Source organism: Podarcis melisellensis (assembly GCF_964234715.1).
Source record: "Podarcis melisellensis genome assembly, chromosome: 4".
Lineage (NCBI taxonomy): Eukaryota > Metazoa > Chordata > Lepidosauria > Squamata > Lacertidae > Podarcis > Podarcis melisellensis.
In genome coordinates, this window is record NC_138531.1 from 98,976,263 (window position 1) to 99,098,158 (window position 121,896).

The 121,896-nt window shown below is 45.3% G+C and overlaps 3 protein-coding genes, 2 long non-coding RNA genes and 1 pseudogene across 8 annotated transcripts; 5 read left to right on the forward strand and 1 right to left on the reverse strand.

Annotated features, from left to right (window-relative positions):
- The first annotated feature begins 1,987 nt into the window (after positions 1 to 1,987).
- LOC309369092 (uncharacterized protein) lies at positions 1,988 to 69,062 on the forward strand. 3 transcript variants are annotated; one of them, XM_081909741.1, is made up of 6 exons: positions 1,988 to 2,090; positions 3,256 to 3,748; positions 4,603 to 4,684; positions 4,946 to 5,028; positions 5,958 to 6,084; positions 66,938 to 69,062. In XM_081909741.1, exons 2-6 carry the CDS (start codon positions 3,347 to 3,349, stop codon positions 68,614 to 68,616), a joined length of 2,373 nt encoding a protein of 790 aa, XP_081765867.1. In that variant the 5' UTR covers positions 1,988 to 2,090; positions 3,256 to 3,346; the 3' UTR covers positions 68,617 to 69,062. The 3 variants fall into 3 exon arrangements, with proteins under 3 accessions (XP_081765867.1, XP_081765868.1, XP_081765866.1); XM_081909740.1 differs by lacking the exons at positions 1,988 to 2,090; positions 3,256 to 3,748; positions 4,603 to 4,684; positions 4,946 to 5,028; positions 5,958 to 6,084 and adding exons at positions 32,449 to 32,518; positions 33,874 to 34,366; positions 34,976 to 35,057; positions 35,342 to 35,424; positions 63,386 to 63,512 and having other exon boundaries at positions 66,938 to 69,061; XM_081909742.1 differs by lacking the exons at positions 1,988 to 2,090; positions 4,603 to 4,684 and having other exon boundaries at positions 3,550 to 3,748; positions 66,938 to 69,059.
- LOC309368921 lies at positions 49,495 to 51,219 on the forward strand. The gene is made up of 2 exons (XR_014167971.1): positions 49,495 to 50,565; positions 50,638 to 51,219. It is a non-coding gene; the product is annotated as an uncharacterized lncRNA (long non-coding RNA).
- Positions 69,063 to 74,351: 5,289 nt separating the features above from the next.
- Positions 74,352 to 115,544, forward strand: LOC309368830 (uncharacterized protein; the record flags this gene model as incomplete). The annotated part of the gene is made up of 8 exons (XM_081909136.1): positions 74,352 to 74,421; positions 75,404 to 75,894; positions 78,508 to 78,589; positions 109,655 to 109,737; positions 112,375 to 112,501; positions 112,694 to 112,843; positions 112,924 to 113,442; positions 115,507 to 115,544. Exons 2-8 carry the CDS (start codon positions 75,493 to 75,495, stop codon positions 115,542 to 115,544), a joined length of 1,401 nt encoding a protein of 466 aa, XP_081765262.1. The 5' UTR covers positions 74,352 to 74,421; positions 75,404 to 75,492.
- On the forward strand, positions 78,526 to 96,035 carry LOC309369166 (uncharacterized protein). Its single transcript, XM_081909904.1, has 3 exons — positions 78,526 to 78,955; positions 84,738 to 84,864; positions 91,951 to 96,035. Exons 1-3 carry the CDS (start codon positions 78,740 to 78,742, stop codon positions 93,207 to 93,209), a joined length of 1,602 nt encoding a protein of 533 aa, XP_081766030.1. The 5' UTR covers positions 78,526 to 78,739; the 3' UTR covers positions 93,210 to 96,035.
- LOC309369381 lies at positions 100,982 to 105,759 on the reverse strand. Its single transcript, XR_014168073.1, has 3 exons — positions 105,175 to 105,759; positions 101,953 to 102,069; positions 100,982 to 101,307 (listed from the first exon to the last, which is right to left on the reverse strand). It is a non-coding gene; the product is annotated as an uncharacterized lncRNA (long non-coding RNA).
- Positions 115,545 to 119,105: 3,561 nt separating the features above from the next.
- Positions 119,106 to 119,868, forward strand: LOC309368229 (charged multivesicular body protein 6 pseudogene; annotated as a pseudogene). The gene has a single exon. The product of its transcript is annotated as a charged multivesicular body protein 6 pseudogene (transcript).
- The last annotated feature ends 2,028 nt before the right edge of the window (positions 119,869 to 121,896 follow it).

Here is a 121,896-nt window from a genome sequence, read left to right on the forward strand (position 1 = left end):
AAAAAATAAATAAATGCACAAAGGAGGAAAACAAAATACAAGAAAATACAAATGTGGACAGGTCCGATCCTTACGGGCCAAACTTGGGTCCCCAGCAGCTCCCGGACTACAGTTCCCATCATCCCTTCCCATTGGTTTTGCTAGCTAGGGATGACGGGAGTTGTAATCCAAAACCAGCTGGAGACCCAATTGGCTTTAAAGGGAAAGTAGGCTGGCCCTGTGACACCCTCTGCTGGACAAAAGCACTGCCCCAGAATCTGAACCACCCCCAGTACTGCTAACTGGAATTAATAGAGCACAAAACTGAAGTTTGATCGGCACTTCAACCTCTAGGGAGCTTCTAGGCGCTTTCTGCACCACCTAGAGTACCCACAGAATTGTGGGTACTACTGGCAACACACAGAGGAGAACAAATGAAAGACAAACACAAGGGGCAGGGAAAAACCTGGAAAGGGCCATACCAAATGGACATCCGTTGTGAAGAGGTCACTTTCCCCACTGCTGAACAATGCCACAGGTAGAGGAGATGAAATGCTAGAAGTGTTCTCCGGGGCAAGGGGAGCTGCTGGGAAAGTGAACTACGGGCTCAAAGTATTACTTTTTTAAAAGGCAGACTGTCAGTTCTTCTCAACTTCTCAAAATTAAGGGGAAATGTGTGTGCGTCCTATAGAGCGAATGCAGTCTCCCTGGCTTCAGCGATAGCAACCCGAAGCCTCTGAAGCGTGCACTCCGGAGGCTTGGAGTTGCTTTCACTGAAGCCAGGAGAGTCTGGTCTTTGAGGCTGGCGGTGGGGGAAAGCAGCGCTTCCCCCCACGCCAGCCCCACAGACTGGGGGGGGGGCAGTGGGAAGGTGCGCGATACCTTCGCACAGGCTAGATTGACAACCCTGGCAGGCTGGATTCATCCCGCGGGACATAGTTTGAGGACCCCTGGTGTACACTTACTGTAGTTTCAGGCAGGGAGTTTCAGGCAGGGATTTCGTCCAGCCCTTGCAGGAGATGTCAGGGGTTGACCCCGGGACATTCTGCATGCCAAGCAGATGCTCTAGGGCTCCCCATATTTCCCTAGCGTTTCAACGTTATGCTATTAGCAACCGTGGAGATTCCACCTGCCTCTTTCGAAAGGAGAACACCCTCCTGATCAAATAATAATAATAATAATAATAATAATAATAATAATAATAATATATTTATACCCTGCCCACTGGCTGGGTTCCCAAGGCACTCTGGGCGGCTTCCAACAAAATATTAAAATACAATAGTCCATCAAATATTAAAAGCTTCCCTAAACATAAAAATAACAACAATCCATTTTCAGTCCATTGAATTAGCAATTAAGCATTTCTGGAAAGGGAAATGGCATACTTTTTTATTAGCCTAAAAAGCATGCATGAGAAAGTATTACTCATTTATGATGAGAATAGGATTAATTTATTTTGAACATCGCTGGGTTCCTCCTTGGCAGCCAGTGCGATTGTTTCAGCAGGGCTAGAACTCAGGACCCGCTGCCTTGAGGGACATCTAAGAGCAGTTGGGCAGGGGAAAGGTCTCCCTTGGGAGGTGGGGGACTCTCCTTCCTTGGAGGTTTCTCAGCAGAGATCGGACGGCCATCTGCCATGGATGCTTCAGCTGAGATTCCTGCATTGCTTCGGGTTGGACTAGATGACCCTGGGATCCCCTCCTGTCTCTCCACTCCGGAATTCAAGGAGGAGCTTCCTTGCCTCCTGCCAAGCCCTTTTCCCAGCAAGCTCTTCCTCTGGTTTCTGCACAAGGGAGGGAGATGCTCAGAGTCCAGCCAAGAGCCTCACCCCCAAAAAGGATATCTGGGCATGGGCGTAGCCAGGGGGGCAGTTGCCCCCCCCCGATATCCGTAAAAAATAACAAGAATCTGAGGTTCTGCCAAGCGGGAGAGGGCTGAGCTGGAGGGACTCGGCTTGGCAAGGGTTAAAGGGAAGTGAGCTGCCTTCCTAGAGAGGCCAGGAAGTAAGAGGGGACTGGTCCTCCAGAGCCAAGGCCCCTCCCTCCCCAGTCCTTTCCTTGCTTTGGGGTCTCTCCTGCAAGGGCTGCCTCGCTGTCCCCTCCTGGGATCTGGTGAGTCTCCTCTCTCTCCCCCCCAGAGGGTGCACTGGGGAGGGGGGGGGTCCCAGGGCTGCAGCAGGGGAGGATGCCTGGGGGGCCTGATCCGGGAGGGGCCAGGTCTGCCACGCTCTCCTTCCTGGAGATCAGAGGATCCCAAACTCACTTGGCCCTCCGCCCCCCCCTTCAGAAAAAACTCCCTTCTTTAAACAAAGGAGTCCCTGGGACGTTAACTCTGTGTGACATCGCTCAGCCTCATTGCACAACAGAGGGAACATGTGCTTCCCCCCCCCCCCAAAGAACAACAGGGAGAAAGGAAGGTAAAGTGGGGAAGAAAGGCCAGGAACAAAGAGAGGGATCCCAGCCCATATTCTGGCTGCTGCATTGCAAACCAGTTTCCCAGTGTCTCCAAGGGCAGCTCAACATGGAGGCCACTGCAGCAATCCCCTCGCACCCAGAGCATGGCATCCCAGGACCACATCCTCTCTGTCCCCGAGGGATTGTTGATGGCAAACCAGCCGGAAATGGGAGGGACCTTGGCATGAATGGCTGTGTGTTTGTTAAGCTATCTAGCAGAATAATAATAATAATAATAATAAATTACCCGTCTAAATTTTTAGGCAGATGTCCCCACTTGGGGAGTGGGGGGGATCAACTCCTGAGGACCCCCGGGTGAGGACCCCCACTAGAGCCAAGCATCCATTTTTCACAAGATACAAATGACTCCCTTCTCAGTCGGTTCTGACTTCATGCATTGACTGGAAGGCAGCAGAAACCAAGTTGATTAATCTCCCAGAAATCCCTTCAGTTGCATCCACATTTTGCATTGCTAGAAGGCTAGAGACTTATTTCTTCTCCTCTTCCTGCTCTTTCTTTTCAAAAAGATATCTCATGGTCTGGGATGTAGTGCAGTCCAGTCCTGGTTCCCAGCAAGACTCATCCATGCTTCCTCAGGGAACCATTCCCCCCCCTTTCAGGAACCTCCACATTTTGCATTGCAATCTTCTTTCTAGGAGAGCTTCAGAGCTGCTGCTTCTTCTTCTTCTTCTTCTTCTTCTTCTTCTTCTTCTTCTTCTTCTTCTTCTTCTTCTTCTTCAGAAAATAGCTCATGGTTTGCTTGCTAAAGGAAGCTTCCTCTGACCTACAAATTCTGTAACAAAACAATGTATTTTCTTTGTAGGATTTCCTTGAGCTTTTCATTACAACAGACAGAACTTGTCAGAAGACTAAAGGGTTCCTTCCGATCTTTCAGAGGCTTCCTGAGAGCACAGATGGATGAGCGAGACTCAGCTGGCCCTGGAACACGAAGAGGCCATGGCAGCCAAACTGGGAGCAGTGGGGGAATCTGGGAAAACCCAGTGCAGAAGATCCTGAGTGAGGAGGGCACCCTCTGCTCAGAGGTGCAGAGCCAGCAGTTGAGGCAGTTCTGCTGCCAGGAGGCCAAAGGACCACGAGAGGTTTGCAGCCGACTCTACCACTTTTGCCACCAGTGGCTGAAGCCGGAAAGGCACACGAAAGCTGAGATGCTGGACCTGGTGATCTTGGAGCAGTTCCTGGCTGTCCTTCCCCTGGAGATGGAGAGCTGGGTGAGGGAATGTGGAGCGGAGACCAGTTCCCAGGCGGTGGCCCTGGCCGAAGGTTTCCTCCTGAGTCAGGCAGAGGAGAGAAAGCAGGTGAGAGAGACTTTCCTCTGGATACTCCCAAGGGGCTCCAAACAGGACAGAGAGCATCCCATAATGGTCTGCTGCTGGCCAATCCGTTTTATGGGAAGATGTTATATGGCTTTAGTAGAAATGTTATTAAGAATTAAATAAGAATAGATTGATTGTGGGTAAAGGTGTAGAATTCAAGGTTAACTTGTGCTAAGATAAATTACGGAACTAAATTTGAGAAAGAGGGAAAGGACTTGCTGAAACAACTAGTTGAACTAGAATACAAAAAGGGAGGTGTGAGGAAGTCAAGGAAATAAGCAAATGAAAGAGAAGGACATGAAAATACTGGGGTTTTTTTTCTTCTTAAATGTTTTTGCTTTTTAATTATTATTTTTTTAAAATATTTTTATTGGTTTTTACACATAATAAGAACAAACAAAACAAACATAAACATTAAAAACAAACAACAAAAATTGACTTCCCCATGCCTTCCCTTCGCCACATCCTTGTTTTACCATTTTTTCGAGCAACTCATCGATCATGTTAAGCAAATGAAAGAGAAGGACATGAAAATACTGGGGGTTTTTTTCTTCTTAAATGTTTTTGCTTTTTAAATGTTTTTCTTTTTTAGTGTCTTGATGTACTGTGGTTGTTGTTTTTTCTTTTATTGCTTGTTTTTTCTCTTGTCTGTATTTATTAAACCCTAATAAATATTTTTTTTTTAAAAAGAGAACATCCCATAATGGTCTGCTGATGGCCCATCCGTTTTATGGGAAAGCATCCATGGAATGAGATCTCACACCCTTCAAGTCTTTGCCATTCTCTTTCTAGTATTTCTCCCCATTCTCTGTTTTGAATCCTTGTTTCTTTTTCAGGGAAAGGATCTCTTTGCAGAAATGGACCTGGATTCCTGTGAGGCAGAGAGGCCTCCGTTGGACACCAGAGAGAGCCCACTGGGTAAGGAGTCTCATTCTGTTGGTTTTCCAACTCATCTGGGGGTTCTTTTCATCTTGCTTTGGGGGGAGACAGTTGGGAAGAAGGGTCCAGAGGAGGGGAGACGTATTTCTGCACCACAAACATATGAAATGGGCACAAACGTCCAAATGCTCTCAGCCGGAAAGGCTTTCTCAAAGTCCCATCTGCAGTTAGAGATGCCCTGTTTCACCTGTGAGAGAAGCCAACACTCCTGGCATCCTGTTTACCTTTTTTCTCTAGCAGGTGGCAGAATGATGCCGGCAAGACCTCCTGATCCGTCTTTTCATGAGGGCAGAAGGGAAGCAGCGGCTGTGGAACCAGATCAGGTCAGGGGAAGCTGCCTTGTGGGGACAGAGGCTGAGGGATGGAGCAATGTCATGGACTTGTTGGGCACAGAGGAATGGCGGGAGGAAGCAGCTGGGGAACCAGGAAGGGAAGACAGCTCAGAGCCGAAGGAGTGGAGGTAGAAGAATGATAGGGGGAAGAGGGATAAGCCTGGGAAGATGAGGTGTCAGAAGCTGAAGGGCTTACAGGGCTTAGTGAGCTGGGAGACTCTGTGGCAGAATGCAGTGCAGAATCAGAGGCAGAAGAGGAAGGAGGCGAGTGGGAGAGGAAGGTCGAGAGGCAGAGGTGAGTCAGCATAAGGAAGAGCGATAGGTGGCTCCCTCTCCTTTTGCCAGAAGCCACCCTCCCTGCTTGTCTCTCAGAGCCAGGAGACCCCGTGCAATGCAGGAATCTCTGCTAGATCATGCTAGAGACATTTAAAATAGGCTTATTTTATTTCTAGATTCATCACTGAATGCTAAAATCGGTTTCTAAACAGTGGACAAATGAGAACAAGTAGTGGCCTGGATTCACCTAATCAGCCCCATCTACTGCAAAATGGGGCTTGCTCCACATTCCTCCCCCTCTCCATGCCCCCATGAACTCCTGGAATTTGGCTCTAGGGCATTGGGAGGGAACTCCCCAGAACAGCTCACGAGGAGAGGAGAAAGTGGATCCTTCCATTGGGGAAATTTGAATGCTTGCGTAGGCAGAATGAATTGGAAGATACATTGTGGAGTACCACCTATTTGCACAAAGACGAATACCCATTATTAGAACGCAGAATAAAATAAGCATCCATATTTAAAATGTGAAGCAAAGCAATCCTATTGAAACGACACCGCAATGTACAGGAAGGAAACAACAGAGCATTGTGTAGCAGATCATATTTCTGCTGTCTCAAAGGAGGACATTTCACTTTTTCTTTTAGGGTCCAGTGTGCTTTCAAGATGTTGCTGTTCGTTTCACGGACGAGGAGTGGGTGATGCTGGATCCTGACCAGAGAGCTCTGCATAAGGACGTCATGGAGGAGAATCGTGGGATCGTGGCCTCTCTTGGTAAGCCTCCCTGTGGGATCGTCATATCTGCCTGGAAATTCAAAAAATACCACTATGGGACCAACCTCATCTATTTTTACGGAGCTCAACAGCGCCCCCTGTAACACCTGGGAAATTAACACCCCCACAATAAAGAGTAAATTACAGGTTTTTCTTTGAACAATCTTCCTCAAATTATTCCTTTTTCTACCACAATTGGGCTGGTCTGAACTTCTTCTTCTTATTAGTTAGGGTTATTAGTTAATCACATAGAGCAAACAAAATAATAAGTCATCCCCCCCTTTCAGTTCCGTTGCATTCCATTCCACATACCATGTCTGTAGTACTTTGATGTAATCTTCCGTCTCAGTCTTCTTCATTGTTGGCAGATAAAAATATCCTGCCTCTCTTGAAGCCTGTGGGTTATCTTTCACCAATTTTTTTCCTTTTAAGTAACGCAACTTGTTTCGCTCCTGGAAGTAGCTTCGGAGGAGTTCCGAGGCCCGCCGAGGGTTGTGCACCCAGTGCCTCACCCCCTCCTTCTTCCGAACTCAGGGGTGATTTATGGCAACAGCGGGTGAAAACTGCATCTCTCCCCATAATCAGCCTCTAATTACCACGTGCGAGCTGGATAGATGTTAATATCCACCATCTTCCAAGGCGCCACTAGCGGCCCCCGAGCTGGTCTGAACTTCCGAGGCCATCTTAAATGTCAGCTTCAGAATTGTTAGGAAAGATAAGTAGCTTCAGGTTTTTGTTTTTGTCAGTCTTGGGTTGACCAAAGCGACGACTGGCAGCGAAGCTCAGGTGCTGCCAGCCAGAGAAGAAGCAGGCCTAGGGAGAGGAGAGTTAGCAGCGGAAGGCAGAGAGGAGGGGGAGAGGAACTGTCATCTGAGCTCTGAACAAAGGGGAGAAGAAAAAGAGAGACAGAGTGACAGACAGCTGTGTGAGAGCTACAGGAGTGAGTCAGACGCTGGAATGCAGGAAGCATTCTCTGCCTAATTTAAAGATACTGGAAGAGAATTTAAAGATACTGGAAGAGAAGGTGGGGGCTTCCGTGCTGAGTTAGGGGGAGGAGCTCACTCTGGGCAACTTGTGGGGAGGACGGTGAGTAGAGGAGCTCCGTCCAAGTTTGTTGCTTTAGCAATACATCTGAAATAATTAACAGCCAGAGTCATCTCACGTTTGTGGGAGAGACCAAGCCATAACAAGGACTGACATTGGAGATGGAGAGGATGCCATGACTGGGCCAAACAAAATCCATCCCAGAGAAGAGCTAGGCTTATGGAATCTCAGGTAGTAGTAGCAGTGATGAGGATGAGGATGATACAGTGGTACCTCGGTTTACAAACTTAATTTTTTCCAGAACAGGTACCACTGTAGTAATAATAATAATTTTTTGTAATGGCTTGGCTCTCCCACAGAAGCGAGACACCGGCAGTAATTATCTCAGGTTTGTTGCTCAAACACATAAATCACTCCGGAGCTCCTTCACTCTGTCTGACTTCAAGTTTGCAGTTGCCAAGTCTAAACTCCGCCCCTTCCTCTTCTTCCAACAGGGAAAAAACCCTTTCGCTTCCGCTCTTTACCCTCCTCTCACTGACCTTTTCGTGCCTTCGAGTTTTGGGGCTAGCTATTCCTGGCCTCTCCCCTTCTGTCTCTGAGCTAAGATTGGTATTTTGTGGACCTTTGCTATCTGCTGTCTGCTCTCTGTTCTCTGAAGCTCTGCCACTCGGCTGCCCCTCCTCCCTCTCACATTCCAGCTCACATTCCAGTGTCCTTATCTCTCTTTGCCTGCTTTCATACATTCCAGCCTCTGTCAGCTCCGGAACAAAGCTGACATTTTTATTTCTACCCTGCCCGTCTGTCTGGGTTGCCCCAGTCACTCTGGGTGGCTTCCAACACATATATAATCATGAAACATCAATAATAATATTCTGATCCCATATTAAAAGAACATTAACTTAAAATGAACAACTTATACTGGTGGCCAAAATTGTGGAAACCTTTTGTGGAAAGTGTGTTTCTGAGGTTTGATGGCTCATAACACCACTTTTCTGTGGAGTAATGTCTGGGACGCGGGTGGCGCTGTGGGTAAAAGCCTCAGCGCCTAGGGCTTGCCGATCAAAAGGTCGGCGATTCGAATCCCCGCGGCGGGGTGCGCTCCCATTGCTTGGTCCCAGCGCCTGCCAACCTAGCAGTTCGAAAGCACCCCCGGGTGCAAGTAGATAAATAGGGACCGCTCTGGCGGGAAGGTAAACGGCGTTTCCGTGTGCTGCACTGGCTCACCAGATGCAGCTTTGTCACGCTGGCCACGTGACCCGGAAGTGTCTCCGGACAGCGCTGGCCCCTGGCCTCTTAAGTGAGATGGGCGCACAACCCTAGAGTCTGTCAAGACTGGCCCGTACGGGCAGGGGTACCTTTACCTTTTAATGTCGTTGTTGTTTTTTAATCACTTAGTTGTGTCCGACTCTTCGTGACCCCAGGGACCAGAGCACGCCAGGCACTCCTGTCTTCCACTGTCTCCCGCAGTTTGGTAAAACTCATGCTCATAGCTTCGAGAACACTGTCCAACCATCTCGTCCTCTGTAATCCCCTTCTCCTTGCGCCCTCAATCTTTCCCAACATCAGGGTCTTTTCCAGGGAGTCTTCTCTTCTCAGGAGGTGGCCAAAGTATTGGAGCCTCAGCTTCAGGATCTGTCCTTCCAGTAAAATTAATTAATTACATTAATTAATTAAAATTAATTAATTACATTAATTAATTAAAATTAATTAAAATTAATTAATTAATTAAAATTAATTAAAATTAATTAATTAATTAAAATTAATTAATTGACATAATTAATTAATTAGCTTTAATTACGGCCTTACAATGCCTTCCCATGAAGTTTTTAGTTCTGCAGCTGTGAGAATGTGAAACCAAGTCTGAATTATTGCCTCTATTAATTGGGCTTCCGATTGGGTTAAAATCTGAGCTATTCCCAGGACATTCTGGCAGTGGAATAGAATTATCTTGAAAGCACCGCTTGCACACACCAGCAACATGACATGGAGCTGAATCTTGTTGAAATAGAAAAATAAATAAATAAATAAATTTATATATATGCATGCTTCAGTATCAGGGAAAATATCACCTGTGGAACGCTTCAGTTTGGGCTAAGTTATTTCCTTTATGTATTTGGGGGCATTTACATTTCCATTAATGACGCAAATTCTGCCCACACCTTTTGCTGCCATACAACCCCAGATCATCACACTATCTGGGTGTTTCACGGTCGGTGTAATGCAAGTAGGATGTAAATGTTCTCTGATTCTTGTCCTCGCGTATTTCATGCCATCACTACCAAGCAAGGAGATTTGGGTCTCATCCCTTCAAATAACACTGTCCCATTCTTCCACTGTCCACTTAACAAGGGTTTAGTCTTTCAAGCTTTGCTTGAGAGATAACAATGGCTTTTTCCTTAGAATTCTAACATTTTGACCAGTCCTTGCACTCAACTTCACATTACATTGCACCATGTCATCTTGTATACACCCAGATGATATTCTTCTGTCATGTAGGGACAGTCTCTCCATTCTTCGATCGTCACTTGCCTTTGTGCACCTTTTCCTGCCTTAACCAGTCTGATTTTTTAGTGACTGAGTCTCCATATACGTCTTCAAAAATATAGAAAGGCCAGCTTTGGTTATGTTTTCCACAATCTTTCTTCTAATTTCTTAATAACTGTAGCCCTGTTCACTTAATAGTACTATTTTACATCGCTTTCTGGGTGACCAATCAACTCTTTGTGCCATTTCTTTAATTTTATTATGTTGTTCAACCTCACTAAATGAAAGAAGACAGAAAACCAACCAACTTGTTAGCAATCACGTAACACACTGACAAAAGTCAACCTAAGCAAGTTGTGCTTCCTTTTTCTGGTTTTTTCGCTATAATGTTTGATAGAATACGGGTAATTAAACAAACTTTCTTGAATTGCATTCTTGATTAAATTAAATTATCTTTCCATTGATATATAATTTTATAATATTACTCCAAAAGAAGCAGAGTTTTGAGCCATCAAGCCTCTGAAATTTTTCTCCAAAGGCTTCTCCACTACTGTATATCAAACAAACCAACATTCAACAACACATCAGAATATAATAATAAATATGTTGGTTAATGACAAACAACACAGGTAATGAACACACACCCAACTCCCTTCAGTTCTTCTCTGAGGCTCTAACCCTTTTTGTCTGCATTGCAGATTACGATGAGTCGGAAATCGAGAACAAAGGTGACCACGATAAAATCCCCAGAGAGGAGAAGCCACGTAAAAATTTAGAGTGTGGAGAAAGCTGCAGTCAGAGCTCCCATTCCACTTCCCATCAACAAAATCTCATTGGAAAGAAACAATATCAGTGTGTGGAATGTGGAAAGAGTTTCAGGAAGAGCTGCGATCTCACTTGCCATCAAAGAATTCATACAGGAGAGAAACCCTATCAGTGTGTGGAATGTGGAAAGAGCTTCAGTAACAGCCGCAGTCTCACTTCACATCAAAGAATTCATACAGGGGTGAAACCCTATCAGTGTGTGGAATGTGGAAAGAGCTTCAGTGACAGCCACAGTCTCACCTCCCATCAGAGAATTCATACAGGGGAGAAACCCTATCAGTGTGTGGAATGTGGAAAATGGTTCAGTCAGAGCTCCCATCTCACTTCCCATCAAAGAATTCATACAGGGGAGAAACCCTATCACTGTGTGGAATGTGGAAAGAGCTTCAGGAAGAGCTGCGATCTCACTTGCCATCAAAGAATTCATACAGGGGAGAAACCCTATCAGTGTGTGGAATGTGGAAAGAGCTTCATGAAGAGCTCCCATCTCACTTCCCATCAAAAAATTCATACAGGTGAGAAACCTTATCAGTGTGTAGAATGTGGAAAGAGCTTCAGTCAGAGCTCCGATCTCACTTCCCATAAGCGAATTCATACAGGGGAGAAACCCTATCAGTGTGTGGAATGTGGAAAGAGCTTCAGGAAGAACTACCATCTCACTTCCCATCAAAGAATTCATACAGGGGAGAAACCCTATCAGTGTGTGGAATGTGGAAAGAGCTTCAGGAAGAAGTACATTCTCACTTCCCATCAAAGAATTCATACAGGGGAGAAACCCTATCAGTGCATGGAATGTGGAAAGAGCTTCAGTCAGAGCTCCGATCTCACTTCCCATAAGCGAATTCATACAGGGGAGAAACCCTATCAGTGCATGGAATGTGGAAAGAGCTTTAGTCAGAGCTCCTCTCTCATTTCTCATCACATAATTCATACAGGGGAGAAACCCTATCAGTGTGTAGAATGTGGAAAGAGCTTCAGTCAGAGCTCCAGTCTCACTTACCATCAAAGAATTCATACAGGGGAGAAACCCTATCAGTGTGTGGAATGTGGAAAGAGCTTCAGTCAAAGCTCCAAACTCACTTCCCATAAAAGAATCCATTCAAAGGTCGGAAAAACTATTTTACAGCTTTAGGAGCTAAGAAATCCGCACCTTTATTACCTTGCGTTTATCTGATTGACATCTAATGCCTTTTGAACATGTGGTGTTTTGTGTTTTTATGTTGTAACCACCCTGAGACCTGTGGGTGTAGGAATATGCACCAATATTTAAAGACCTAGGCGTCTCCCCTCCATTAAATTTTTAATTTGGCCTGTGGCGTTTGCCCTCCTAAGTGTATGGCATCATACTGGGTCATAAGGAAAGGGTTAACTAAGTGTAAAATGATTAACCAATAGGAACCCAAGCGGAGGAGTTAGAGTTGTTAATAAGTGAGTCTGGAGTTAGAGAAGGGAGAGGGAGGATAAGTCTGTGGGGTTGGGCTAGTTTGATGCGAGAGAGTGAGAGAATCTGTTAAGAGGAGTCAGTTAAGCAGCTGGGATAATCAGTTAGAAGGTATTAGGAAGGTATAGGCCGGTAATGAAACTAAGGTTAAGAAACTGACAAGAAAAATTATCTGAAACCGGGACTTCCGGGTTGGCGCCATCGTTTAATGGCGGGTTCCCTCTGAGCTCCGGAGGGAATTGGCTCTGCAGAGACCGGGTCTTATCGCTGCGGCGACGCGGGGACCCTTAAAATCACAGGCGTAGAAGCCTGTGAGCGTAGTGACTCGGCGGGCACCATTTGTGCCCCCCCAAACTGTGAAGGAGCCTTTTTAAAGGCTTCGGAACGGGGACGGGGTGCGGCGCGGTGCTGAGAGTACTCCTTCATCTGCAGACTGAAGCCGCGAGCCATTATCGGAGAGCGCTGACTTTCCTTGGAACATTCAGACTTTAAAACAGCAACCCGTGAGTAATACGGGAATTGGAATCTTAAAGAAAAATTTTGCGGGTTAGGAACGAGCGGGGAAGGGTTAAAAAGGAAGTCCACCCCCCTCTTTGTAAACAATTTAAAGCAAAGGACCTGCTAGCTAAGGTCGAGAGAATCTTTTTTTTTTTTTGTAAAAGACTTTAATTTCACGGTTTTGACATTATAAGAATTTTTGCTGGAGGATTAAAAGATTAATTTTGGGAGCTGAAGTTTCACCCCCCCGGACCCGGGAATGTCCCACGAGAGAGCCTGTTGATGAAAGACTGGAAAGTTTGACAGCTGTCAAGTTGGCTGTGAGTTTCTGTTGCTTCTGTTGGTTAATTTGTAATAATTTGTTTAAACTAAGGAAGGGCTGATACAAAATAACCTGACTTTTAGACTTGAGCTGAAAGGAATACTAAGGAACTAAAATCCCCCTAGAGGGGTTTAATGACATTACAGGAAAGGCTGGAGGAAGGAAAATTCAGGCTGAATTGGACAGAGCATTTGTTCTCTTGGGAAAGTTACGAGGCCAATCTGATGTTTTGGCTATGAAATGTTACAGCTCTGGATTCAGCAGTAAAGAACATTGTTGAACCTGATAAGGACTTGAAACAAGGAGCCTATCCAATTGAACAAATAGAGAAAACGGAGAGCTTTGACAATATGGAGCAGGTGACAGATGTCCCTGAAGAAAAGTAAGGAGGAGCTGAAACTGTGCAGAAGTTAAAGGAGAGCAACATTTTGAAGCCTGACATGATGACAAAAAAGGAAAATAAAAATCTGATGTGGAGAGCCTGGCCTGAATTGGAGGTGGAAGTTGGAGCCTGCGGGACATTTGGACCTGAAAGGAGTATAAAACAAGATTTGAAGTACCCCATAAGCTTTATCACTAAAAATGGAGGTCTGGCTGGTAGAAATATGGATCCTGTTGGGCCGGAGTTTCTTAGAGATTTGGATCCTGTTGGGCTGGAGCTTCTTCGAGACTTGGAGTTTAACATAAAAGACTATCAAAAAGACCGGCAGAGAGGAACTGAGAGAGAATTGAGAGCCTCGGACGTGAGATCTCCAGGCTAAACAGTATATTGAGACTGATGGATTTTTGTTGAGGACTGAAACCAGGAAAAGGGTGGGTGGAGTCTGGGAATCCAAAGGGTATATAAATATAGTTTGTTTTATTTTTATTTTGCTTTGTTATTGGTATGGAAATTGGGAAAGACGTGGAAGGGAAATTTTGGTCAACTTTAGGAAATACGTTTTGTTTAAGAAAAAATAATGAGGTATAAATATTGTAGGTGTAAATTTGGTTAAGTTAAAATTGATCTTTTTTAAAAATGGCTAAAATTAAAGGAAAATAAGGTTTGTAAATATAAATTGAGGAAATGGAAGAAAGAAGAAAAATAAAATAACAATATGTTAGAATAAATTAAATTAAGTTAAAATGGAGAAGTAAATTAAGGATTTGCTGAGCCAATAATTTAAATTGGAATACAATAAGGGGAGGTGTGAGGAGGTCTGAGCAACAAGTTAAAAGAAATTAAGTATTTGAACTTTCAGGTGTTTTTAATTGTTTTTATTTTTAAGTTTTGTATTTTTGTATTTTTTCTTTTTGTTTGTTTATCTTTGTCTTTGTTGTTATATGTGTTGTTCTTTTTTGAAAATGCTAATAAATATTCATTAAAAAAAGAAAAATTATCTGAAACCATAAACTTGTTAATGCTTATAAAATAAACTTGTTTATTTGGTTTAATGTTAACAACTGTCTAGATGCAGTGTGTACCTGAGAGAAACGGGTTGGTGGCAGTGGGGAAGCGATCCAGTGGTGGCACAGGGATCAATAGACTGTCAAACGTCCAGGAACCCTGTGTGAACGCCACAAAAGTGTTGGCAGCGGTGGGATAACATCAATATGCCTGTGAAATCCATTCAATACCCTGTGGTGGGATATTTAGATTGTTGCACCTAGTCACCAAAAAAGCGACAGCAGCAGTGGGATCCAAATCAATATGTTTGAGGCGGGATCAGATAGATACGCCTGTGTTGGGGAAAACAATACACTTGGAGGGGGAAGGGTAAATCTGTGAAGTGATTACCTAGCCTGAGTGTGTAGTTGTAAAATACCCAAGGTAAGCCACAAAGCCAAAATAACAAGGAAAAAGAGAGCTCAAAATCTGTTCTGGCAGAGGGTTTAGGCTCGTGGTCAGAGGCAGTAAGCTTGAAGGGTTAGAGTGAAAACCCATAGCAGAACTTTGGGACCAGAGTCTTGAGAGAAGCCTAGCCAGAGGGAACGGTACTGAGAGGAAATTTCTCTTATTTTGTTAATTTACTGACAATTCTCACTCACACATTATGCTGCCCAAAAAGATAAGAAACCCTGTGAGGGAAACAACTTATGAAAGTTCTGAAGGAGAGGAGAATGGAAATCCTCAGAGGGGAGAGCACTGTTTAGAAAATGTAACTAACATTCAACCTGAGGCAGGAGGTCCAAAATTCTCTGAAGACTTTGTAAAGTGGAAGTTAGAACAAGAATATAAATTGGAATTAGAAAAGATTAGATCTGTACAAGAAATAGAAAGAATTAAAGCTGAAAGTGAGAGCTAAAGAATTAGGGCTTAGCAGGAGAGCGAAAGAATGAGAGCTGAGCAGGAGAGGGAAAGTGAGTGAAAGAATGCAATTTCAGCTGGAGATGAGGAAACTGGAATTAGCAGCTATGGAAGATCAAAATAATAGTAATAACACCATTAGTCACACTCAAGTGAAGGTAGATTTAAAGCGTTTTCCTGTGTTTAAGGGGAAAGATAGCCCTGAGGCTTTTATTATATCATTTGAAAGAGTTTGTCAAGATTTTCAAGTGAAAGATGAAGATAAGATGAAGATACTTGGAGCCAAAATAAGTGGCGCATTAGCTGAAATCTATGCCCAAATGACCGAGGACCAATCCAAAAATGTTGATATGTTTAAGCAACTAATATATACCAGGTTTGGGATTACCCTAGAACAACTGAGAAAGAAATTTAGAAGTGTGACTAAAGTGAGGGAGGAGACATATGCTCAGTTTGGGGCTAAAATCTCAAACTACCTCACAAAATGCTTAGAACAGGAGAGGGCAGACTCCGTTCCAAAAATCAGAGAAGTGTTTGCTCTGGAACAATTTTATGAAATGATAAACAGCCAATTAAAATATCTTATAAAGGAAAGACACCCTCAAATCACTTCAAGAAGCCGCTAACTTAGCTGACCGAATAAATGAAATAAGGGACCATAGGTTTGATGAACCAAGTTTTGGCGGGGAAGAAGAAGAAGAAGAAGAAGAGTTTGGATTTGATATCCCGCCTTTCACTCCCTTTAAGGAGTCTCAAAGCGGCTAACATTCTCCTTTCCCTTCCTCCCCCACAACAAACACTGTGAGGTGAGTGGGGCTGAGAGACTTCAAAGAAGTGTGACTGGCCCAAGGTCACCCAGCAGCTGCATGTGGAGGAGCAGAGACGCGAACCCGGTTCCCCAGATTACGAGTCCACTGCTAAAGGCTAAAGTGGCACATTGCTATGCCATTAAACAAGACAACCTTTTTTGAAAAACGCTGGGGAAATTATTTGGATTGAAGGGAGGAGATTTCTAGGGTTAAAAGATACAGGCTCGCAAGTCACTATTGTCCACCCAGAGATAATCTGTCCCACCAAAATAATTCCAAGGAAAGTTATGCGATTAAAAGGAATTTCAAAGCAGCCTGAGGTATTACCCATTGCAGAGATCCATGTTAAGTTCCAAGATTGGTCAGGACAGTGGCAGGTTGCTATTTCTGAGGAGATTCCCACCGCTGTGCTGATCGGATGGGATCTCTTAGAGCATGAACAGAATTCTTTTGTAGTTACTCCAAGGGGGTTCAACAGTCACCCGATGCTGAGGGGAATGCTACTGTTGTCAAAGGAGACAAAGCTGAAGAACAGATCTCTGAGGGGAGAAATGAAGCCCTGCTGGTTCCTTTTACAAAAAACCAAAAACGTAGTTTTGCCCAAGAACAGAAAGAGGATGCTGATTTAATTAATTGTTTTGAGGCAGCCCAAACAAAGCAGAAAACCTGGTACGACAAAAAGGCCAAGAACTTTTGAACCCAATAGTGAAGTGTTGCTACTGAGACTAACCAAAGGAAATAAAATGCAACTAGCATGGAAGGAACCATACAAAATTGTGTCCAAAATGAGTGATGTAAATTACATAATCCAACAAAGGGAAGAAGGGCGTCAGGTGGTTCGTGTGAACATGTTAAAGCCTTATCTTAATAAATCAAAACAGGAATTTGTTTCTAAATGGGAGGTTTTCAAAGAATATCTGAAAAATAAATATAGTAGTTTCAATTCTGTTGCAGCATTCGAGGAACTTCAGTAATAGTTGCTGGTAGATAGAAGAAACTAGATTTATTGAAAATAAGTTTAATTATGAAAAAAGTGTATTGGCAATAAGTAATATGAATTTGAAATATGGAACAGACGGGAAGTTGGGTCTTTAGTGTTAAGACCAATAGATGTTTTATTGTTTGCCAAGAAAATTATGTGTCTATGGTTATTTTTGTAATTTGTGTGTAATTTGGTATTTGTGTTTTTTTGTGTGTGTTTTTTCTTTGTTGTATAAATAAATAATTTTTTTAATTTTAAAAAAAAAGCCTTATCTTAGACCAGAAGGCTGGACAGTGTATGCAATACGTGAAGATCCAGACGAAGCCAATAGAACATGCTGGGAAGGGAGAGGGGAGCAATTGTGCAATCTACAAGAAAATATTTAGAAGATCATAGTGGGAAGACTATAACAGAAGAAGAAAAAATTCAATTAAATAAACCAATAAGAATAGAAGAGATCCAGAACGCGATAAGAAAAATGAAATTAGGGAAGGCCCCGGGACCAGATGGTCTATCCGCCAAATACTATAAAACCTTGGAAAGTCAACTAACACCAGTACTTTGTGAAACCATGAATAACATTTTAAGAGGAGGAAAGGTACCCGAATCCTGGAGAGAAGCTCATATCACGCTAATTCCCAAACCGGACACAGATAAATTGAACATAAAGAATTATAGGCCAATATCATTGTTAAACAATGATTATAAGATCTACGCAGAGGTGATGGCAAATAGATTGAAAAAATGTTTAGCAAACTTAATCCATAAAGACCAAGCAGGATTCCTTCCAAACAGATTTTTGAAGGATAATGTGAGACATGTTATAAATCTAATTGAATACCTAGAAGTCAAAAATGAAATACCTGCAGTTTTGGTATTCATAGACGCAGAGAAGGCGTTCGATAATGTCTCGTGGGCTTTCCTACTAAAAAGTATGGAGAAAGCGGGGATAGAGGGCGAATTCTTGAAAGGTATAGAGGCAATATATAAGAACCAATCTGCTAAATTGATTATAAATAATAATCTTACAAATACATTCAGAATTGAAAAAGGGACAAGACAAGGATGCCCTCTCTCCCCACTCCTGTTTATCATGGCTCTAGAGGTAATAACGAATAAAATAAGAACAACACCAGAGATACAAGGGATTAAGGTAGGAATAAAGGAATATAAATTAAAAGCCTATGCGGACGACTTGATGCTGTCTTTGGAAGAACCACAAAAAAGTCTCAACAAAACACTGGAATTACTAGAAGAATATGGTAACCTATCTGGCTTCAAATTGAATAGATTAAAGACAAAAATGATGACCAAAAATCTGGGAAAGGAAGAAAGAGAAAAATAAGAAAAACAACACGGAATTAAGATCACGAAAAAAAATAAAATATTTGGGAATTTGGATTACACCAAGAAATATAATTTTAATTCAGGATAACTACTCAACACCCCTTCATGGATCACTGCCTTGCCGTGGCGAAGGGGCTTGAAGAACTCAGAGAAGCTATGAACTATGCCGAGCAGGGCACCCAAGATGAACAGGTCATAGTGGAGAGTTTTGACCAAACGTGATCCACCTGGAGAAGGAACCGGCAAGCCACTCCAGTATCCCTGCCAAGAAAACTCCATGGACAAAGACAACAGGCATATAAAAGATATGACGCTGGAAGATGAGCCCCTCAGGTCGGAAGGCGTCCAACATGCTACTGGGGAAGAGCGGAGGGCAAGTACAAGTAGATCCAGAGCTGATGAAGCGACTGGGCCAAAGCCGAAAGGACGCTCAGTTGCGGATATGCCTGGAAGCGAAAGGAAAGTCCAATGCTGTAAAGAAAAATATTGCATAGGAACCTGGAATGTAAGAACCATGAACCTGGGTAAGTTGGAGGTGGTCAAAAATGAGATGGCAAGAATAAATATTGACATCCTGGGCATCAGTGAACTAAAATGGACGGGAATGGGTGAATTCAGTTCGGATGACCATCATATCTACTACTGTGGGCAAGAAACCCGTAAAAGAAATGGAGTGGCCCTCATAGTCAACAAAAGAGTGGCGAAAGCTGTACTGGGATGCAATCTCAAAAATGATAGAATGATCTCGATACGAATCCAAGGCAGACCTTTTAACATCACAGTAATCCAAGTTTATGCACCAACTACTTGTGCTGAAGAAACTGAAATTGACCAATTCTATGAAGACTTACAAGACCTTATAGAAGTGACACCAAAGAAGGATGTTCTTCTCATTATAGGGGATTGGAATGCTAAAGTAGGGAGTCAAGAGATAAAAGGAACAACTGGCAAGTCTGGCCTTGGAGATCAAAACGAAGCAGGGCAAAGGCTAATAGAGTTCTGTCAAGAGAACAAGCTGGTCATCACAAACACGCTTTTCCAACAACACAAGAGACGACTCTACACATGGACATCACCAGATGGGCAGCATCGAAATCAGATTGATTATATTCTCTGCAGCCAAAGATGGAGAAGCTCTATACAGTCAGCAAAAACAAGACCTGGAGCTGACTGTGGCTCAGATCATCAGCTTCTTATAGCAAAATTCAAGCTTAAACTGAAGAAAGTAGGAAAAACCACTGGGCCGGTAAGATACAATCTAAGTCAAATCCCTTATGAATACACAGTGGAAGTGAGGAACAGGTTTAAGGATTTAGATTTGGTGGACAGAATGCCTGAAGAACTATGGATGGAGGCTCGTAACATTATACAGGAGGCAGCAACGAAAACCATCCCAATGAAAAGGAAATGCAAGAAAGCAAAGTGGCTGTCCAATGAGGCCTTACAAATAGCGGGGGAGAGAAGGCAAGCAAAATGCGAGGGAGATGGTGAAAGATACAGGAAATTGAGTGCAGATTTCCAAAGAATAGCAAGGAGAGACAAGAAGACCTTCTTAAACGAGCAATGCAAAGAAATAGAGGAAAGCAATAGAATGGGAAGAACCAGAGATCTGTTCAAGAAAATTGGAGATATGAAAGGAACATTTCGTACAAAGATTTCCATAATAAAGGACAAAAGTGGAAAGGACCTAACAGAAGCAGAAGACATCAAGAAGAGGTGGCAAGAATACACAGAGGAATTATACCAGAAAGAAATGGATGTCTCGTATACCCCAGGTAGTGTGGTTGCTGACCTTGAGCCAGACATCCTGGAAAGTGAAGTCAAATGGGCCTTAGAAAGCACTGCAAATAACAAGGCCAGTGGAAGTGATGGTATTCCAGCTGAACTATTTAAAATTTTAAAAGATGATGCTGTTAAGGTGCTACACTCAATATGCCAGCAAGTTTGGAAAACTCAGCAGTGGCCAGAAGATTGGAGAAGATCAGTCTACATCCCAATCCCAAAGAAGGGCAGTGCCAAAGAATGCTCCAACTACCGCACAATTGCACTCATTTCACATGCTAGCAAGATTATGCTTAAAATTTTACAAGGAAGGCTCAAGCAGTATGTGGACCGAGAACTCCCAGAAGTGCAAGCTGGATTTAGAAGAGGCAGAGGAACCAGAGACCAAATTGCAAACATGCGCTGGATTATGGAGAAAGCTAGAGAGTTCCAGAAAGACATCTACTTCTGCTTCATTGACTATGCAAAAGCCTTTGACTGTGTCGACCAAGGCAAACTATGGCAAGTTCTTAAAGAAATGGGAGTGCCAGATCACCTCATCTGTCTCCTGAGAAATCTCTATGTGGGACAAGAAGCTACAGTTAGAACTGGATATGGAACAACTGATTGGTTCAAAATTGGGAAAGGAGTACGACAAGGCTGTATTTTGTCTCCCTGCTTATTTAACTTATATGCAGAATTCATCATGCGAAAGGCTGGGCTGGATGAATCCCTAGCCGGAATTAAGATTGCCGGAAGAAATATCAACAACCTCAGATATGCAGATGACACAACCTTGATGACAGAAAGTGAGGAGGAATTAAAGAATCTTTTAATGAGGGTGAAAGAGGAGAGCGCAAAATATGGTCTGAAGCTCAACATCAAAAAAACGAAGATCATGGCCACTGGTCCCATCACCTCCTGGCAAATAGAAGGGGAAGAAATGGAGGTAGTGAGAGATTTTACTTTCTTGGGCTCAATGATCACTGCAGATGGTGACAGCAGCCACGAAATTAAAAGACGCCTGCTTCTTGGGAGAAGGGCAATGACAGGCCTAGACAGCATCTTGAGAAGTAGAGACATCACCTTGCCAACAAAGGTTCGTATAGTTAAAGCTATGGTTTTCCCAGTAGTGATGTATGGAAGTGAGAGCTGGACCATAAAGAAGGCTGATCGCCGAAGAATTGATGCTTTTGAACTATGGTGCTGGAGGAGACTCTTGAGAGTCCCATGGACTGCAAGAAGATCAAACCTCTCCATACTGAAGGAAATCAACCCTGAGTGCTCACTGGAAGGACAGATTGTGAAGCTGAGGCTCCAGTACTTTGGCCACCTCATGAGAAGAGAAGACTCCCTGGAGAAGACCCTGATGTTGGGAAAGATGGAGGGCACAAGGAGAAGGGGACGGCAGAGGATGAGATGGTTGGATAGTGTTTTCGAGGTTACCAGCATGAGTTTGACCAAACTGCGGGAGGCAGTGGAGGACAGAGGTGCCTGGTGTTCTCTGGTCCATGGGGTCACGAAGAGTCGGACACGACTAAACGACTAAACAACAACAACAACTACTCAACAACGTGGAGGGAAATTAAAAAAGATGTGGATGTTTGGAATAGATTTAAACTCTCGTGGATAGGAAGAATGGAGGCTATAAAAATGAATATACTCCCAAGAATGTTGTTTCTGTTCCAAAATATACCAGTTCTTAAAGGCTCCAAAATATTCAAAGATCGGTAAAAAACACTCACGAAATTCATTTGGAACGGGAGAAGGCCAAGGATGAAATATAAATTACTTATGGATCGAAAGGAAAGAGGGGGTTTTTCGGTCCCGAATTTAAAATTGTATTTTGAAGCCGCCTGCCTTTGTTGGATCAAAGACTGGATAACTTTTGAAAACACAGACTTATTAGATTTAGAAGGATTCAACAATAGGTACGGCTGGCATACTTACTTATGGCCAAATAAAGAAAAAATACATAAAGGTTTCACAAGTCACATTATTAGAGGCCCATTATATGACGTTTGGGAGAGAAACAAAAAAATGTTGGAATGGAAAACACCGTAGTGGTTGTCCCCAATAGATATTTTAACAATTAAAAAAATAAATATGGAAGGACAGAGATTGACTTATGAAGACTTACTGACGAGATTTGAAGGCGACTGGACATTAAGATCATATGAAGAACTGAAAGGAAATTTAACAGGCTGGCTACAATATCATCAAATAAATGCAAGATGGACGGAAGATAAAAAAGTAGGAATAAATGAAAAGAAGTCCAAATTCCAAATAGAAATAATAGAGAGTAAAACCAAGCTGTTGTCCAAAATGTATGATATACTACTGGAGTGGGAAACTAAGGATGAGGAAATCAAGGAGGTTATGATAAAATGGGCAATGGACCTGGGGCATAATATAGAATACGAAAAATGGTCAAAATTATGGGAAAATGGAATAAAATTCACGGCAAGCGTTACAATAAGAGAAAATGTACAAAAGATGATATATAGGTGGTATATAACACCAGTTAAGCTAAATAAGATGTATAAGACGGGTAATAAGGCCTGCTGGAAGTGTAAAACAAAGGAAGGCAGTTTTTTTCACATGTGGTGGACGTGTGAGGAGGTGAAGAAATTTTGGGATTTAATTTATAACGAGTTAAAAAAAATACTTAAATACACCTTTGTAAAAAGACCAGAAGCCTTCTTATTAGGAATCATTGGCGATGAAATAAGAAAAGAAGATAAAACTTTATTTCAATATTCGACAGCAGCGGCCAGAATACTAATTGCACAAAATTGGAAAAGTACAAATATACCAACAGTGAGGGAGTGGCAAGCCAAATTATTTGAATTTGTTGAATTAGCTAAAATGACTCAAAAAATTAGAAACCAAAAAAATACAAAGTTTATTGATGATTGGAATAAATTTATGACTTATACAGAAAGAAATTATAAAAACTTAACAACTATAGCAGGTCTATTATAAAACTTACGATGTTCTATTTTTTTCCCCGGGGTGTATGTGTTTTTTGATTTTATTTCTTTGTTTTTCTGTTTTTTTGTAATGTTCTTTGTTAGCTGTAAAGAAAACTCAATAAAAAAGATTTTTTTTTAAAAAAAGGAAAGCCCCTGGGTAGCATCCAAAGTGTTGTTAGACAATTGAACTGACTGACAATATGGATTTGATTGATATTTGGAGAGTTAAGAACCCCTTAGGAAGAGAGGGAACATTCTTTTCTGAAGCCAAAATGACATCGACATCCCCCATTCAAGCGGCGCCGACAAGAATTGACCAAATATGGATAACTAGAGGAATGGCACCTAAGATTCAAAAAGCGGAAATTTGCCCCAAAACTTGCTCCGACCACAATGCTGTGAAAATGGATATGAAGCAAACACCAACCGGTTCCTTCAGATGGAGGATGAATGACACCTTGTTTAGAGATCAAGAGGTTATTAAGAAGGCCCAAAAAACTTTGAGAGACTATTTTGAGATAAGTTTGAATACCAATATTGAAAAAAGAATAATCTGGGACGCAAGTAAAGCAGTCATGAGGGGGTTTCTGATTCAACAGAATGCAATAAAGAAGAGAGCCCAGAATGAGAAAAAAGATAAAATTTTTGAAAAGATAAAAGAGGGTGAAAAGAAATTAAGAGCAAAACCAAAATCACAAGAGATTCTGAGAGACATAAAGTTATACCAAGTGCAATATATGAAGATGATGAACCAGGAAATTGAATGGAAAATCAAACAAATGAGACAAAGGACATTTGAATCGGCGAATAAATGTGGAAAATTGTTAGCTTGGCAAATGAAAAAAAGACAAAAGCTTAATACAATTACTAACTTGGAAGTGGAAGGAAAGAATATTCAGAATCCAGTGGAAATTAGAAAATGCTTCCAGAGGTATTTTAAGCAGTTATATACACAAGGGCCACAGAAAGAAGTTGATATAGACCATTTTCTAAAAACAAATGGATTACAAAAAATCTCTCAAGAAAATAAGATAATGCTGAACCATAAAATTACAGAACAGGAGGTAGAAGGTGCCATTCAGAATATGCAGTTGGGCAAATCTCCAGGGCTGGATGGCCTAACCTCAAAATCTTATAAATCTTTGAAAGACTGGTTAATTCAACCACTAAAAGAGGTTTGTAATGAAATTTTGGAGGGGAAAAAGCGCCAGACTCGTGGAAGGAAGCCTACATCACCCTTATACCGAAAACTGAGTCTGAAAAGACACAAGAACTACCGCCCCATATCCCTGCTCAATGTGGATTACAAAATATTTGTTGATATTTTGGCTAATAGATTTAAAAAAGTATTAGTGGAAGAGATACACAAGGACCAAGCTGGCTTTCTCCCAGGTAGACACTTGTCTGACAACACGAGGAATATAATTAACATTTTGGAGAAATTGCAAGTGAACATCAATACTAAAGCAGTGATAATATTTTATAGCTGTGGAGAAAGCCTTTGACAACATTTCTTGGAATTTTATGAAGAAAAATCTTCAGGGGATGGGGTTTGGTCAAGGGTTTGAAAATGGTATAAGTGCAATCTATTCAGAACAAAGGCTAAGCTATTGGTTAATAATGTGATGAGAGAGGAATTTAAGATAGAGAAAGGGACACAACAAGGTTGCCCAATTTCCCCATTGCTTTTTATTTCGGTCCTGGAGGTTTTGCTAAATATGATTAGAAGAGACCGGCTTGAAAAGCTTTTGCAGATGACTTAGTTTTGACGTTACAGGAGCCAGAATCTAGTACGAAAAGAGTATTAGAATTGATTCAAGAATTTGGTCATGTGGCAGGATTCAGGTTGAACAAATCAAAAACTAAAGTTCTTGAGAAAAATGTAACACCAGTTGAGAAAGAGAGGTTTCAGAAGGAGACGGATTTAACAATAGTTAAGAAAGTAAAATACCTGGGGGTTAATATGACGGCTAAGAATGTGAACCTATTTAAAGATAACTATGAGAAATGTTGGACAGAAGTGAAAAAAGATTTAGAAATATGGTCAAATCTGAAGCTTTCCTTGTTGGGTCAAATTGCAGCTATAAAGATGAATGTATTGCCAAGAATGCTGTTTCTGTTTCAATCATTGCAAATTGTGGACAAAATGGACTGTTTCAAGAAGTGGCAGAAAGATATCTCTAGATTTGTCTGGCAGGGCAAGAAGCCCAGAATAAAATTCAAAATATTAACTGATGCAAAGGAAAGAGGCGGATTTGCCCTGCCAGACCTTAAACTTTATTATGAATCAGCAGCATTTTGCTGGCTGAAAGATTGGCTGCTTCTTGAGAACACAGACATTTTGGACTTAGAATGTTTCAATAATGTTTTCGGGTGGCATGCATATTTGTGGTACGACAAGGTTAAAGCACATAAAGCATTTAAAAACCATATTGTCAGGAAAGCATTGTTTAACGTCTGGATGAGATATAAAGACTTGTTGGAAAATAAAACTCCAAGGTGGTTGTCACCAATGGAAGCAAAGGCTTTGAAAAAACTCAATATGGAGGCCAAATGGCCGAAATATTGGGAAATTTTGGAACAAGAAGGAGACAAATTGAAATTGCAAAGCTTCAAGAAGCTAAAAGATAAAGTGCGAGACTGGCTTCATTATTTTCAAATAAGAGAGGCTTATAATTTGGATAAAAAAATTGGCTTCCAGGTGGAAAAATCAAAATTGGAAACAGAACTGTTAGATCCCAAAACTAAGATACTTTCAAGAATGTATAACTTGCTGTTAAAATGGAACACGCAGGATGAGATGGTTAAATCTGCTATGATCAAATGGGCACAAGATATAGGACATAACATTATGTTTGCTGACTGGGAACGGTTGTGGACCACCGGTATGAAATTTACGGCATGTAATGCCTTAAGAGAGAATATTATGAAAATGATATACAGGTGGTACATGACTCCACTCAAGCTTGCAAAAATCTATCATTTGCCCGATAACAAGTGTTGGAAATGTAAGGAAAACGAAGGTACATTCTTTCACCTTTGGTGGACGTGCCCAAGGATTAAGGCTTTCTGGGAGATGATATATAATGAAATGAAAAAGGTATTTAAATATACCTTTCTGAAGAAACCAGAGGCCTTTCTCCTGGGCATAGTTGGCCAATTGGTGCCAAAGAAGGACAGAACTTTCTTTATGTACGCAACAACAGCAGCAAGAATACTTATTGCAAAGTACTGGAACACACAAGATTTACCCACCCTGGAAGAGTGGCAGATGAAGGTGATGGACTATATGGAATTGGCGGAAATGACTGGCAGAATCCGAGACCTGGGAGAAGAGTTGGTGGAAGAAGATTGGAAGAAATTTAAAGACTACCTGCAGAAATACTGTAAAATTAATGAATGTTAAATTGATGTTGGATTGAAAATAAGTGGTATTAGCAACAAAGTTAAAACGAATATGCAAAAACTGGAGTGATAATGGATGAAAATATTTAGTTATAATGTGTTAAGATATAGGGTTAAGATAAACAAAAGAGGCTAAGGATTTGCTGAACTGATTATGTAAATGGGAATACAAAAAGGGGAGGCGAGAGGAGGTCAAGGAAAGTGGCAAATGACCCAAAAGATATAAAAAGTGGATTTGTTTTTTAACTTTTTTTTTCTTTCACTGATGTGTTTTTATTTTATTTTTTTGCTCTATGTATTATTGTATTTTTATTTTTTGTATTTTTTTCTTTGTTCTTATATGTTCTCCTTTTTTATTCTGTAAACTTTTGTTTATTTTTTGTAAAACCTTAATAAATATCTTTTTTTAAAAAAAAGTGTTGTTAGACAAACCTGAGGGATCTATCCGATTTTGCCTGGATTATAGGAAGCTGAACCATGTCACTAAAGCAGATGCATATCCAATGCCACATTTAGATGACCTGATCGAAGCTATAGGCCAGTGTCATTACATCACCTGCCTATACTTAACAAAGGGATACTATCAAGTAAAAATGGACCCTAGGAACCAGGGGGAAACTGTGTTTAGAAGTCGCTTAGGGCAGTTTGAGTTTAAAGAATGTTCCAGCCACTTTTCAACGACTGGTGGACAAAATCCTGAACGGATTACGAGGGTTCACAGTTGCTTATTTAGACGATATTGCTGTGTACAGTCCAACTCGGGATAAACACAAAGAGCACTTCGGGATAGTGCTACAGCGAATTAAAGAGGCGGTCTTAACCCTCAAAGCTAGCAAATGCCAGATAGGGGGCTCGATTATTCAATACCTGGGACACATGTTGGGAGGAGGAGTGATGAAACCTTTAGAGACAAAGGTAGAAGCCATTTCAAAATGGCCTACCCCTACCTCCAAGAAGAAAGTCAGAGCTTTCCTAGGACTAGCCGGTTATTATCGAAAATTTATTCCAAAATTTAGTGAGTTAGCAGCGCCTTTATCTGACCTAACTCGGAAGAAGGAGCCAGATAAGGTTAAATGGACAGCAGCGTGTCAGCAGGCCTTTGATGCCTTAAAAAGCGCCTTGACGTCAGGACCAGTCCTTGTTGCTCCTAATTATGATCGTGAGTTCACCGTCTTCACCGATGCCTCCAATGCCGGGATCGGGGCCGTACTGTGTCAACAGGGAGAGAAGGACAACCTGCATCCAATCACCTTTATAAGCAAGAAATTACTTCCGAAGGAAAGACATTTTCGACCATCGAGAAGGAATGCCTTGCCAACCTGCGGTTGAAAGTTAACCAGTGCACAGTTATAATTTTTCTGTAGTTAACTGAATACCTAAGATATACCAGGGTTTATGTATAAATGTACATTTTGCCAGAACAGAGTAATTGATGTACCAATGTTATGTGGGATGTGAAGGGTGTAATAACAGGTTAGTAAATGTTTATTTGCCTTAGATATGTAATGCTGATTGATCAGGAGAATAACTACTGTAATTTTCGCTCCATAACACGCACTTTTTTGCTCCTAGAAAGTAAGGGAAAATGCCTGTACGTGTTACGGAGCGAATGCACTGGACTGGAGCCTAGGCTGCCGTCAGTCAAGCAAAGCGCCTGTCCTCGCTTTGCTTGCTTTAAAGCAACCTACGGAGGAGCTGGGGAGGAGGGAGGGAAGGAGAGCCATGGCAGCAAAGCGGGCAGCAGCCGCTTACACGGGAGGAGGGACAGACGGGAGCCATATCGAGCCGTAAGGAGGCAGGCGGTTAAACGCCAGCAGGCGCTTTTAAAAGCATTGCGTAGTCAGCAACAGCTGCTGCAGCCTCAGCTAGCACAGGTCCGTGTGCTCTCTAAACGGAGCAATGAGGCTGGAGAGGGAACGCAGGGCACAGGAGGGGTTGGATCGGGAAGGGAAAAAATTAAGTAACCAGCAGCCAAAAAAACCCCAACCTCGAGCTCTGAGCCACAAGCGAGCGCAGTGAAAACCAGGAAGTAAAAAAAAAAGCTGGGGAAGGCAGGGGATGCGGGAGAGGGCAAAACTATGCAAATCCCCCGCTGTCTCAGCTGATCTGCTGGGGACAGGAGCTGGAGGTGCTTTTTTACTTCTGCAGCTTGTTTTCAGGCAGGATAGATTTGAGCATTGTCTGGGTCCTAGTGCCCCTACTGCTTTTTTGTGCTCCATTCTATTGCTGCTGGTGGCTGCTTATCACTCAAACTGAACCTGATACCAGTAGGAGCACTTTTACACAGCTAATGGCGAATCCCCTGCAATCCAAGTCCTCCTCACTTGCTCAAATCTATTCTGCCTCAAAACAAGGAGCGGAAGGAAAAGGCAGCAAACTGTTAAATGGAAAAAACCCCAGGCACAGGGCAAACACCTTAAGTATACCTTTAAAGCAACAGTGCTCTTTCCCTCCCTCCTCCCCGCTCAGCTCGCCGAAAAGATCCTTCTCCACCCACCCCACGAGTGTTCCTTGTCCCTTGAGTGCTTTTCCTTCCCTCCCCACTTAAAACGTGGTTACAAAGCACGGATCCACATGGATCCTCAGGATTTTTGCACTGGGTCACCCCAAATTCACCGTCAGATCGCATGTCTGTGGCCACAGCATGAACCACAAAAATCATACATCCACTGTTTCGTTTAGAATATTTTCTTCTTCTTTTCCTCCTCTAAAAACTATGTGCGTCTTATGGTCAGGTGCGTGCTATAGAGCGAAAAATACGGTAGGTTAAGTTATCCCTCCTGAGTCAATCTTCTTAAGGGGGGAGGTATGTGGCGTTAGTGTGTGACATCATACTGGGTCATAAGGAAAGGGTTAACTAAGTGTAAAATGATTACAAGGCCACCCCCAGGTTTGTTTGTTTTTTTCAAACGCAACCTTTTATTATTCCGCAACTTACCATACAATTTCTCTTTCAATTTGCCCTCTTAAAAAACAAAAAATAAATAAATGCACAAAGGAGGAAAACAAAATACAAGAAAATACAAATGTGGACAGGTCCGATCCTTACGGGCCAAACTTGGGTCCCCAGCAGCTCCCGGACTACAGTTCCCATCATCCCTTCCCATTGGTTTTGCTAGCTAGGGATGACGGGAGTTGTAATCCAAAACCAGCTGGAGACCCAATTGGCTTTAAAGGGAAAGTAGGCTGGCCCTGTGACACCCTCTGCTGGACAAAAGCACTGCCCCAGAATCTGAACCACCCCCAGTACTGCTAACTGGAATTAATAGAGCACAAAACTGAAGTTTGATCGGCACTTCAACCCCTAGGGAGCTTCTAGGCGCTTTCTGCACCACCTAGAGTACCCACAGAATTGTGGCGTCTACTGGCAACACACAGAGGAGAACAAATGAAAGACAAACACAAGGGGCAGAGAAAAACCTGGAAAGGGCCATACCAAATGGACATCCGTTGTGAAGAGGTCACTTTTCCCACTGCTGAACAATGCCACAGGTAGAGGAGATGAAATGCTAGAAGTGTTCTCCGGGGCAAGGGGAGCTGCTGGGAAAGTGAACTACGGGCTCAAAGTATTACTTTTTTAAAAGGCAGACTGTCAGTTCTTCTCAACTTCTCAAAATTAAGGGGAAATGTGTGTGCGTCCTATAGAGCGAATGCAGTCTCCCTGGCTTCAGCGATAGCAACCCGAAGCCTCTGAAGCGTGCACTCCGGAGACTTGGAGTTGCTTTCACTGAAGCCAGGAGAGTCTGGTCTTTGAGGCTGGCGGTGGGGGAAAGCAGCGCTTCCCCCCACGCCAGCCCCACAGACTGGCGGGGGGGCGGGTGTGGGAAGGCGCGCGATACCTTCGCACTACTCCCCGACCTGGTTTTGAGGCTGGCAGTGGGGAAAAGCAGCGCCAACACTTGTAGCGTTTACCTAATAATAATAATAATAATTTATTATTTGTACCCCGTGAATCTGGCTGGGTTTCCCCAGCCACCCTGGGCGGCTTCCACAGCAACCAAAAATACACTAAAATGTCACACATTAAAAACTTCCCTGAACAGGGCTGCCTTAAGATGTCTTTTGAATCTCAGGTAGTTGTTTATCACTTTGACATCTGATGGGAGGGCGTTCCACAGGGTGGGCGCCATTACCGAGAAGGCCCTCTGCCTGGTTCCCTGTAGCTTTGCTTCTCGCAATGAGGGAACCGCCAGAAGGCCCTCAGCACTGGACCTCCGTGTCCAGGCAGAACGATGGAGGTGGAGATGCTTCTCCAGGTCTATTGGGCCGAAGCCATTTAGGGCTTTCAAGGTCAGCACCAACACTTTGAATTGTGCTCGGAAACATACTGAGAGCCAATGTAGGACTTTCAAGACTGGTGTTATACCTCGGTGCGGCACGGGGACTGACTGAGCGGGTGGAAAGATGCTTTCAGCCTCAGACACTTGGCGGGTTCTAAAATGGCCGTACAGGCTAGATTGACAACCCTGGCAGGCTGGATTCATCCCGCGGGACATAGTTTGAGGACCCCTGGCCTACACTTACTGTAGTTTCAGGCAGGGAGTTTCAGGCAGGGAGTTTCAGGCAGGGATTTCGTCCAGCCCTTGCAGGAGATTTCAGGGGTTGACCCTGGGACATTCTGCATGCCAAGCAGATGCTCTAGGGCTCCCCATATTTCCCTAGCGTTTCAATGTTATGCTATTAGCAACCGTGGAGATTCCACCTGCCTCTTTCGAAAGGAGAACACCCTCCTGATCAAATAATAATAATAATAATAATAATAATAATAATAATAATAATAATATATTTATACCCTGCCCACTGGCTGGGTTCCCAAGGCACTCTGGGCGGCTTCCAACAAAATATTAAAATACAATAGTCCATCAAATATTAAAAGCTTCCCTAAACATAAAAATAACAACAATCCATTTTCAGTCCATTGAATTAGCAATTAAGCATTTCTGGAAAGGGAAATGGCTTATTTTTGTATATTAGCATAAAAAGCATGCATAAGAAAGTATTGCTCATTTATGATGAGAATAGGATTTATTTATTTTGAACTTCGCTGGGTTCCTCCTTGGCAGCCAGTGCAATTGTTTCAGCAGGGCTAGAATTCAGGACCCCCTTGTTACAGGAAAAATCCGAGGGCTCCCTTGGACAAAACAAAGACACCAACCAGGATAACTTGGAGCAAAACAGCAGCCTGTAGGCTTGGCCTTTACTGAACTGTTGCAACAGGGTGTTCCCCTCACTTGCAGGAGAGAGGAAAGACCCAGAAGAATAGTGTGCAAGGTCTTATAAAAACTTTTGAAATTCCCCTCCTCTAGGTCAAGCCCACCCCCAGAAACATCATGCATACATTACAGAAAGGAGGGGTTGAGGGAGGAGTTGTGGTGGTAACATCATGCATACATTACAGAAAGGAGGGGTTGAGGGAGGAGTTGGTGGTAACCTGAGTGTCTTGTCACCTGGCTGGTTCCTCCCTTCCCCCCTCCCCATGAGTCACTTCCAGGAGACAAAGGGGAGTTTGCAGTTTCCTGCCCCCAGAGGGAAGATCTGATCATTGTCCTTTGTTTCAGTCCATGCTGAATCCACTTCCATATGCAAGTTCTTTGTGATCTTGATTGTCTTCTGTCTGGGATCATCAGGGTTGGCATGGGCAGGGCTTCTGTGTATGTGCTGAGAGGTGAAGGGATTATGGCTGACCAGGACTAAGCCACCCCCCTTTGTTAGTTCTTGTCATATGGAGTAAAATAAAAATGGAACAGTGCAAATCCGATGTATGGTTGATTTTCTATGAATTTATAACAGAAATGTGGCGTATGTAGTGTGTGAGTGTGTGTGTGTGAAGTTTAAACAAACAGAATGATTGGGGTGGGGGGGTTCTAGGAGGAGCTTCCTTGCCTCCTGCAAAGCCCTTTTCCCTGCAGGCTCTTCCTCTGGTTTCTGGCCAAGGGAGGGAGATGCTCAGAGTCCAGCCAAGAGCCTCACCCCCAAAAAGGATATCTGGGCATGGGCGTAGCCAGGGGGGCAGCTGCCCCCCTAAATCCATAAAAAATAATAAGAATCTGAGGTTCTGCCAAGCGAGAGAGGGCTGAGCTGGAGGGACTCGGCTTGGCAAGGGTTAAAGGGAAGTGAGCTGCCTTCCTAGAGAGGCCAGGAAGCAAGAGGGGGCTGGTCCTCCAGAGCCAAGGCCCCTCCCTCCCTCCCCAGTCCTTTCCTTGCTTTGGGGTCTCTCCTGCAAGGGCTGCCTCGCTGTCCCCTCCTGGGATCTGGTGAGTCTCCTCTCTCTCCCCCCAGAGGGTGCAGTGGGGAGAGGGGGGGTCCCAGGGCTGCAGCAGGGGAGGGTGCCTGGGGGGCCTGATCAGGGAGGGGCCAGGTCTGCCACGCTCTCCTTCCTGGAGATCAGAGGATCCCAAACTCATCTGGCCCTCCACCGTCCCCCCTTTCTGAAAAAATCTCCCTTCTTTAAAGAAAGGAGTCCCTGGGACTTTAACTCTGTGTGACATCGCTCAGCCTCATTGCACAACAGAGGAAACATGTGCAAATGGTTTTCCAAAGCTGGACGAGGAGGTGGACTAGCCCGCCCCTCCCCCAAAAAGAAAACACGTGGAGGAAGGAAGAAAGGAAAGGTGGGAGAGAAAGGCCAGGAACAAAGAGAGGGATCCCAGCCCATAGTCTGGCTGCTGCATTACGGACCAGTTTCCCAGTCGTCTCCAAGGGCAGCTCCCCACGGAGGCCACTGCAGCAATCCCCTCGCACCCAGAGCATGGCATCCCAGGACCACATCCTCTCTGTCCCCAAGGGATTGTTGCTGACAAACCAGCCGGAAATGGGTGCTGCTACTCACTGAGCCTCCAGGGACCTTGGCATGAATGGCTGTGTGTTTGTTAAGCTATCTAGCAGAATAATAATAATAATAATAATAATAATAATAAATTACCCGTCTAAATTTTTAGGCAGATGTCTTTGGCCCTGCCCACTTGGCCCTCAGGGGGTTGACCAGATATATACCTGGCCCTCAGAGCAAGGAAAAAGGGACCTACCCCAGGCATCTGTCTGGAGAGTGGCAGAGAGTCCAAGTGCAAGAAAAGGAGACAGAAGCAGGGGAGGGGGGGAGGAACTCCTGAGGACCCCCGGGTGAGGACCCCCACTAGAGCCAAGCATCCATTTTTCACAAGATACAAACGATTCTCTTGTCTGTTGGTTCTGACTTCATGCCTTGACTGGAAGGCAGCAGAAACCAGGTTGATTAATTTTCCAGAAATCCCTTCAGTTGCCTCCACATTTTGCATTGCTAGAAGGCTAGAGACTTATTTCTTCTCCTCTTCCTGCTCTTTCTTTTCAAAAAGATAGCTCATGGTCTGGGATGCGGTGCAGTCCAGCCCTGGTTTCCAGGAAGACTCATCCATGCTTCCTCAGGGAACCATTCCCCCCCCTTCAGGAACCTCCACATTTTGCATTGCAATCTTCTTGCTAGGAGAGCTGCTGCTGCTTCTTCTTCTTCTTCTTCTTCTTCTTCTTCTTCTTCTTCTTCTTCAGAAAATAGCTCATGGTTTGCTTGCTAAGGGAAGCTTTTTTTTCCTCTGACCTACAAATTCTGTAACAAAACAATGTATTTGCTTCGTAGGATTTCCTTGAGCTTTTCATTACGACAGACAGAACTTGTCAGAAGACCAGAGGGTTCCTTCCAATCTCTCAGAGGCTTCCTGAGAGCACAGATGGATGAGCAAGACTCAGCTGGCCCTGAAGCAGGAAGAGGCCATGCCAACCAAACTGGGAGCAGTGGGGGATTCTGGGAAAACCCAGTGCAGAAGATCCTGGGTGAGAAGGACACTCTATGCTCAGAGGTGCAGAGCCAGCAGTTGAGGCAGTTCTTCTGCCAGGAGGCCAAAGGACCCCGAGAGGTTTGCAGCCGACTCTACCACTTTTGCCACCAGTGGCTGAAGCCGGAAAGGCACACGAAAGCTGAGATGCTGGACCTGGTGATCTTGGAGCAGTTCCTGGCTGTCCTTCCACTGGAGATGGAGAGCTGGGTGAGGGACTGTGGAGCAGAGACCAGTTCTCAGGCGGTGGCCCTGGCCGAAGGTTTCCTCCTGAGTCAGGCAGAGGAGAGAAAGCAGGTGAGAGAGACTTTCCTCTGGATACTCCCAAGGGGCTCCAAACAGGACAGAGAACATCCCATAATGGTCTGCTGCTAGCCAATCCGTTTTATGGGAAGATGTTATATGGTTTTAGTAGAAGTGTTATTAAGAATTAAGTAAGAATAGATTGATTGTGGGTAAAGGTGTAGAATTCAAGGTTAAATTGTGCTAAGATAAATTATGGAACTAAAATCGAGAAAGAGTGAAAGGACTTGCTGAAACAACTAGTTGAACTAGAATACAAAAAGGGAGGTGCGAAGAAGTCAAGGAAATAAGCAAATGAAAGAGAAGGAAAATACTGAATACTGAAAATACTGGGGGTTTTTTCTTCTTAAATGTTTTTGCTTTTTAAATGTTTTTGTTTTTTCTTTTTTAGTGTCTTGATGTACTGTGGTTGTTGTTTTTTCTTTTATTGCTTGTTTTTTCTCTTGTCTGTATTTGTTAAACCCTAATAATTTATTTTTTTTAAAGAGAACATCCCATAATGCTCTGCTGATGGACCATCCGTTTTATGGGAAAGCATCCATGGAATGAGATCTCACAGCCTTTCTCACCATTCTCTGTTTTGAATCCTTGTTTCTTTTTCAGGGAAAGGATCTCTTTGCAGAAATGGACCTGGATTCCTGTGAGGCAGAGAGGCCTCCGTTGGACACCAGAGAGAGGCCACTGGGTAAGGAGGAAGGTGGTTTTTCTCCGCTTGGTCTCATTCTGTTGGTTTTCCAACTCATCTGTGAGATGTTTTCATCTTGCTTTGAGGGGAGACAGTTGGGAAGAAGGGTCCAGAGGAGGAGAGATGTATTTCTGCACAACTAACATATGAAATGGGCACAAACGTCCAAATGCTCTCTGTAGGAAAGGCTTTCTCAAAGTCCCATCTGCAGTTAGAGATGCTTTGTTTCACCTGTGAGAGAAGCCGGCACTCCTGGCATCCTGTTTACCTTTTATCTCTTGCAGGTGACAGAGTGATGCTGGCAAGACTTCCTGATCCGCCTTTTCATGGGGGCAGAAGGGAAGCAGCGGCTGTGGAACCAGATCAGGTCAGGGGAAGCTGCCTTGTGGGGACAGAGGCTGAGGGATGGAGCAATGTCGTGGACCGGTTGGGCACAGAGGAATGGTGGGAGGAAGCAGCCGGGGAACCAGGAAAGGAAGACAGCTGAGAGCCCAAGAAGTAGAGGTAGAAAAAGGATGAGCAGTCAGACGGGGAAGAGGGAGAAGCCTGGGAAGAGGAGGTGTCAGAAGCTGAAGGGGTTACAGGGCTTAGTGAGCTGGGAGACTCTGTGGCAGAATGCAGTGCAGAATCAGAGGCAGAAGAGGAAGGAGGCGAGTGGGAGAGGAAGGTCGAGAGGCAGAGATGAGTCAGGAGAAGGAGGAGCCACAGGTGGCTCCCTCTCCTTTTGCCAGAAGCCACCCTCCCTGCTTGTCTCTCAGAGCCAGGAGACCCCCTGCAATGCAGGAATCTCTGCTAGATCATCCAAGACAGATGGCCATCCAACAGAGGCTTATTTTATTTCTAGATTGATCACTGAATGCTCAGATTGCTTTCTAAGCAGTGGACAAATGAGAACAAATAGTGGCTTGAATTCACCTAACCAGCTCCATTGGCTGCAAAATGTGACTTGCCCCCCATTCCTCCCCCTCTCCATGCCCCCATGAACCCCTGGAATTTGGCTCTACGGCATTGGGAGGGAACTCCCCAGAACAGCTCAGGAGGAGAGTAGAATGTGGATCCTTCCATCAGGCAAACTGGAATGCTTGCGTAGGCAGGATGACTTGGAAAACACAAAGTGGAGTACCACCTATGTGCACAAAAATAAAATAAGCATCCATAAATAAAATGTGCAGCAAAGCAATCCTCTTGAAACAACTCCCCTGCGTGAGTGCCTGAGGGCCCTGCTCCTGCCACTCACCACCTGGCCCAGGACGGGGCCTGACAGGCCTCATAAGGACGGTTGCTGCTGCTGCTCCTGCTGGCCAAGAGGACTCGGAGTGGCGCAATGTTCTTTTTAAAATGTTTTTTTAAATTTTCTTTTTTCCTTTTTGATTACTTTTGTGTGTGGGGGTGGGGTGGATGTTAAGACCAGACCATGTCATTACAAAGGAGGCAGGTTTAGTCATTGTTTGAGGACTATCCCTGCTTCCGGGTCTGGTACTGACTGGACGGATACTAGAATCAGCAAGCGATACCCACATGACCTGAAGCTGCTGCTGTGCAATGCCAGGTCAATGATTCATAAAACCACTGCCATCTATGACTTGATCATGAATGGAGGACTTGACCTGGCATGTGTAACAGAGACTTGGTTGGATGAAGCAGATGGGCCTGTCCTTGCCGCTGCTTGTCCACCAGGTTTCTCTTACCCACAGCAACCCAGGCCTTGTGGGCGGGGAGGGGGTGTTGCAGTGCCATGGTCAGATCACTTCCTGGCGCAACTGGACTTTTCCGCGACCTTTCCCCTCTGCAGGGAGGTGGGACCGCCCCCGCCACTTAATGGATCCAAATGGTTTCCAGAGAGTGGTAGGGGATGCTTTATCCCATGTTGATGGCCTTTCAGCTGATTCCCTGGTGGCCCGCTGGAATGTGGAGTTAACCAGGGCTATTGACTATTTGGCTCCGAAGCGCCCTCTCCGATTGCATGGAGCCCAGACAGCCCCGTGGTTTTCCACGGATCTGAAGGCAATGAAACAATCGCTGAGACGGCTAGAGCGCTGGTGGCGGATAACTCATTCTGAAGCTGACCGGACATGGGTTAGAGCTCAATGTCGAACCTACCAAGTGGCGGTAGCAACGGCGAAGAAGACTTTCTTTGCCGCCTCTATTGCATCTGCATAAACCAGCAGCAGGAGACTTTTTCAAGTGGTTGGCAATTTACGGAACCACCTGCTACATCGTGGCCCAGTATGGGCCACATGATCTCCTGCAATGATTTTGCAAAGTTTTTTGCAGATAAAGACGCTCAGATTCAGGAAGAGGTAGACTCCACCGTGGGAGCAGGGCAGGAGCAGGAGAGTTTTTTTTTTTTAAATGAATATTTATTAGCTTTTTCCACAATAAAACAAATACAAAAATAAACAAAAAAATAACAAACATACAAAAATACAAAACTTAAAAACAGTTAAAAAACACATAAAATTTCAATTACTTAATTTCTTTTAACTTATTTCTCAGACCTCCTCGCACCTCCCCTTCTTGTATTCCAATTCAAATTATTAGCTCAGCAAATCCTTATTACTTATTTTTCAACTTTAACTTTATCTTAACATATTATAATTTTACTTTTTCTCCTTCATCCCTTTCCTTGAGGTTATTTTTGCTAACCTTATTTTCATTTAATTTAATTCATTTTAAAGTCCAATTCTACCTTATCCAAACTTAAACATCAATACTTATCCATCAATTCTTATTCTTAAAACCCTTTTCCAAGGTCGACCAAGATTCCCTTCCACAAATTTCCCAATTTTCATACTAATAACAAACAAAATAAAAACAGATTAAAATGTAATTATGAACCCTTTGGATTCCCAAACTCCACCCCCCCTTTCCCGGTTTTAGCCCCCAACAAGTGTCCATCAATCTTGATCTACTATCAGCCTGGAGATCTCACGTCCGAGGCTCTTAATTCTCTCTCAGTTCCTCTCTGCCGGTCTTTTTGATAGTCCTTAATATTGAACACCAAATCTCAGAGAAGCTCCGGCCCAACAGGATCCATGTTTCTTCCAGCCAGACCTCCATACTTAAAAGCAGAGCCTATGGGGTGTTCCAAATCTTGTTTCTTACTCTTTTCCAGTCCTAAAATCCCCAAAGCTCTAACTTCCACCTTAATCAAATTTGTAATCCTTAGGTCTTCAGATCTCCTCATAAGAAGATCTCTCCATTTCTCAATCTCCAATTCAGGCCAGACTTTCCACATCAAGTCTTTATTTTCCTTTGTTGTCATCATATCAGGCCTCAAACTCTCTTTTGACATCTGCGAAATTACAGCTCCTCCTTCCTTTTATTCAGAAGCAACATATGTCTCCTTCTCCAAATTCTCAAAGCTCACGAGTTTTTCTGTTTGTCCAGTTGCACAGGCTTCCTGATTCAAATCCTTATCAAATTCAATGAAATTATTTACTGTTAAGTCCAGAGTTGTAACATTTGTAGCCAAAACATCAATTTGGCCTTGTAACTTTCCCAAGAGAACAAATACTCTGCCCAACTCAGCCTGGATTTTCCCTCCTCCAGCCATTCTTGTAATGTCCCAAAACCCCCTCTAGAGGGATTTTGGTTCCTTAAATGTTTCTTTCAGTTCAAATCCAAAAGTCAAGTTAGTTTGTATCAGCTCTTCCTTATTTTCAACAGATTGTAACAAAAATAACCAGCAGAAGCCACAGAAACAAAGTTCTCTTTTTCCGTCTTGACAGCTAATTTGACAGCTGTCAAACTCTTCAATGCCTCATCAGCAGGCTCTCTCGCGGAGCACTCCCGGCTCCGGGGGGGGGGGTGACACTTCAGCTCTCAAAATTAGTTCTTTATCCTCCAGTACGATTTCTTATAATGCCAAACCGTGAAATTAAAGTCTTTTACAAAAAAAGAAAAAAAAAAGAATTCTCTCGACCTTAGTTAGCAGGTCCTTTGCTTTAAATTATTTACAAAGAGGGGGGGCTGACTTCCTGTTTAAGCCTTCCCCACTCGCGCCTAATTCGTAAAAAAAAAAAATTAGAATCCCAATTTCCGTACTACTCACGGGTTGTTACTTTAAAGTCCAATTGTTCACAAGAAGAAGTCAGCGCTCTCCGACCATGGCAATGCGGCTTCGCTCCGCAGAAGGAGCAGTCTACTCTCAGCACCGCGCCACTCACCCCTTCCCTGTTCCGGAGCCTTTAAAAAGGCTCCTTCGCAGCTTGGGGGGGGCGCAAATGGTGTCCGCTGAGTCACCACGCTCACAGGCTTAACCGCCTGTGATTTTTGAGGGTCCCCACGTCGCCGCAACGGCAAGACCCAATCCTGCGGATTCGATTCCCTCCGGAGCCCAGAGGGAATCTGCCATTAGTCAATCGCGCTAACCTGGAAGTCCCAGAGCAGGAGAGTTCTTGTGTCCTGTCTAGTCAAGTTGCGTGGGATCAATTCCAGTCTGTTACCTCCGAGGATGTGGACAGGCTGCTTGGGCAAGTGAAACCGACCACCTGTCTCCTTGATCCTTGCCCATCCTGGCTTATAAAAGCTAGCCGGGAAGGGCTGGGCGATGGGCTTTGAGGGGTGGTGAATGCTTCTCTCTGTGAGGGAGCCTTCCCAGACCCACTGAAAGGGGCGGTCATTAAACCGCTTATTAAAAAACCATCTTTAGATGCTGCCAATATGGCTAACTATCGCCCAGTCTCAAATCTTCCATTCTTGGGCAAGATGATTGAGCGAGTGGTCCTGAAGAACTCCAGGCACGCCTGGAAGAAGCGGACCATTTGGATCCCTTTCAGTCGGGATTCAGGCCTCATTATGGGACTGAAACTGGCTTGGTCGCACTGGTTGATGATCTCCGGCAGGCTACGGACAAAGGTGAGAGCTGTTTCCTAGTTCTGCTGGATCTCTCAGCGGTGTTTGATACCATCTGTGGAGAGAATCAGAACTTACAGGGTTAAGAAGTTCTGAGTGACGTCTCTCATTCTGAGGCGTGGCTCACCAGAGGGGAGTATCTCTCTCTGTGTTCAGTCTTCTTCCGTTCTCTAACGGTGAGACAGCTAAGATGAGTGCCCTCTCACCGGGTGATCTATGAGTTGTTTTTCTACACGATTAAAGACTAGAAAGAGATAAGCCAGAACGCTCGTCTGAAGTCTGATTTATCACATACGCACTGCATCAGTTTCTACGCTGCGTTAACTCTGCTACAAGTAGCTGACGGTAACCAGAGCTGCGCAAAGGAAGTGTGCCGGGCTTAAGGGCTTCCGAAGGCTACACAAACAGCCATAGATTTCGCCATACCATCGACCATAACATCCTTCTGGACTGTCTTGAGGAGCTGGGGGCACTGTCATACAGTGGTTCCTCTCCTTCCTCCTCGGCTGTGTTCAGAAAGTCGTGGTGGGGGATGAGTGTTCAGACCCCTGGGCTCTCACTTGTGGGGTGCCTCAGGGTTCTGTCTTCTCCCCCATGCTTTTCAACATCTCATGCAGCCGCTGGGAGAGATCATCAGGAGGTTTGGGCTGGGTACTCATCAGTATGTGGATGATACCCAACTCTACCTTTCTTTCAAATTGGAACCAGTGAAGGTGGTGAAGGTCCTCTGTGAGTGTCTGGAGGCAGTTGGGGGATGGATGGCGGCTAACAGATTGAGGTTGAATCCTGAGAAGACAGAAGTACTGTTTCTGGGGGACAGGAGGCGGGCAGGTGTGGGGGACTCCCTGGTCCTGAATGGGGTAACTGTGCCCCTGAAGGACCAGGTGCGCAGCCTGGGAGTCATTCTGGACTCGCAGCTGTCCATGGAGGCACAGGTCAATTGTGTGTCCAGGGCAGCTGTTTATCAGCTCCATCTGTTACGCAGGCTGAGACCCTACCTGCCCGCAGACTGTCTCACCAGAGTGGTGCATGCTCTGGTTATCTCCTGCTTGGAATACTGCAATGCGCTCTATCTGGGACTGTCTTTGAAGGTGACCCGGAAACTACAACTAATCCAAAATGCGGCAGCTAGACTGATGACTGGGAGTGGCCGCCGAGATCACATAACACTGGTCCTGAAAGACCTGCATTGGCTCCCAGTACGTTTCCGAGCACAATTCAAAGTGTTGGTGCTGACCTTGAAAGCCCTAAACGGCCTCAGTCCATTATACCTGAAGGAGCGTCTCCACCTCCATCGTTCTGCCCAGACACTGAGGTCCAGCGCTGAGGGCCTTCTGGAGGTTCCCTCGCTGCAAGAAGCCAAGTTACAAGGAACCAGGCATAGGGCCTTCTTGGTAGTGGCACCCGCCCTGTGGAACGACCTCCCACCAGATGTAAAAGAGAAAAATAACTACCAAACTTTTAGAAGACATCTAAAGGCCGCCCAGTTTAGGGAAGCTTTTAATGTTGAATAGATTATTGTATTTTAGTGTTTTGTTGGAAGCCGCCCAGAGTTCTTCCTGGGGAAATCCAGCCAGATTGGCAGGGTATAAATAAATTATTATTATTATTGTTGTTGTTGTTGTTTTGTTGTTGTTGTTGTTGTTGTTATTACAACAGGAAGGAAACAACTGAGCATTGTGTAGCAGATCATATTTCTGCTGTCTCAGATGAGGACATTTCCCTTTTCCTTTAGGGTTCATTGTGCTTTGAAGACATTGCTGTTCGTTTCACGGAAGAGGAGTGGGTGTTGCTGGATCCTGACCAGAGAGCTCTGCATAAGGACGTCATGGAGGAGAATCATGGGATCGTGGCCTCTCTTGGTAAGGCTCCCTGTGGGATTGTCATATCTGCCTGGAAATTCAAAAAATACCTCTATGGGACCAACCTCATCTATTTTCACAGTTTTTTCTTTGAACAATCTTCCTCAAATTATTCCTTTTTCTACCACAATTGGGCTGGTCTGAACTTCCCAGGCCATCTTCAATGTCAGCTTCAGAATTGTTAGGAAAGCTAAGTAGTTTCAGGTTTTTGTTTTTTGCTCCTGTCAGTCTTGGGTTGACCAAAGAGACGACTGTCAGCGAAGCTCAGGTGCTGCCAGCCAGAGAAGAAGCAGGCCTAGGGAGAGGAGAGTTAGCAGCGGAAGGCAGAGAGGAGGGGGAGAAGAACTGTCATCTGAGCTCTGAACAAAGGGGAGAAGAAAAAGAGAGACAGAGTGACAGACAGCTGTGTGAGAGCCACAGGAGTGAGTCAGACGCTGGAATGCAGGAAGCATTCTCTGCCAAATCTCGTAGGATCTGAAAAGTGGTCGAGAGGCTCTAAAGATACTGGAAGAGAAGGTGGGGGCTTCTGTGCTGGGGAAGGGGGAGGAGCTCAGTCTGGGCAACTCCATCTTATGGGGAGTACAATGAGTAGAGGAGCTCCATCCAAGTTTGTTGTTTTAGCAATAAATCTGAAATTATTAACCGAGTCGTCTCACGTTTGTGGGAGAGACCAAGCCATAACAAGGACTGACACTGGAGATGGAGGGGATGCCATGACTGGGCCAAACAAAATCCATCCCAGAGAAGAGCTATGGAATCTCAGGTAGTAGTAGCAGTGATGATGATGATGATGATGATACATTGGTACCTCGCTTTACAAACTTAATCTTTTCCAGAACAGGTACCACTGTAGTAATAATAATAATAATTTTTATTTCTACCCTGCCCATAGTAATAATAATAGTAATCTGATTCCATATAAAAAGAACATTAATTTTAAAATGAACAACTTATACTAGTGGCCAAAATTGTGCAAACCTTTTGTGAAAAGTGTATTTCTGAGGTTTGATGGCTCATAACACCATTTTTGTGTAGAGTAATACCATAAAATTATATAGCAATGGAAAGACAATTTAATGAAGAATGTAATGCAATTGCTTTTATGAAGGGGTATTTATTAGAACAGCAGTCATAAAGAAAAAATGTGAAACCTTTAGTAACCATTGGTAACCTTTAGCTTTAATTACGGCCTTACAACACCTTCCCATGAAGTTTTTAGTTCTGCAGCTGTGAAACCAAGATTGAATTATTGGCTCTGTTCATTGGGCATTATTGCTGGGTTGCTTCTGACTAACAAGTTTCTTTCAAGTATTTCATTTATGTATTTGGGGGCATTTACATTCCCATTAATGACACAAATTCTGCCCACACCTTTTGCTGCCATCCAACCGCAGATCATCACACTATCTGGGTGTTTCACGGTCGGTGTAATGAAAGTAGGATGTAAATCTTCTCTGATTCTTCTTGTGTATTTCATGCCGTCACAACCAAGTAAGGAGATTTGTGTCTCATCGCTCCAAATAACACTGTCCCATTGTTCCGCTGTCCAGTTAATATGGGTTTAATCTTTTCGACCTTTCCTTGAGAGATAACAATGGCTTTTTCCTTAGAATTCTAACATTTCGACCAGTCCTTGCACTCAGCTTCACATTATATTGCGCCATGTCATCTTGTATACACCAGGATGATATTCTTCTTTCAGGAAGGGACAGTCTCTCCATTCTTAGATCTTCATTTCCCTCTGGACACCTTTTCCTGTCTTTCCCTGTCTGATTTTGTAGTGACTGAGTCTCCTTTTTTTTTTAATGATATGTAGTGACTGAGTCTCCTTATACCTCTTCAAAAATATAGAAAGGTCAGCTTTGGTTATGTTTCCCCCAATCTCACTATTAATTTCTTCATAGCAGTAGCCTGGTTCACTTAATAGTACTATTTTACAACGCTTTCTGGGTGACAAGTCAACTCTTTTTGCCATTTCTATAATTTTATTATGTTTTACAACCTCAATAAATGAAAGAACACAAAAAACCCAACCAACTTGATAGCAATCACATAACACAATGACAAAAGTCAACCTTAGCAAGTTGTGCCTCCTTTTTCTGGTTATTTGACTATAACATTTGATAGAATATGGGTAATTGAACAAACTTTGTTGGATTGCATTCTTGATTAAATTATCTTTCCATTGATATACAATTTCATGTTATTCCTATAAAAGTAGTGGTGTTATGAGCCATCAAACCTCTGAAATACACTTTTTTCCAAAAAGCTTCCACAATTTTGACCACTACTGTATATTAAACAAACCAACATTAAACAACTCATCAGAATCTCATAATAAATATGTTGGTTAATGACAAACAACACAGGTAATGAACAAACGCCCAACTTCCTTCAGTTCTTCTTCATTTGTTCCTGAGGCGCTAATCCCTTTTTGTCTCCCTTGCAGATTGTGATGAATCGGAAATCGAGAACAAAGGTGACCACGAAAAAATCCCCAGAGAGGAGAAGCCACATAAAAAATTGGAGGGTGGAGAACGCTGCAGTCAGAGCTCCCATTCCACTTCCCATCAACAAAATCTCATTGGAAAGAAACTCTATCAGTGCATGGAATGTGGAAAGAGCTTCAGTCAGAGGTCCCATCTCACTTCCCATCGAAGAATTCATACAGGGGAGAAACCCTATCAGTGTGTAGAATGTGGAAAGAGCTTCAGGAAGAGCTCCCATCTCACTTCCCATCAAAGAACCCATACAGAGGAGAAACCCTATCAGTGTGTGGAATGTGGAAAGAGCTTCAGTCAGAGCTCCTCTCTCATCACCCATCAAAGAATTCATAAAGGGGAGAAACCCTATCAGTGTGTGGAATGTGGAAAGAGCTTCTGTCAGAGCTCCCAACTCACTTTCCATCAAAGAATTCATACAGGGGAGAAACCATATCAGTGTGTGGAATGTGGAAAGAGCTTCTGTCAGAGCTCCAATCTCACTTCCCATCAAAGGATTCATACAGGGGAGAAACCCTATCAGTGTGTGGAATGTGGAAAGAGCTTCAGGAAGAATTCCAATCTCACTTCCCATCAAAGAACTCATTCAGAGGTGAAACCCTATCAGTGTGTGGAATGTGGGAAGAGGTTCCGGACGCGCTATGAGCTCACTTCCCATCAAAGAATTCATACAGGGGAGAAACCATATCAGTGTGTGGAATGTGGAAAGAGCTTCCGTCAGAGCTCCCATCTCACTTCCCATCAAAGAATTCATACAGGGGAGAAACTCTTTCAGTGCATGGAATGTGGAAAGAGCTTCAGTCAGAGCTCCAATCTCACTTCCCATCAAAGGATTCATACAGGGGAGAAACCAGTGTGTGGAATGTGTAAAGAGCTTCAGTGACAACCACATTCCTTGTTCCACCATTCCTTGTTCCATGATCTAATCTAAATACTGGACTCCACAATAGCCTGATCTATTAGAAAGCTAAAAATGCATGAGAATCCTTCATTGGGGTGTAGGCAATAAGACACTATACATTGAACATAAAAACAATTATACACAAAAATTGGGTCCCGCCTTTGGGAAATAACATACACTCAGACACAGCATTCCTACATAATAACACACAACAAACTAATGAAATCTCAGTTGCATATCTTGAGGCAATTGTGATCTTTTACATATCTTTTCAATCCTGGGGCACAGAGTCTTGAGGTTTAAGAGGTGAGAGAATGTGCTTGCAATTCAACTTTCCCCCCTTTGTCAGCCCCCCCCCGTCAGTCTATATCCTTTGGAAAGAGATAGCTGTGGCCACTCTGGTGTCTTTTGTTGTTGCTGCTGCAGGTAATAAATAGTCTTGTGATCACAAGGAATTGGGCTGAGGGTTTTCCATCGTTGGGTCTGCGTTGACATCTGTAGAAGGGATATCCTGTAAGCGGGGGGTAGCAGGACGTTTGGGACGTAAAGACACAGTTATAAAGGTAAGAGGTAAAAGCCAAAAGGGGAGAATCTCCTTCAGTTTTCTTGGGAAGCAGAAAACAATAAAAATATTGGCGAGTTAAGCATTTTTTTCATTTCAATATTATTATCACATTTCCATATAATTACGACTGTTATTATATGCTAAAAATGCAAAAAAGAAAAAATATAAAAGGAAATCAAAAGTAAAAAAGATAGATTACCAGCTAAATAATTTTTTCCAGGCAAAAAATAAATGGACTTGACAGAACAGCGGGGGTTTTTTTATAAAAAAAATTATTAAATAATACAAAGATATTATCAAAACCACACAGATTGTTCCTGGACTGGAGCCCTAAGGACTAGGAGGTGAAGGAGGTGATGGTGAAATGGGCACACGATTGTGGATATCCAATGAAGATGAAAAATGGGGGAAATTATGAAAAAAGACTTAAAATTCACCACATGCTATCTGATTTTTAGATGGTACCTGACCCCATCCAAATCAGTCAAAATAAATAAATATCAGCAATAAGTGTTGGAGATGCAGACAAAATGAGGGAACCTTATTCCACATGTGGTGGACATGTCCCCAAAGGGAAAATAAAATAAAATATATGCTATTTATTTTAAAGAAAACCAAAGCTTTCCTATTTGATATTCTAACAATAAGCATACCAAATGAAAATAAAAGAGTGTTTCTTTACACTACAACAGCGGCTAGGATGTTAATAGCAAAATACTGGAAAATGAGTTAATATCAACAAAAGATGAGTGGCAATTAAAGTTGTGCTGGTACCTTGAACTAGCCACAATGCCAGAACTTCCAAGAGACTGAGATCTACTCCCAGTAATAAAAATCCTGCCAGTGATCTACCCATTGCCTTTGCCCAGAGTTCTTGAGCTTTTCTCAGGGAGCAGTGACCAGAGTGGTGGAACTCTTACAATGTACCGTATATAGACAGGCGCAGCATTGGTTTTAGCTACCTGTGACAGAAATCTGCAGCTGTAAGGTTTTCTTCTCTAAGTGACCCCTTTAAAACAACAATGTAAAACAAACTTTATCCATACACAGGTTTGTTAATTTGTTAAAATATGTTGGATTATGACATTATATTCATTTATATTACTTAGAGTAAAAACAACGGATGGACCCCATGAGAGCAAAACAGGGCATTATTCCGGAAATCCTTGTCTGTTGGAGCTAGCCGTCACAAGTGGCAGTTGTTTAGTATAAAATAAAGGCACAGAAGTCAGCAATATTTCCATAGTAAGAGAGAGAGCAGCTCATTCAGACTTCTTCTCCTCTCCGATCACTTTTTATTGTTCTTTGTTCTGTCCAGCCGCATGGCTGCATTCCAATGTCCCACGTTACCTCATCCGGTCAAGCTTTTATTGCACCCATGCCATATAAGGTCATTACATTCCAATACCTTGTAAAGCTCAGAGTGCTGGTCACGAGGTCCAGAGGTACCCTGCAGTATTTACAAACCTCTGCCATGGCTTTATGACTCCCACATGCCCTCTTTTTTAATATTTTAATCAGAGCCATAAATGTCCGTTCCAATACGGTTATATCGAGTGCGATAAGCGACTCTTGTGAGACTGGAGAACCATGAAGTACATACAGAAATTAAGGAAGGAGTACATTGTATATAGCAACACAAAATAATGCAAATAACTACTATAATAATCACTAAAATCAATAAATGTCGAAGCCAACTTCCATCCGGAAGCCAAGAATATAAGAATTCTGATTCCAAGCTGCATGGTAGGCTTCCTTTCTAGTTTATAGCCATGCACTGGTGTCACTTCTATAGCACTGAGATTGGTCACTGTATGTTCCTGTAAGAGAACAAGAGCTATTAAAAGTGAATTTCAATGTATATTGACAGTTTGGATATATGCCCCATGATTCTTTCCCCTCTCTAATTTGAAAACAAACGGGGGCAGGCATACACACCCAACATTTAGAAGCATGCAATAAACTGGTAAACTTAATCATATCTTGTACAAAAATATTATCCCTCCATATCTTATGATAACTTTCTCCCCTAAAAGTCTTATTCAACAAAGCTGTTCTTATAGTTCAAGAGTGGCTGAGCCGTGGATGCTGCCAGCCAGAGTAGGATTCTGATGACAGCGGCTTGCCAGCTGATAAGGTGAAATATGGTGGTTTCAACTGGACTGGGTCGTCTGCTTCTCTTCCTTGTATAACGGTGCAGCAAAGGATGGCAAGGCAAATGGTTAGGAAGGCGCTTCCGCGGTTGAAGATGCTCGCCATGGCCGCACGCATCGAGCTGGAACCCACAAAGGCTTGTCCTCTATGTCCACTGCCGTGTATCCTCGTCCCCACGTAATCAAGCGGGACAGGTCCATGCCACGCAGGATCAGGCAAGTGTCGGTACACCACCAAGGGGCGGGGGAGTGCCTCTTCCTTCCTAAAATGCAATTCAGCGGGGGTATGGGTCCTGTTATGTGGATATAAGAGATGGTTAAGCACAAAAAGAACTTGGTGAACAGCCGAAGGGATATCCGCTGTTGGTATGCTTCGGCCGCCAAGCTTTTTAAGCAATAGTGTTTTGAACGTCAGGTGTGCTCTTTCCACTATAGCTTGACCTGTGGAGTTAAAGGGTATACCATGAGTTAATTTCACATTCCACAACATACAAAATTCCGAAAATGTTTTAGAAATATATGCTGGACCATTATCAGTTTTGATGCGCGCAGGTTTACCCATGACTGAGAAACAGCGAATGGTGTGCTGAATCACATAACGAGCTGTTTCCCCCCTCATGGGCGTAGCCTATATGAATCCAGAGTGGGTGTCCACCGTGAGGTGAACCTTGGAGAGTGGAGCCAACACAGGTGTGTGTGTGTGACATCCATCTGCCAACACGCCAATGCAGACGTGCCTCTAGGATTGACAGCATCAAAAGGAACGGCCAGCTGAGATTTAGAACAAGTAGCACATAGGGAAACTATATCCCTTGCTTGGGCCAAGGGAATAGAAAACTGCTTAGCCAATGCTTTCGCAGGAAGATGAAAAGTGTTATGACATAGTATAGGATCAGAAAATAGAGAAAAGGCAGAAATGTTCTTCAACGCTGCATCTGCTTTTGCATTGCCCTCTGCTAAATACCCTGGGTGCGATGTGTGGGAGCGAAGATGTGCAACATAATAAGGGAACTCTCTGTGCTGAAGTAAGGCCTGCAGGGCAAGAAACAAGGAAAATAAGTCAGAATCCAAGGAAGGAGTTATATAAGATATTGGTAAAATAGCAAAAAGGCGATATACATACTGAGTATCCACAATAAGATTGAAAGGTTGAGTAGGAAAGGATTGAAAGGCAAGAATCACAGCCGCTAGTTCAGCTCGCTGAGCAGAAGACTGTGGAGGGGTAAATAAACATTTCCATTTTCCTCCCTCCTCCCACGTCACTACTCCCCTACTTCTTGTTCCATCCGTGAAAAGGGTTAGTGCAGAGGGGAGAGGTGTGAGAGACAAGGGTGTAGCCAGAACATAGGTGACCTGTGTCAGAAATGTCAAACGGTCATCCTTTGGAGGATTAAAAATAATGACACCTATAAAATCCGCTAAGGCAATTTGCACGGCAGCATTTGTGATCAATAAATGCTGCTGTTCAGTCTGTGAAAAAGGCAAATAAATTGATGCAACATCAAAACCGCTCGAAGCCATAGCATGTGAACGTCCTTTGATAACAATGTCTGATGTGGATTCAATTACGGAATAAATGTTCTTTGGAAGGGTATAATGCAGATAGTCTTCTTCTTGTCCGTCTGAGCATATAAAATTCCTGTTGGCAATAATGGTGTAGCAAACACTGCCAGATGCAGCTGGTGTTCAGCACCTCTAGGTGGCGCATGCGGAAAAGTTTTGATGCTTCATCCATAAAATGCTGACAAAGTGTAGGGGAGTTCCGCGTGCCTTGTGGCAGAACAACCCACTGATATCGCTGGGTGGGTTGAGAATTGTTATATACTGGCAATGTAAAAGCAAACCATTCCTGTCTGCTGTGGTCAGTGGGATGAAGACGGTTCAATGTGGCCGAAAGTCAATTGTTCAGAAATAAGCTGTTCAAAAACGAGATGGTGCCATTGCTGCGGATTTTTCTTTTGGTGGGGGCCATTTTTCTACCCACACTGAGGTATCAGTGATCTTGGTTTGCCACGCTGGAAACGTTGTATCGGTGCCCACAGGCTGGTTTTTATTTTGCGCTGCCACCAGCAGATGGGCCTTGTGGGTGGCTGTACCAACAGACTGACAAATGCGAAGCATGGCTGCTGTGTCTGTGGCAGGATTGTGCATTATCGGGCACAACGCAACCTTACAATCCTCATTTGCATTTTCAAAGGCCAATTGTTTGATAATTCTTTGTTTGGCTTCAGGATTTTCAATTTGTCTACTCACTGCTGTAATCAGCCTGTCCATAAAGGAAGAATATGATTCTCTAGGTTCTTGTCTGATTGAACCCCACCTAGAGTGGATACTGGTGGGTTCTGGGATTTTTCTCATTGCTTGTTGAGCAGCAAGAGCAGTATCCCTCAATAAGATCTGCAGCAGTGTGGCTTGCACTGAAGCCTGAGCGAAGGGGCCATGCCCCATCATAGCATCCATCACATCTGCGAGGGTAAGATTAGGATTATTCCCTCTTGCTTGTTGCAGTAAAGCAGGAGCATAAGCATGACAGGCGATTTCCCATTGATGGGCAAACAATACACCTGCTGATGGGGGTAAAACTGTACGTGCCAAAAGCTTGATGTCATCTGGCACCAACAGCTGGGCTAATGTGGCTTCTAAAAGAGCCTGTGTGAATGGTGCTTGAAGTCCATTTGTCCTAACTGACAATTGGAGCTCTTTCAAGATTTTAAAGTCAAAAGGTTGGTGCTGGGCTTGAGTTCCTGCTGGAGCACCAGCAGGGGGCACAATAACAGGGAAAGCCATGGTATCCTGAGATAAGGAGCAGGCAAGGACTGCACGTTGAAAAGGGGTAGCTGGTTCTGCTGCTGAAAGAGCAGGGTCATTTCCAGCCAGACCACGGTATTTTTGCAGGATTGGGTCCTCTGGTGAGGAACTGTAGTCTGGAGGTTTGGGTTCTGGGGCTGCAGGCAAAGCAAGTGTTGGAACAGGCGGCATCACAGCAGGCTGGACTAAAGAAGCCGAAGGTTGTGTTGGCAATACAGCCATGGAGATATTTTTTGGTGATAAAGAACTTATAGCATATTGAATTTTACACCAAGCATTTAAAATTCGAATTCCTATGCTGGGATGTCCATGAAAATGAGTCCCGATCTTATCCCAATGTTTTATTTCCCATGTTCCATCCAAAGGGAACCAGGGACAATGTTCATGAATGCACAGAATAAGCTGTATCAAATCACCCTCTGGAACTTCCAATTTGTTGGAGGAGAGGAGAAATTTTAAATCTCTTAAAAATTTCTGTTGTGGAGAAGACAGACAGCTGCCCATTTTTCTAAAATCAATATAAAAGGGATCGACTCACCGGGATCCTTAGATGAATAGCGCTTGAAACCCTTTCCGGGCGTGGTGAGTTGATGATATCCACTGCTTAGATCGAAAATCTTCTTAGTCTGCCTCAGACTGTTTGCTTTCAGTTGCTTCTTTTTTCTCTTATAAAAACCTCAGCCGTATCCTTTTATTCTGCCTCAGAGAGGGCACCACTTGTTGGAGCCAGCCGTCACAAGTGGCAGTTGTTTAGTATAAAATAAAGACACAGAAGTCAGCAATATTTCCATAGTAAGAGAGAGAGAGCAGCTCATTCAGACTTCTTCTCCTCTCCGATCACTTTTTATTGTTCTTTGTTCTGTCCAGCCGCATGGCTGCATTCCAATGTCTCACGTTACCTCATCCGGTCAAGCTTTTATTGCACCCATGCCATATAAGGTCATTATATTCCAATACCTTGTAAAGCTCAGAGTGCTGGTCACGAGGTCCGGAGGTACCCTGCAGTATTTACAAACCTCTGCCATGGCTTTATGACTCCCACACTTGTCAACACTGTGGAAATGTAATAGGCTCCAATTTGGACTTTTCATGTTCCACATGAAAGTATTGTCAGGACTGGTCGTTGTCCTCTTCAGATCACCACACAAACGCTTCTTGTTCTTTTATAAAACTTTTTATTGCGTATTAACAAAACAATCTTATAAACGGTCCTTAAATATCATTCCTCAGAGTCACTTCTTTCAGATACCTTCTGAGCTCTGCTTCTCCATGACCAGCCACCCTCAAAATGGCGAAGGCGCCCTTCTCTTCGCTTTCCCGCTCTTTTTTCTAACCTCCTGGCTAGAGCTGGCTTGTATCTCCCCTCCTCCGAATCTGAGCTAAAACTTAACCCTTGCCTTTCCTGTGAACAGCCGGTCCCTCCCTGTTGTTCCTCTTGCTCCCTTCTATTAGATTCACTGCTCTCCTTCCCCCCTTGGGGAATGCTTTCTCCCTCTGATAAACTGAAAACTTCTAACTCTTCCCTGACAGGTATGTGGAACATAAACTACCAGATATTGGGTCTTTATGAATGAACTGATTTATTGGGACTTCCGCCTATATTATTGCACTTTATGTGTTGTTTATGTGCAAGATAAACATTTGATATTGTGATAAGTATATATAGAAGAGTATTGTTTATGTGAATCCACAGCCGGTTACGTCTTGTGTGTTTGTCAATTCAAGGAACATCATTCCTGACCCAGATTTTCACAGGAAGTCCCTAAGATGATTCCCCTTTCAAACAGGATACGTGAACCTGGGCCAGTAGGGTCCTCCTCTCCGGCAGACAAACAACGCCTTTCCCAAAGCCCCGTCCTCCCCCACTTCCCCATGGGGGTCCCCCACACTACCCATCACTCACCAGGATGACTTTGGTCTTCTCCTGCTTGGAGCACTTCAGGGTTTGGAGCCCACTGAGCTGAGCTGCCTGGCAGTTCTGAATCACCTCCGGCAGGTACAGGTGATCTTCCTCCAGCAGCTGAAATACAAAGTCAGTTCCTCATGAAGGGAGGGCTTCTCCACCTCCGAGAGGGCAGAGTGGGGGACAAGGAGGGCAGGTCTGCGTCCCTGCTCTGGTTCTCTCCAATACTCACCTCTGGGGGAGGGATGTGCAAAAACAGCACATCTGCAAAGAGAAGGACATGGGGACAGGTGAGTCCCTCCCTGAGCACCTGGTAAGGCTATTCCAAGAGTTTTCTCCTGATTCCAAGTTCCTACTGCAGGGGAGGAGGGACATCCCAAGCCTTGGGGGGCAATCCTGGCCTCCTTCAACCAGAATGTGGCTCCCCAGGCCAGGGGTAGGCAAACTAAGGCCTGGGGGCCAGATGCAGCCCAATTGCCTTCTCAATCCGGCTTGTGGACTGTTCGGGAATCAGCGTGTTTTTACGTGAGTAGAATGGGTCCTTTTATTTAAAATTCATCTCTGGGTTATTTGTGGGGCATAGGAATTCGTTCATCCCCCCCAAAAAAATATAGTCTGGCCCCCCACATGGTCTGAGGGACGGTGGACCGGCCCACGGCTGAAAAAGGTTGTTGACCTCTGCCCCAGATGGTCAATATCCAGTTTCACTCCACCCTTTTAAAATTTAAATATCAAAACAGATCCCAACTTTCAGGGTATGTTAATCACATGAGTGGAAAGACTGCTGCTCCACTAGCATAAATAGGACTATACTTCCTTCTCTCACCTTTAAAGTAAACCTCCCCCAACCTCAGCTTCAACACTTCCCCATCCCTGGGTGAAACCCCCTGGCCTTTCATCGGAAGAGCCGCCACCATGCCTGTGGCGTTTACCTCAGCGCAGTGCGGGGACTGACTGAGCAGGTGGTGAGATCATCTCAGCCTTGGACACTTGGCGGGTTCTGAAATGGCTGTGCAGGCCAGATTCACGACCCTGACAGGCTGGATTCGGCCCAGGGAACGTAAGTTTGAGGACCCCTGGTCTACAATGACTGGGACATTCTGCATGCCAAGCAGATGCTCTAGGGCTCCCCATGTTTCAATAGCCTTTCAATGTTATGCTATTAGCAACCATGGAGATTCCACCTGCCTCTTTCATTTTAATAATAATAATAATAATAATATATTTATACCCCGCCAATGTGGCTGGGTTTCCTCAGCCACTCTGGGCGGCTTCCAACAATATATTAAAATAAAATAGTTACAGATAGGTAGCCGTGTTGGTCTGCCATAGTCAAAACAAAAAAAAAATCCTTCCAGTAGCACCTTAAAGACCAACTAAGTTAGTTATTGGTATGAGCTTTCGTGTGCATGCACACTGTATCTGAAGATTCGAAAGCTCATACCAAGAACTAACTTAGTTGGTCTTTAAGGTGCTACTGGAAGGAATTTTTTTTGTAAAATAAAATAGTCCATCAAATATTAAAAGCTCAATCCGGCTCATGGACTATTCGGGAATCAGCGTGTTTTTAGATGAGTAGAATGTGCCCTTTTATTTAAAATTCATCTCTGGGTTATGTGTGGGGCATAGGAATTCGTTCATTTCCCCCCAAAAATATAGTCTGGCCCCCTACATGGTCTGAGGGACGGTGGACCGGCCCATGGCTGAAACAGGTTGCTGGCCCCTGCCCCAGGCTGACGAGTTAGGACTATACCTCCTTCTCCCACCTTTAAAGTAAACCTCTATGTAACGAAACTGAATTGATCCAAGTCTGCCTTCCTCCGCTAACCTCAACTTCGCTCTTCAAGCCAAAAGACAACACTTCCGTGTCCCCAGGCAAAACCCCTGGCCTTTCATTGGTAGAGCCGCCACCATGCCAGTGGCGTTTACCTCAGTGCTGCGCGAGGAATGACTAAGCGGGTGGCGAGATGCTTTCAGCCTCGGACACTTGGTGGGTTCTGAAATGGCCGTGCAGGCCAGATTCACAACCCTGGGGGGCTGGATTCAGCCCGTGGGACATAGTTTGAGGACCCCTGGTCTACACTGACTGGCAGCAGCTCCCCAGAGTTTCAGGCAGGGATTTCGTCCAGCCCTTGAAGGCGATGTCAGGGGTTGACCCTGGGACATTCTGCATGCCAAGCAGATGCTCTAGGGCTCCCCATATTTCCCTAGCCATTCAATGTTATGCTATAGCAACCCTGGAGATTCCACCTGCCTCTTTCGAAAGGAGAACACCCTCCTGATCTAATAATAATAATAATAATAATAATAATAATAATAATAATAATAATATATTTATACCCTGCCCACCTGGCTGGGTTCCCAAGGCACTCTGGCTTCCAACAAAATATTAAAATACAATAGTCCATCAAATATTAAAAGCTTCCCTAAACATAAAAATAACAACAATCCATTTTCAGTCCATTGAATTAGCAATTAAGCATTTCTGGAAAGGGAAATGGCATACTTTTGTATATTAACATAAAAAGCATGCATGAGAAAGTATTATCATTTATGATGAGAATAGGATTTATTTATTTTGAACTTCGCTGGGTTCCTCCTTGGCAGCCAGTGTGATTGTTTCAGCAGGGCTAGAACTCAGGATCCGCTGCCTTGAGGGACATCTAAGAGCAGTTGGGCAGGGAGAAGGTCTCCCTTGGGAGGTGGTGGACTCTCCTTCCTTGGAGGTTTCTAAGCAGAGATCGGACGGCCACCTGCCATGGATGCTTTAGCTGAGATTCCTGCATTGCTGGGGGATGACCCTGGGATCCCCTCCTCTCTCTCCACTCCGGAATTCTAGGAGGAGCTTCCTTGCCTCCTGCAAAGCCCTTTTCCCTGCAGGCTCTTCCTCTGGTTTCTGGCCAAGGGAGGGAGATGCTCAGAGTCCAGCCAAGAGCCTCACCCCCAAAAGGATATCTGGGCATGGGTCTAGCCAGGGGGGCAGTTGCCCCCCTTAATCCATAAAAAATAATAAGAATCTGGGGTTCTGCCAAGCGAGAGAGGGCTGAGCTGGAGGGACTCGGCTTGGCAAGGGTTAAAGGGAAGTGAGCTGCCTTCCTAGAGAGAACAGGAAGCAAGGGGGGCAGGTCCTCCAGAGCCAAGGCCCCTCCCTCCCTCCCTCCCCAGTCCTTTCCTTGCTTTGGGGTCTCTCCTGCAAGGGCTGCCTCGCTGTCCCCTCCTGGGATCTGGTGAGTCTCCTCTCTCCCCCCCCCCAGAGGGTGCAGTGGGGAGACGGGGGGGGGGTCCCAGGGCTGCAGCAGGGGAGGGTGCCTGGGGGCCCAGATGTGCTCCTGCAGGGGGGGACCCCAAGTCAGGGAGGAGGAGAGGGTCCTGCCAGGGAGGGGCCAGGTCTGCCACGCTCTCCTTCCTGGAGATCAGAGGATCCCAAACTCATTTAGCCCTTCCCCCCCCTTTCTGAAAAAATCTCCCTTCTTTAAACAAAGGAGTCCCTGGGACTTTAACTCTGTGTGACATCGCTCAGCCTCATTGCACAACAGAGGAAACATGTGCAAATGGTTTTCCAAAGCTGGACGACGAGGTGGACTAGCCCCCCCCCCAAAGAAAACGCCACGTGGAGGAAGGGAGGAAAGGTGGGAGAGAAAGGCCAGGAACAAAGAGAGGGATCCCAGCCCATAGTCTGGCTGCTGCATTGCGGACCAGTTTCCCAGTGTCTCCCAGGGCAGCTCCCCACGGAGGCCACTGCAGCAATCCCCTCACACCCAGAGCATGGCATCCCAGGACCACATCCTCTCTGTCCCAAAGGGATTGTTGCTGGCAAAGCAGCCGGAAATGGGCGCTGCTACTCACCGAGCCTCCAGGGACCTTGGCCTCAATGGCTGTGTGTGTGTTAACGATAATAATAATAATATAAGAATAAAAAATTACCCTCCTAAATTTCAAGGGAGATGTCTTTGGCCCTGCCCACTTGGCCCTTAGGGGGTTGATCAGATACATACCTGGCCCTCAGAGCAAAGAAAAAGGGACCCCGCCCCAGAAGTCTATTCTGAGAGTGGCAGAGAGTCCAAGTGCAAGAAAAGGAGACAGAAGCAGCAGAGTGGGGGTGGGGAGTAACTCCTGAGGACCCCCGGGTGAGGACCCCCACTAGACCAAGCATCCATTTTTCACAAGATAGAAAGGACTCGTCATCAGTTGACTGGAAGGATGGAGAAACCTGGTTGATTAATCTCACAGAAATCCCTTCAGTTGCCTCCACATTTTGCATTGCTAGAAGGCTAGAGACTTGTTTCTTCTCCTCTTCCTCTTTCGTTTTAAAAAGATAGCTCAGGGTCTGGCATCTGGTGCAGTCCAGCCCTGGTTCCCAGCAAGACTCATCCATGCTTGCTCAGGGAACCATTTCCCCCCTGTCCTACAAATTCTGTAACAGACCAATGTATTTGCTTTGTAGGATTTGCTAGAGCCCCTCATTTAGACAGGCAGAACTTGGCAGAAGACCAAAGGGTTCCTTCCGATCTTTCAGAGGCTTCCTGAGAGCACAGATGGATGTGCGAGACACAGCTGGCCCCAAAGCAGGAAGAGACCATGGCAGCCAAACTGGGAGCAGTGGGGGGTTCTGGGAAAACTCTGTGCAGAAGATTCTGGGTGAGGAGGACACCCTCCGCTCAGAGGTGCAGAGCCAGCAGTTGAGGCAGTTCTGCTGCCAGGAGGCCAAAGGACCACGAGAGGTTTGCAGCCGACTCTACCACTTTTGCCACCAGTGGCTGAAGCCAGAAAGGCACACGAAAGCTGAGATGCTGGACCTGGTGATCTTGGAGCAGTTCCTGGCTGTCCTTCCCCTGGAGATGGAGAGCTGGGTGAGGAAATGCGGAGCGGAGACCAGTTCCCAGGCGGTGGCCCTGGCCGAAGGTTTCCTCCTGAGTCAGGCAGAGGAGAGAAAGCAGGTGAGAGAGACTTTCCTCTGGTTACTCCCAAGCGGCTCCAAACAGGACAGAGAATATCCCATAATGGTCTGCTGATGGCCCATCCGTTTTCTGGGAAAGCATCCATGGAATGAGATCTCACACCCTTCAAGTCTTTGTCATTCTCTTTCTAGTATTTCTCCCCATTCTCTGGTTTGAATCATTGTGGTTTTTTTCAGGGAAAGGATCTCTTTGCAGAAATGGACCTGGATTCCTGTGAGGCAGAGAGGCCTCCGTTGGACACCAGAGAGAGCCCACTGGGTAAGGAGGAAGGTGGTTTTTCTCCACTGGTCTCATTCTGTTGGTTTTCCAACCAGGGGCGCCGACTTATAAAAAATATTGGGGGGCCCATACCAACTTATAAAAAATATTGGGGGGGCCCAAGACCTCCAAACCACTGTTGCTGGGGGAACGAAAGGGGCGAGCCCCGGGCTGCCCCAACCTTAAGTGAACCTGTGAGGGCCCGCCCTTTGCGGCAGCCGATTGGCTGCCGCCATGGGCGGTGAATATTAATGATGTATCATTTTTGTGCTTCATGCTGTGGCCACAGACATGTGATCTGATGGTGAATTTGGGGTGACCCAATGCAAAAATCCTGAGAATCCCTGTGGATCCATGCTTTGTAACCACGTTTTTGCACCATTGCAGCCCCAGGCAACAGTGGGTGTGTGATTTTTTGGGGGCAGGCTGTAGCCATGGACATGCTATGTGCTCTGATGGTGAATTTGGGGTGACCCAATGCAAAGATCCTGAGGATCCCTGTGGATCCATGTTTTGTAACCACGTTTTTGCACCATTGCAGCCCCAGGCAACAGTGGGTGTGTGATTTTTGGGGGGCAGGCTGTAGCCATGGACATGCTATGTGATCTGATGGTGAATTTGGGGTGACCCAATGCAAAGATCCTGAGGATCCCTGTGGATCCATGTTTTGTAACCACGTTTTTGCACCATTGCAGCCCCAGGCAACAGTGGGTGTGTGATTTTGGGGGGGCAGGCTGTAGCCATGGACATGCTATGTGCTCTGATGGTGAATTTGGGGTGACCCAATGCAAAGATCCTGAGGATCCCTGTGGATCCATGTTTTGTAACCACGTTTTTGCACCATTGCAGCCCCAGGCAACAGTGGGTCTGTGATTTCTGGGGGGCAGGCTGTAGCCATGGACATGCTATGTGATCTGATGGTGAATTTGGGGTGACCCAATGCAAAGATCCTGAGGATCCCTATGGAGCCATGCTTTTTAACCACATTTTTGCACCACTGCAGCCCCAGGCAACAGTGGGTGTGTGATTTTGGGGGGGCAGGCTGTAGCCATGGACATGCTATGTGATCTGTTGGTGAATTTGGGGTGACCCAATGCAAAGATCCTGAGGATCCATGTGGATCCATGCTTTTAAACCACATTTTAAGTGGGGAGGGAAGGAAAAACACAGAACGGACAAGGAGCATGAGAGGGGTGTGCAGAGAAGCAGCTGGCTAAGAATGCAGGGGAGGGGTATAACGGCAAGGAGGAAAGGCAAAACTTTTCCCTCACCTACCCACCCAAGCCAGCCAGCTCCCGAGTGCTCTCTCTCTCTCTCTCTCTCTCTCTCTCTCTCTCTCTCTCTCTCTCTCTCCTGCCTGCTTGCCTGGAGGGGAGGGGCTTTCCCTGCTCTTTGTTCTGTTTGAGCAAACGCAGCAAGGAAACAGAGGAGGGTGGGCAGTAAGACCCTGAGGCAGAATGCAGGAAAGCAGCCGCTTCCTCTTTTTGAGGGAAAAATACGGTAATCATTTTTTTTAAATTATTGGGGGGGCAGAGCCCCCCCAAACGAATTTTTGAGGGGGCTCAGGCCCCCTCAGGCCCCATGGAGTCGGCGCCTATGTTTCCAACTCATCTGAGGGTTCTTTTCATCTTGTTTTGGTGGGAGACAGTTGGGAACAAGGGTCAGGAAGAGGGGAGATGTATTTTTTCACAACAAACATATGAAATGGGCACAAACGTCCAAATACTCTCAGTAGGTCCGTCCTTCTCAAAGGCCCATCTGCAGTTAGAGATGCCCTGTTTCAACTGTGAGAGAAGCAGGCACTCCAGGCGTCCTGATCACCTTTTCTCTCTTGCAGGTGGCAGAAGGATGCCGGCAAGACCTCCTGATCCACCTTTTCATGGGGGCAGAAGGGAAGCAGCGGCTGTGGAACCAGATCAGGTCAGGGGAAGCTGCCTTGTGGGGACAGAGACTGAGGAATGGAGCAATGCCATGGACTAGTTGGTCACAGAGGAATTGTGGGAGGAAGTAGCTGGGGAACCAGGAAGGGAAGACGGCTCAGAGCCGAAGGAGTGGAGGTAGAAGAAGGATGGGTGGTCAGAGGGGGTAGAGGGAGAAGCCTGGGAAGATGAGGTGTCAGAAGCTGAAAGGCGAACAGGGCTTAGTGAGCTGGGAGACTCTGTGGCAGAATGCAGTGCAGAATCAGAGGCAGAAGAGGAAGGAGGCGAGTGGGAGAGGAAGGTCGAGAGGCAGAGATGAGTCAGGAGAAGGAGGAGCCACAGGTGGCTCCCTCTCCTCTTGCCGGAAGCCACCCTCCCTGCTTGTCTCTCAGAGCCAGGAGACCCTGTGCATTGCAGGAATCTCTGCTAGATCATCCAAGACAGATGGCCATTCAAAACAGGCTTTTTTTATTTCTAGATTGATCACTGAATGCTCAGATTGGTTTCTAAGCAGTGGACAAATGAGGACAAATCGTGGCCTGGATTCACCTAACCAGCCCCATTGGCTGTAAAAAGGGGCCTGCCCCCCATTCCTCCCCCTCTCCATGCGCCCATGAACCCCTAGAATTTGGCTCTAGGGCATTGGGAGGGAACTCCCCAGAACAGCTCAGGAGGAGAGTAGAATGTGGATCCTTCCATCAGGCAAACTGGAATTCTTGCGTAGGCAGAATGACTTGGAAAACACAAGGTGGAGTACCACCTATTTGCACAAAGACGAATACCCATAATTAAAACTTAGAATAAAATAAGCATCCATAAATAAAATGTGCAGCAAAGCAATCCTATTGAAACAACTCCCCTGCGTGAGTGCCTGAGGGCCCTGCTCCTGCCATTCACCACCTGGTGCAGGGCGGGGCCTGACAGGCCTCATAAGGACGGTTGCTGCCGCTGCTCCTGCTGGCCAAGAGGACTCGGAGCAGTGCAATGTTCTTTTTAAAATGTTTTTTAAAATTTTCTATTTTCCTTTTTGATTACTTTTTTTGTGGGGGGGTGGGGTGGATGTTAAGACCAGACCATGTCATTACAGAGGAGGCAGGTTTAGTCGTTGTTTGAGGACTATCCCTGCCTCTGGGTCTGGTCCTGACTGGACGGATTCTAGAATCAGCAAGGGTTACCCACATGACCAGAAGGTGCTGCTGTGCAATGCCAGGTCAATGATTCATAAAACCACTGCCATCCATGACTTGATCATGGATGAAGGACGTGACCTGGCATGTGTAACAGAGACTTGGTTGGATGAAACAGATGGGCCTGTCCTTGCCGCTGCTTGTCCACCAGGTTTCACTTACACACAGCAACCCAGGCCTTGTGGGCGGGGAGGGGGGGTTGCAGTGACATGGTCAGATCACTTCCTGGTGCAGCTGGACTTCTCCGCCACCCTTCCCCTCTGCAGGGAGGTGGGACCAATTCAGATGGTCCACCCCCGCCACTTAATGGATCCAAATGGTTTCCAGAGAGTGGTAGGGGATGCTTTATCCCATGTTGATGGCCTTTCAGCTGATTCCCTGGTGGCACGCTGGAATGTGGAGTTAACCAGGGCTATTGACCGTTTGGCTCCGAAGCGCCCTCTCCGATTGCATGGAGCCCAGACAACCCCATGGTTTTCCACGGATCTGAGGGAACAATCGCTGAGACAGCTAGAGCTCTGGTGGCGGATAACTCATTCTGAAGCTGACCAGACACGGGTTAGAGCTCAATGTCGAGCCTACCAAGTGGCGGTAGCAACGGTGAAGAAGACTTTCTTCACCGCCTCAATTTCATCTGCGGAAAACAATAGCAGGAGACTTTTTCAGGTGGTTCGCAATTTAGTGGAACCACCTGCTACATCGGGGCCCAGTATGGCCCACATGATCTCCTGCAATGATTTTGCAAAGTTTTTTGCCGATAAAGTCGCTCACATTCAGGAAGAGGTAGACTCCACCGTGGAAGCAGGGCTGGGGCAGGAGAGTGCTAGTCTCCTGTCTAGTCAAGTTGTGTGGGATCAATTCCAATCTGTTACCTCCAAGGATGTGGACAGGCTGCTTGGACGATTGAAAAATATCACCTGTCTCCTGGATCCTTGCCCATCCTGGCTTATAAAAGCTAGCCGGGAAGGGCTGGGAGATGGGCTTTGAGGGGTCGTGAATGCTTCTCTCTGTGAGGGAGCCTTCCCAGACCCGCTGAAAGAGGTGGTTATCAAACTGCTTATTAAAGAACCATCTTTAGATGCTGCCAATATGGCTAACTATCGCCCAGTCTCAAATCTTCCATTCTTGGGCAAGGGGATTGAGCGAGTGGATTCTGAACAATCATAACATCCTTCTGGACCGTCTTGAGGGGCTGGGAGATGGGGGCACTGCCATACAGTGGTTCCGCTCCTTCTTCCTGGGCTGTGTTCAGAAAGTGGTGGTGGGGATGAGTGTTCAGACCCTTGGACTCTCACTTGTGGGTGCCTCAGTGTTCTGTCCTCTCCCCCATGCTTTTCAAAATCTACATGCAGCCGCTGGGAGAGATCATCAGGGGGTTTGGGCTGGGTGCTCATCAGTATGCGGATTATACCCAACTCTACCTCTCTTTCAAATAGGAACCAGTGAAGGAGGTGAAAGTCCTGTGTGAGTGTCTGGAGGCTGTTGGAGGATGGATGGCAGCAAACAGATTGAGGTTGAATCCTGACAAGACAGAAGTACTGTTTTGGGGGGACAAGAGGCGGGCAAGTGTGGGGGACTCCCTGGTCCTGAATGGTGTAACTGTGCCCCTGAAGGACCAGGTGCGCAGCCTGGGAGTCATTCTGCACTCGCAGCTGTCCATGGAGGCACAGGTCAATTGTGTGTCCAGGGCAGCTGTTTATCAACTCCATCTGTTACGCAGGCTGAGACCCTACCTGCCAGCAGACTGTCTCACCAGAGTGGTGCATGCTCTGGTTATCTCTCGCTTGGAGTACTGCAATGCGCTCTATGTGGGCCTATCTTTGAAGGTGACCCGGAAACTACAACTAATCCAAAATGCGGCAGCTAGACTGATGACTGGGAGTGGCCGCCGAGATCACATAACACTGGTCCTGAAAGACCTGCATTGGCTCCCAGTACGTTTCCGAGCACAATTCAAAGTGTTGGTGCTGACCTTTAAAGCCCTAAACGGCCTCAGTCCATTATACCTGAAGGAGCGTCTCCACCTCCATCGTTCTGCCCAGACACTGAGGTCCAGCGCCGAGGGCCTTCTGGCGGTTCCCTCGCTGCGAGAAGCCAAGTTACAGGGAACTAGGCAGAGGGCCTTTTCGGTAGTGGCACCCGCCCTGTGGAACGACCTCCCACCAGATGTAAAAGAGAAAAATAACTACCAAACTTTTAGAAGACATCTAAAGGCAGCCCAGTTTAGGGAAGCTATTAAAGTTGAATAGATTATTGTATTTTAGTGTTTTGTTGGAAGCCGCCCAGAGTTCTTCCTGGGGAAATCCAGCCAGATTGGCAGGGTATAAATAAATAATAATAATAATAATAATAATAATAATAATAATAATTAGTAGTAGTAGTAGTAGTATTAACCGGAAAGAAACAATAGAGTATTGTGTAGCAGATCATATTTCTGCTGTCCCTTTTTCTTTTAGGATCCGGTGTGCTTTGAAGATGTTGCTGTTCGTTTCACGGATGAGGAGTGGGCGTTGCTGGATCCTGACCAGAGAGCTTTGCATAAGGACGTCATGGAGGAGAATCGCGGGATCGTAGCCTCTCTTGGTAAGGCTCCCTGTGGGATCGTCATATCTGCCTGGAAATTCAAAAAATACCTCTATGGGACCAACCTCATATATTTTTACAGAGCTCAACATACTCCCTATAACACCTGGGAACCTAACACCCCCACAATAAAGAGTTAATTACAGTTTTTTCTTTGAACAATCTCAGCTTCAGAATTGTTAGGAAAACTAAGTAGTTTCAGGTTTTTGTTTTTGCTCCTGTCAGTCTTGGGTTGACCATAGAGACGACTGGCAGCAAAGCTCAGGTGCTGCCAGCCAGAGAAGAAGCAGGCCTAGGGAGAGGAGAGTTAGCAGCAGAGAGGAGGGGGAGAGGAACTGTAATCTGAGCTCTGAAGAAAGGGGAGAAGAAAAAGGGAGACGGAGTGACAGACATCTGTGTGAGAGCTACAGGAGTGAGTCAGAAGTTGGAATGCAGGAAGGTCTCAGAGGTCTAATCTCAGAGGTCTAATCTCAGAGGTCTGAAAACAGGTCGAGACAGGTGAAAGATACTGGTAGAGAAGGTGGGGGCTTCTGTGCTGGGGAAGGGGGAGGAGCTCAGTCCGGGCAACTCCTTCTTGTGGGGAGGACGATGAGTAGAGGAGCTCCGTCCATGTTTGTTGTTTTAGCAATAAATCTGAAATTATTAACAGCCAGAGTCTTCTAACGTTTGTGGGACAGACCAAGCCATAACAAGGACTGACATTGGAGATGGAGGGGATGCCATGACTGGGCCAAACAAAATCCATCCCAGAGAAGAGCTAGGCTTATGGAATCTCAGGTAGTAGTAGCAGTGATGAGGATGAGGATGATACAGTGGTACCTTGGTTAACAAACTTAATTTTTTCCAGAACAGGTACCACTGTAGTAATAATAATAATTTTTTGTAATGGCTTGGCTCTCCCACAGAAGCGAGACACCGGCAGTAATTATCTCAGGTTTATTGCTCAAACACTTCGGAGCTCTTTCACTCCGTGTCTGACTTCCAAGTTTGCAGTTGCCAAGTCTAAACTCCGCCCCTTCCTCTTCTTCCAACAGGGAAAAAACCCTTTCGCTTCCGCTCTTTCCCCTCCTCTCACTGACCTTTTCGCGCCTTCGAGTTTTGGGGCTAGCTATTCCTGGCCTCTCCCCTTCTGTCTCTGAGCTAAGATTGGTATTTTGTGGACCTTTGCTATCTGCTGTCTGCTCTCTGTTCTCTGAAGCTCTGCCACTCGGCTGCCCCTCCTCCCTCTCACATTCCAGCTCACATTCCAGTGTCCTTATCTCTCTTTGCCTGCTTTCATACATTCCAGCCTCTGTCAGCTCCGGAACAAAGCTGACATTTTTATTTCTACCCTGCCTGTCTGGCTGGGTTGCCCCAGCCACTCTGGGCGGCTTCCAACACATATATAATCATGAAACATCAATAATAATATTCTGATCCCATATAAAAAGAACATTAACTTAAAATGAACAACTTATACTGGTGGCCAAAATTGTGGAAACCTTTTGTGAAAAGTGTATTTCTGAGGTTTGATGGCTCATAACACCACTTTTGTGTGGAGTAATACCATAAAATTATATATCAATGGAAAGATAATTTAATGAAGAATGTAATGTAATGACTTTTATGAAGGAGTATTTATTGGAACAGCAGTCATAAAGAAAAAACGTGAAACCTTTGGTAACCATTGCTAACCTTTAGCTTTCATTACGGCCTTACAACGCCTTCCCATGAAGTGAACCAATTTTTTTAGTTCTGCAGCTGTAAGAATGTGAAACCAAGACTGAATTATTGCCTCTGTTAATTGGGCTTTATTGCTGGATTGCTTCTAACAAAGAATTTTCTTTAGTTGGCTCCATAGATTTTTGATTGGGTTAATGTTTGGGCTATTCCCAGGCCCTTACGGCAGTGGAATAGGATTATCTTGAAAGCACCGTTTGCACACAGCAGCAACAGGACATGGAGCTGAATCTTGTTGAAATAGAAAAATAAATAAATAAATAAATAAATATGCTTCAGTATCTGTGAAAGATCACCTGCGGAATGCTTCAGTTTGGGCTAAAGTATTTCATTTATGTATTTGGGGGCACTTACATTCCCATTAATGACGCAAATTCTGCCCACACCTTTTGCTGCCATGCAACCCCAGATCATCACACTATCTGGGTGTTTCACGGTCGGTGTAATGCAAGTAGCATGTAAATCTTCTCTGATTCTTCTCCTCGCGTATTTCATGCTATCACTACCAAGCAAGGAGATTTGGCTCTTATCCCTCCAAATAACACTGTCCCATTGTTCCACTGTCTACTTAACAAGGGTTTAGTCATGGCGTGGTGTAGTGGTTAAGAGCGGTAGACTCGTAATCTGGTGAACCGGGTTCGCGTCTCCACTCCTCCACATGCAGCTGCTGGGTGACCTTGGGGCAGTCACACTTCTTTGAAGTCTCTCAGCCCCACTCACCTCACAGAGTGTTTGTTGTGGGGGAGGAAGGGAAAGGAGATTGTTAGCCGCTTTGAGACTCCTGAAGGGGAGTGAAAGGTGGGATATCAAATCCAAACTCTCCTCCTCCTTCTCCTCCTCCTCCTCCTCCTTCTTCTATCTTTTCAAGCTTTGCTTGAGTGATAGCAATGGCTTTTTCCTTAGAACACTAACATTTAGACCAATCCTTGCACTCAACTTCACATTACATTGCACCATGTCATCTTGTATACACCCAGATGATATTCTTCTGTCATGTAGGGACAGTCTCTCTATTCTTCGATCGTCACTTGCATTTGTGCACCTTTTCCTGCCTTTACCAGTCTGATTTTGTAGTCACTGAGTCTCCTTATACCTCTTCCAAAATATAGAAATGCCAGCTTTGGTTAAGTTTTCCCCAATTTTTCTTCTAATTTCTTCATAACCGTAACCCTGTTCACTTAATAGTACAATTTTACATCGCTTTCTGGGTGACCAGTCAACACTTTGTGCCATTTCTATAATTTTATTATGTTTTTCAACCTCACTAAATGAAAGAAGACAGAAAACCAACCAACTTGTTAGCAATCATGTAACACACTGACAAAAGTCAACCTAAGCAAGTTGTGCTTCCTTTTACTGGTTATTTGGCTATAATGTTTCATAGAATATGGATAGTTAAACCAACTTTGTTGAATTGCATTCTTCATTAAATTATCTTTCCATTGATATATAATTTTATGATAGCACTCCAAAAGAAGCAGAGTTTTGAGCCATCAAACCTCTGAAATGCACTTTTCTCCAAAAGGCTTCTGCAATTTTGACCACTACTGTATATCAAACAAAGCAACATTCAACAACACATCAGAATATCATAATAAATATGTTGATTAATGACAAACAACACAGGTAATGAACACCCCCCGAGCTCCCTTCAGTTCTTCTCCATTTGTTCATGAGTGTCTAACCCCTTTTTGTCTCCATTGCAGATTGTAATGAATCGGAAATCGAGAACAAAGGTGACCAAGATAAAATCCCCAGAGAGGAGAAGCCACGTAAAAATTTAGAGTGTGGAGAAAGCTGCAGTCAGAGCTCCCATTCCACTTCCCATCAACAAAATCTCATTGGAAAGAAACCATATCAGTGTGTGGAATGTGGAAAGAGCTTCAGTAAGAAGGACAGTCTTACTTCCCATCAAATAATTCATACAGGGGAGAAACCCTATCAGTGTATGGAATGTGGAAAGAGCTTCAGGAGGAAAGACAATCTCACATTTCATCAAAGAATTCATACAGGGGAGAAATCCTATCAGTGTGCGGAATGTGGAAAGAGCTTCAGTCACAGCTCCAGTCTCACTTCCCATAAGCGAATTCATACAGGGGAGAAACCCTATCAGTGTGTAGAATGTGGAAAGAGCTTCAGTCAGAGCTCCCATCTCACTTGCCATCAAATAATGCATACAGGGGAGAAACCCTATCAGTGTATGGAATGTGGAAAGAGCTTCAGTCAGAGCTCCCATCTCACTTGCCATCAAATAATTCATACAGGGGAGAAACCCTATCAGTGTGTGGAATGTGGAAAGAGCTTCAGAAGGAAGGACATTCTCACATTTCATCAAAGAATTCATACAGGGGAGAAACCCTATCAGTGTGTAGAATGTGGAAAGAGCTTCAGTCACAGCTTCAGTCTCACTTCCCATAAGCGAATTCATACAGGGGAGAAACCCTATCAGTGTGTAGAATGTGGAAAGAGCTTCAGTCACAACATCAGTCTCACTTCCCATAAGCGAATTCATACAGGGGAGAAATCATATCAGTGTGTGGAATGTGGAAAGAGCTTCAGTCACAGCTCCAGTCTCACTTCCCATAAGCGAATTCATACAGGGGAGAAACCCTATCAGTGTGTAGAATGTGGAAAGAGCTTCAGTCAGAGCTCCCATCTCACTTGCCATCAAATAATGCATACAGGGGAGAAACCCTATCAGTGTATGGAATGTGGAAAGAGCTTCAGTCAGAGCTCCCATCTCACTTGCCATCAAATAATTCATACAGGGGAGAAACCCTATCAGTGCTTTGAATGTGGAAAGAGCTTCAGTCACAGCCACAGTCTCACTTCCCATCACAGAATTCATACAGGGGAGAAACCCTATGAATGTGTGGAATGTGGAAAGAGCTTCACTGATAGCTCTTCTCTCACTTCCCATCAAAGAATTCATACAGGGGAGAAATGCTATCAGTGCATGGAATGTGGAAAGAGCTTTAGTCACAGCCACAGTCTCACTTCCCATCACAGAATTCATACAGGGGAGAAACCCTATCAGTGTGTGGAATGTGGAAAGAGCTTCAGGAGGAAGGACCAACTCACTTGCCATCAAAGAATTCATACAGGGGAGAAACCCTATCAGTGTGTGGAATGTGGAAAGAGCTTCAGGAAGAGCTCCAATCTCACTTCCCATCAAAGAGTTCATACAGGGGAGAAACCCTATCAGTGTGTGGAATGTGGAAAGAGCTTCAGGAGGAAGGATCAACTCACTTGCCATCAAAGAATTCATACAGGGGAGAAACCCTATCAATGTGTAGAATGTGGAAAGGGCTTCAGTCAAAGCTCCAAACTCACTTCCCATAAAAGAATCCATTCAAAGGTCAGAAAAACCATTTTACAGCTTTAGGAGCTAAGAAATCCGCACCTTTATTACCTGGCGTTTGGCTGATTGACATCTAATGCCTTTTTAACATGTGGTGTTTTGTGTTTGTATGTTGTAACCATCCTGAGACCTGTAGGTATAGGAATAGGCGCCAATGCTTAAAGACCTAGGCGTCTCCCCCCCCATAAAATATTTAAGGAGGCCTGTGGCGTTTGCCCTCCTAGGCGTGTGACATCATTCTGGGTCATAAGGAAAGGGTTAACTAAGTATAAAATGATTAACCAATAGGAACCCAAGGGAAGGAGTTAGAGTTGTTAAGAGATGAGTCTGGAGTTAGAGGAGGGAGCATAAGTCTGTGGGTTGGGCTAGTCTGATATGAGAGTGAGAGAATTTGTTAAGAGGAGTCAGTTAAACAGCTGGGATAATCAGTTAGAAGGTATTAGGAAGGTGTAGGCCGGTAAAGAAACTAAGGTTAAGAGACTGACAAGAAAAATTATCTGAAACCATAAACTATAAACTTGTTAATGCTTATAAGATAAACTTGTTTATTTGGCTTAATGTTAACAACTGTCTAGACTCAGTGTGTACCTGAGAGAAATGGGTTGGTGGCAGCGGGGAAGCGATCACAGTGGCGGCACAGGGATCAATAGACCGTCAAACATCTGGGGACCCTGTGTGGTCGCCACAAGGCCACCCCCCAGGTTATTTTGGTTTTTTTCCAAATGCAACCTTTTATTCTTCTGCAACTTGCCATACAATTTCTCTTTCAATTTGCCCTCTTATAAAACAAAAAAAATAAACACACAAAGGAGGAAAACAAAATACAAGAAAATACAAATGTGGACAGGTCCCATCTTTACTGGCTAAACTTGGGTCCCCAGCAGCTCCCGGACTACAGTTCCGATCATCCCTCCCCATTGGTCCTGCTACTTAGGGATGATGGGAGTTGTAGTCCAAAAACAGCTGGAAACCCAAGTTTGCTTTAAAGGGAAGGTAGGCTGGCCCTGTGACACCGTCTGCTGGACAAAAGCACTGCCCCAGAATCTGAACCACCCCCAGTACTGCTAATTGGAATTTAAAGAGCTCAAAACTGAAGTTTGATCAGCACTTCACCCTCTTGGGAGCTTCTAGGCGCTTTCTGCACCACCTAGAGTACCCACAGAATTGTGGCGTCTACTGGCAACACACAGAGGAGAACAAATGAAAGACAAACACAAGGGGCAAGGAAAAACCTGGAAAGGGCCATACCAAATGGACATCCGTTGTGAAGAGGTCACTTTCCCCACTGCTGAACAATGCCACAGGTAGAGGAGATGAAATGCTAGAAGTGTTCTCCGGGGCAAGGGGAGCTGCTGGGAAGTTTAACTACGGGCTCAAAATATTACTGTTTTCTCTGCCCCTTGTGTTTGTCTTTCATTTGTTCTCCTCTGTGTGTTGCCAGTAGACGCCACAATTCTGTGGGTACTCTAGGTGGTGCAGAAAGCGCCTGGAAGCTCCCTAGAGGTTGAAGTGCCGATCAAACTTCAGTTTTGTGCTCTATTAATTCCAGTTAGCAGTACTGGGGGTGGTTCAGATTCTGGGGCAGTGCTTTTGTCCAGCAGAGGGTGTCACAGGGCCAGCCTACTTTCCCTTTAAAGCCAATTGGGTCTCCAGCTGGTTTTGGATTACAACTCCATTCCTAGCTAGCAAAACCAATGGGAAGAGATGATGGGAACTGTAGTCCGGGAGCTGCTGGGGACCCAAGTTTGGCCCGTAAGGATCGGACCTGTCCACATTTGTATTTTCTTGTATTTTGTTTTCCTCCTTTGTGCATTTATTTATTTTGTTTTTTAAGAGGGCAAATCGAAAGAGAAATTGTATGGTAAGTTGCAGAATAATAAAAGGTTGCGTTTGAAAAAAACAAACAAACCTGGGGGTGGCCTTGTAATCATTTTACACTTAGTTAACCCTTTCCTTATGACCCAGTATGATGTCACACACCTAGGAGGGCTAACGCCACATACCTCCCCCCTTAAGAAGATTGACTCAGGAGGGATAACTTAACCTACCGTATTTTTCGCTCTATAGCACGCACCTGACCATAAGACGCACGTAGTTTTTAGAGGAGGAAAAGAAGAAGAAAATATTCTAAACAAAACAGTGGGTGTATGATTTTTGTGGTTCATGCTGTGGCCACAGACATGCGATCTTGTTCTGGCTCCAGCAAAAGTCAGGCTGTCAGTTCCTCACAACTGAAAGTCCCGGAGGCGGGGATGAGGTCTTTGGGATCCTCTCCCTCATAGCTGTCAACTTTTTCCTTTTGTTGCGAGGAATCCTATTCAGAATAAGGGAATTTCTCTTCAAAAAAGGGAAACGTTGACAGCTATTCTCTCCCTACTCTTGTTTCCTCCAATACTCACCATTGCTGGATGACAAAAGCCTGTGGCACATCTTCAAGAAGAGAAAAACAAGTAATAAATGAAATAAGAAGCAAAATAAGAAACTGAGAAAATAAGAATCCACTGTTTGCCTCGCCTTGTCCTCCATCAACTGCCAGCAACTGCTCTCTTCTCCACTCGCCTCAGTACTAACCCAAAATGGCCGCCTGCAAGTCTGTGGTCCTTGTCACCATGGCAACCCCCTCCCACCTGGGCCCACCTGGCTCCACCTATTGGAAGATGATCTATAATGAAATAAAAAAAAGGTTTAAGATGACCTTTGTTAAAAGACCGGAAGCGTTTTTATTAGGTATTTTAGGGCAGGATTTACCAAAAGATAAGAAAAATCTATTCATGTATGCGACAACAGCAGCCAGAATTTTACTAGTTCAAAGATGGAAAGGCAATGAAATACCAGCGAAAGAACACTTAAATTTCTTTAATTCAGTTATTAAAAGTGGCTCCTCTTACTTAGGGCCCCACATACCTCATGGGACACCAGAGCAGATTCCTTTGTTGCCTTTTTGAGTTGACCAGCAATGGGGGTTGCATTTCCTTATTTCCAGGAGGGCTGTTGCTGAAGCACATGACATGCTCTTCACACTTAGTTATCTATTAGGAACACAGGCACAAATTATTGTGTGTGTGTTTGTATTTGCAAACTACCCCAGTCTCTGAGCGGTGAGATTCCAGGGGCCCCAGGCGCTTCCCCATCTTCAGTTTCCTTGGAACGAAAATCGGTGGAGACTGTGTTGTCTTTATGATATCTCGTTTTATTTACTCACATACACAACCGGAGTGTAGGACGGAGGGGCTCACAGCATCAACACACAAACAGATCTTGCTTCTCTATTAGTGGCAGCTTTGGCTCCAGCACAGAGCAAGCTGGTTTTGGGGTTTCCCACAACTCTCTCTGGTTCTTGCTTTCCTGCCTAGCAGCCAGGTGAGATGGGAGGGGGAGGACAGCCCCCCATTAGCTGCATCTCTTGCAACCCAGCTCCTTCGTTGGGAATGCTGAGGAGGACACTCTATGGCCAGGAAAGGCCCGTGTCTTGCCAAGAACCTTGTCTGTGGGAATTGTGCATCCATAATGCTATGGAAAGGGTGGATGTCTTCTAGAATTCTCTGGTGTCACCAGAAGAGGAAGCCGTTCCTTTCAGTTAGGTCTGTCATCAAGTGCAGAGGATGATCAGCCTTGGGAGTCTCTTGGGGAGATGGAAGTGATGAAAGGATTGAATCCATGGGGGAGAGCTACGTGCTCTGAGATGGGGGGACCTTAGGGCAAAGGCCAGCAGAGAAGGGATGCTGTTGGCTCCTGGTTTCTGTTCCTCCCCACTTTCCCAAAGGGCGTAACATCGGAGGTCCTGTGGGAGGAAAGAGCGCCTTGGAGTCAGGGGCCAATCTGGGCCAAAGTGGCCCCCACTGCCCCCACCACGGAGTCCCTGGCACTCCTGGACCATGAGGGATGCCAGCTTTGGTCTTGGACCAATCTGGGGGGTCAAACTGTCAGTATTTCTTTCTCCCATTGCTAGTGTAACATGATATCCATGTTTACAACTTCTGTACTGTCTGTGTAAGAATCGAAGTCAGTCTGTAAATCACTTCCATCCTTTCTTCTCTTTTACTCTGACCGAGGAGGAGATGGCTGTGGAAGACAGTTCACGCCATGTTTCTTTGTTATTTTCTGCTGTAAATAAAGCTTGATGTCACATTTTAACACAGTTTGCAGGATATCTGCAAAGAGAAGGACATGGGGACAGGTGAGTCTGTCCCTGAGCACCTGGCAAGGCTATTCCAAGAGTTTTCTCCTGGATTCCAAGTCCTACTGCAGGGGAGGAGGGACATCCCAGGCCTTGGGGGCAAATCCTGGCCTCCTTCAACCAGAATGTGGCTCCCCAGGCTAAGGAGATGGTCAATATCCAGTTCCATTCCACCCTTTTAAAATTTAAATATCAAAATAGATCCCAACTTTCAGAGCATGTAATTCACAGGAGTGGAAAGACCACTGCGCTACTCATCGAAATAGAACTATACTTCCTTCTCCCACCTTCAAAGTAAACGTAAAGAAACCGAATTGATCCAAGTCTGCCTTCCTCCACCAACCTCAAGCTTCGCTCTTCATGCCAAAAGACAACACTTTCTCGTCCCCGGGCGAAACCCCTGGCCTTTCATTGATAGAGCAGCCACCACGCCTGAGCGGACTGACTGAGCGGGCGGAGAGATGCTTTCAGCCTCGGACACTTGGTGGGTTCTGAAATGGCTGTGCAGGCCAGATTCACGGCCCTGGCAGGCTGGATTTGGCCCACGGGACATAGTTTGTGGACGCCTGGTCTACACTGACTGGGACATTCTGCATGCCAAGCAGATGCTCTAGGGCTCCCCATATTTCACTAGCCTTTCAATGTTATGCTATTAGCAACCGTGGAGATTCCACCTCCCTCTTTCGAAAGGAGAAAACTCACCTGATATAATAATAATAATAATAATAATAATAATAATAATAATATATTTATACTCCGCCCACCTGGCTGGCTTCCCCAGCCACTCTGGGCAGCTTCCAACAAAATATTAAAATACAATAGTCCATCAAATATTAAAAGCTTCCCTAAACATAAAAATAACAACAATCCATTTTCAGTCCATTGAATTAGCAATTAAGTATTTCTGGAAAGGGAAATGGCATACTTTTTTATTAGCCTAAAAAGCATGCATGAGAAAGTATTACTCATTTATGATGAGAATAGGATTTATTTATTTTGAAATTTGCTTGGTTCCTGCTTGGCAGCCAGTGCGATTGTTTCAGCAGGGCTAGAACTCAGGACCCGCTGCCTTGAGGGACATCTAAGAGCAGTTGGGCAGGGGAAAGGTCTCCCTTGGGAGGTGGGGGACTCTCCTTCCTTGGAGGTTTCTCAGCAGAGATCGGACGGCCATCTGCCATGGATGCTTGAGCGGAGATTCCTGCATTGCTGGGGGTTGGACTAGATGACCCTGGGATCCCCTCCTCTCTCTCCCCTCCTGAATTCTAGGAGGAGCTTCCTTGCCTCCTGCAAAGCCCTTTTCCCTGCAAGCTCTTCCTCTGGATTCTGGCCAAGGGAGGGAGATGCTCAGAGTCCAGCCAGGAGCCTCACCCCCAAAAGGATATCTGGGCATGGGCGTAGCCAGGGGGGCAGCTGCCCCCTAAATCCATAAAAAAAATAGAAATCTGAGGTTCTGCCAAGCGAGAGAGGGCTGAGCTGGAGGGACTCGGCTTGCCAAGGGTTAAAGGGAAGTGAGCTGCATTCCTAGAGAGAACAGGAAGCAAGGGGGGCAGGTCCTCCAGAGCCAAGGCCCCTCCCTCCCTCCCTCCCCAGTCCTTTCCTTGCTTTGGGGTCTCTCCTGCAAGGGCTGCCTCGCTGTCCCCTCCTGGGATCTGGTGAGTCTCCTCTCCCCCCCCCCCAGAGGGTGCAGTGGGGAGACGCGGGGGGGTCCCAGGGCTGCAGCAGGGGAGGGTGCCTGGGGGCCCAGATGTGCTCCTGCAGGGGGGGACCCCAAGTCAGGGAGGAGGAGAGGGTCCTGCCAGGGAGGGGCCAGGTCTGCCACGCTCTCCTTCCTGGAGATCAGAGGATCCCAAACTCATTTAGCCCTCCGCCCCCCCTTTCTGAAAAAATCTCCCTTCTTTAAACAAAGGAGTCCCTGGGACTTTAACTCTGTGTGACATCGCTCAGCCTCATTGCACAACAGAGGAAACGTGTGCAAATGGTTTTCCAAAGCTGGACGAGGAGGTGGATTGGCCCCACCAAAAAAAACAACAACGGGGAGAAAGGAAGGAAAAGTAGGAAAGAGAGGCCAGGAATAAAGAGAGGGATCCCAGGCCATGGTCTGGCTGCTGCATTGGAAACCAGTTTGTGTTAAGCTATCTAATAGAATAATAATAAAAAAATCAAGGGAGATGTCTTTGACCCCGCCCACTTGGCCCTCAGGGGGTTGGCCAGATACATTCCTGGCCCTCAGAAGTGAGAAAAAGAGACCTCACCCCAGGAATCTGTCTGGAGAGTGGCAGAAGCAGGGGAGTGGGGGGGGGAGCAACTCCTGAGGACCCCCGGGGTGAGGACCCCCAATAGAACCAAGCATCCATTTTTCACAAGATACAAATGACTCCCTTGTCATTCGGTTCTGACTTCACGCATTGACTGGAAGGCAGCAGAAACCAAGATGATTAATCTCACAGAAATCCCTTCAGTTGCCTCCAAATTTTGCATTGCTTGAAGGCTAGAGACTTATTTCTTCTCCTCTTCCTGCTCTTTCGTTTCAAAAAGATAGCTCATGGTCTGGGATCTGGTGCAGTCCAGCCCTGGTTCCCAGCAAGACTCATCCATGCTTGCTCAGGGAACCAGAACTATGTATTTGCTTTGTAGGATTTGCTAGAGCTTTTCATTACGACAGACAGAACTTGTCAGAAGACCAAAGGGTTCCTTCCGATCTCAGAGGCTTCCTGAGAGCACAGATGGATGAGCAAGACTCAGCTGGCCCTGAAGCAGGAAGAGGCCATGCCAACCAAACTGGGAGCAGTGGGGGATTCTGGGAAAACCCGGTGCAGAAGATCCTGGGTGAGGAGGACACCCTCTGCTCAGAGGTGCAGAGCCAGCAGGTGAGGCAGTTCTACTGCCAGGAGGCCAAAGGACCCCGAGAGGTTTGCAGCCGACTCTACCACCTTGACCATCAGTGGCTGAAGCCGGAAAGGCACACGAAAGCTGAGATGCTGGACCTGGTGATCTTGGAGCAGTTCCTGGCTGTCCTTCCCCTGGAGATGGAGAGCTGGGTGAGGGAATGCGGAGCGGAGACCAGTTCCCAGGCGGTGGCCCTGGCCGAAGGTTTCCTCCTGAGTCAGGCAGAGGAGAGAAAGCAGGTGAGAGAGACTTTCCTTTGTTTTTTTGTTTTTTTAAAGTAATATTTATTAAAGTTTTGACAATATAACACCAACAATAACAACAAAACAACACAAATACAAAAAATAAACAATGAAACAATAAAAAATACACAAAATTAGTTTAAACCTTCTATAGTATAACTTTCATTAGCTTGTTTCTTTGACCTCCTCACACCTCCCTTTTTGTATTCTGCTTCAATTTGTTATTTCAGCAAATCCTTTCCATCTTTCCCAAATTTTTATCCATATTTTATTAAAACAAGGTAATTTAACCTTTCCTGCTTTCCGTCAATAATTTATTTAACATATATTCTTTAAAATACTTATGCAAAAGTCAGATTATTTAATTCCAGTCTCTTTCTAAACTTCCTTAATTTTACTATGGTTCTGTAAATAGTCTTTAAATTTCTTCCAATCTTCTTCCACCAACTCTTCTCCCTGGTCTCGAATTCTGCCGGTCATTTCTGCCATTTCCATATAGTCCATCACCTTCATCTGCCATTCTTCCCGGGTGAGTAGATCTTGTGTCTTCCAATATTTCGCGATGAGTATTCTTGCTGCTGTTGTAGCATACATAAAGAAAGTTCTATCCTTCTTTGGCACCAATTGGCCGACCATGCCCAGGAGGAAGGCTTCTGGTTTCTTCAGAAAGGTATACTTAAATACCTTTTAAATTTCATTATAGATCATTTCCCAGAAGGCCTTGATCTTTGGGCATGTCCACCAAAGGTGAAAGAATGTACCTTCCGACTCTTTACATTTCCAACATTTATTATCAGACAAGTGATAAATTTTTGCAAGCTTGACTGGTGTCATGTACCACCTATATATCATTTTCATTATATTCTCTCTTAAGGCATTACAAGCCGTAAATTTAATACCAGTGGTCCATAACTGTTCCCAGTCAGGCATCATAATGTTATGTCCAACATCTTGTGCCCATTTTATCATAGCTGATTTCACCGTCTCATCCTGAGTATTCCATTTCAGCAGCAAGTTATACATTTTTGACAAATTCTTACTTTTGGAGTCTAGTAGCTGTGTTTCCAGTTTTGATTTTTCCATCTGAAAGCCATTTTTTTTGTCCAAATTATAAGCCTCCATTATTTGATAATAATGAAGCCAATCACGCACTTTATTCTTTAACTTTTCAAAGCTCTGTAATTTCAGTTTATCTCCTTCTTGTTCCAAAATTTCCCAATATTTCGGCCAACTGGCCTCCATATTGAGTTTTTTCTGAGCTTTCGCTTCCATTGGAGACAGCCACCTTGGGGTTTTATCTTCCAATAAATCCTTATATCTTATCCAGACATTAAAAATAGATTTTTCTGACAATATGATTCTTAAATGCTTTATGTGCTTTGACCTTATCATACCACAAATATGCATGTCTTCCGAATACGTTGTTAAAACCTTCCAAATCCAAAATATCAGTATTCTCAAGAAGTAGCCATTCTTTCAGCCAGCAAAGCTTCATAATATAGTTTAAGGTCTGGCAGGGCATCAGTTAAAATCTTAAATTTAATTCGAGGTTTCTTGCCCTGCTAGACAAATTTTGAGATATCTCTCTGCCACTTCTTGAAACACTCCATCTTATCTATAACTTGCAGTGTTTGAAACAAAAACAACATTCTAGGCAATACATTCATCTTTATAGCAGCGATTCGGCCCAGGATGGATAATTTCAAATTTGACCATATTTCTAAATCCTTTTTCACTTCCGACCAACATTTTTCATAATTGTCCTTAAATAAGTTCACATATTACCTGTCAAATTCACCCCTAAATATTTCACTTTTTTAACCAGTGTTAATCCTGTCTCTTTCTGAAACCTCTCTTTCTCGATCTCTGTTAGATTTTTCTCTAGCACTTTGGTTTTCATTTTGTTCAATTTAAAACCTGCTACCTGGCCAAATTCTTGAATTAGTTCCAGTACTCTCTTAGTACTGGACTTTGGTTCCTGTAATGTCAGTACCAGATCATCAACAAACGCTTTCAATTTGTACTGTTTTGCTCCAACTTGTATACCTTTAACCAATTGGTCTCTTCTAATTATATTTAACAGAACCTCCAGAACAGATATAAAAAGCAATGGGGAAATTGGGCAACCTCGTCGTGTTCCTTTCTCTATCTTAAATTCGTCTGTAACTACGTTGTTCACAATTAACTTAGCCTTTTGTTCTGAATAAATTGCACCTATACCATTCTCAAACCCCTGACCAACCCCCACCCCTTGTAAATATTTCTTCATAAAGCTCCAGGAAATATTGTCGAAAGCTTTCTCCGCGTCCACAAATATAAGAACAGCTTTAGTGTTAATGTTCACTTGTAGTTTGTCCAGAATATTTATTATGTTCCTTGTATTGTCAGACGAATGGCTGCCCGGGAGAAAGCCCGCTTGGTCTTTAAAGAGAGACTTTCCTTTGGATACTCCCAGGGGGCTCCAAACAGGACAGAGAACATCCCATAATGGTCTGCTGATGACCCATCCATTTTCTGGGAAAGCATCCATGGAATGAGATCTCACACCCTTCAAGTCTCTTTCCTACATTTCTCACCATTCTCTGTTTTGAATCCTTGTTTCTTTTTCAGGGAAAGGATCTCTTTGCAGAAATGGACCTGGATTCCAGTGAGGCAGAGAGGCCTCCGTTGGACACCAGAGAGAGGCCACTGGGTAAGGAGGAAGGTGGTTTTTCTCCACTGGTCTCATTCTGTTTGTTTTCCAACTCATCTCAGGGTTCTTTTCATCTTGTTTTGGGGGGAGACAGTTGGGAAGAAGGGTCCAGAGGAGGGGAGATGTATTTCAGCACAACAAACATATTAAATGGGCACAAACATTCAAATGCTCTCAGCAGGTAAGTCTTTCTCAAAAGCCCATCTGCAGTTAGAGATGCCCTATTTCACCTGTGAAAGAAGCAGGCACTCCAGGCGTCCTGCTTACCTTTTTTCTCTTGCAGATGGCAGAAGGATGTCGGAAAGACCTCCTGATCCGCCTTTTCATGGGGGCAGAAGGGAAGCCGCGGCTGTGGAACCAGATCAGGTCAGGGGAAGCTGCCTTGTGGGGACAGAGGCTGAGGGATGGAGCAATGTCATGGACTGGTTGGGCATAGAGGAGTGGTGGGAGGAAGCAGCTGGGGAACCAGGAAGGGAAGACAGCTGAGAGCCCAAGAAGTAGAGGTAGAAGAAGGACTGGCGGTCAGAGGGGGAAGAGGCAGAAGGTTGGGAAAAGGAGGTTTGAGAAGCTGAAGTGGTAATAAGGCTTAGTGAGCTGGGAGACTCTGTGGCAGAATGCAGTGCAGAATCAGAGGCAGAAGAGGAAGGAGGCAAGTGGGAGGAGGGAGGTCGAGAGGCAGAGGTGAGTCAGGAGAAGGAGGAGCCACCGGTGGCTCCCTCTCCTTTTGCCAGAAGCTACCCTCCCTGCCGGCAAGACCTCCTGATCCACTTGATCTGGCATGTGTAACAGAGACTTTGTTGGATGAAATAGATGGGCCTGTCATTGCCGTTTCTTGCCCACCAGGTTTCTCTTACACACAGCAACCCAGGCCTTGTGGGCGGGGAGGGGGTGTTGCAGTGCCATGGTCAGATCACTTCCTGGTGCAGCTGGACTTCTCTGCGGCCCTTTCCCTCTGCAGGGAGGTGGGACCGATTCAGGTGGTCCACCCCCGCCACTTAATGGATTCAAATGGTTTCCAGAGAGTGGTAGGGGATGCTTTATCCCATGTTGATGGCCTTTCAGCTGATTCCCTGGTGGCCCGCTGGAATGTGGAGTTAACCAGGGCTATTGACTGTTTGGCTCTGAAGCGCCCTCTCCGACTGCATGTAGCCCAGACAGCCCTGTGGTTTTCCATGGATCTGAGGGCAATGAAACAATCGCTGAGACAGCTAGAGCGCCGGTGACGGATAACTCATTCTGAAGCTGACCAGACACGGGTTGGAGCTCAATGTTGAGCCTACCAAGTGGCGGTAGCGACCGCAAAGAAGACTTTCTTCTCCGCCTCTATTGCATCTGCAGAAAACAGCAGCAGAAGACATTTTCAGGTGGTTCGCAATTTAGTGGAACCACCTGCTACATTGGGGCCCAGTATGGGCCACATGATCTCCTGCAATGATTTTGCAAAGTTTTTTGCAGATAAAGTCGCTCATATTCAGGAAGAGGTAGACTCCATCGTGGAGCAGGGCCGGGGCAGGAGAGTTCTTGTGTCCTGTCTAGTCAAGTTTCGTGGGATCAATTCCAATCTGTTACCTCTGAGGATGTGGACAGGCTGTTTGGACGAGTAATAATAATAATAATAATAATAATAATAATTTATTATTTATACCCCGCCCATCTGGCTGAGTTTCCCCAGCCACTCTGGGCGGCTCCCAATCAGTGTTAAAAACAGTACAGCATTACATATTAAAAACTTCCCTGAACAGGGCTGCCTTAAGATGTTTTCTGAATATCAGGTAATTCTTTATCTCTTTGACATCTGATGGGAGGGCGTTCCACAGGGCGGGCGCCACTACCGAGAAGGCCCTCTGTCTGGTTCCCTGTAGCCTCACTTCTCGCAATGAGGGAACCGCCAGAAGGCCCTCGGCGCTGGATCTCAGTGTCCGGGCTGAACGATGGGGGTGGAGACGCTCCTTCAGGTATACAGGACCGAGGCCGTTTAGGGCTTTAAAGGTCAGCACCAACACTTTGAATCGTGCTTGGAAACGTACTGGGAGCCAGTGCAGATCTCTCAGAACCGGTGTTATGTGGTCCCGGCGGCCACTCCCAGTCACCAGTCTAGCTGCCGCATTCTGGATTAATTGCAGTTTCCGGGCCACCTTCAAAGGTAGCCCCACGTAGAGCGCATTGCAGTAGTCCAAGCGTGAGATAACTAGAGCATGCACCACTCTGGCGAGACAGTCCGCGGGGAGGTAGGGTCTTAGGCTGCGTACCAGGTGGAGCTGGTAGACAGCTGCCCTGGACACAGAGTTAACCTGCGCCTCCATGGACAGCTGTGAGTCCAAAATGACTCCCAGGCTGCGCACCTGGTCCTTCAGCGGCACAGTTACCCCATTCAGGACCAGGGAATCCTCCACACCTGCCCGCCTCCTGTCCCCCAAAAACAGTACTTCTGTCTTGTCAGGATTCAACCTCAATCTGTTAGCCGCCATCCAACCTCCAACCGCCTACAGGCACTCACACAGGACCTTCACCGCCTTCACTGGTTCTGATTTAAAGGAGAGGTAGAGCTGGGTGTCATCTGCATACTGATGAACACCCAGTCCAAACCCCCTGATGATCTCTCCCAACGGCTTCATATAGATATTAAAAAGCATGGGGGAGAGGACGGAACCCTGAGGCACCCCACAAGTGACAGCCCAGGGGTCTGAACACTCACCCCCCACCACCACTTTCTGGACACGGCCCAGGAGGAAGGAGCGGAACCACTGTAGTACAGTGCCCCCAGCTCCCAGCCCCTCTAGACGGTCCAGAAGGATGTTATGGTCGATGGTGTCAAAGGCCGCTGAGAGATCCAGCAGAACTAGGAAACAGCTCTCACCTTTGTCCCTAGCCCGCCGGAGATCATCAACCAGCGCGACCAAGGCAGTTTCAGTCCCATGGTGAGGCCTGAATCCCGATTGGAAGGGATCCAAATGGTCCGTTTCCTCCAGGCGTGCTTGGAGTTGTTCAGCAACCACCCGCTCAATCACCTTGCCCAAGAATGGCAGATTTGAGACTGGGCGATAGTTGGCCAAATTGGCCGGGTCTAAAGATGTTTTTTTAAGAAGCGGTTTAATGACCGCCTCTTTCAGCGGGTCTGGGAAGGCTCCCTCACAGAGGGAAGCATTCACCACCCCACAGAGCCCATCGCCCAGCGCTTCCCGGCTCGCTTTTATAAGCCAGGATGGGCAAGGATCAAGGAGACAGGTGGTCGGTTTCACTCGTCCAAGCAGCCTGTCCACATCCTCGGAGGTAACAGATTGGAATTGATCCCATATAACAGGACCAGACAGAACTCTAGCACTCTCCCGCCCTGGCCCTGCTCCCACGGTGGAGTCTACCTCCTGAATCTGAGCGATTTTATCTGCAAAAAACTTTGCAAAAGCATTGCAGGAGATCTTGGGGTCCCTACCAGGCCCCGGTGGTACAGGTGGTTCCGATAAACTGCGAACCACCTGAAAAAGTCTCCTGCTGCTGTTTTCTGCAGATGCAATGGAGGCGGCGAAGAAGGCCCTCTTCGCCGTCGTCATTGCCACTTGGTAGGCTCGACGTTGAGCTCTAACCCGTGTCCAGTCTGATTCAGAATGAGTTTTCCACCACCGGCGCTCTAGCCGTCTCAACGATTGTTTCATCACCCTCAGCTCCGGGGAAAACCACGGGGCTGTCCGGGCTCCATGCAATCGGAGAGGGCGCTTCGGAGCCAGACAGTCAATTGCCCTGGTTAGCTCCGCATTCCAGCGTGCCACCAGGGAATCAGCTGAAAGGCCATCAACTTGGGATAAAGCATCCCCTACCACTCTCTGGAAGCCAATTGGATCAATTAAGTGGCAGGGGCGGACCATCCGAATCGGTCCCACCTCCCTGCGGAGGGGAAGGGTTGCGGAGAAGTCCAGTTGCACCAGGAAGTGATCTGACCATGGCACTTCTTTTGTTTCGCTTTTAGTTAATGTCAGATCACCAACATCCGTAGAGGTAAACACCAAGTCTAAGGCATGTCCGTGGCTATGAGTTGGGCCAGACTTATTCAGGGACAGCCCCATGGAGGCCATGCTTTCCACGAAATCCCGAGCGGCCCCTTGTAAGGTCGTGTCGGCATGGATGTTAAAATCCCCCAGGACAACCAAGCTAGGTGTCTCCAGGAGCATATCCGCCACGACCTGAAGCAGCTCGGGCAGGGAATCCTTGGTGCAGCGGGGAGGTCGGTACACCAGTAGGAATCCTGTACTGCCCCTATTGCCCAACTTCCAGAACATGCACTCAGAAAACTGGGTCTTCCCAATAGGACGCCTGGTGCAGACTAATGACTTCCTAAAAATCACTGCAACCCCCCCTCCCCGCCCACCTGACCTGGGTTGCTGTGCGTAAGAGAAACCTGGTGGGCAAGCAGCGGCAAGGACAGGCCCATCTGCTTCATCCAACCAGGTCTCTGTCACACATGCCAGGTCAAATCCTCCATCCACAATCTGGTCGTGGATGGCAGTGGTTTTTTTCATCATTGACATGGCATTGCACAGCAACACTTTCAGGTCATGTGGGTTTCCTTTGCTGATTACTGTATCCTTCCGGTCAGGACCAGACCTGGAGGCAGGGATAGTCCTCAAACAACGGCTAAACCTGCCTCCTCGGTAATGACATGGTCTGGTCTTAGCATAACTCCTCCTCCTGCCCGTGATCACTGAGATCGGGTGTCCCAATACATCTCCCCCGTGGAACCTGCCCCACCCAATCTATTGGCTGAGGCCCACTCCCAGGCAGCCATGACCCTTCCCCTTAAAAGGCAAAATACAAACTATATAATAATTTAACAGAATAATAATAATAATAAAACAAAACAGAACAGAACAAAACAAAACAAAGCAAGAAACAATAGCCCTGACTAAATGCTTATCCCACCCCAAGCAAAAATAAAGTAATGAAATAATATAATATTATAAAAAACAACAACCACCATTTAAAGTGCTGCAAATTAAAAGCGATTAAAACATTTAAAACCATTTTGTCCATTGCTGCCGGTAGCTGCTCAGGCCTCCAAACTGTAGTGGTACTGCAGGCCCCGCCCCCTAGGCCGGATGGAGTTGGCAGGAGAGGGAGCGGTCTTCCCAACACTCACGCAAGCAGCAGCAGCCGTGTCCCGGAAGCCTCAGGCCTCTTATGCTGTGGCAGTGAGTGCAGGCCCCGCCCCCTAGGCCGGATGGAGTTGGAGGATGGATGGCGGCTAACAGATTGAGGTTGAATCCTGACAAGACAAAAGTACTGTTTTGGGGGGACAGGAGGTGGGCAGGTGTGGAGGACTCCCTGGTCCTGAATGGGGTAACTGTGCCCCTGAAGGACCAGGTGCGCAGCCTGGGAGTCATTCTGAACTCGCAGCTGTCCATGGAGGCACAGGTCAATTGTGTGTCCAGGGCAGCTGTTTATCAGCTCCATCTATTACGCAGGCTGAGACCCTACCTGCCTGCAGACTGTCTCACCAGAGTGGTGCATGCTCTGGTTATCTCCTGCTTGGAATACTGCAATGCGCTCTATATGGGCCTATCTTTGAAGGTGACCCGGAAACTACAACTAATCCAAAATGTGGCAGCTAGACTGGTGACTGTGAGCGACCGTCGAGACCATATCACACTGGTCTTGAAAGACCTACACTGGATCCCAGTACGTTTCTGAGCACAATTCAAAGTGTTGGTGCTGACCTTTAAAGCCCTAAACGGCCTTGGTCCAGTATACCTGAAGGAGCGTCTCCACCTCCATCGTTCTGCCCAGACACTGAGGTCCAGCGCCAAGGGCCTTCTGGCGGTTCCCTCGCTGCAAGAAGCCAAGTTACAGGGAACCAGGCAGAGGGCCTTCTTGGTAGTGGCGCCCTCCCTGTGGAATGCCCTCCCACCAGATGTCAAAGAGAAAATTAACTACCAAACTTTTTGAAGACATCTAAAGGCAGCCCTGTTTAGGGAAGCTTTTAATGTTGAATAGATTATTGTATTTTAGTGCCCAGACCAGGCGGGGTATAAATAAATTATTATTATTATTATTATTATTATTATTATTATTATTATTATTACAACAGGAAAGAAACAACAGAGCATTGTGTATCTTATTTCTGCTGTCTCAGAGGAGGACATTTCCCTTTTTCATTTAGGGTCCAGTGTGCTTTGAAGATGTCACTGTTTGTTTCACGGACGAGGAGTGGGCGTTGCTGAATCCTGACCAGAGAGCTCTGCATAAGGACGTCATGGAGGAGAATCGTGGGATTGTGGCCTCTCTTGGTAAGGCTTCCTGTGGGATCGTCATATCTGCCTGGAAATTCAAAAAATACCTCTATAGGATCAACCTCATATATTTTTAAAGAGCTCAACAGCGCCCCCTATAACACCTGGGAACCAAACACCCCCACAATAAAGAGTAAATTACAGTTTTTTCTTTGAACAATCTTCCTCAAATTATTCCTTTTTCTACCAGGATTGGGCTGGTCTGAACCTTCCAGGCCATCTAAAATGTCAGCTTCAATATTGTTAGGAAAGATAAGTAGCTTCAGGTTTTCTGTTTTTGTTTTTGCTGCTGTCAGTCTTGGGTTGACCAAAGAGATGAGTGACATTGGAGATGGAGGGCATGCCATGACTGGGCCAAACAAAATCCATCCCAGAGAAGAGCTAGGCTTATGGAATCTCAGGTAGCAGTAGCAGTGATAAGGATGAGGATGATACAGTGGTACCTCGGTTTACAAACTTAATTTTTTCCAGAACAGGTACCACTGTAGTAATAATAATAATTTTTTGTAATGGCTTGGCTCTCCCACAGAAGCGAGACACCGGCAGTAATTATCTCAGGTTTATTGCTCAAACACATAAATCACTCCGGAGCTCTTTCACTCCGTGTCTGACTTCAAGTTTGCAGTTGCCAAGTCTAAACTCCGCCCCTTCCTCTTCTTCCAAGAGGGGAAAAAACCCTTTCGCTTCCGCTCTTTCCCCTCCTCTCACTGACCTTTTTGCGCCTTCGAGTTTTGGGGCTAGCTATTCCTGGCCTCTCCCCTTCTGTCTCTGAGCTAAGATTGGTATTTTGTGGACCTTTGCTATCTGCTGTCTGCTCTCTGTTCTCTGAAGCTCTGCCACTCGGCTGCCCCTCCTCCCTCTCACATTCCAGCTCACATTCCAGTGTCCTTATCTCTCTTTGCCTGCTTTCATACATTCCAGCCTCTGTCAGCTCCGGAACAAAGCTGACATTTTTATTTCTACCCTGCCCACCTGGCTGGGTTGCCCCAGCCACTCTGGGTGGCTTCCAACACATATATAATCATGAAACATCAATAATAATATTCTGATCCCATATTAAAAGAACATTAACTTAAAATGAGCAACTTATACTGGTGGAAACCTTTTGTGGAAAGTGTGTTTCTGAGGTTTGATGGCTCATAACACCACTTTTCTGTGGAGTAATACCATAAAATTATATATCAATGGAAAGATAATTTAATGAAGAATGTAATGTAATGACTTTTATGAAGGAGTATTTATTGGAACAGCAGTCATAAAGAAAAAACGTGAAACCTTTGGTAACCATTGGTAACCTTTAGCTTTAATTACAGCCTTACAACGCTTTCCCATGAAGTGAACCAAATTTTTAGTTCTGCAGCTGTAAGAATGTGAAACCAAGATTGAATTATGGCCTCTGTTAATTGGGCTTTATTGCTGGATTGCTTCTAACAAAGAAGTTTCTTTTATTACGGCCTTACAATGCCTTCCCATGACGTTTTTAGTTCTGCAGCTGTAAGAATGTGAAACCAAGACTGAATTATTGCCTCTGTTAATTGGGCTTTATTGCTGGATTGCTTCTAACAAAGAAGTTTCTTTTATTACGGCCTTACAATGCCTTCCCATGACGTTTTTAGTTCTGCAGCTGTAAGAATGTGAAACCAAGACTGAATTATTGCCTCTGTTAATTGGGCTTTATTGCTGGATTGCTTCTAACAAAGAAGTTTCTTTAGTCGGCTCCATAGATTTCTGATTGGGTTAATGTTTGGGCTATTCCCAAGCCATTCCGGCCATGGAATAGGATTATCTTGAAAGCACCTTTTTCACACAGCAGCAATAGGACATGGAGCTGAATCCTGTTGAAATAGAAAATAAATATATAAGTAGGAAGGGGCCACTAGGGGCGCCTTGGAAGATGGCGGATATTAACATCTATCCAGCTCGCATGAGGTAATTAGAGGCTGATTATGGGGAGTAAATCAGTCTCCCTCATCTCTCCAGGGGGGAGAGATGCAGTTTTCACCCGCTGTTGCCATAAATCACCCCTGAGTTCGGGAGAAGGAGGGGGTGAGGCACTGGGTGCACAACCCTCGGCGGGCCTCAGAACTCCTCCGAAGCTACTTCCAGGAGCGAAACTAGTTGTGTTACTTAAAAGGGAAAAAATGGTGAAAGATAACGCACAGGCTTCAAGAGAGGCAGGAGGTTTTTATCTGCTAACAATTTTACCACTGAAATGAAGAAGACTGAGACGGAAGATTACATCAAAGAACTACAGACATGCTGATATGTGGATTGGAGTGCAACGGAACTGAAGGGGGGGGGGAATGACTTTTTATCTTTTTTTGCTCTGTGTGATTAACTAATAACCCTCCCTCTTAGAATATCCATCACAGCAACTAATTGGCAAATGGGACTAAAAAGGAACTGTGTGGGAATAATATGAATTTAAAGGTTTTACTCTGTAAAGGATTTGGAAAGAAGGGCTCTCTTTGTGACGCAGTTAGAATGGAGATTTGATACGAGACCTGTGTTGCAGGAGGTTTGGTCTTGGGGAGGGCGAGCCAAAGATTTATTACTTTTGATGAGATTGTGACCTGGAAGGGGCAGCCCTCCTGGACAAAGACTCATTTATGATGCAACAGGTCAGGAAAGTTAAAGAGCGAGCTTGTGGACTGTATTTCATCGGAACAACAAGATGGCGATTGCTTGCTCAAGTGGAAATGCCTGGATTATTGGGATTTACGAGAGAGCAGTACAAAGCCCACACAGAAATACAAACAAGACTGTTTCTTTTTTAAAAAAAATAATATTATTTAAGATTTTCCAGAATAAAAAGGAAAGACAGGAAAAAAAGACAGATATAGTTTGCACTTAGTTTCAATAACATCTTTCCCGGACTTCCCCCCCTCCCCCTCTTGTATCCCATTTCCCTTAAGTTTATTCCACAAATTCTTACCCCAAATTTTAAAGCCTTATTTATAATTTTAAATAACACATTTGTTCCAAATTAATTTATCTTATTTTCCTTAATTAACCATTTCTCCCTATATTTTATATAATTCCCTAAGATCGACCCCATTTCCCTTCCACGAATTCCCTTATTTTCGAACAACAGATAATAAAAAAGAAAAAAAAGAAGGAATATATAATTTTACAGTCTTTGGGTTCCAAATCTCTCCCCCCCCCTTTTCCCCGGTTCCGATCCCCAAAGTTCATCCAGTTGTCTACTGCCAGCCTGGTGCATCCACGTCTATGTCTCAGCTCCACTTTGCCGTCTTTTGATAGCTTTTAATTTCAGAAAGTCCAATCTCAGAGAAACTCTCAGAAAAGATCATTCTTCTTCCACCCAGACCTCTATGTTTAAAAGTCTAACTCAAATTCTATTTCTTAATCCTTTTAAGGTCTGGATGTTCCAAATGCTCCAACTTCAAATTTAGTCCAGCTCTTATTCCTCAGATTGCTTTTTTCCTGTTCTGCTGCAGAAACCTTCTAATTCAGAAACTTCTTGTTCTCCACAGAGGCTTTTGTTATTCAGGAACATAACTTGCGTCGAGTCCCTTCCTTTCTTCAATAGATAAATCCATTGTCTCCTTTAGTATAGAAACCTCTGTAGACAAAATAATGCTTCGTTTTTGCAGCTTTCCCAAGGGATAACGAATCCTGCTCAAATTCATAGTATTTTTCCACTTGCAACTACTGTTGCAATGTCCCATCCTCCCTCTAGAGGGAATATAGTAACTTAATTTCTTTCAAAGTCAGACCCAAAAGTCAAATAACTTTTATTTCCCTGCTTTGACAGCTACTTTGACAGCTGTCAAAGTTTCTGTGTCTCTTCGCCAGCCTCTCATAGCGGATCGTTCCCGGTTCCCGGGGGGGGGGTTGCACTTTAGTTCCACAAATCAATCTTCTCCTCCAGCACAAATTGTAATTTCCCTTCGTGAGGTTAAATTTTTTTCAAATAAGCAAGTTCATCTCTCGATCTTAGTTGTCACATCCTTGCCTTAAGCCATTTACAACGGGGGGGGTGGGACTTCCTTTTTGCACCCCCCCGCTCGCTCCAAATTCATAGATCAAATTTGCCTTTTAAGTACAATAATTTTACTCACGGGTTCTTTTTAGTCCAAATCCGAAATTTCCAAAGAAGAAGTCGTTGCTCTCCACTGAATGGCATGCAGCTTTGCTGGGCAGGGGAAGCAGTGGACTCATAGCACCACACCCCCCACCTTTAAAAAGGCTCCTTCACGGGTCGGGGGGGTGCAAACGGTGCCCGCCGAGTCACCAAGTCCATGGGCATCTCCGCCCATGGTTTTTGAGGGTCCCCGCGTCGCCGGCGCGGCAGGACCCGACCCCTACCCAGCAGACTCCCTCCGGAGCTCGGAGAGAGTCCGCCATTCGGCGATGGCGCCGACCCATTTCTTTCAACCCACTTACGGAGCAATTCGTTGGTGAATGAAAAGGATTGGACTCCTGCCGATCAAGAAGCATGGGTACCCCCCACAAAAAATTATAATTTGGAAAATAATTGGATTACATGATATGTATTGTTATAATTTGGACTAATTGGTTTGATGTGTTTAATTCGGTAATATGAAACTTAATAAAATTATATTTTTTAAAAAATAAAGTAAATATATAAATAAATATTTATATAAATATATATATATAAATAAATATATATAAATGCTTCAGTATCTGAGTAAAGATCACCTGCGGAAGGCTTCAGTTTGGGCTAAAGTATTTCATTTTTTATTCAGGGGCATTTCCATTCCCATTAATGATGAAAATTATGCCCACACCTTTTGCTGCCATACAACCTCAGATCATCACACTATCTGGGTGTTTCACGGTTGGTGTAATGCAAGTAGCATGTAAATCTTCTCTGATTCTTCCCCTTGTGTATTTCATGCCATCACTACCAAGCAAGGAGATTTGGGCCAGATCCCTCCAAAAACATTGTCCCATTGTTCCGCGTCCAATTAACATGGGTTTAATCTTTTCAACCTTTGCGCGGGGCCACTAGGGGGTGCATAGGAAGATGGCCAACAATAACATCTCTCCGACCCACAGGAGGTAATTTGGAGGCTATGTTGGGAGTAATTAGGCTCCCTACACACTCAAGACGGTGAGTGGGGCCGTTTGCCTGCTGTGCCTGATATCACCCCCGAATTTTTGAGGGGGATGGGGGCATTAGGCACAAAAACCCTCCTGTGGGATCTCGGCACTCCTGGACGCTGTCTCTGACCTGCGCCACTAGCTGCAAGAAACAATTTGGCACGAAGGAATGCACATGCTTCAGGAAATGAGGAGGAGTGAAGACTGCAACAGAAGAGGTCTCTGGAAAAATAAGATTTAAATTATGAGAAGACACGTCAAGATACGGTATGGCAAAGGACTGAAGGGGGAGGGGAAATTTTTTTTTTCCTACTTATGTGATTAAACCCAAGAATCCCCTCCCTTCAAGAGGCAAAAGCCAGAAATGAGGTTTTAAGGACTTAAGCTGTGAATCTAAAGCTGTGTGGAGATAAACTTTCGAACCAAAGCATGTTTCTAGAAGACTGTGGAATGTATAAGAGCTTTGTTCTGACGCAGTCAAAAATCCCGTCACCATTTTGGGAAGCTCTGTCGGAGGACTAAGTCCGGGAGGAGGAAGAGTGAAAGAGAGTGTTCTTACATCGTGGGAGAAACTCCTCAAAGAGGTCTTAAGAGCGACAGAGCTATAATTTACGAGGGAAAAAGTGATCTTATCTCCGAAGGTGACGATTTATGGGAACCATCTGGAATTGAGGATTGACGACAGGAAATCTACACAGGAGTACTATCGGAGTTTATCGGCTTAAGGAGACCATCAGAAGAGACCATAAAGGACAAAGAGAAAATATATGATTAAGAAGTGATGTGGAAACAGCAAGATAAGATTGGAAAGAACTATGAATATGTGTTTGGGCTGTTTGAACATCTATTTGGACTTATTTGGACTGATTTGGACATTAATGCAGAAGTAAGGATTAGATCAGAATCCTTCCTCGGATCTGGAAGTATGGGACCCCCCAACAAAATTTAAAAATTCGGCTCTGTAATTTGGAATTTATGTGATGTGGTTTGATTTGATGTGATTGGCCGGTTAATAAAATTTATTTTTTTAAAAAAATCTTTTCAAGCTTTGCTTGAGAGATTTTCTTTAGTCGTTTAGTCGTGTATGACTCTTTGTGACCCCATGGACCAGAGCACACCAGGTCCTATTGTCTTCCACTGCCTACCGCAGTTTGGTTAAACTCATGCTTGAGAGATAACAATGGCTTTTTCCTTATAATTCTAAGATTTAGAGCAGTCGTTGCACTCAACTTCACATTACATCTTGCCATGTCATCGTGTATACACCAAAATGATTTTCTTCTGTCATGTAGGGACAGTCTTCGATCGTTACTTGCCTTTGTGCACCTTTTCCTGCCTTTACCAGTCTGATTTTATAGTTGCTGAGTCTCCTTATACCTCTTCAATAATATTGAAATGCCAGCTTTGGTTAAGTTTTCCCCAATCTTTCATCTAATTTCTTCATAACTGTAGCCCTGTTCACTTAATACTACAATTTTACATTGCTTTCTGGGTGACCAGTCAACTCTTTGTGCCATTTCTATAATTTTATTATGTTTTACAACCTCACTAAATGAAAGAACAACAAAAAAAACCCCAACTTGACAGCAATCACATAACACACTGACAAAAGTCAACCTAAGCAAGTTGTGCTTCCTTTTTCTGGTTATTTGACTATAACATTTGATAGAATATGGGTAATTGAACAACCTTTGTTGAATTGCAGTCTTCATTAAATTATCTTTCCATTGATATATTATTTTATGATATTACTCCGAATGAAGTGGTGTTATAAGCCATCAAAACTCTGAAATACAATTTTTTCCCATAAGTCTTCCACAATTTTGACCACTACTGTATATCAAACAAACCAACATTCAACAACTGATCAGAACATAATAATAAATATGATGGTTAATGACAAACAACACAGGTAATGAACACAAGCCCAACTTCCTTCAGTTCTTTTCCGTTTGTTCCTGAGGCTCTAATCCCTTTTTGTCTCCATTGCAGATTGTGATGAATTGAAAATTGAGAACAAAGGTGACCACGATAAAGTCCCCAGAGAGGAGAAGCTGCGTAAAAATTTAGAGTGTGGAGAAAGCTGCAATCAGAGCTCCAATTCCACTTCCCATCAACAAAATCTCATTGGAAATAAACTCTATCAGCGCATGGAATGTGGAAAGACCTTCAGCCAGAGCTCCTCTCTCACTTCTCATCAAAGAATTCACACAGGGGAGAAACTCTATCAGTGTGTGGAATGTGGAAAGAGCTTCAGTTGGATCTCCCATCTCACTTCCCATCAAAGAATTCATACAGGGGAAAAACCCTATCAATGTGTGGAATGTGGAAAGAGCTTCATTCAGAGCTCCTCTCTCACTTCACATCGAAGAATTCATACAGGGGAGAAACCCTATCAGTGTGTCGAATGTGGAAAGAGCTTCAGGAAGAGCTCCGATCTCACTTCACATCGAAGAATTCATACAGGGGAGAAACCCTATCCGTGTGTGGAATGCGGAAAGAGCTTCAGAATGAGCCACGATCTCACTTCCCATAAGAGAATTCATACCGGGGAGAAACCCTATCAGTGTGTGGAATGCGGAAAGAGCTTCAGTCAGATCTCTGGACTCACTTACCATCAAAGAATTCATACAGGGGAGAAACCCTATCAGTGTGTGGAATGCGGAAAGAGCTTCCGTCAGATCACCAATCTCACTTACCATCAAAGAAATCATACAGGGGAGAAACCCTATCAGTGTGTGGAATGTGGAAAGAGCTTCCCTGATAGCTCCTCTCTCACTTCCCATCGAAGAATTCATACAGGGGAGAAACCCTATCAGTGTGTGGAATGCGGAAAGAGCTTTACTCAGAGCTCCTATCTCACTAAGCATCAGAGAATTCATACAGGCGAGAATCCCCATCAGTGTGTGGAATGTGGAAAGAGCTTCACTCAGAGCTCCTATCTCACTAAGCATCAGAGAATTCATACAGGGGAGAAACCCTATCAGTGTGTGGAATGTGGAACGAGCTTCACTCAGAACTCCAAACTCACTTCCCATCAAAGAATTCATACAGGGGAGAAACCATATCAGTGTGTGGAATGTGGAAAGAGCTTCAGTCACAGCCACAATCTCACTTCACATCAAAGAATTCATACAGGGGAGAAACCATATCAGTGTGTGGAATGTGGAAAAAGCTTCAGTCAGAGGGCCAATCTTTCTTCCCATCAAAGAATCCATACAAAGGTTAGAAAAACCATTGTACAGATTTAGGAGCCAGGCAAATCCACACTTTTTTAACCAGGCCTTTGGGTGATTGACATTTAATGCCCTTTAAAAATGTGGTGTTTTGAGTTTTTATTTTGTTTTTTTTATGTTGTAACCATCCTGAGACCTGTGGGTGTAGGGAATAGCTGACAACTTTCTGCACCACCTAGAGTACCCACAGAATTGTGGCTTCTACTGGCAACACACGTAGGAGAACAAACGAAAGACAAACACAATGAGCAGGCAAAAACCTGGAAAGGGCCATACCAAATGGACATCCAGTGTGAAGAGGTCACTTTCCCCACTGCTGAACAATGCCACAGGTAGAGGAGATGGAATGCTAGAAGTGTTCTCCAGGGCAAGGGGAGCTGCTGGGAAATTGAACTACGAGCTCAAAATATTACTTTTTTAAAAAGTTGCTGCCATTATAGGCATTACAGGCAGAAAGCTGGAGGGTGAGCAGGCCCAGGCTGTGCTGCACCCAAGAGTGGGGGTGAAGGGAGAAGGGAGAAGTGAAGAGACTGAAAGCTTTTTCTTCCCGATGCGTTTCCGGGGCAGCTCTGAATTCCACCTGGTCCGGAATTGTCCAGTGGAGCCACAGGATGTCTCCAAGGCCGTTTTCTGTGGCAACCAGATAACAGGAGCTGCCAAGTGTGGGAAGCCTCAAAAGGTCTCAAGGAAACTGGCAGAGACATGTCGTCACAGTATCATTTGGCTGCTGCTATGGCAACAGTGAAAAACTGCAACCAGGGCCACGTGCTGAGCTGGGTGATTGTCAGTGGGGCCAGTCACCAACTCATGTCATCGCCATCTAGTGTTTTTTTGTGGAACTGCAAGGCCGTGAAAACTGGAAGAAGTTTAACTCTTGCAGATGGTTCCAAGCGCTATGTCTGGCTCTGTTTATTGTTTCTTTTTACAAGCGGAGATTGAGGCCTATGTCGTTCCAGAGATGCAGTGCTGTTTGCTTTCTGTTTCCTCTCTTGTCCATGTTGGGTTCAAAGTGTGTTTTGAAAATAATGTTTATTCCATTTCCAGAGGTGGGCGACAACTGGTCAGTGTTGAGTGCAAAGACAGGCTGTTTGTGCTAGAATCGCCTATTGCACGTAAAGGTCCCACTGAGGATGCACAAGCACAGTGTGGTAACCTTCCCATTCATGATGGGTGCCATCATGGCGTTTGGCACCGGAGAATGTCACATATCAACTGGGGGTATGTGAAGAAGGTCCCAGGGTGCACTGAGGGGTGCAAGATGAAGGCATGTGACAAATACCTGGAATGCAGGGTGCCTTCAAGAAAGCCAAGGTTCAGACGTGCTCTTATCCTAGGTCTGACAGAGTAACCACAAAACCTTTTGAGCTAGTCCATGCAGACCTTTGCGGCCCTATGCCAGTTGCCAGTCTGGGCGGGGCCAAATTTGTGCTATCTCTGGTGGATGATTATTCCAGAAATGGGTGGATTTTCTCTCTGAAGCACAGGTGAGAGGCTGCTGCTTTGGTGAAAGACTGGATAACGGCAGTGAGAACTACTGTTCTTACTTTCAAGGGCTTTCAATCAGATCACGGTGGAGAGTTCACCAGGTCTGCGTTGCAGAACTTCTTCTGCCAGAAAGGCATACACCACAGGTTGACTGTAGCAAATTCTCCTCAGGAGAATGGAGTTGCAGAATGCAGGTAGAGAATGCTGCAGGAGGCAACCAAAGCCATGCTCTTTGACACAGGGTTGCCCCATCGGTTTTGGGTGGAAGCGTGGAAATCCACATCGTTCACTCTGAACCGTTCTTACAGTTCTGTAGTAGGGGACACACCCTATTTTCTGCTGCACAGCAAGAAGCTGGGCATGTTTAGCCTGGAGAAGAGGAGAAGGGGTGATATGATAGCCATGTTCAAATATATAAAAGGATGTCACATAGAGGAGGGAGAAAGGTTGTTTTCTGCTGCTCCAGAGAAGCGGACACGGAGCAATGGATCCAAACTGCAGGAAAGAAGATTCCAGCTAAACATTCGGAAGAACTTCCTGACAGTAAGAGCTGTTCGACAGTGGAATTTGCTGCCAAGGAGTGTGGTGGAGTCTCCTTCTTTGGAGGTCTTTAAGCAGAGGCTTGACAACCATATGTCAGGAGTGCTCTGATGGTGTTTCCTGCTTGGCAGGGGGTTGGACTCAATGGCCCTTGTGGTCTCTTCCAACTCTATGATTCTATGATTCTATTCTAAGCCCAAGGTGCATTTCTTCCGTGTGTTTGGATGTGAGGCTTGGGTCCTTGTGCCAAACACAGAAAGGGTGGCCCTAGGTCCCAGAGAATGATCCTTTGTGGGTATGAGCCAGGGACCAAGTGGTGGAGATTTGCCTATCTAGAAGGCAATCAGTCTAGGATTCTAGTCAGCAGGAGTGCTGAGTTCTGTGAGCAGAGTGGGTGGAAATGCATACATGGGAATAGAGACATTATTTCAGAGAGTCTGCTTGACTCTGCTGATGAAGGAAAGGTAGAAACTGATCCTGCTGCTGAGGCTCAGAGTCCCAACCCAGAGCAGGAACAGGAAAGGGCATCTCCTAAAGCTGTTAAGCTAGAGCCAAAGAGTGCTCCTCCTCACCCACAAGTCCAGTTGAGAAATCCAGAATGCGCAGTAAGTCAGAGGGGAGAGCAAGGACACACTAGTTGGCCCTAGTGGGTCAGAGGGGGTACCTGAGGTTGTGCTGAGGTGTTCAGCTCACACAACTAAAGGAAAATCACCTGAAAGGTTTGAGGTCACTAGCGTGTGGATTGGTGTGGCTCAGTGTGAACCAGAGAGTTTTGAGGAAGTTCAGAAGTTGCCTGAAGAGGAAGCCACTACTTCCAGAAGTGCTCCTACTTCCAGAAGTAAAAGTCTGTGCATGCTCTTAGCCATTGCTGCACAGAGAGGTCATCAGGTGCATCACTTTGATGTGGATGTAGCCTATTTGAACTCAGACCTCCAGGAGGATCTGTACATGCATCCTCCTCCAGGGCTTGAGAGCAATAGGCCAGATGCAGTGTGGAAGCTTCATAAGTCGATTTACGGTCTGAAGCAATCGGCCAGGAACTGGAACTTGTGTCTGAATGAAGCCTTAGAGAGCATGGGTTTCAAGAGGAGTCTTGCTGATAGCTGCCTGTACCTGAAAGGGTCAGGAGAGTCACAAGAGGTGGTCTTAATTTTTGTGGATGATACAATCTATGTGGCAAAGACAGGGAAAGAGGTTCAAGAGTTTGCCACAGAGCTTGGAAAACATTTCCAACTCAAAAACCTAGATGCAGTGAAAGTTTACCTAGGCGTCCAGATAGATAGGTCCCAGGACAGAAGCTTCTTGCTCAGTCAGAAAGGCCAGATTGAGCAGTTGCTTGAGAAGTTCAGAATGTCTGAATGTGCAGGGGTCAGTACACCCATGGAGACAAGCTACGTGAAAGACAGTCAGCTAGGGGAATGTGCCGAGTTCGAAAACACTGAGATCTTTCAGTCAGCTCTGGGTAGTTTGCTGTATCTCTCCCAGTGGAGCAGACCAGACATACGCTAGCATTTGCTACCAATCTGTTCAGCAGGGAAGCTACAAGGCCAAGTGTGAGTGCCTGGAATGATATCACGAGGATGCTGGGTTACCTGCAGGATACCAAAGATTTCTGTCTCAGACTGTCGGCTAAGGGTGAAACCAAGCTTACGTGCTAGACTGATAGCGACTGGGCGAATCTGGAAGACAGGAAGTCTGTGCCTGGGATGGGAATAAAGTTTGGGGACACTCTAGTTGGGTGGAAGTCGTAAAAGCCAGAGTCTCATTGCGCTTTCCTCTACTGAAGCTGAATTCAGTGCATTGTCAGAGCTTTGCAGAGAACTAGAGTTTTACACGGGTTTGGTCCAAGAAATCTGCGGTGATTGTTGTTTGCCCGTCACTGTTTGGGAGGATAATCAACCCTGTCTGAAGTTGGTAGAGTCTGGGCAGTTTAAGGCCAGAACCAAACATTTGGACATACGTTTCCAAAATGTGTGTCGGAATGTCCAGTCAGGCTTGGTGATGCTGAAGTACTGCCTCATGGTTCTCAACTTTTTTTTTTGAATATTTTTTTTTAGGAATTTCAACAGCAATTTATAAAAAACACATCATCCTCATTCCCCCCATTTACCCCTCCCCCCAGAACGAAAACCTCCCTTCCCACATTATATTATGACCTATATCTTGTGCCCATTTAATCATGGCTGATTTCACCTCTTCATCTTTTGTTTCCCATTCTAGCAGAATACTATATGCACCTTTCAGCAACTTCCCTTTCCCTTCTACGACTTCCTTTTGAAATCTAGATGTTGTGTAGCGAAATCATTTCTTCTTGTCTACTTGTAACCAACTCTGAAAATGGTCTTTTATTTCCTCGTAATCTCTTCATTTCCATTTTCCTTCTTGATCCTTTAACAAGTCAGCATAGGTAAGCCACTTTCCTTTCTTTCCAAGTGGTTTGAGCAGTAAAGCTTCATGTGGTGAAAGCCACCAAGGGGGTTGCTGTTCTAACAAATCTTTATATCTCTTTATAACCATAATTATATGGTTATAAAAGCTTTTATGTACCTTCCCTTTCCCATGCCATAAATATGAGTGCCAGCCAAATCTATTGTCATGTCCTTCCAATTCTAATGCTTCTTGCTTTTCCAACTTCACCCAGTCCCTAATCCATATCAGGCATGCAGCTTCATAATATAATTTAAAGTCTGGGAGGACAAAACCGACTCTGTCTTTTATGTCTGTGAAAAACCATTCTAAAAAGGGCAGTTGTTCAAATTAGTCATTTTAACTCTATAAGGGACCATTCCTGCTAAGTCAAAGCATATACACCTTCATGTGTCTGCTGTTTAATGGCTCCTGAAGCTTTGTCTTGGCAAAGTGAATTTGAAACCATTTAAAAGTGGACAGAGAAGGTTGGCACACTGCAGAGTGCCAGGTGGAACAAGGAAATGTCATAAATTGATCTAATGTCAATACTGGGCTCCGCAATAGTCTGATCTTTTAGAAGCTTAAAATGCATGAGAATCCTCCATTGGGGTGTAGGCAATAAGACACTAAACATTGAACAAAAAAACAATTATACACAAAAATTGAATCCCCCCTTTGTGGAAATAACATACTGTCAGACACAGCATTCCTACATAATAACACACAACATACTAATGAAATCTCAGTTGCATATCTTGAGGCAATCGTGATATTTTACATATCTTTTCAATCCTGGGGCACAGAGTCTTGAGGTTTAAGAGGTAAGAGAATGTGCTTGCAATTCAACTTTTCCCCCTTTGTCAGCCCCCTCCCTGTCAGTCTATATCCTTTGGAAAGAGATAGCTGTGGCCACTCTGGTGTCTTTTGTTGTTGCTGCTGCAGGTAATAAATAGTCTTGTGATCACAAGGAATTGGGCTGAGGGCTTTCCATCATTGGGTCTGCGTTGACATCTGTAGAAGGGATATCCTGTAAGCGGGAGGGTGGGGCAGGACTTTTGGGACATAAAGACACAGTTATAAAGGTAAGAGGTAAAAGCCAAAAAGGAGAGAATCTCCTTGAGTTTTCTTGGGAAGCCGCAAACAATAAAAATCTTGGCGAGTTAAGCATTTTATTCATTTCAATATTATGATCACATTTCCATCTAATTACGACTGTTATTATATGCTAAAAATACAAAAAAGAAAAATATAAAAGGAAAACAAAAGTAAAAAAGATAGATTACCAGCTAAACAATTTTTTCCAGTCAAAAATAAATGGACTTGACAGAACAACAGCGGGTTGTTGTTTTTTTAAAATAATATTATTAAATAATACAAAGATATTATCAAAACCACACAGATTGTTCCTGGACTGGAGCCCTAAGGACTAGGAGGTGAAGGAGGTGATGGTGAAATGGGCACACGATTGTGGCTATCCAATGAAGATGAAAAATGGGGGAAATTATGAAAAAAGACTTAAAATTCACCACATGCTATCTGATTTTTAGATGGTACCTGACCCCATCCAAATCAGTCAAAATAAATAAATATCAGCAATAAATGTTGGAGATGCAGACAAAATGAGGGAACCTTATTCCACATGTGGTGGACATGTCCCCAAAGGGAAAATAAAATAAATGCTATTTATTTTAAAGAAAACCAAAGCTTTCCTATTTGATATTCTTACAATAAGCATACCAAATGAAAATAAAAGAGTGTTTCTTTACACGACAACAGCGGCTAGGATGTTAATAGCAAAATACTGGAAAATGAGTTAATATCAACCATAGATGAGTGGCAATTAAGTTGTGCTAGTACCTTGAAATGGCCACAATATTGGGCGTGGCGTGGCTAATTGGTTTACGACCCCAATTAGCCGTAGTTTAAACGAACTGCAGCCCTTCACGTTTCCCTCTAGCTGCGCCTCCTGCTGCTCCGATTCACCGTTCACCACGAATGCAGAGTAAACACAGCGTGCTGTTGCTCCTCGTTGTTTAGAAGATCACACACACCCAGTCATTAGTGTGTTTATTTGTCAGTGTTTATTCCAGCAGTAAAACAATAAAACGGAACTCTTCAGACTCTCCCTGGACTGCTAGCGTTCATGGCTGCTTTCCCTTTGAAAGACAGAGACAAACAGGCAGTGGAATCAGGCCACTCCCTCAGTCACGCCTCGGGAATGTGAGACGTCACTCAGAACTTCTTAACCCTATAAGTTCTGATTCTCTCCACACCCCCTCTCTTGCTTCCTGAGGGGAAATGGGTAATTACCTTTACAGATCTCTTGTGCCCCTTCCTGGCGTCCTTGTCAGGCAACTGTTGAACCTCCTCCCAACTCCCAGGTTCACACTGTGCGAAACCAACCCACACACCTGTGGCCTGATACCTCTCAGGTGGAATTCCTTTCGTGGCGCGACTGGACCGCCTGGGCACAAACTCAGGTACTTCCTCTGACTCAGCGTGGTCAGCAGGTGTGTCCTCACCATCACTATCCTCCCCCTCTGACTTAACACGTCTTCGGACCTTTTGTACTCTGCTAACAGGAGACGAAGGCTCACTCTTGGGCTCTCTTTTAACAACCTGTGGAGATGCCCAATCCTGTTCTTGACCCTGGTCAGCGACCTGGTCCTCAACAGGTTCAGCCTCTGGTTCTCCTTCCTCGGAATCTTCCCCCTCTGAATCAGACAGACATTCTGAGAGAACGTCACGCCTTGCAGGAGTCTTTGACCAACCATCCTGCTCATAGAACTCAGCATGTTTACTGACCAGAAGCTTGGTCTGATCACCTTCTGGATATGCGAACCTCCATCCCTTGGTGGCTGGCTCATATCCACAGAAGATCATTTTCTGGAACTTGGGTCCACCTGGCTTTTGTAGTGCCTTTGGCACTGGCACCAAGGCCGGTGACCCAAACGCACGGAAGAAATGAGGTTTCCTTCCGTGAAGCATGAAGAATGGGGTGTCACCTACCACTGAATTGTAGGACCGGTTCAAGGTGAAATTCACAGCCCGAACTGCTTCCCCCCAAAAGCTTGGAGGCAAACCAGTGTCTGACAGCAACACCTGTGTAGCCTTAACCAGAGCTTCACTCCTGAGCTCTGCCACCCCCCTCTCTTGAGGAGAAGTCACCTTGTGATGTATCCCTTTCTGGCTAAAGAACGTCTGCAGAGCAGACCCAGTAAGCTCTGCACCTCGGTCACTATTGACTGCCTGCACCTTGGTGGAGAACCTTAGTTCCACCTCCGCAACCCAATTTTTAATCAGTTGCGCTGCACCTTCCTTGCATTTCACAACATGGGCCCAGGAATGAACTTCCAAGAGACTGAGATCTACTCCCAGTAATAAAATTCCTGCCAGTGATCTACCCATTGTCTTTGCCCAGAGTTCTTGAGCTTTTCTCAGGGAGCAGTGACCAGAGTGGTGGATCGACCACTAGATCATTTAACAAATTAAAATTATAAAAACAATTGTGCTATAAAAGTACATACCATAAATGAAGTATCCAGATAATGGAACTTATAACACAGTGGTTTCTGCAGTGAACAACAAGTCTTACAATGTATATAGACAGGCGCAGCATTGATTTTAGTTACAGGTGACAGCAATCTGCAGCTGCAAGGTTTTCTTCTTTAAGTGACCCCTTTAAAACAACAAATGTAAAGCAAACTTGATCCATACACAGCTTTGTTAATTTGTTAAAATATGTTGAATTACAACATTGTATTCATTTATATTATTCCGGAAATCCTTGTCAACACTGTTAAAATATGTTGAATTGTGACATTATGGTCATTTATATTACTTAGAATATGTACAACGAATGAAGCCCATGAGAGCGAAACAAGGCATTATTCCGGAAATCCTTGTCAACACTGTGGAACTGTAATAGGCTCCAATTTTGACTTTATGAACGTATGTGGAAGAGAAACTAGCAGACATTTGGTCTTTTGAATGAACTGATTTATTGGGACTTCCGTCTATATTATTGCAATTTATGTGTTGTTTATGTGCAAGATAAACATTTGATATTGTGATGAGAATATATAGAAGAGTATTGTTTATGTGAATCCGCAGACTGTTATGTTTTGTGTGTTTGTACATTCCAGGAACAGCATTCCTGACCCAGATTTTCACAGGAAGTCCCTAAGATTATTCCCCTTTCAAGCAGGATATGTGAACCTAGACCAACATGGTCCTCCTCCTCTGGCGGACGGACAACCCCTTCTCCAAAGCCCCTCCCTCCCCCACTTCCCCATGGGGGTCCCCCACACCACCCATCACTCACCAGGATGGCTTTGGCCATCTCCTGCTTGGAGCACTTCAGGGTTTGGAGCCCCCTGAGCTGAGCTGCCTGGCACTTCTGAATCACCTCCGGCAGGTACAGGTGATCTTCCTCCAGCAGCTGAAATACAAAGTCAGTTCCTCACGAAGGGAGGGCTTCTCCACCTCCGAGAGTGCAGAGTGGGGGGCAAGGAGGGCAGGTCTGAGTCTCTGCTCTGGTTCTCTCCAATACTCACCTCTGAGCTACAGGTGTGCAACCACAGCACATCTGCGAAGAGAAGGACATGGGGACAGGTGAGTCGCTCTCTGAGCTCCTGGCAAGGCTATTCCAAGAGTTTTCTCCTGATTCCAAATTCCTACTGCAGGGGAGGAGGGACACCCCAGGCCTTGGGGACCAATCCTGGCCTCCTTCAACCAGAATGTGGCTCCCCAGGCCAGGGGTAGGCAAACTAAGGCCTGGGGGCCAGATGTGGCCCAATCGTCTTCTCAATCCGGCCCGCGGACAATTCGGGAATCAGCGTGTTTTTACATGAGTAGAATGTGCCCTTTTATTTAAAATGCCTCTCTGGGTTATTTGTGGGGCATAGGAATTCCTTCAGCCCCCCAAAAAATATAGTCTAGCCTCCTACATGTTCTGAGGGACGGTGGACCGGCCCATGGCTGAAACAGGTTGCTGACCCCTGCCCCAGGCTAAGAACATGGTCAATATCCAGTTCCACTCCACCCTTTTAAAATTTAAATCTCAAAACAGATCCCAACTTTCAGAGCATGTAAACCGCACGAGTGGAAAGACCGCTGCTCCACGCACAGAAATAGGACTATACTGATACGGAAGGGGGGGCATGTCTTCTTTATCTTCTTCGCTACAATATATCCATTTATTCCCAATTGTCAATGTCAAAAGGGACTAAAATCTAAAAAATTCATAGAAACTAATCCTGTCAAATCGCTCTGATCAGCCTTCCCTCCAGGCAATGTCAGGTGGCAGACTATGCATATTTGGGACCATTGTCTTCTCAGGAAGTGTTTATCTGTGCATATCTCCGACTCTGCATATTCCCCCCTCCCTCCTCCATATGTTAATCTGTGTAACCCAACCTCCCTTTAATATATTCATGATGTAATCCATGTAACCAAACCTCTCTTTAATGTATTCATGACATGTTTTGCACTGTATTCTGGGACATGGAGGGAGTTTCAAAAACTCATGTCACCCCTTTCTCGCTGTTCAATCTCGTCTTGAACCTGTTGCGCAATAAACCTTGGATCTCCGCATTTTGCTCCTGTCTGGCTGAGCTCATTTTCTTCCGCAGGGACATGCGGACACTTAGTCCGACGAGCTGGGTGGCAGTGTAGTCCCGCACCCAGATTTTAGCCGTAACAATACTGTACTTCCTTCTCCCACCTTTAAAATAAACATCTACGTAATGAAACCGACCCATGTCTGCCTTCCTCCACCAACCTGCACTTCACTCTTCGAGCCAAAAGACAACACTTCCCCGTTCCCAGGTGAAAACACCTGGCCTTTCATTGGTAGAGCCGCCACCACACAAGTGGTGTTTACCTCAGTGTGACGCAAGGACTGAGTGGATGGTGAGATGCTTTCAGCCCCGGACACTTGGTGGGTTCTGAAATGACCGTGCAGGCCAGATTCACGACCCTGACGGGCTGGATTCAGGCCACAGGGCATAGTTTGAGGACCCCTGGCCTACACTGACTGGAAGCTCCCCAGAGTTTCAGGCAGGGATTTCATCCAGCCCTTGCAGGAGATGTCAGGGGTTGACCCTGGGACATTCTGCATGCCAAGCAGATGCTCTAGGGCTCCCCATATTTCACTAGTCTTTCAACGCTATGCTATTAGCAACTGTGGAGATTCCACCTGCCTCTTTCAAAAGGAGAACACTCACCTGGTCAATAGTAGTAGTAATAATAATAATAATAATAATAATAATAATAATAATAATAATTTATACCCCACCCATCTGGCTGGGTTTCCCCAGCCACTCTGGGCAGCTTCCAAAAAAATATTAAAATACAATAGTCCATCAAATATTAAAAGCTTCCCTAAACATAATAACAACAACCATCCATTTTCAGTCCATTGAATTAGCAATTAAGCATTTATGGAAAGGGAAATAGCATATTTTTGATGCGTGCACAAGCATGCATAAGAAAGTATTACTCATTTCTGATGAGAATAGGATTTATTTCTTTTGAACTTTGCTTGGTTCCTCCTTGGTAGCCAGTGCGATTGTTTCAGCAGGGCTAGAACTCAGGACCCACTACCTTGAGGGACATCTAAGAGCAGTTTGGCAGGGGAATGGTCTCCCTTGGGAGGTGGTGGACTCTCCTTCCTTGGAGGTTTCAAAGCAGAGATCGGACGGCCATCTGCCATGGATGCTTTAGCTGAGATTCTTGCAATGCTGGGGGTTGTAATAATAATAATAATAATAATAATTTCTTATTTATACCCCACCCATCTGGCTGGATTTTCCCAGCCACTCTGGGTGGCTTCCAATAAAACACTAAAATACAATAACCTATTGAACATTAAAAGCTTCCCTCAACAGGGCTGCCTGTTGGAGGTCCTGCAGTAGGAAAGATGCCTCAGAGTCAGGGGCCAGTCTGGGCTTTGGTCTTGGACCAAATTGGGGGCCAAACTGTCAGTATTTCATTCTCCCATTGCTAGTGTACCATGATATCCATGTTTACACCTTCTGTACTGTCTGTGCAAGAATGGAAGTCAGTCTGTAAATCACTTCCATCCTTTCTTCTCTTTTACTCTGACCGAGGAGGAGACGGCTGTGGAAGACGGCTCACGCCATGTTTCCTTGTCATTTTCTGCTGTAAATAAAGCTTGATGTCACATTTTAACACAGTTTGCAGGACATCTGCAAAGAGAAGGACATGGGGACAGGTGAGTCCGTCCCTGAGCACCTGGCAAGGCTATTCTAAGAGTTTTCTCCTGGATTCCAAGCCCTACTGCAGGGGAGGAGGGACATCCCAGGCCTTGGGGGCAAATCCTGGCCTCCTTCTACCAGAATGTGGCTCCCCAGGCTAAGGAGATGGTCAGTCTCTGGTTGCACTCCACCCTTTAAAAATTTAAATATCAAAACAGATCCCAACTTTCAGAGCATGTAAATCACAGGAGTGGAAAGACCTCTGCTCCACTCACAGAAATGGGACTATACCTCCTTCTCCCACCTTTAAAATATACATAAGGAACCTCAACTTCACTCTTCAAGCCAAAAGACAACACTTTCCCGTCCCCAGGCGAAACCCCTGGCCTTTCATTGGTAGAACCGCCACCACGCCTGTGGCGTTTACCTCAGTGCTGTGCGGGGACTGACTGAGCTGACGGTGACATGCTTTCTTTCTTTTATATATATATAATTTTTATTAAAATTTTTCCATTATACAAATTCCAATATCAAACATTTTTCACAAATTTCAACTTTTTGGACTTCCATCAGCTTCTCTGCCAATCATCTGTATTTTCCCATTTTTACACATTTTCTAAATTTGATATTGCATTTTTATATTACTTTTACTGTCCTCTTTCTGTTTAACAATACTCCTCTACCTTTCACAAAGCCTCTTTAAATCCCACTAGCGTTGTTTGTTCATCACATATACTTTTCAGATATTCTACAAATTTCCCCCAGTCCTCGATGAACTTGTGGTCCCGTTGATACCTAATCTTCCCAGTTAATTTGTCCAGTTCTGCATAGTCAATAAGTTTCATTCTCCATTCTTCAAGAGTCGGTAGTTCCTCCTGTTTCCATTTTTGGGCCATCAATATTCTTGCTGCTGTTACTGCGTATTAAAAAAGTTTATTATCCCTTCTATTTATTTCTCTTCCTGTTATTCCTAACAGAAAGGCTTCTGGTTTCTTTACAAATGTATATTTCAACATCTTCTTCAATTCATTATATATCATTTCCCCGAAACCCTTCACTTTCTTACACTCCTACCACATATGATAAAATGATCCTTCTTTTTCTTTACATTTCCAACACTTATTACATGTTTTCTACATTTTTGCTAGCTTAACCGGTGTAATATACCATCTATACATGCTTTCAGCCTCGGACACTTGGCGGGTTCTGAAATGGCCGTGCAGGCCACATTCACGACCCTGGGGGGCTGGATTTGGCCCATGGGACATAGTTTGAGGACCCCTGGTCTACACTGATGGGCAGCTTCTCCCCAGAGTTTCAGGCAGGGATTTCGTCCAGCCCTTGTAGGAGATGTCAGGGGTTGACCCTGGGACATTCTGCATGCCAAGCGGATGCTCTAGGGCTCCCCATATTTGCCTAGCCTTTCAACGTTATGCTATTAGCAACCATGGAGATTCCACCTGCTTCTTTCGAAAGGATAACACTCACCTGATCAATTTAATTAATAATTATAATAATAATTTATTTATACACTACCCATCTGGCTGGGTTCCCCAGCCACTCTGGGCGGCTTCCAACAAAATATTAAAATACAATTGTCCATCAAATATTGAAAGCTTCCCTAAACATAATAACAACAGCCATCCATTTTCAGTCCTTTGAATTAGCAATTAAGCATTTCTGGAAAGGGAAATGGCATACTTTTGTATATTAGTATGAAAAGCATGCATAAGAAATTTTTACTCATTTACTCATTTAATTTATTACTCATTATTACTCATTTTGGCAGGGGAAAGGTCTCCCTTGGGAGGTGGGGGACTCTCCTTCCTTGGAGGTTTCTAAACAGAGATCGGACGGCCATCTGCCATGGATGCTTCAGCTGAGATTCCTGCATTGCTGGGGGTTGGACTAGATGACCCTGGGATCCCCTCCTGTCTCTCCACTCCTGAATTCCAGGAGGAGCTTCCTTGCCTCCTGCAAAGCCCTTTTGCCTGCAAGCTCTTCCTCTGGTTTCTGGCCAAGGGAGGGAGATGCTCAGAGTCCAGCCAAGAGCCTCACTCCCAAAAAGGATATCAGGGCATGGGCGTAGCCAGGGGGGCAGCTGCCCCCCTTAATCCATAAAAAATAATAAGAATCTGAGGTTCTGCCAAGCGAGAGATGGCTGAGCTGGGGGGACTCGGCTTGGCAAGGGTTAAAGGGAAGTGAGCTGCCTTCCTAGAGAGGACAGGAAGTAAGAGGGGGCAGGTCCTCCAGAGCCAAGGCCCCTCCCTCCCCAGTCCTTTCCTGCAAGGAGGGGGGGGTGTTGCTTTGGTGTCTCTCCTGCAAGGGCGGAACGAATCGCAGCCCCCTCCGGGGATCTGGTGAGTCCATAGCTGTCAACTTTCAGATGTGAAAATAAGGGATCAGCAGCCTCTCCTATCTACCAATCCGGGATAGCAGCAGGAAGCAGCGGGAAACGGCGCTGCAATAAGGGAATTTCCCGCAAAAAAAGGGAAGGTTGCCAGCTATGGGTTGAGTCTCCTCTCTCTCCCCCGAGAGGGTGCAGTGGGGAGACGCGGGGGGGTCCCAGGGCTGCAGCAGGGGAGGGTGCCTGGGGGCCCAGATGTGCTCCTGCAGGAGGGGACCCCAAGTCAGTGAGGAGGAGAGGGTCCTGCCAGGGAGGGGCCAGGTCTGCCACGCTCTCCTTCCTGGAGATCAGAGGATCCCTGACTCCCACGAAATCTCCCTTTTTAAAACAAAGGAGTCCCTGGGACTTTACCTTTGTGTGACATCGCTCAGCCTCATTGCACAACGGAGGAAACATGTGCAAATGGTTTTCCAAAGCTGGAGGAGGAGGTGGACTAGCCCCCCCCAAAAAAAAAACAACAACGGGGAGAAAGGAAGGAAAGGTGGGAGAGAAAGGCCAGGAATAAATAGAGGGTTCCCAGGCCATAGTCTGGCTGCTGCATTGCAAACCAGTTTGTGTTAAGCTATCTAATAGAACAACAAAAAAAATCAAAAAATCAAGGGAGATGTCTTTGGCCCCGCCCACTTGGCCCTCTGGGGGTTGGCCAGATACATTCCTGGCCCTCAGAAGAGAAAAAAAGAGACCTCACCCCACGAATCTGTCTGGACAGCGGCAGATATTGCAGAAAAGGAGACAGAAGCAGGGAGTGGAGGTGGGGTGAGGGTGAGGGTGGGGGGTGGGGAGCAACTCCAGAGGACCCCCAGGTCGAGACCCCCACCAGAGAAAAGCATCCATTTATCACAAGATACAAATGACTCCCTTGTCATTCGGTTCTGACTTCATGCATTGACTGGAAGGATGGAGAAACCAGGTTGATTAATCTGACAGAAATCCCTTCCGTTGCCTCCACATTTTGCATTGCTAGAAGGCTAGAGACGTATTTCTTCCCCTTTTCCTCCTCCTCTTTCTTTTAAAAAAGATAGCTCACGGTCTGGGATGCGGTGCAGTCCAGCCCTGGTTCCCAGCAAGACTCATCCATGCTTGCTCAGCGAACCATTTCCCCCTCGCCCTACAAATTCTGTAACAGAAACCAGGTTGATTAATCTGACAGAAATCCCTTCCGTTGCCTCCACATATTGCATTGCTAGAAGGCTAGAGACGTATTTCTTCTCCTCTTCCTCCTCTTTCTTTTCAAAAAGATAGCTCATGGTCTGGGATGCGGTGCAGTCCAGCCCTGGTTCCCATTTCCCCCTCGAACCATTTCCCCCTCGTCCTACAAATTCTGTAACAGAACAATGTATTTGCTTTGTAGGATTTGCTAGAGCCTCTCATTAAGACGGACAAAACTTGTCAGAAGACCAAAGGGTTCCTTCCGATCTCTCAGAGGCTTCCTGAGAGCACAGATGGATGTGCGGGACACAGCTGGCCCCAAAGCAGGAAGAGACCATGGCAGCCAAACTGGGAGCAGTGGGGGGTTCTGGGAAAACCCAGTGCAGAAGATCCTGGGTGAGGAGGACACCCTCCGCTCAGAGGTGCAGAGCCAGGAGTTGAGGCAGTTCTGCTGCCAGGAGGCCAAAGGACCCCGAGAGGTTTGCAGCCGACTCTACCACTTTTGCCACCAGTGGCTGAAGCCGGAAAGGCACACGAAAGCTGAGATGCTGGACCTGGTGATCTTGGAGCAGTTCCTGGCTGTCCTTCCACTGGAGATGGAGAGCTGGGTGAGGGACTGTGGAGCAGAGACCAGTTCCCAGGCGGTGGCCCTGGCCGAAGGGTTCCTCCTGAGTCAGGCAGAGGAGAGAAAGCAGGTGAGAGCGACTTTCCTCTGGATACTCCCAAGGGGCTCCAAACAGGACAGAAAACATCCCATAATGGTCTGCTGATGGCCCATCTTTTTTCTTGGAAAGCATCCATGGAATGAGATCTCACACCCTTCAAGTCTTTGTCATTCTCTTTCTAGTATTTCTCCCCATTCTCTGTTTTGAATCCTTGTTTCTTTTTCAGGGAAAGGATCTCTTTGCAGAAATGGACCTGGATTCCTGTGAGGCAGAGAGGCCTCCGTTGGACACCAGAGAGGGGTCACTGGGTAAGGAGGAAGGAGGCTTCTCTCCATTTGGTCTCGTTCTGTAGTTTTCCAACTCATCTGAGGGTTCTTTTCATCTTGTTTTGGGGGGAGACAGTTGGGAAGAAGGGTCCAGAGGAGGAGAGATGTATTTCTGCAGAACAAACATGAATGGGCACAAACCTCCAAATGCTCTCAGCAGGAAAGGCTTTCTCAAAGGCCCATCTGCAGTTAGAGATGCCCTGTTTCACCTGTGAGAAACAGCACTCCTGGCGTCCTGCTTACCTTTTTTCTCTTGCAGATGGCAGAAGCATGTCGGAAAGACCTCCTGATCCACCTTTTCATCGGGGCAGAAGGGAAGCAGCGGCTGTGGAACCAGATCAGGTCAGGGGAAGCTGCCTTGTGGGGACAGAGGCCGAGGAATGGAGCAGTATCTTGGACTGGTTGGGCACAGAGGAATGGTGGGAGGAAGAAGCCGGGGAACCAGGAAGGGAAGATGGCTCAGAGCCGAAGGAGTGGAAGTGGAGGAAGCATGAGCGGGAAGAGGGAGAAGCCTGGGAAGAGGAGGTGTCAGAAGCTGAAGGGGAAACAGGGCTTAGTGAGCTGGGAGACTCTGTAGAAGAATGCAGTGCAGAATCAGAGGCAGAAGAGGAAGGAGGCAAGTTGGAGAGGAAAGTCGAGAGGCTGAGGTGAGTCAGGAGAAGGAGGAGCCACCGGTGGCTCCCCGTTCCTTCTGCCAGAAGCCACCCTCTCTGCTTGTCTCCCAGAGTCAAGAGACCCCCTGCAATGCAGGAATCTGCTAGATCATCCAAGACAGATGGTCATCCAAAAGAGGCTTACTTTATTTCTAGATTGATAACTGAGGGCAATGAAACAATCGCTGAGATGGCTAGAGCGCCGGTGATGGATAACTCATTCTGAAGCTGACCGGACACGGGTTAGAGCTCAATGTTGAGCCTACCAAGTGGCGGTAGTGACGGCAAAGAAGACTTTCTTCGCCGCCTCTATTGCATCTGCAGAAAACAGCAGCAGGAGACTTTTTCAGGGGGTTTGCAATTTAGTGGAACCACCTGCTACATCGGGGCCCAGTATGGGCCACATGATCTCCTGCAATGATTTTGCAAAGTTTTTTGCAGATAAAGTCACTCAGATTCAGGAAGAGGTAGACTCCACCGTGGGAGCAGGGCTGGGGCGGGAGAGTGCTAGTGTCCTGTCTAGTCAAGTTGTGTGGGATCGGTTCCAATCTGTTACCTCCGAGGATGTGGACCGGCTGCTTGGACAAGTGAAACCAACCACCTGTCTCCTTGATTCTTGCCCATCCTGGCTTATAAAAGCTAGCCGGGAAGGGCTGGGAGATGGGCTTCGTGGGGTCGTGAATGCTTCTCTCTGTGAGGGAGCCTTCCCAGAACCGCTGAAAAAGGCGGTTATCAAAACGCTTATTAAAGAACCATCTTTAGATGCTGTCAATATGGCTAACTATCGCCCAGTCTCAAATCTTCCATTCTTGGGCAAGGTGATTGGGCGAGTGGTTGCTGAACAACTCCAGGCACGCCTGGAAGAAGTGCACCATTTGCATCCCTTCCAGTCGGGATTCAGGCCTCATATTGGGACTGAAACTGCCTTGGTCGCACTGGTTCAATGATCTCCGGTGGACCAGGGACAAAGGTGAGAGCTGTTTCCTAGTTCTGCTGGATCTCTCAGCGGCCTTTGACACCATCGACCATAACATCCTTTTGGACCATGGTGAGGGGCTGGGAGCTGGGGGCACTGACATACAGTGGTTCCGCTCCTTCCTCCTGGGCTGTGTCCAAAAAGTGGTGGTGGGGGATGAGTGTTCAGACCCCTGGGCTCTCACTTGTGGGGTGCCTCAGGGTTCCGTCCTCTCCCCCATGCTTTTCAATTTCTACATGCAGCCGCTGGGAGAGATCATCAGGGGGTTTGGGCTGGGTGTTCATCAGTATAAAGATGATAGCCAGCTGTACCTCTCTTTCAAATCGGAACCAGTGAAGGCGGTGAAATTTCTGTGTGAGTGTCTAGAGGCGGTTGGAGGATGGATGGCGGCTAACAGATTGAGGTTGAATCCTGACAAGACAGAAGTACTATTTTGGGGAGACAGGAGGCGTGGTGTGGGGGACTCCTTGGTCCTGAATGGGGTAACTGTGCCCCTGAAGGACCAGGTGCACAGCCTGGGAGTCATTCTGGACTTGCAGCTGTCCATGGAGGCACAGGTCAATTGTGTGTCCCTGGCAGCTGTTTATCAGCTCCATCTGGTATGCAGGCTGAGACCCTCCCTGCCCGCAGACTGTCTCTCCAGAGTGGTGCGTGCTCTGGTTATCTCTCGCTTGGACTACTGCAATGCACTCTATGTGGGGCTACCTTTGATGGTGACCCGGAAACTACAACTAATCCAAAATGCAGCAGCTAGACTGGTGACTGGGAGCGACCGCCGAGACCATATAACACCGGTCTTGAAAGACCTACACTGGCTCCCAGAACGTTTCTGAGCACAATTCAAAGTGTTTCTGCTGACCTTGAAAGCCCTAAACGGCCTCGGTCCAGTATACCTGAAGGAGCGTCTCCACCTCCATCGTTCTTCCCAGACACTGAGATCTAGTGCTGAGGGCCTTCTGGCGGTTCCCTCGCTGCGAGAAGCCAAGTTACAGGGAACCAGGCAGAGGGCCTTCTCGGTAGTGGCACCCGCCCTGTGGAACGCCCTCCCACCAGATGTCAAGGAGAAAAATAACTACCAAACTTTTAGAAGACATCTTAAGGCAGCCCTGTTTAGGGACACTTTTAATGTTTAAGAGATTATTGTCTTTTAGTGTTTTTTGGAAGCCGCCCAGAATGGCTGGGGAAACCCAGCCAGATGGGCGGGGTATAAATAATATATTATTATTATTATTATTATTGTTGTTGTTGTTATTATTATTATTATTATTAACAGGAAGGAAACAACAGAGCATTGTGTAGCAGATCATATTTCTGCTGTCTCAGAGGAGGACATTTCCCTTTTTCTTTTAGGGTCCAGTGTGCTTTGAAGATGTCACTGTTCGTTTCACGGACGAGGAGTGGGTGTTGCTGGATCCTGACCAGAGAGCTCTGCATAAGGACGTCATGGAGGAGAATCGTGGGATATTGGCCTCTCTTGGTAAGGCTCCCTGTGGGATCGTCATATCTGCCTGGAAATTCAAAAAATACATCTGTGGGCCAACCTCATATATTTTCACAGAGTTCAACATTGCCCCCTATAACACCTGGGAACCTAACACCCCCACAATAAACAGAAACTTACAGTTTTTTCTTTGAACAATCTTCATCAAAATATTGCTTTTTCTACCACGATTGGGCTGGTGTGAACTTCCCAGGCCATCTTCAGTGTCAGCTTCAACCTTCCACAATTTTGACCACTACTATATATCAGAGAAAACAACATTCAACAACTCTTCAGAATCTAATAATAAATATGTTGGTAAAATGACAAACAACACAGGTAATGAACACACACCCAACTCGTTTCATTTCTTCTCCATTTGTTCCTGAGGCTCTAATCCCTTTTTGTCTCCATTGCAGATTCTGATGAATTGGAAATTGAGAGCAAAGGTGACCACGATAAAATCCCCAGGGAGGAGAAGCCACATAAAAATTTGGGGTGTGGAGAAAGCTGCAGCCAGAGCTCCCATTCCACTTCCCTTCAACAAAATATCATTGGAAAGAAACTCTATCAGTGCATGGAATGTGGAAAAAGCTTCAGGAAGAGCTCCTCCCTTACTTCCCATCAAAGAATTCATACAGGGGAGAAACCCTATCAGTGTGTGGAATGTGGAAAGAGCTTCATTCACAACCACAGTTTCACTTTCCATCAAACAATTCATACAGGGGAAAAACCTTATCAGTGCGTGGAATTTGGAAAGAGCTTCACTGATAGCTCCAAACTCACTTCCCATCAAAGAATTCATACAGCAGAGAAACCCTATCAGTGTGTGGAATGTGGAAAGAGCTTCACTCATAGCTCCAATTTCACTAAGCATCAGAGACATCATACAGGGGAAAAACCCTATCAGTGCGTGGAGTGTGGAAAGAGCTTCACACGTAGCTCCTCTCTTACTGCCCATCACAGAATTCATACAGGGGAGAAACCCTATCAGTGCGTGGAATGTGGAAAGAGCTTCACTTATAGCTCCAATCTCACTTCCCATCAAAGAATTCATACAGCGGAGAAACCCTATCAGTGCGTGGAATGTGGAAAGAGCTTCACTCATAGCTCCAATTTCACTAAGCATCAGAGACATCATACAGGGGAAAAACCCTATCAGTGCGTGGAATGTGGAAAGAGCTTCACATGTAGCTCCTCTCTCACTTCCCATCAAAAAATTCATACAGGGGAGAAACCCTATCAGTGTGAGGAATGTGGAAAGAGCTTCACATGTAGCTCCTCTCTCACTTCCCATTACAGAATTCATACAGGGGAGAAACCCTATCAGTGCATGGAATGTGGAAAGAGCTTCACTGATAGCTCCTCTCTCACTTCCCATCACAGAATTCATACAGGGGAGAAACCCTATCAGTGCATGGAATGTGGAAAGAGCTTCAGCCAGAGAGCCAATCTTACTTCCCATCAAATAGTTCATACAGGGGAGAAACCCTATCAGTGTGCAGAATGTGGAAAGAGCTTCAGTCAGAGCTCCCATCTCACTTCCCATCAAAGAATTCATACAGGGGAGAAACCCTATCAGTGTGTGGAATGTGGAAAGAGCTTCATTCACAGCTCCTCTCTCACTTTCCATCAAAGAATTCATACAGGGGAGAAACCCTATCAGTGTGTGGAATGTGGAAAGAGCTTCAGGAAGAGATCCTCCCTTACTTCCCATCAAAGAATTCATACAGGGGAAAAACCCTATCAGTGTGAGGAATGTGGAAAGAGCTTCACTCAGAGCTCCTCTCTCACTTCCCATCAAAGAATTCATACAGGGGAAAAACCCTAGCAGTGTGGGGAATGTGGAAAGAGCTTCACATGTAGCTCCTCTCTCACTTTCCATCAAAGAATTCATACAGGGGAGAAACCCTATCAGTGTGGGGAATGTGGAAAGAGCTTCACATGTAGCTCCAATCTCACTTCCCATCAAAGAATTCATACAGGGGAGAAACCCTATCGGTGTGGGGAATGTGGAAAGAGCTTCACATGTAGCTCCGATCTGACTTCCCATCACAGAATTCATACAGGGGAGAAACCCTATCAGTGCGTGGAATGTGGAAAGAGCTTCAGGAAGAGCTCCTCCCTTACTTCTCATCAAAGAATTCATACAGGGGAGACACCCTATCAGCGTGTGGAATGTGGAAAGAGCTTCACATGTAGCTCCAATCTCACTTCCCATCAAAGAATTCATACAGGGGAAAAACCCTATCAGTGCGTGGAATGTGGAAAGAGCTTCACTGATAGCTCCAATCTCACTTCCCATCAAAGAATTCATACAGGGGAGAAACCCTATCAGTGTGTGGAATGTGGAAAGAGCTTCAGTCAGAGTGCCAATCTTACTTCTCATCAAAGAATCCATACAATGGTCAGAAAAACCATTATACAGCTTTAGGAGCTAGGCAAATCCGCACCTTTTTAACCAGGCTTTTGGCTAATTCACATCTAATGCCCTTTTAATATGTGGTGTTTTTTATCGTTTTTTTGAAAATTTTGTAACCATCCTGAGACCTGTGGGTGTAGGGAATAGGCGCCAACTCTTAAAGGCCTAGTGGTCTTTGCCCCACCCCCAATAAAATATTTAAGGATGCCACCCCCAAGTTTTTGGTGTTTTTTTTTCAAACACAACCTTTTATTCTTCTGCAACGTGCCATACAATTTCTCTTTCAATTTGTCCTCTTTAAAAAAAACAAAAAAACAGAAAGGTCATGAGGATAACAAAATACAAGAAGATACAAACGTGGACAGGTCCCATCTTTGTGGGCAAAATGGAAAAGCTGCTTTGAAGCAGGCGTTCCCACACTTGGGTCCCCAGCAGCTCCTGGACTACAGTTCCCATCATCCCTTTCCACTGGTCCTGGTAGCTAGGATGATGGGAGTTGTAGTCCAAAAACAGCTGGAGACCCAAGTTTGCTTTAAAGGGAAAGTAGGCTGGCCCTGTAACACCCTCTGCTGGACAAAAGCACTGCCCCAGAATGTGAACCACGCCCAGTACTGCTAACTGGAATTAATAGAGCGCAAAACTAAAGTTTGATCGGCACTTCAACCTCTAGTCAGCTTCTAGGTGCTTGCTGCACCACCTAGAGTACCCACAGAATTGTGGCTTCTACTGACAACACACATAGGAGAACAAATGAAAGACAAAGACAAGGGGCAGGAAAAAACCTGGAAAGGGCCATACCAAATGGACATCCGTTGTGAAGAGGTCACTTTCCCCACTGCTGAACAATGCCACAGGTAGAGGAGATGGAATGCTAGAAGTGTCTCTGGGGCAAGGGGAGCTGCTGGGAAATTGAAGTATGGGCTCAAAGTATTACTTTTTTAAAAAGTTGCTGCTATTATAGGCATTGCCATTCTAATGGCATGCATGCTGTGAAACACAAGAGCAGTCAAGTACAACATTCCTAGAGTGAACATGTTTACACATGGGGAGGGATGTATGTCCAGCCAGCAGGTAAACTTCCTGTTTCCTTCTGGGCCGAGACAGACTTCCTCTGCATGTAACTAGAGGTGGGTGTGGCCTCACCTGTGCAGGTAATGACAAAAGCACAGGGCAGGGCAGCCATCTCTCTCTCTTTCACCACATGCATCGAAGACGCAACATCTACTAAGCCAGAGATGCCCTCTTGGCTTCCAGCCAAGAGAGGAAAAAGGGACTGTCTTCTTAAGGGATAGACTCCAAGTGTATGTTACTTCATTAAGCTAAATCTGCCTTCTGGGATCTGATTGTGAACAGAATGTGAGTAAACTCTTTTTATATTTTTGTAAAAGACTGTGTCGTCTCTTCTATTTTATGAGGGAATAAGGGGAAAATACCAGAACAGTTATTATAGAGGCTTTAGCGAGCCTGAGCATAGGCAGACGCTGCAAATTTAAAATAAAAGGGAATGTTACTCTGCTGATATTGTGGAAGTTGTTAACACAAGTTGGATAAGGATATACTCTGACAACATATCCTTTCCTGCACCCCTGAACATTCCCACACATGCATCGTATGATGGATTGTGCAAGGCAGGACGTACCTGGCCCCCCACCAATATTTTATCCAAGTCAGCACCACTGGGTCATGTGGTTTCCAAATTAAAGACATAAATCTCCTTCCTTTGCACAAGTTCCAGCTTGTCAATATCCTCATTTATGCTTTAAAAAATTTATTTGCCCTTCATCTGAAGTTTTTACAATATAAACATACAGGATGAAAGCATGGCTTTCTCAATAAGAATAAGAATAAGAATAATTTATTATTTATACCCCGCCCATCTGGCTGGGCCTCCCCAGCCACTCTTGGCGGCTTCCATAAAAACCAATGATACAGTAAAATCACATGTTAAAAACTTCCCTGAACAGGGCTGCCTTAAGATGTCTTCTGAATGTCAGGTAGTTGTTTATTGCTTTGACATCAGCTGGAAGGGCGTTCCACAGGGTGGGCGCCACTACCGAGAAGGCCCTCTGCCTGGTTCCCTGTAGCTTTGCTTCTCGCAATGAGGGAACCGCCAGAAGGCATTCGGCGCTGGACCTCAGCGTCCGGGCAGAATCATGGGGGTGGAGACACTCCTTCAGGTATACTGGACCGAGGCCGTTTAGGGCTTCAAAGGTCAGCACCAACACTTTGAATTGTACTCGGAAACGTACTGGGAGCCAATGTAGGTCTTTCAAGACCGGTGTTGTATGGTCTCGGCAGCCGCCCCCAGTCACCAGTCTAGCTGCCGCATTCTGGATTAGTTGTAGTTTCCGAGTCACCTTCAAAGGTAGCCCCACGTAGAGCGCATTGCAGTAGTCCAAGCGGGAGATAACCAGAGCATGCACCACTCTGGCGAGACAGTCCGCAGGCAGATAGGGTCTCAGCCTACGTACCAGATGGAGCTGGTAAACAGCTGCCCTGGACACAGATTTGACCTGTGCCTCCATGGACAGCTATGAGTCCAAAATGACTCCCAGGCTGCGCACCTGGTCCTTCAGGGGCACAGTTACCCCATACAGGACCAGGGAATCCTCCACACCTGCCCGCCTCCTGTCCCCCCAAAACAGTACTTCTGTCTTGTCAGGATTCAGCCTCAATCTGTTAGCTGCCATCCATCCTTCAACCGCCTCCAGACACTCACAGAGGACCTTCACCGCCTTCACTGGTTCTGATTTGAAAGAGAGGTAGAGCTGGGTATCATCTGCATACTGATGAACACCCAGGCCAAACCTCCTGATGATCTTTCCCAGCGGCTGCATGTAAATGTTGAAAAGCATGGGGGAGAGGACGGAACCCTGAGGCACCCCACAAGTGAGAGCCCAGGGGTCAAAAACAAGACAAGCTAGAGAAATCTCTCCTTTTCTTTTTTTCTTTTTTTGGATGGATTAAAAACTTCGTTGATCAGTGGACTTTTGTGGAAATAGTGCATCTCGATTTCAGTAAGGCTTTGGACAGAGTCCTCTGTGATATTTATGAGAGGAAGGTGGTAAAATGAGACTGAATGAGGTAACTGTTAGGTGGATTTGACTGACCGAACCCAAAGAGGACTCCTTCATGGTTCCTCCTCATCCTGGGAAAAGTGACCAGAGGGGAGCTGCAGGGTTCTGTCCTGGGCCCGTTGTTGTTCAGCGTCTTGATAAATGACATGGATAAAGGAACTGAGGGGATGCTCATCACATCTGCAGACGACACCAAACGACACCAAACGACTGCAAACAACACCAAACGGATCATAATGGCACCCTCTCTCTTCTTCAGCAACAGACAGGGAGACAAAGAACAGTGCAAAAGCACAGCAGAGTGGAAGATATAAGACTGACTTCTGTTCTTACACTTCCCAAGCCTAGGAAAGTAAACAGGGGCATGTGACATACTAGCAACAGGGTGCTGCCCCACACGCAGGAGAGAGGAGGAGGACCTGGAGCAATGCATGAAAGCCCCTATATAGACATTTTTAATTGCCCACCCTGGAGTCCAAGACCACCCCCAGAAACATCATACATACATCATAGAAGAGGTGTAGCCCAAGGACCCCCCCCCCGATACATCATACCCACATCACAGAAAAGACTGTCAGCCCCCTCCCTGTCAGTCTATATCCTTTGGAAAGAGATAGCTGTGGCCACTCTGGTGGCTTTTGTTGGTGTTGCTGCAGGTAATAAATAGCCTTGTGGTCACGAGGAATTGGGCGGAGGGTTTTCCATCATTGGGTCTGCGTTGACATCTGTAGAAAGGATATCCTGTAAGCGGGAGGGTGGGGCAGGACTGTTGGGACTTAAAGAGACAGTTATAAAGGGAAGAGATAAAAGCCAAAAAGGAGAGAATCTCCTTCAGTTTTCTTGGGAAGCTGCAAACAATAAAAATCTTGGCGAGTTAAGCATTTTATTCATTTCAATATTATTATCCCATTTCCATATAATTACTACTGTTATTATATGCTAAAATTACAAAAAAGGAAAACTATAAAAGGAAATCAAAAGTAAAAAAGAAAGATTACCAATTAACAATTTTTTCCAGATAAAAAATAAATGGACTTGACAGAACAACAGCGGATTTTTTTTTTTTAAAAAAATATATTAAATAGGGCCGCACAGGCGGGGCCATGGGGAATCTGTTCGGGCGCAAGCGGCAGAGCCGGGTCACCGAGCAAGATAAGGCCGTGCTGCAACTGAAACAGCAGCGGGACAAACTAAAGCAATATCAGAAAAGGATATCGCAGCTGGAGTGGGAGAGGGCTTTTGCTCGGCAACTATTAAAAGATGGCAAGAAAGAGAAAGCAAAGTTTCTGCTGAAGAAAAAACGGTATCAAGAGCAACTGCTAGACAAGACAGAAAACCAAATTAGCAACCTGGAACGCATGGTCCAGGATATTGAATTCACACAAATTGAGATGAAAGTGATTGAGGGCCTCAAAATTGGTAATGAGTGTTTAAATAAGATGCACCAGGTTATGTCAATAGAAGAAGTGGAAAGGATCATGGATGAAACCCAGGAAGCTGTGGAATACCAGAGACAAATAGATGAAATGCTGGCTGGCAGCTTCACTGTAGAAGATGAAGATGCCATTTTAGCAGAATTAGATGCCATCACTCAGGAACAGATAGATCTTCCAGAGGTTCCATCAGAGCCTCTCCCAGAAAAGATTCCAGAAACATCGCCGGACGGAGTCAAACCAAAGCCAGAATTGGTGGCTGCATCTTAACTCCATTTCCTGGGGGATCCCTGCAGGCTATCCTGGACTCCCAGCATGCCTAGGGTGCAAGAGGCTTCCGTGGTGTCCCATTGGCTCTGAACAGCCACGCTGGAGCAGGTTTCCTGCACAGAATGGAAGCTGTAAACTGGTTAATATCCCATATCAAGATTATTTTGTAGTGTGCACACTCCTTTTTTTGTAACGTAAACTGGATTAAATGGTGACTCTCAAAAAATATATATATTAAATAATACAAAGATATTATCAAAACCACACAGATTGTTCCTGGACTGGAACCTTAAGGACTAGGAGGTGAAGGTGAAATGGGCACACGATTGTGGATATCCAATGAAGATGAAAAATGAGGGAAATTATGGGGAAAGACTTAAAATTCACCACATGCTATTTGATTTTTAGATGGTACCTGACCCCATCCAAAACAGTCAAAATAAATAAATATCAGCAATAAGTGTTGGAGATGCAGACAAAATGAGGGAACCTTATTCCACATGTGGTGGATATGTCCCCAAAAGGAAAATAAAATAAAATAAATGCTATTTATTTTAAAGAAAACCAAAGCTTTCCTATTTAACATTCTAATGATAAGCATACCAAATGAAAATAAAAGAGAGTTTCTTTACACGGCAATAGTGGTTAGGATGTTAATAGCAAAATACTGGAAAATGAGTTAACATGAACAAGATGAGTGGCAATTAAAGTTGTGCTAGTACCTTGAACCACAATGACAGAACTTCCAAGAGCCTGAGATCTACTCCCAGTAATAAAATTCCTACTAGTGATCTACCCATTGTCTTTGCCCAGAGTTCTTGAGCTTTTCTCAGGGAGCAGTGACCAGAGTTGTGGATCGACCACAAGATCATCTAACAAATTAAAATATAAACAATCGTGCTATAAAAGTACATGCCGTATATGAAGTATCCAGATAATGGAACTTATAACACAGTGGTTTCTGCAGTGAACAAGTCTTACAATGTACATAGACAGGCGCAGCATTGATTTTAGTTACAGGTGACAGCAATCTGCAGCTGCAAGGTTTTCTTCTTAAAGTGAGCCTTTTAAAACAACAAATGTAAAACAAACTTTATCCATACACAGGTTTGTTAATTTGTTAAAATATGTTGAATTATGACATTATATTCATTTACATTACTTAGAATATGTACAACGGATGAAGCCCATGATATTGTGATAATGTCGCAGGAACCCCCCCCAAAAAACATTCAGTTTGTACAAACTTCACACACTCACACACTACATACGCTACGCTTCTGTTATAAATTCATAGAAAATCAACCATACATCAGATTTACACTGTTCTACTTTTATTTTACTCCATGAAGGAAGGTCTACAAAATGGGGAAGGTTTGAAAGAGGTCAACCATAATCCCTTGAGCATACCAGCACATACACAGGAGCCCTGCCCAGTTGCTATGCCAACCCTGATGGTCCTAGACAGAAGACCATCAAGATCACAAAGAACTTGCTTATGGGCGTGGATTCAGCATGGTCTGAAACAAAGGACAATAATCAGCTCTTCCCTCTGGGGGCAGGAAACTGCAAACTCCCCTCTGTCACCTGGAAAGTACTCATGGGGAGGGGGAAAGGAAGAACCCGCCAGGTGACAGGACACTCAGGTTACCACCACAACCCCTCCCTCAGCCCCTCCTTTCTGTGATGTAGGCGTGATGTATCTGAGGGGTGGTCTTGGGTTACACCCCTTCTGTGATGTATGTATCATGTTTCTGGGGGTGGGCTTGATCTACAGGGTGGCAATTTCAAAAGTCTTTATAAGGCTTTGTACACTATTTTTCTGGGTCCTTCCTCTCTCCTGCAAGTGAGGGGAGCACCCTGTTGCAACAGCTCAATAAAGGCCAAGGCTACAGGCTGCTGTTTTGCTCCAAGTTATCCTGGTTGGTGTCTTTGTTTTTGTCCAAGGGGACCCTCAAAATTTTCCGTTAACAATTTGGCGACCATGCTCAGGGACTCTTGGTCCTCCTGTGAAGGTGAGGGGGGAGATAGAGGGGATCTGGCGCCACTGGGCAACCTTGGCCCAGGGATCCTTTTTCCTCTCCTTGCCTCCTCTTTGCGGGCGGTAATCAATCATCACCAGAAAGCTCAACCAGGGGAGCAAAGGCAAGGTCAAGCCGGCTAAATAAAAGGATCCTGGGATCCACGAGG

Bases quoted from the DNA above. Each gene is read 5' to 3' on its own strand.
- LOC309369092 (XM_081909741.1), top strand. From the start codon at position 3,347: ATGGATGAGCGAGACTCAGCTGGCCCTGGAACACGAAGAGGCCATGGC. The intron at 4,685-4,945 runs GTAAGGAGTCTC...TTTCTCTAGCAG, and splicing joins CACCAGAGAGAGCCCACTGG to GTGGCAGAATGATGCCGGCA. The intron at 6,085-66,937 runs GTAAGCCTCCCT...TCTCCATTGCAG, and splicing joins TGGGATCGTGGCCTCTCTTG to ATTGTAATGAATCGGAAATC.
- LOC309369166 (XM_081909904.1), top strand. From the start codon at position 78,740: ATGGGCACAAACATTCAAATGCTCTCAGCAGGTAAGTCTTTCTCAAAA. The intron at 78,956-84,737 runs GTCAGGGGAAGC...TTTTTCATTTAG, and splicing joins CGGCTGTGGAACCAGATCAG to GGTCCAGTGTGCTTTGAAGA. The intron at 84,865-91,950 runs GTAAGGCTTCCT...TCTCCATTGCAG, and splicing joins TGGGATTGTGGCCTCTCTTG to ATTGTGATGAATTGAAAATT.